Here is a 144,179-nt window from a genome sequence, read left to right as displayed (position 1 = left end):
GTGTCAATCCATTTGGAGAGATGAGATTTGTTTACTCAATGTGGCCTATTTTTGTTATGAACAATAACATTCCTCCATGGATGTCAATAAAGAGGGAGCACATAATGTTGGAAATGATTGTTCCAGGTATTTTATCATTTAAATATAGTCATCTAAATTTAATTATAAATATTGCAGTAAAATGGTCATAATAATTATGTAATGTTTTTGTTCATTCGATTAGGTAAGTACCAAGTTAAAGATATGAATGTATATATCGAGCCTCTTATTGAATGAAATGTGAACTAATGAATTCTATTCTATAGATGACCAGTGCCTTTCTTCGATGTTTGGGCTACAGAGTTTTTATATTTCTTTAGGACTTATCGTGTAAACTTATGAAACAATTTTTAAACCCACCACCTCTCGATGAGTCTGTCAGTTACTATTTCTTATGAGCTCTACTTCAATGTCTATAGTGTAAACCAATTGAATTAATTTAACCCTATCTTTTAAGAGACCATCCAAGGAAGAAATACTAGGAACAATTACAATTCGCTAGTAAATCTTTTTGATCCAAATCTACAATATGAAACACAGAATTTCACTGGAAGAACACGAATAACCTTGTCTCCTTTAGATAATATCATAAGCAACTGCCTATAGGAAATGCAATAATCCACAACATAAACGCAAAGGAAAATGATTGATTCTATTATGTATATTTGCCGAAATAGTAAAATGGTAAGCCTGAGGCTATAATCTATTCCTTCTCTAATTCTCTTTCATGTTACATAAGCTCCCCCCTTTATATGAGAGTATACATTATTACCAAGTGCTGTGGCTTTTCGGCATATAACCGGTAACCAACATTTTTTGTTTAACAAACTGGAAGATAAACAAATTGAGTATTGTCATCTCCTCACCGATACCTATCTGGTATCCATCGGTCCCTTTTTATGTCGAAGAAACCCTGGGCTTCGGTGACTTCCTTTAGTTTTCCATTGAAATGTTTTTTCCATCGATATCACTATGTTCCTTCGATGAATGGGTATGTCGTCTCACTAAAGCCCCTTTTATCCTCTATTTGTCATCTTCCAACAATAAAGTTGTATCAATGAAACCATGTGTATCGGAGACATGCCTTTTAGTCTCCTCAAAACTCATATTCCCATCAAAATCTTTTTTCTGTCCGTCAGGTTTCATGTCGAAGAGACTTTGGACTTCAGTGACTTCTTTTGTCCTCCCATCGAAACTCATATCCTTATCGATATCATTCATCAATGTCATTTTCTTCTGTTTTATCGATATCACTTTTTTGATGAGAATGCTTCTTTCGGTGAATCTTCTTTATCTTCCATCGATGATATTGTTTCTTCGAAAGCCTTTTCTCATCGGTGGGGGCCACCTCTGCTTTCTTCGATACCTTTTGTTGGTGGGACCATCTCTTTCAGTGAGTCTTTTTGCACCGATAGTGTTATATCCTTGAAGACCTTTTCTTGTCGATGAGAACCATCTCCACCTTCCTCGATATCTTTTATCAATGGAGTTACTATCTTTGATGAGTCCTTTCTGAAGTTGATCAGCGTTTGTTTTCTTCGATGCCCCTTTTATATCGATGACACATCGTTGGGTCTCATCGATACTGTTTGAATCTTAGATACATTGATAGAATGCTTTTAGACTTGTTCGATAAGTTGTGGGTTATTACGGTATCAATGAAAATGATGATTTCTTCCAAAGAGAGATGGCTTCTATGATTTAATTTCTCAAATCAAGATATTTTACTTAATTCAGATTTGATGCTCAATAGAATGACTGCACTATCGCCAATCTATCTTGAAGATTTGACTACTCTTTAGATTATGATTATGACTGTCATGATATTTCATGAGACTGCTCTATCCCCATATGAAACCCTTTGTTCCCACAAATCAATGCTTTGAACTTGACTACAAATTTATAGTGATCACTGTCTTTGTACAGTAAGCTTGCTACTTTCTCAACTTTTGATATATTGGAGGCTCCTAGAATGGTTTCTATCTTATAGTCACAATACCTTGCTATAATTTGTAGCTATTCTATGTTTATTTGTTTTCTATGTTTATTTGTTTTCCACTCTTAACTCATAGTTCAACCGAATATGGTTCATCTTGGAATCAATGCACATTGGTTATAATCAAATGTGTTAATATAGCTAAATAAGGGAACCAATGTTGTATTAGGTTTAATTCCATGATGAATGTTGAATCTTGTTAGAGATAGGGGATTTGTAGTAGTTGGCTTGTTAGGTTATGTCACAATCCCATGAAGGTCCTTGTAAACCGTTAATGTCAGTAGACATGAGACTGTTATGTAACGAATTGGATCAGCTAAACCTAGAACTTTTGTAACCAATGAATCAACTGACTCAAGTGTATGTTAATTATCTTATGATGGTCATTTATGACCGTTATTCTTAGTAGACATTAAGTAGTTTGCTAGATAGTTGGCTCAAGTGTATGCTATTTATCATATGATGGTCGTTAATAACCATTATTGTTAGTACACATTAAGCAAATGACTTGTTTAGATGGTTCGTAACTAGTGAGTTTGTTGAGCTCAAGAATTGGATGTACAAGTCAAGCAAGGGAGGTGAACACTAACAACGCATTGGTGCTTGCAATGTTAAAATTTTGACCAAGATGGTGATGCTTTATCTAAGTGATGAAACTGGCCATTTGAATTCCTTTCTCATATTGATTAGCTTAATAATATTTGTTCAATTTTTTTTATCATTAAAATATTACCTTCCTTTTAGATAAATTAATTAGATTCTTATTATGTTGAAGAACATTTAGTTAGTTTTCTCCTTCAACTGAAGTAGTTATGTTTTATTTTGAAATGCTCAATTTTTTATCCTAATATAGATCACAATTTATTTTCTCTAAGTATAGAATTAATGGAATATTACATATAGTATCAGAGCAACCAAGTTTGACATTGAACCTCAGGCTTTCCACCTATAAACAAAACTATATACATATGCAGGCGCACCATGGTTGAGATAATATGCAGGTGCACTATATACAAAACTATATTTGCAAGTAAATCTTTTATTCAAATCCACAATATGAAACACAGAGTTTTACTGGAAGAACACAAGTAACCTTATCTCCTTTAGATAATATTACAAGCAAAACCCTACAAAAAGATGTAGTAATCCACAGCATATACACAAAGGAAAGATGATTGATTATATTATGTATGTTCGCAAAATGGTACAATAGTAAGCCTGAGGCTATATTCTACTTCTTCTCTAATGATCCTTATTGTTACAAAAGTTCCCTCATTTATATGAGGGTATACATTGTCACCAAGCATCGTGGCTTTTCAGCACATAACTATTAATTAGCACTTTTGTTAACAAACTGGAAGATAAACAAGTTCAGCATTCCTATGTGTTGAATGTACTTATCATCTTTATACATTAGAACGTCATTGCTTAGTGTCCTCATGTCGTTTTCTATCTAGAAATGATTGGATAGAATATGGTTAACACAAAGTGACAATTATTTGTCTCGATCCAACTCTGCTACTACTCGATTCTTCTCATCAATGAACTCTTGTTTCCACTGTTTGAATGATACTAACTCACCATTACTGTAAAAAGAGGGCACCCTAGGGGTATTCCCATCGTCCAGCCTCTGAAGCTCTTTCCTTAATTGATTTGCCAATTCATCATGGGACTTCAAGTAAGCCTCGGCTTCAATTTTCTCACCTGGATTGATCAGACTATTGTCATTCATCATGTCTTCCAACCGACACCTGAGCCTTTCATGCTCTTTCAAAGCTCTGACTGTTCCAGTGTATGTTTTCCAATATATTTCTACAACTTGTATCATACTTCTGAACCTATGTTCAATGATCTCCAGAATCAACTTATCCATCTTTTGTTGTACCTTTTCTACTTGCCGAGATATCTTTTCAGCCCTGTTCCTCCAATACATAGCGTCTGTCAAGGCATCCATGGCATCTCTGTCAACATCGTATGTCATCCCTATTTGACTGGTACCTGTATCAATCTGAAGCAATCTTGCTTGCAGCCTCTATTTTTCTTCATTGGTTTTCTCATATAGGCTTTTGTATGTAGAATTTTCTTGGACCAGAAACTCTATCTGATCTTGGTTCAGTTTAGCGACATCCAAATTTAGTTTGGCAGTTGTTCTAGGGTCAGTCTTTCCAACCTGCTGCACCATCAAATGTCCAAAAGCTTCTTCTGTATCAACCAATATAGGTCTTTTATCTTTGGGATAGATAGCCCACTGTAGAAGAGCCTTCTGATCTGGATCATATCCTAATCCTCTAAAGAGTTTATCAATCTCTTTTGGCATCATTTGCTTACTTGGGTCCTGTTTCTTAAGGAATCCATCAAACAACAAGGCAGAGTTCATGTCCCATCCAAAGTATAATAGCACACCAGCTTCCTTAAGCAACTCTCTTCCCTTCTCAGGTGTCATTTCTCTCATCACAAGATCCATCTCCTCTTGTAACTTTTGAAGTTGCTTCTTTCTTCACTATTTCTCATGTTATTCCTAATTTGAGATCCTTTATGTTGATAGAGGAATGCGGTGAACTCCTTGGAAGCAATGAAGTCACTATCAGCAATGAAATCCTCATGCTCCAGGAATCTGATGTCAACCACTTCTTAGAAATTCGGTTGTCCTGTTGCCAAGTCTATCAATGTATCCTCTGCATAACCAGGGGGGTAATCCTCTCAAGGAATGAATGGAACGATGCCAGATGTGGAATTAGGAGACATATGAGCCAAAGGCTCTGTATTCCTAATAGTATCAATGTAATCCCTAAAAACATGAGGTGGGACTCCCTCAAGTATTTCCAATTCATGCTCCATAGGTTTGTTGGCCAACTCCAAGGGGTCTTTAATCTTTTGTAGCATGTTCTCATCCATTTTCCTTCTAAAAAGCTTCCATTTATAAGCCTGCATTGCTTTCTCAAACTTTATTCACTTCACTCTGGCCTCTTCTCTGCCAATGTTCTTAATGAGGTCATCCGGTAGGTAAGATTTATGCTCTCCAGCCTTCAGCTTTTGTGATGACTGGGCTATCCTTATGTATCCTTCAGGATCAAAATTGGGCCTTGGATCCCCCATAGCCATGCCATAATAATCCAATTTTGTCTTCAGCAGGCCATAACTCTTTGAACTTTTCACAATAAAATCTAAAAATACTAACAACCCAGGTACAATTGATTGTTTCCCATGCCTTGTCAGATGTTCTATACTCACTATTGATAGTTGCCTCACAATTTCCAAACAAGCCACTCTGTTGGGGACTGTAAGTGGTAGTAAGTATGGTCTCCCTTCAAACTCATATACCCTGACTTGTGTGCAGTCTGAAAAACAATACCAATCTCCCCAATTGTGTTCAATTGAGGGATCTTCAACGAAATCTTTTGGTCTTAGGAATCTTTGAACCTCTGGTGCAAGGGCATGATCGCACGGGCATCCCAATAGTCTATATAATGGCTTGACAAAGAACTCTTCAAAATGCCAATATTGATTATTCACATACCTCTGGTCCCATGAAGAAACCCATAGTTGCACTGGTTTTCTCATCCCAGTATTGTCATATGTCCTGACAGATAACTCTTCTGGCCATAACCCTTCATCTTGACCCACATACAATAGCATATGCATAAGTAAGGAATAATGCTTGAAATGAACATTGATGACATCCCCCTTTAACTTTTCTAACCGATGATTCAAAACCTCAACCAAATAAGCAGAAAAATCAAAGAAGCGGGGGTCCTTAGACTAAAAATCGGCACAAATGACCATGGCTGCAATATCCATCAAAGGATGGGCTTTTATCCCTAGCACTTGGGCAACACAGTAATAGGTATACTTGAAATATGGATGGAAAGAGTTGACATCATAGGGAGCTTTGTCATCTTGACCTAGTGGCACTAAGGACCCTACATTCCTAGGTCTATGTATAGGGAGTCTCCACATTTTGTAAATGTGCTCTAGGTTAAAATATTCACTTGTTAACTTCTTGAGGTCAATCAATTCTTCAAATCCCCAATCCAACTCGAACACAGTGTCAATAACCTCCTTTCTGATTACAAGAATTGGCTCACCCATGTAGTTATATATGGTCCTGGTTTTAGGGTCATAATTGTTTGTCAATGCCTTCATGAGCTCCACATTCATGAATACATTAGCCATGGCTAACCTTCCTAAGTTCAATCACCATAAATTGTTGATAGGTTGAGGGGCAACTCTTCTGTTGTACCCATATATGAATAATTCATACCCTCTCAATTCTATCCATATGTCTCCAAGATCCTCAAACCGGTCCTCCAGGCCTTCCTCATCAGCTCTAATCTTCTTGGACCTCAAACTGGATGATGGGCACTAGTCAATCAGGTCCTGGGCCAAAGAACACCCTTCCCTTTTCTATCTTTTGGGTTTTTCTTCTGCAACGATAGGTTCTTTTCCCTTTCTGGTCTTATTAGTTTTAGATGATGATTCCACTTGAATTTTAAAAAAGAGGTCTGTGTGCAAAAAACTTACTTGGAATTACTGAGCTTTATCTGTGAATTCACCCAATTCCTGCTTTCAGTTCGTCGCTTGTGAATTCCTTAATGTTGTGTCCTTTGATGTTGATCCACTACTTATGGTGTATTTAATCAGTTAGTAATGGTTGTTTTGGACAACGGTCACTCGGGCACACCTTTGAATTTAATGGAGATGTGACCTTTCATGGGATTTGTTTCTGATTTTTGCGGCAATCAATAATCATTTCGATGAGGATATGTCTTTCGATCATTTGTTTCTTTAGTCCATCGATCTCTTTGTTTCTATCGACAATACTTTTGTTTCGAATATTAATTTGATCAAGTATTTTTTCCCTTCATCGAAATACTATATTCAGTCAGTATGGTTGTCTCCTCATCGAAACATATCTGATATCCATTGGGTCTTATGTCGAAGAAACCTTGGGCTTCGGTGTCCTCCTTTATTTTTCCATCGAAATACTTCTTTCATTGATATCACTATGCCCCGTCGATGAATGAGTCTATTATCTCACCGAAGCTTTTCTTTATTTTCCCTTATCGTTCTTCACCGATAAAGTTACATCGGCAAAACCACGCATATCGAGAACATGCCTTTTAACCTCCTCAAAACATATATCCTCATCGATATCTTTTATCGATGTAGCTTCCTTTTGTCTGATCGATATTATTCTTTCGATGAAAACGCTCCTTTTGGTGGGTCATTTTTATGTTGCATCGATAGTATTATTTCCTCGAGAACTTTTCTCGTCGATGAAGACCCTCTTTGCTTTCTTCGATATCTTTTGTCGATGAATTATTATCTTCGGTGAGCCCTTTCTGGAATTCATCGGTGTTTCCTTCCTTCGATGCCTCTTTTATATCGATGAGACATCGTTGCGTCTCATCGATACCTTTTATCAATGTAGCTTCTCTTTGTCTAATCGATATTATTCTTTTGATGAAAACGCTCCTTTCGGTGGGTCCTTTTTATGTTGCACCGATAGTATTATTTCCTCGAGAACTTTTCCCGTCGATGAAGACCCTCTCTGCTTTCTTCGATATCTTTTGTCGATGAAGTTATTATCTTCGGTGAGTCCTTTCTACAATTTCCTTTCTTTGATGGCTCTTTTATATCGATGAGACATCGTTGGGTCTCATCGATATCTTTTTATCGATGTAGCTTCCTTTTGTTTGATCGACATTATTCTTTCGATGAAAATGCATAATCGGTGATAATAATTATCTTCGGTGATAATTTTTTTTTTTTTTATAAAAATTATCATCATAGGAATTACGACGAATACCAAGCTTTCGACCAATGACTTCTTTGACCATCGGTAGAGTCCATTAGTTGTCGAATTTCCAATGGGCATCGCATCGTCGACCAATCTAACGCCGAGTTTTCGACAGTGGATTCCGTTGACACTCCGAAGAAAATTCGTTGCAAATCCGACAAACTGCCGTCGGAAATCAGCTCCGAATGTACTAGCGAAGGAATTTATGATTACACAATTAGAACTTTATTGAAAGGATAAATGACACAATTTCCAAAAGAATTTAAGAAATTGAGATTTAAAATTAGGGCCAATTAAATACCACTTAATTTCAAAATTATTGTCCAAATTTGAATTTTTAAAATCAAGGCAGATTATAATTAACCACTTAATTTCAAATTTTTCCTTGAAAGTTATGATATTGAAATTGGGAAATATTTTTTATTTTAGAGAAAGAAAAATTTGAGAAAATAGGCCAATTTTCTAGATTTAAGCAATTAAATACAGTCATAACAGCCTCCCAAAATTTTGGGGAAAAAGTCAAGGACCGTATTGAAAGTACACATAGTCCTCCCAACTTTTTTGGAAATTTTCAAGGATGAAAGTTACTATGATTTTAAAGCTGACCTCAAAAAATTGGTTGATTTTACGAAGTTTAGATAGGCGAAATTAAGGTTTGAATGTGAAAATAGGACCCTATTAGGGTTTTGAAAAAGACAAGAAATTGAATTGCAAATTTGAAAAAGGTCAAACCTAATGGATAAGGCCACCTTAAATAATGTTTAGAAAACTGAAAATGATTGAAATTTGCACAAAATCCAATTAATTTTGAAAATTAGGGTTTTATGACCTAACCACTGAATTTTAAAATTTTGAATTTTGGAAAAGGGAGGGAAATTGAAAATTTGAATTTTAAACAAGAAGACAAATTTGAAAACAGTCCTAAATCTGAAAATTAAATGTGAGTTCAATTTTTGCACAAGTTCAAGTTGATTTTTGAAAGTTAGGGTTTTGACAACTAACCACTTAATTTTATAAATTTGAATTTGCCAATTGAACAAGACAATGATGAAATTGAATTTTTCAAGCAAAGAAATTTTCATATCTAAAACAATAGGAATTTTTTGCAAGACACAAGTTCAATTCCAATTTTTGAAAACTAGGGTTTTGATTGAATTAACCACTAAGTTTTATAAATTTACAATAAAATTAAACTTGTAAATGAAAAATATGTAATGATTTGAAATGTCAAGCATGTAAGACGTCGAATTCACCAAAATGTAATGGTGGTGAAAGAGGGTGATGAAGAAATCAAGAGGAAAGCTTTTCTCTCCTCAAGAGGAGTGAAAGTTTCACAAAAGATCCTCCTTAACCTTTTCACGCACATTACATTTAAAAGAGGGGGGAGAATTCACTAGATCCAATCTCCATAGGAAGAGATTGAATGCTAAGTGAATTGACAATGGATTTGGAAAGTAAAAGTAACCCCTCTTTTAGAATGTAAAATGTTGGATTATGCGATTTAAGACTAAGTGTAAAAGAGACAAAGAAATGACTATAACTTGAGATAGGAATGTGGGATGAAGTTGTGCACCTGGAATTGGCAGTAAAATGTCGAGATGAAGCTCCCTTACAAATTTGGATGAAATTTGTCGGGACTGTGTTGAAAGTGCACACAGTCCTCCAAAAAATCCATGTGCCGAAAAGGGTTTTTCCGCCTCTGAGAATGGAGTCCAAATCTGCAAATTACAGTTGTGCACCTGCAACCTACACACAAAAAACAGAGGAAATGTTGTTGGGATTGGGGGTTTGCCTTCAAGTCAAACCCCGGTTTTGGAATTAACCAAATGATGAAAATTACTTGCAAGTAATGAAAGTAAATTACTGAAATGGAATTCACCTCAAGGGAGGATATAATTGAAATGTAGATAGCGTTGTTTGAAAGGATATGTAGAATTGTATGTCACAAGAGATCTCATATTCAATGGTTGAATCCTTGACTTGAATGAAACACCTAGCCTTGAAAGGAGACTTGAGAATGCTCAGTGCTTGAAAGGAATTCTTGAATGCTCGAATGCTTGATTTCTCTTAGGATCGCAATTTCCACTTCATGTGTCTCCCTATCTTATTGACTTATCTTATGCCAATGGGAGAGAGAATGCAACTTATATATTCATCAATCAGGATTAATTGACTGATTTTTCATCATCGGCTGACATAGGTAAAATTTTCCCGCTTTTCAAATGCAAATCCCAATGAAGGATAAATGCACAGTGGTCCCAAAATAGGGCAAGGACAGGGGTGTCATGCCCCTCTCCTACCATAATTCAAGATAGGAAGCAGCATAAGAGAGTGTGGAGTGTGAGGAGATGCAAGCTTCAGGTAGTGTGAGCATGTCTTGGGTCTCCAGACAGGCTTAGGGATTCGACTCACCAATGTGAAGGCCCAAATGTGGTTGAAAATTGCAAGGTCACAAATTTATGATGCTATAGTAAGAGAAATTGTGTATATCCTCTTAACTAATGCTATGCTTATAGAATTAGCTTGTTATGTTGGAATAATATATTATTTTCTTTATGAATAGAAGTTGAAGTGTTTGTATTACATGTATAAGAATTATTTAGTGTAGATTATAATGTGTAATTGGAGAACTTGTACGAGACACTTTATCCTTTTCTAGTATATGACCTCTTTCATAAAGAATAGTTGTTTAAAATTTCGTAAGAGATTGCATTCCATTAAAGATAATAAAGGAATATGGCTATGTAAATAAATTTATGGTCTTAAATGTTTGATGTGCACTCTCTAACACATACAGAGCATTGTACCCTTGGAGGCTATGTAGCAGTTATTCCCTTTGGTGTGACTGATGATGGTCACCTCGTGATGTAGATTTGGATGATTTGGCTATGTTATCTTGATTTATTTGGTGATTGAATGAAGTGTCATTGGAGTTAATTTGATTTTTGGATTTATGAATTCTTTTCTCATCTATTTTGTTCTACGTGGTGGCACTTGATGTGCTTTATTCCTTGTTGATTTCGCTGGCAATTTATCATGATTTATTGTTGGATTTGAAAATCTTTTTCTATTTGAATTTCCTCTTTTGTTGGTGTAGTCTGTAGTGGTCATTCTGAGTGTTGAGTATTGTGGGCCCTCATTTCATGTTTAGTGTAGTCTCTATCATGTTCACTTTGAACCTCTAATAGTGCATGCAAGGGAGGACACCGCGGAGAAGTGCACTAGACTTAGCATAATGATAATATTAATTGAGTAGATAAAAATGTTAATAGATGAACTGTAAAGGTAACTTTCTAGATTTTATGAAATAATGGATAGAAGTACATTTGGATTTGAGAAATTTGTAGTATTTAAATGTAAATGAACTGTAGATTTCCTATCATTAATGAGTGCTTATGTGCAAAATGTTGTGTAAAATGTATATCTGACTTATTAATTGCATGTAACTAGTTGTTAAAGGAGTGATTGTCGTGCTTGAATGATATGAGATATTGTGATTTTCTCTTGTAGATGCTAATTTTGTGACATAAATTATAGTTTTGTCTCGTAAATGTGGATTGATGAAGTTCTCTTGAAGAATATTTTAATGATTTAGCATGCTCAATGTAACTAGTAAGAGTTTTGTGATTTGTTTTATCTCTCGTGTAACGTATTTACCTTGAATAATTGAAGCATAAGAAGGAAACTTTTGTTTTCATTATCTTACTTTGAGCTAGGAAATGTTTTAACTATGACATTTTATTGATTGATGAATCCTTAAATGTGAAAGATTAGGTGTATTGTTGGTAATTGTCCTAAAGGAAATATTTTAATTTATCTATGTTTAAAAGAATATCTGGATTCATGCATGCATGTTTTCAACTTAACCATTATGAATTCTAGCAGTAAATTGAGTCCAAGGGAGGGAGGATGCAGTGCCCCTCCTTGCTTCATCTTGTCTTTTGTGCATCAATAGACCATATTGATATAGCTTAGTCTACTTTATGATGATTTGATGGTATCATACCATGTATTAACCCTAATTTATGATTATATTGGATACAATGATGATTATGATAGTTCTTGTTTGTTGTGATTGTCTTCTACTGCATTTGTGAAAGGGATGATGTCATACCACTCATTATTAGCATGATATGACATTGTGATTCCCCTTCACTTGTCTGCCTATTTTGTGGTATATGTTATAGTATATGTTGTTGTATATGTATTGGTGGTGATAGGTTTACAAGTGTTGGCAATATTACATTATAAGGATATTGAGGAGGTTGTTGATGATTATGGACATAACTGATTAAAGATGTTTTACTATCTTGATATTATTATTTTGTCATTGATGTCAAGAAATTGATTTTCTAATTCAGTATGATGTTGCCATATCTTGAGAAATATGATATGAAGATTATAAAGGAGTCAGTAAAGACACAGGAAAGAATATGATGAATAAGGGGATAAGTTATTCAATGGGCAACTCTACCGAGTCAGACAATGATGAGATCTTGATGTTTTAGATTGTTTTAACATCATACATATGTTGTAAAATGTAAAGGTTAATACTATACTATGTTATCAAGCAAAGAACCTAGTCGGTAAACCCTAAGGAACCTAGTCGGTAAACCCTAAGGTTATCGCAGTCGGTTAATGAAGACAGAATGTCTACCAAGTGAAGTTTAGTATTCACCGAGTTGTAACCGAGCTATAATAGAATGCATCAAATGTTTACATGTGATATTTAATGAAAGAAGCTGATGAGCTGGAGCGGATCAATGATTGGCAAGCCATGGAAGAATTTTGTTAAACGAATCTAAGGCAATGGAAAGTCGGCAAGAAGATCTACAACTCATATTGAACCGCATTACCCTAACACAAGTTCCAAGGTGAATGTGGAAGTTCCAAGGTAGGGTAAAACGTTTTCAAATCGAAAGATACAATAAACCTGGACAAGATTGCAGATCTGATGGCTATGATTGATCATGGGAAATGTGATCAAGAAGATTAAGCGGTTAGAAGATTGTTTATAAATAGGAAACTGTTGATAAACAATGTATGTGGGCAAGTGTATGCACAGGGATGCTACATAGTGATTACCGAGCATAGAAGCTTGAAGACCTGTTAGAATAACAGAGTATTGATGCCCAGCAGATAGACAAGATTAGTTCTATGTCTAGATTGTATTGAACAAATAGGAATCTGCTTTAGCATTTTAGATGTGAAGTTGCAGATAGATTGTATTACTGTTATTTTGTGAAAGTGACAGGAAATCTCTTAACCGAGTGGACTTAACAGTCTTATATGTAAATCCTCTAACAAGGTGACATTCTGATTGAGTGTTTGAAATCCTTTGACAAGTTCACTTCTAACAAAGTGAAGATCCTAACAGATCTGAGGGAAATCCCTTAACCGGGTCACATCTAGCAATGTGTTTGTAATCTTTAAGAGGATTTGCTTTTAACCGAGCATACTCTAGAAGAGTATATTTCTTAGTGGTCTGAAATCCCACAGTAGTTTTTCCCTATTTGGGTTTCCACGTTAAATCTGGTGTAATGAGGTTTATATTGTTCATATGCTTTTGAGTTTGCATGTTTGATAGTTTTTGGTTATATGACTGATATATATGTTACCGAGGTTGAATCTGATGTTTTTATGGATGATTAAGTTTGTATGATTCACCCCCCCCCCCCTCTCATCTTGTTGACTATTGGATCTATACTTATATTAGTATCAGAACTATCAATTGGTATCAGAGCTTTGGACTCCAAAAGGAAAGTTTAAAGGCACTTGAGTTAAAGATCCAAAGATGTATAAGAGGGATGCACTTAAGCTGAATAAGTCAAGTTTCTCTACATGGCAGAAAAGGATGAAGCTACATCTATCAGGAGTTGGAGAATATGCTATATACTATCTGGAGAATGATTTTGTTGCACTGAGCACCTGTCCATTGACTATGGAAGAGATAAAGGTGAAGCAAGAACATATTCAAGCAATGATTGAAATAACATCTGCATTGACCGATTCTGAGTTTAATGATCTAGAAGGTTGCAATGATGCAAAGGCAAAGTGGACTAAGCTCATATCTGTATATGGAGGAGATGAACATGTTCAAAGAGCAAAAGTTGATAGTTTAAGAGGACAACTTGAATCTATGAGGATGAATGAAGGTGAGAACATAACCCAGTATAGTACAAGACTAAAGGAGATTGTAAATCAAATCAAAGGAGCAGGAGGAACTATTGAAGAAAAGGATGTGACAAGTAAGTTGTTAAGAACCCTTCTACTTGCCTATGCAATCCGAGTCTCTGCAATCAATGAATTGAGGTTTGTACCTAATATGCCAGTTTCCTTGGATGCTACTATTGGTAAGCTACATGCATTTGAGTTAAGTAATTTTGATAACAGTGGGTCATCGGTAAATAAAGTTGAATCTGCATTTAGTTCTTTTCATCTGAATGAATCTAATGATTACAATGAAAGAAAGTATAAGCACTCTGAAGGAGATCACAGTGGAGCAAGTGAAAGGTTTCGAAAGAACATGGACGAGGTACACAAACTATATGAAGAAATCAGAAAGCAAGAAGAGTTTGAAGCACTATTAACCAAAAGGTTACCAAGAGGCAAAGGTAAGTATAAAGGAAAACTACCTTTGAAATGTTTCAATTGTGATAAGATTGGACATATGGCTTCTAACTGTCCTGACAAAGATTTCACTGAAAAGAGAGATTACCGAGATGACAGACAAAAAGATATCCATTACAGAGGACACCGAGACTTCAGAAGAAGAGATAGAAAGACATGTTTAATAGCTGATGAAGAATCTGAAGATGATAAATCAGATGAGATTGATATAGAGGAAGTTGTTTATGTGGCTATCAAGGATGGATCAGATGAAGAAAGGTATGAAGAAAAAGGCCTAATATCTCACATAAACACTAATGATTCTTGGATTATAGATAGTGGATGCTCACATCATATGACAAGAGATAAACAGAAGTTTGTTATGTTAGAAGATTATGATGGAGGCTATGTTAGATTTGGTAATGATGCACCATGTCTAGTAAGAGGTAAAGGATCCATAACACTTCTTGATAAAGCAAGATGCAATGATGTTTATTGGGTTGAAGGTTTGAAATATAATTTGTTGAGTATAGCACAGCTAAACAACACAAGTTACCGAATAGAATTTCAGAAAGGAATTGTTAAAGTTCATGACAAGAATGGAAAGTTAGCTTCTACCGGGACACAAACAAAAGGTAATACATTTCACCTTGACTCAACTCACAATAAGTGTTTGCATGCAAAGATTGATAATACCTAGTTATGGCATAAAAGGTTTTGTCATGTTAATTTTGATAATCTGATCAAGATAAGTAAGAAGCACAAAGTAAGAGGTTTATCAAGTCTTGAAAAACCTAAGAATGTTATGTGTCGAGGATGCCAGATGGATAAAATGACAAGATCAAGCTTTACAAGTAAGTCCTACACTTCTAAGGGAATTTTAGATCTTGTGCACACTGATCTTTGTGGTCCTATGAAAGTTCAAAGTTATTATGGTGATAAGTATTTCATATTATTTGTGGATGACTATTCAAGGATGATGTCAGTAATGTTTTTAAAAGAAAAATCAGAAGCTTTTCAAATGTTTAAGTGGTACAAGGCTAGAGTTGAAAATGAAACAGGAAGACAACTGAAATGTCTTAGATCAGATAGAGGAGAAGAGTTCACATCTGATGAGTTCAACCTATTTTGCAATGATCATGGTATTAAAAGACAAGTCTCTGCACTAAGAACTCCACAGCAGAATGGAATAGCTGAAAGAAGAAATAGATCTATTGTGGATTGTGCTAGAACACTGATGATTGAGAAGAAGGTTCCACAAACATTTTGGAGAGAAGCAATAAACACAGCCGTTTACACCTTGAACCGAGTTCAATTGAAGAAAGGTACTTTGAAGACACCTTATGAAATTTGGTATGGCAAGAAACCTAATGTAAGTTATTTTAAGATCTTTGGAAGTAAATGCTATGTTCATAAAGATGATAGAAATGGCAAGTTTGATCAGAAAAGTGAAGAAGGAACATTTCTAGGATATTCTTCTAGAAGCAAAGCATTTAAATGCCTGATCAAATCATCTAACAAAATAGTAGAAAGTGCAAATGTGAAAATTGATGAATTTGCAGAAAGAACTGATGAAGGGAATTCCAAAGAACCGGAAGACTATGATGAATTTGTCTATGTGCAACCAAGAAGTCCTACCGAAATAACTGTTGAAGAAAATGTAGAAAATATCCAGTTACCGAGTGATGAAGAAGATCATATAGAACCTACCGAGCCTGTATTAGCCAAGTATGTCAGAAGACACCATGCACCAAGTCAGATTATAGGAGATAAGGATGATCGAGTGATGACAAGGAACAAACTAAGACAGAACACATGTTTGATATCTGAATTTGAACCAAGAATTGTGAAAGAGGCATTTAACAGTGAAGATTGGATAAATGTTGTGACTGAAGAGATTGATCAAATCAAGAAGAATGACACATGGACACTGGTCCCAAGACCAAAGGACAAAAATGTAATCTGTACAAAGTGGATCTTCAGAAACAAGCTAAATGAAAAAGGTGAGGTCATTCGGAACAAAGCAAGATTAGTTTGCAAAGGTTATGCCCAAGAAGAAGGAATTGATTATGGTGAGACTTTTGCACCTGTTGCTAGACTTGAAGGAGTTAGAACATTGTTGGCATATGCTGCTTTCAAAAACTTCAAGGTATACCAAATGGATGTCAAATCTACATTTCTGAATGGAATATTAGAAGAAGAAGTTTTCATTGAACAACCTGAAGGATTCATTGAAGACAATGATAAAGATCAGGTATGTAAATTGAACAAAGCTTTATATGGTCTGAAACGAGCATCGAGAGCATGGTATGAGAGATTGCACTCTTATTTGATTAAGATTGGTTTTATAAGGACAAGTGAGAACAGTAACATGTACATGAAGAATGATGAAAATGGAATACTAATCTCAGCCATATTTGTTGATGATATTATATTTTATGGAAATGACTCTTTATGCAAGAACTTTGAAAATGAAATGAGCAAAGAATTTGAGATGTCATTAATCGGTGAGATAAAGTATTTTATAAGTTTACAGATACTGCAAAAGAAAAATGAGATTTTCATTACTCAATCCAAGTACATAAAGGAAATCTTGAAGAAATTTGGAATGGAGGATTCAAAACCAGTAAGTACTCCTATGACTACCAACTGTAAACTATCAAAGAATGATGAATCTGCATCTGTTGATGAGACACTTTACCGATCTATGATTGGAAAGTTGTAATATGTTGTTCACAGCAGGCCAAATATAGCACATGCAGTAGGTATTGTTGCAAGATTCTCTGCAGATCCTAGGGAAATCCACATGACTGCAATCAAAACAATTTTCAGATACTTGAAAGGCACTGAAGATTATGGCTTAGTATATCAGAAAGGAAATGATTTTGATTTAAAAGTTTATACTGATGCCGATTGGGTAGGCAACATTGATGACAGAAAAAAGCACAAGTGGAGGAGCTTTCTTCTTAGGAGAAAGACTAGTGAGTTGGCTTAGCAAGAAACAAGGATGTGTTTCTCAGTCAACAGTCGAAGCTGAATATGTTGCAGCAGCACTGAATTGTACCAACATTGCATGGATCAAACAACTGTTGGAAGGTATAAATGAGAAAGTTACCGAGCCAGTAACTATATTTTGTGACAATACTAGTGCCATTAATATTTCAAAGAACCCTATTATGCACTCTAAGACAAAGCACATCTCTATCAAATATCATTATCTTAGAGAAGAAGCTCAAGAGAAGAAAGTGGTGTTGGAATATGTTAACACAAAGGAGCAGATAGCTAATATCTTCACCAAGCCACTACCAAAGGACACTTTTGAATATCTCAGAAGTAAGTTAGGGGTCCTACCCCTATCTTTTACTCACTAACCGAGTTCGGTGAAAGCATCACTTCGATGACTCTATTGAATATCTTTTGGGGAGCTGATGCTGGATTGATACATTTTAGAATGTTTTTCTGAAAGTGTACTGGAATTAATACTGGGATAATACAGAGAATGATACAAGGAACAAGAATTGAAGACAAATGCTCTGACCAAGACTCAGTTGATACACAACAGCAGGCAATAACTTCTTACAAAAAGAAATTATGTTTTAGTTCTTTTTCTTTTTGGCATTGTTGTCAAAGGGGGAGAAGACCTACCTAAGGGGGAGAAGACCTAAGAAGGAGAAGACCTACAAAAGGGGAGAAGACCTGAGAAGACTAAAAAAAAAGAAGAGAAGTCTAATGAATGGGGGAGAGCATTTCAGCATTTTAGAATCACAGCAATCCAAATTTTTTAAAGATCAAATCAATTGGTTTTGCCATCAATGCCAAAGGGGGAGATTGTTGGCAATATTACATTATAAGGATATTGAGGAGGTTGTTGATGATTATGGACATAACTGATTAAAGATGTTTTACTATCTTGATATTATTATTTTGTCATTGATGTCAAGAAATTGATTTTCTAATTCAGTATGATGTTGTCATATCTTGAGAAATATGATATGAAGATTATAAAGGAGTCGGTAAAGACACAGGAAAGAATATGATGAATAAGGGGATAAGTTATTCAATGGGCAACTCTACCGAGTCAGACAATGATGAGATCTTGATGTTTTAGATTGTTTTAACATCATACATATGTTGTAAAATGTAAAGGTTAATACTATACTATGTTATCAAGCAAAGAACCTAGTCGGTAAACCCTAAGGAACCTAGTCGGTAAACCCTAAGGTTATCGCAGTCGGTTAATGAAGACAGAATGTCTACCGAGTGAAGTTTAGTATTCACTGAGTTGTAACCGAGCTATAATAGAATGCATCAAATGTTTACATGTGATATTTAATGAAAGAAGCTGATGAGCTGGAGCGGAACAATGATTGGCAAGCCGTGGAAGAAGTTTGTTAAACGAATCTAAGGCAATGGAAAGTTGGCAAGAAGATCTACAGCTCAGATTGAACCACATTACCCTAACACAAGTTCCAAGGTGAATGTGCAAGTTCCAAGGCGGGGTAAAACGTTTTCAGATCGAAAGATACAATGAACCTGGACAAGATTGAAGATCTGATGGCTATGATTGATCATGGGAAATGTGATCAAGGAGATTAAGCGGTTAGAAGATTGTTTATAAATAGGAAACTGTTGATAAACAATGTATGCAGGCAAGTGTATGCACAGGGATGCTACATAGTGATTACCGAGCACAGAAGCTTGAAGACATGTTAGAATAACAAAGTATTGATGCCCAGCAGATAGACAAGAATAGTTCTATGTCTAGATTGTATTGAACAAATAGGAATCTGCTTTAGCATTTTAGATGTGAAGTTGCAGATAGATTGTATTACTATTATTTTGTGAAAGTGACAGGAAATCTCTTAACCGAGTGGACTTAACAGTCTTATATGTAAATCCTCTAACAAGGTGACATTCTGATTGAGTGTTTGAAATCCTTTGACAAGGTCACTTCTAACAAAGTGAAGATCCTAACAGATCTGAGGGAAATCCCTTAACCGAGTCACATCTAGCAATGTGTTTGTAATCTTTAAGAGGATTTGCTTTTAACCGAGCATACTCTAGAAGAGTATATTTCTTAGTGGGTCCGAAATCCCACAGTGGTTTTTCCCTATTTGGGTTTCCACGTTAAATCTGGTGTTATGAGGTTTGTATTGTTCATATGCTTTTGAGTTTGCATGTTTGACAGTTTTTGGTTATATGACTGATATATATGTTACCGAGGTTGAATCTGATGTTTTTATGGATGATGAAGTTTGTATGATTCACCCCCCCCCCCCCTCTCATCTTGTTGACTATTGGATCTATACTTATATTAGTATCAGAACTATCAACAATTACTAAGCATTGACTCCACCCGGCTTCACAGCTCTCAGTGTGTCTTCATCCCAATGGCAAGTTGATTTGAGGTGACATGAGATCTTATTCTACACTCTAGGTTTAAGTTGACATCCTTGATAATCTAGTAACCTGTTTTGAGTCGTCTTGTGGTATTTTTTGTTATCCCTTGTTGAGTGGTCTTAAGGTATTGTGATTATTGGTTATTTAATTAATATTTATTATTTGTTATTTAAGGTTGTGGCTCTAATTATTATTTGTCTAATTTATTATTGGTATGTAATATCTATTTGTATTATTTAATTATTTTATATGGTTTATTATTTATTTGTTTATTTATATAGTTGTGATATTTATTTTATATTGATTTTGATTTATTAGATTATTGGGATTTGGTATTTTATTTTGCCCATGAGGTTATTTTATTTAATGGTTTTGATTTATTATTTCTCTTATTATTATTTGGTTAATCGATATAATATATTTGTTACCTACCCTTTTATCCAGTTGGTTTCTTTTGTGGGGGTAAGTAAATAAGACTATTTTATATTATTTACCTCGAAACTATGCATGGTAGGTATATTGTATGGTTATTGTAATTTTCCGATTGGTCGATATATTTCTATAGTTTTGGAATTAATTTTCTATTTATTATATTTGGTTGTGCATTGTCGAGGTTGGCATTTGGAAGTAATTTTGGCTTGCATTTTGGAATTTGATCTTGTTGAAGCTTGGATCTTGGATAATATTGAAGACTTCTCGTTGGATTGAAGATTGATTGATTGGATTCATTGGTTTTGGATTTTCTCTACTTCGAATTTCTTTGTCATTACTCTATTTTTATAGGTTGGAGCTTCAACTTCATTCTGCATTTTGATTTGAAAAAAATTGTCTACTCCATGATTGTAAAAGATTGTTTGCAGGGGGGAAGAATTATGTTTATAGTTTTCATATTTTTAAGATTGGGGAAATTGATTATTATTATTATTATTATATATATAAATTTCATTATTGGTAAAATCAGAGTTTGGGAGCATTACTGTGAAAGCGATCTTATATTCTCTGTGTGATATCTTTTACATAGCTTGTCTTGTGGAATTTAAGAGACCTTAAATCCATTTTTACCTGATGTATGAATCCCCTCTCTACCTTAAGTTATCTTTTGGATTTGTCTCTTGAGTTCTATGCAATTCTGAGTGTGATTGTGTGAAGGAGGTGCAAGGAATTGGTGTTGGATTTAGATCGTATGACTTTGTGGTATTGTTTATGTATTTTCTTAGCTTTATTTTGTCCTCCCTCGCCTTTTGGGAGTGTTATGTGTCAATTTTGTTAGACTATGTGCGAAATTGGGCATTATCATCACTTAATTTCTCTGTTTTTTCATCATTTTTGCTCTCTATCTTCAATGTGTTATTATGCACCTCAGATGCACTAAAGTAAGCCATTTATGCACTATATAATGCCTCGTATGTGCTAATCTTCACTCCATATGCGCTAAACTGGTCCTTTTATGTGCTAATTTTCCCTGTGATGTTAGTGTTTGTTATGACTAATAAGGTCACTTTTCTAGACTTTGGGCTTGTAACAAAGGCTTTTGTGTTAATTTTGAGTTCTCATATATGTCTTGTGATGTGGAATTGATCATTTCATATTTTTTGTTGGCTCTGGTAAGATGGTTTGTTCCTTACCATTGAGGGTTGTGACTACATGTTGTATAGCTCCAGCAAGAGGAAGAATGGCTTGTTGTTGAGGAATGGATTATGTGAGCTCTAGTGAGAGGATTGTTCCTCATTATTGAGGATGTATTTTTGTGTGTCTAAGAGGAATGTATACCTTGACCATGCTTATTTTTATGCCTTATATGGTGAAGTATATTTCTTTATATGATGGTTTTATGGTGCATATGGTGCATATGGTGCTTCAGTTTGGTATCAGTGGTATTGAGATCATGAATCTATTATGTTGAGACTTCATGATGTTATTATGATGTCATTATGATTTATGTTTCACCCTAAGGTCTAGGAGCATGATAGGGGGAGTGGGCTTCCATGTGAGTGATTGGGGTCGCAAGGATTAGACAGATAGGTTACTCGAGGTCTAGACCACCAGGATATCTGATTGGGAGTTTATTTTATAATCAAGTGATAACATAATTAATTAATCACAAGTGGGTTGGGTAGAGGTAAATCACCTTAATAAGATAAGAAATGTATTTGTAGCCATGACTCATGTCCCTGGGGTGATTATATAGATCCAATAATGTTTGGGTAGACCTTGGTGATCCAGGTAAGCTGAACTCCCTTGGTATCCTCAAAGGTTGAGATGGATTTGCATGAGTATCACGGATGTCGAGACAAGTTCCCATGGTGGCTACATGCGATGACACTATTTCCCTACATGTAGGTCCTAGCACCTTGAGTCTTGGATTTCGAGTTGCCTCTGGTGGTCTTATGAATATTTGAGCTTGGAGTTAGCATGTGTTAGGGTTTTGGTTGTATCCTTTGGTTGTTAGGTGTAAACCTAGATCTAGAGTGGGTGTGGGATCTTGTGTCATCTCCTAGCACGAGGGGTGGTTCCTTATGGTTCCACATGGGTGGCTAGTTTGATGCCTTCTTGCATTGGGATGTCCTTCATTGGATTCTCTTGTGCATGGATTTGGGTTCTTCTCTCTTTAGTTATGGATGGTTCTTGTAGCAGATTATTGTAATATGATTCATTTGGCAATTATGTTAGTAGGACTTATGAGATAGTTTTTATTGAGGAAGGAGAACTATGTATTTTGATGTAATCATATCTTGAATTCATATGTAATGAAAGGATGTAATAGGTTGTAAACATTGTTGTACTTCTTTATGTATCTTGGATAATGAATCATTAATGGAAGTGATGGAATTGGTTCTATGGATATGCATTTAGTTTTGTATGGACGTCTATGATGATTAAGGAAAAGTAAAAGTAAAATGGTAGCTAGTTTTGGAAATGGAATAATGATGCTAGGATGTTAAGTAAGTGTTTGGGTGTAGGAATATTCAGAATTGATGCTTTAAAATGAACCTAATGGGGTTTAATGTCATTTGCATTATTAATGTAAGTAAACATAAAAGATAAATTAGAGAGGTACCTTATGCATGTATGGAAGGAGTAAATGTTAGTAAGTTAGTATGCATTGGAATATGAAAGTAATTACTATATCGTGTCTATGATGGAATGTTCTTGGTAAGGTTATGTTTTATGAATAGTTTAGGTAATGGTGCTAAGATACCCTAGGGAAGATAGATAGTTCGATATTGAGTTGTGTTTATTTCCACTTGCGTTATGCAATCTTGAGATTATTTTGATGATGATTAATTGATTATCTTGTTAATGGATGTTAAAAGTATATGAGGAGTTAGTTGTATATGTTGTATTAGTATATGTTTTAAAAAAATTATCTCTATTTGCTTATTAGATGGTTAGTTTATCTAGGGTATTTTGGCGGGCATTACGCATATCATCTCTATGATACTAGTTACTCATTCTTTGACCTCTTAGCCTTGCTCCCTTATCATTGTATCTAATTTATTTTTTTAAGTTCTTCTCATTTATTCTTCTTTGTTGGTCCACCTATCCTCCTACTTCTAATTCATTTTCTCCTTTGTAGTGAGAGCCAATTGGTGTTCCTCCTCCACTATCTAGATATTCCACATGCCCAATTATTCTTGGATGGATTCCCTTAACCCATTGACATAATTTACCACCTTCTTAGTCCACATCTCATGATGTCCTACCCTAATTCTCAACTTTTAATCTCTCCTTGCTATAAATTATGTATCTCCTTCACTATTTCTAGCTTGTAAATAGCACAAATAAATTTAAACTTTAGCTATTCCATTATTTTTCCTTCACAACTAAGCTTCCCCATTACATATATTTCTAATTGAACTTCCTTTCACCATATCCCTAGATATATAATTAGTTTAGCCTTTTGATTCCACGTGATAGGGTGGTGTGGAATCACCATTGAGGATCAAATATTTGAAGACCGTGCATTGATCTGGATCTTGGACTCCTCTCCCCTCCTTGTATTTACTTTATATACTTAATTTTATTCATATGTAAAAAGTGTAATTGAGGACATTTGAGTCCCATTACCTTGTAATTATGATATGTATTAGACCTCCTTATTGGATGGAATGTAATCATGTCACATATGTGGTACCAATTATATTAATACGTTTATGTGTATTGGTGTTGCTATCAAGAAAACATGCTTACATATATATATTTTTAACTTTTCATAAAATTAGATCAAATGAACTTAGTAATCGTCATTTGGGTCTTAAAATGAACATTGTTCCTAGAAAATGGACATAATAGTATTAATGAATGTAGGAACATTTATTTTGGCTTAAAATGAATGTAATGTCTTGGTTGAGGTCAAAGGTGGTGTTGTTTATTTCATCCTGGGTTCCTCTTGTCTCTAGATGGTTGTGCTTGGAGTGTCAATTGTTTGGGCATTTTGGAACCTATAGATATGAATTGTGGAAGTCATAGGTGTTGTCTCTTCTTACCTTTTTTTGAGGTTAGATCCTATCTAGGACTCCATTTTGTTGTTTGTATTCCTAGTGTTTTGGACTTGGTTGATTGAGCTTGTTCCTTTTGGTTTTCTCCATACCAATGACAGGGGTAAGCCTTAACCTTGTACCCCAATCATTGAAGGCATCTTAGCTTTGTCTTTTTCCTCTAAGTGTTTCAATCTTCAATGATTGGGCCTATGCCTTGCAAATTTGGTTAAATATGTGGACAAAGGATAATGCAGCCCTAACCCTCAAACCCTGAAGCCTCCTCTTCATCCTTAAAACCTTCTAAGTGTTTCAAGATTCATGGATCAGGCCTTCGCTCTTCAGGGTTTCCTTAGTGTAGAAAATGTATTGGACCCCCAACCCCCGAAACCATCGTCTTCGTTGCCAAGTTTTCTTAGTGTGTCGGGTATCAAGCATTGAAGGTTCACATTTATTATTCGCAAAGTGGTAGATGCACCCCTGATACCCAACCCCCAAAAGGGTGAATGTCGGGCTTGTGACCCTGATAGTTTTGGTCTTCAATCATCAGGCATTCCAATGTTCATTTCAAACTTGGAAGGTCGAATCCCTAATCCCTATCCCCAATCCCTAATGAGAACTTAGCGTGTTGGACATTTGGTGGTCCTAGGGTGTCAAATGTGAAACATAGGGCCTTTTCAATTCCTTGTTCGGTATTAAGTAAGTTGAACCCCCGAGCCTCGATCCCCACTAAAGCTTTTTAGACTTCAAGCTTTCTCTCTTCGAAGATCCTTTGTTTGTAACGGAGGCCAACCAGAACCCCGAACCTCGATACATTTGGGGTAGGTTTCCCTTGCCTTGGAGAATCATCCTTGGTCATGTGGATTGGATTGGAGGAGAATGTTCCCTCATCCTATGTCTTGTTTATGAAATTGGCTAGTGTTGTTGGCTAGTTGAGTAGTGTTAGCTCCTAGGATTTTCATCATTGTTGTTATTGGGTGTGGGATGTAGATTGGAGGATGATACTCCTTCATCCCATCCTTATGTTGTGTCAAGAGATATCATGATCTTAGGATAGTGCCCGATTGATGTTTGGTGATGTTCCCTCTCGAGTAGATCATCCTTGGTGAGTTGTCCCTTAATTGTTTAGCCTTTTGCTAGTACCTCCTTGCTTAAGCATTTGTGAGGTCATTCTTGTTGTCTTTTCCTTTAGGTCATTGTGTTTCACATGACACTTGTGTTGTAGTGCAAGTGTGGCAAGTTATGTTGTGTCTTAGTGTTTTGGTTGTTGTATTTGAGAAAAAAAAGGTTGTATCGTCAAGTTTTGCCTTGGTCCTTTGAAAAAAGGCATTACACAAAATTTCATAAATCTCTATCATTATTCCTAAAATACTTAAGATTGTTTTCCCCATGTTCAATACAATATTAGCAACCTCTCTTGTTCAATACTCTATTTACAAACCTCCTATATATTACCTCAACTTATCAACTATACTTAAATATTGTAAAGTAGAATTCACCACAACGCATTTCTACATTTTTTATTGCTCCTTAATTTAAATCAACCTTTTTAGACTATTCAATGAACTCATTCTACAAATTTGTATTAACTAGGTGCACTCGCACCCAAACCAACACTAATATAAGATCAACCTTTCTCTAATATTTATCTAATGTATTCATAGGTTCCAAGGAGGACTATCCAATCATGTAACCGACAAAATTAAGCATGCGTAGAGTAAAAAAGACACCATAAAAATTACTACATTTAGTATAATAAAACCCTTAGTGAAATAAAAACCTAGCCTCTAAAGATCTATTATTATATTAATTTCATAATCATAATTACAATATAGCATAATGGATTGATAAACACACAACTCAGAAACAGGATTTCCATACTTTCTACTGAACTACAACAAAGTATGACTCCCCATGTGATGGCACTCCACAACATACTCCTTGTTATCTCACTTTCTTCTCAATCCTCGTATTTCCTTGCTCCTATCCTACCAATTACTCCACTATTCTACTTGGCCCTCCTTTTGTTTATTGTAATTGAGTTAAAATATCATATTTATACCTTTCTCTAATATCCCAGATAATATATGTTAGCTTAAAGATGCCCAAATATTTTAAATTGTATGAAACGTGTCACCAACCTAGAATAACAAACTTTCAAATTCCTATAGCCCATTAGTAGATAATCTCTACATAGTTCAATACACCTTCCCAATGGTCCACATAGCCTTTCCAAATATCATTCCTTGGGCACAAATCCAATATAGACACCTAAATAATGTCACTACCACATCCATTATTCTTTGATAGCCAGTCAAGTACACTTCATTAATCGTTCATTCATCACCATCCATTTTTCAAGTCCTCTAATTATCCATTCATAACCTAGGACCTCTAATCATCCATCCATCGCCTTATCACCTAGGACTCATAACACTCAATCATTTAATTTAGGCTACCATTATTCATATTTATTTATTTATATTTATCTAATTATTTATTTATTTATGCACATGTTATCCATCAATAAATTGATTACTATTGATTTCTACAACATGTATACCAATAATTCAATTTGTTAATTATCAAATTCCACTTCACCTATTTGACTACCAATTCTAGTAAGTTCACCCAAACTTACTCAAATCCCACTTATTAGTCAAATCCACTTCACTCATTCATACAATCAATTAACAATTACATTCAAATAGTCAACTCCTCATAATTCTCTCATGTACTTAGTCAACTCCTCCATGCAAACAATTAATATCCAATGAATGTTAAGGTTATGTTGGAAAATTGAACACCCATATTCCAAAATGAGCAATGCTCACATATGCTCAATCTGAGGTTTTCACGTGTTTAATTTGTGTGCTTGATTGGTTTAATTTAAATTCTATTTTATTTTTCTTTTGTATGGATACACTCAAAATAACCTTTTAAAAATCATCATAGTTCTAACTAAACATATTTGTTAATCTATAGACCCATCCAAATCACCTCAAACTTTGTCAACAAACCAACCAATCACACATAGAACTGTCATTTAAACCACATCACTTAACCACTTAATATAGTGAAATGTATCTACTTTTCGTCATCACATACTATCAAATATATTATTTGCCTCATACTCCTTTCTTTTATTTAACACAATGCAAAATCACCATGACACCCTCAACATACTTGTATATCACTAGTTGATTGGTTTCATTATGTTCCATTTTAGGAGGGAGTCCTTTAGGTATCTCTCTAAAGACTAATTAATACTTATGTAGAACTAATTTTAGATCAAGTGGTGTAAAAACCTTTGATTGATATGATTCTAATGAAAATATTTGGGTCATGAAATCATCTTCTCCCTTATTAAGCATCTTTTGCATTTGGTGAGAACTTACAATATGTTGAAACTTTGCATGCAACCCTCTGGTTCTATTATCGTTCCCTATAAGTGAAAGTTTACAAATAGATTTTAGTTTCCCTAATGATGAATCTCCTAGACACTCTTGAATGTCTAATGACCTAAGGTGTGATGTCCTTTATACTTGTCTTAGGCACACAATTTGAAATATTTTACAAAGAAAATAATGAATAAAAATTATTTACAATTGTATCAATTTTTTCTTAAAGATTACATATGGATTTTGCAATCGTGGTCATTCTCACGTATTTCCTAGGTTATAACTATAACTATAGTTTAGATCTTGACAATAGAAATGTTGATATGAGAGATGGGAATTTTTTGAGTAGAGGTATAATAGTAAAATAGTATATTATAAGAGTTTTATTTTCAAATTTTGGATCAATCCCACACATGTGGTTCTAACTCTAACCATAGCTATAATTGTGACACTAACAATAAAACATTTGAATTCATGATCACTCAATCTCATTACAAACAATATAGCAAGTAACTTATCCTCATTAAAGCAATTTAACATGTAGTTGTGAAGGTCCTTAGATAAACCAATAGATCACCTCTACCATCATGTTTTGCAACACAAGGTGCCACAAATTCATTTGGTGAAGGGTTAGACAAAATTCTAGATACCAAAGTATTATGCAATATCTCACTAATATATTCATTATAAAATATTTTTTATCATTACAATATCTTTCTAAATGGTCTAATCTACTCATGATGGAGCTCAAGTAATTTGAAAAAACCATGCATAACATGCCCAATATCTTGATGTGTATGTATATCATATGTACTAGTTTAGGAGGATGTAAGAGATAGAGAATTAGATAATTATGCTCAATCCTCCAATAAGCCAAGTAGAAACTATAAGAGATCCTCATGTTGTTCTTCTTCTTATAAGTCGCCTATTTTCAATATGAGATATATAAGAGGGAGATCCATAGTTACTCTCAAATAAGAATCATTATGGATATCCACAAGAGTATATCATCATGATGTATAAAAAAATATATGGGACACATATAGGAAAAGCACTAAGATGTGAAAGATGAAAACCATTACAAATACATATTCTAGAGCCACAAGTAAATCAATGAAATAATATGATAGGTCATGGAATGATGTGTAATAATTATGACGTGAAAAAAAACACTATTTTTATTTATAGACATTTTATCACAAATACATGCACCAACATACTATAATCATGTATATGATCATAAATAAAGATAAAAAGGATCTTTCACATGTAATATTGCACCTTCATTCCACTAAATGACTTAGTTATTTATAATTTTGTGTATCATAAACCAAACCATCATGAAACAAAGAGGCATTAACCTTATGATTAGAAGATATAGAACTAGCACTTTATTCGTCAGTAAACACATCATCAATAGAACATGAGCCAAAAGATATAGAAGAATGACTAAAAACCTTATGTGAAGGTGTAACATGTGTATCTACATCATGAGGTTCCACAAGGAAAGATGAAATGAGAGAGTCAAGAGTAAAATAAAATCCACCATAAGATTAAGATTTACAAGAAATATGCTCACCATGTACAACATCACATGAATCAAGATTCCTAGGTGCATTAAATGAATATAGTGGTAAAGTAGGAGTTTAGTCACCATCATAGATCACAAGATATATATCACAATAAATACCTAACCACTCAAAGGTAAAGGAAAGTACTGTTCACCTACTTTCCCCAAATACCTAACCACTCAAAAACAAAGAGAACAAAAAGATCAAAGGCTCCCACTAAAACTGAATTGTCAATTTGGAATTCAGTTTTCAACTCTGCAGATGCGACTGTAAGCAAGTTGCGGAGAGAATAATGGAGTCAAGTCAATCATAAGACGTAAACTCCTCATCTTTTTCATGCCAGGACTCAAATCCACGCGTTAGCTGGCCGTGCTACAAGATTATAAAAGCCCAAACTCTTCTGTTTCTGCCATTTTCTTTCTGTTTTTCTGACATTTTGTGTGTAGAAATCATGAATCGTAGCTCATGGGCCATTTTCTTTCTGTTTTTCTTTGCATTCTTCATTAGTTTGCCCTCTACACCAGGAGCTCGGAAGCTTGTTAACGGTATAACAATACTTATAATGCTCTGCTTCCATGGCAGAGTAGCAGTGTTTTGGATAGAATGTGGGTTGATTTTGACTTTGTTCTTTGTTTACTGGTTTTGCAGAGGGGTGGAATAATAATGAAATGGCGGCAGTAGCAGCACTTGGCAGGAGGTCACCATGGGTCCCACCGTCTCCAACCAGAGGAGTAAACCAGCCTTATGATCATCCTGTGTCGCCTCCACCTGCAATATCTATATGAATGGTTAATGATATAACATTTTCAATGTTGGTTTTTTAACTGTAAGTTTTTTAATCAATAATTCCAATCATACTCTATGATCTATCATCAGAATAATTAAAAATTAAGAATGGTTTGCACCATCTCCATCAGAGGAGAATGGTTTGCACCATCTCCTGTAAGAATGGTTATATGAATGATTTGTTTGCTCTAACAAAGGAGACTGCACTGGCTTTCTCAATTAAGAAATGCCATTGTAGATTGTCTTTGATTTGTCTACCCATCAAGAGTTTGCGATGAATTATTACTCTGTAATGATAATTAGGTTTTTGTTTTTGACAAATGGTTTGCATTGCCTTAGATTCCCCAATCTGTGTGATTCAGCCCTGAGACACGGGACATCAATGCACCTTCCTGCTAACATGGCAAGTTTCTGTGTGTCCTTTTGGTCACAATCTCTACTTTTGTGAGCGAAAAGGTTTATGTGAAAAACATTACACAATTTTATTGAAAAATCTTTATGATTGTAAAAGAAGATAAACTTAATTTGGGATTAATTTAAGATAAATCAATAAGATGAGTAAAAATAATTAGATTGATCTATATATGATATGAGGGGTTGAGGGTATGTGTATTCTAATATAAAATGTTAAAAGTATGGAAAGTAAATACAAAGGAGAAATGTGTTAAGTTTAATGAACAAAGAATGAATGTCATTTCGTGAAGATTATGTACTTGATTCTTGTTGGCTTGGTAAAAGTTATCTACGTGAATGAAATGTCTCAACTCTTGTATAGGACCTTTGCTCCATCTTGGATTGAGTCCATTAATCTAGGTGTGTTCCACGATCACGAATTCATCCTTTATGTGCACATTTGAGTTTTCTCAATGTGTACTTTTGCTCTATGAGTCACCTTAGTAATCCATCTATGCTTTACTCCTTTCTAATATTTTGTGATTAGTAATATTTAAAAATGCCTTAAGAGTTGTCATTATGTCACTGGGAAATGTGTTTACTTGAGTCAACTTTAGAAATGTATGTGAAAGATCAAAGACGATAGGAAAGCAGCTTAGAATGATGTATGTGAATTAATTACTCCTTTTAATTTGCATCAAATCCAAGTGTTTTAATATTAATTACTCCTTAAATTATTGTAAGGAAAGAGAGGATGCAAATGAATGCCTTCAAATACAAGCACATAGCATCAATTCACATATGTGTTTGTTAGTAAGCTCACATAGGCTAGTAGAATAGGTAGGAGTTGGCCAAATTTGAATTTGAACTTTTGAAAGGATAAGAGTCAAGGTCATGATTGCAAGGTTGAACTTGTGACTATGGAAATGACCCAAGGTGTAATGGAGCAACTTCCACAACAGAAGAATATAATATGAAATATGTTACAAATACTTGATACTAGTAAGTCATTCCAAGGGGGTAAACCTCTCAAAGTCTCCAAGAAGAACACAACTCACAATCAAGTTATCAAATAACACTCTTTTTATTAATACTTCCTATATGTATCCTACTTATGCCTTGGATATCACCCAAAACAACTTAAAATACCAAAATATAACATCTACGATGAGCTAACTATCTAAATAAAAATATAATAATGAATGTATAACCTAATTAAGAGTTAAGGTAACCACAAGTTGACTACTCATAATTCAATGCACACTATAGGACTAAGGGTGTAGCATGCCCCCCTCTTCAAAAAAACCATTATCCTCAATGTTGATCAATTGTAGATGCTTCTGCACAAAATCTTTATCTTTCCATGTGGCATCTTCAATTAGTAAATTCGTCCACTAAATGAGATACTTGGTGATTTTTCTAGTCCTCAACTTCTTTGTGTGTGTTTGGAAAATTAACTGTAGATCCATATAAATCCTCTTTTTTAATCTACCTCTAGTAACATTGTTATTGTAAGAATTTGTTCACCAATCACCTTCTTCAAACAAGAAACACAACAAATTGAATATTTATTTGGTGTAGGTAGTAACTTAAGCTTATAGTCTACACTACCAAATCAACTTCATTACTCCTCTCACTATGATGTCAAGGTCAATTTGTTGTTTCATTTTATTTTATGTCATTGATAAATTCTCCTTGAGACCTAAAAGTTCATATTCTTGATGATTCAAGTGGCCTTCCACAACCTAAATTCTTGGAGTCACATTCAATGAAAATTTTGATATTTATTATTTGTCAATGAGATTCTTTTTAGCAACATCATTCTAGCACTCTAATTTGGCTTCTTCAACACAATTTGATTGTAATATTGAAATGTCACACAATAATGTTTCTTCGTTCTCATCCTTCCTAGATAGTGCATCAACCACTATATTCTCCTTTTGTTTCTTATAGATGATCTCAAATTCATACCCTAACATCTTAGTGACCCTTTTTGTTTTCTCCTTAGGTGATAATCATTGCTCCAAAAACTATTTTGCTATTATAATCTCTTAACTTTGAAATGTCTACCCATCAAATATGGTTTCCCTTATTTTACTACATTAAAAATAGCTAGCATTTCCTTCTCAAAAATAGGTTTGAATTTATACTTACCCTTCAATTAATAATTTTCAAAATCAATTGACCTACCTTCCTACTTGAGAAGCACTCTTATACTATTTTTTGAAGAATCGCACTCCACAATGAAATCCTTGCTAAAGTCTAGAGTATGCATAGCCTCCTTCAAATCTTGTATTTTCTAACTCAACCAACAAAAGCATCCTTCTTCAACATAGATGTAAAGGGTGTTTTTGTGTGACCATAATTCTTCACAAATATTTTATAATATCCAATGAGTCCTAAGAAGCCCCCGAATTCTTAATGGTTTTAGGAATAGTCATGATTTTGTTAAGGACAAACTTTATTGCATGAGACACACTTTGTAACCCAACTATGTGTTTGGATAGAATGTAGCTTGAATTTGATTTTATTTTTATCTCTGTTATTGGTTTGCAAAGGGGTGGAATAATGATGAAGTGGTGGGAGGAGGCTGACATGAGTTCAATCAACTCCAACAACAGGGGTAAGCATGTCTTATGATCATCCTACGCCACCTTTGTTTTCTATATGTATATGAATGTTTTGTTTTCTCTAGTCAAGGTGACTACCACTGCCTCTCTCAATTAAGAAATGGTGTTGTATATTGTCTTTGATTTGCCGTTTGCAATGATGATGAGCTGTTTTTTTAACAAATGGTTTGTATTGTCGTGGATTCCTCAATATGTGTGATTTAGCTTTGACACACGGTTCTAGCTAACATTGAAAAGTTTACGTGTCTTTAAATCTTCACGGTATCTTTTTTGTGACCTAATGGTTTATGTGAAAAAATTAAATAATTTTATTGAAAAATATTTATAATTGTAAAAGAAGACAAACTTTCCTAAGGATTAATTTAGGTTAAATCAATAATATGAATATAAATGGTAAGTATTGATTAATTTATATATGATGTCAAGTTTAGGGTATGTGTATTATGATATAAAAATTTTAAAGTATGGAAAGTAAATATAAAGGAGAAATATGCTCAGCTCAATGAATAAAGAATAATTGTTGTTAAATGAAGATTATGCACTTGATTATTGTTGGCTTGGTAAAAGTTACTTATATCAATGAAATGTCTCAAATCTTCTATAGAATCTTTGTTGTATCTCTAGTTGATTTCATTGATCTAGGTCTATTCTACGGTCACAAATTCATCCTCTATGCACACATTTGGCCCCCCTCAATTTTTGTATATGCTTTGTGACACCTTGGTAGTAATGTTTTCTCTACTCTCTTCTAATATATGGTGACTAGCAATATTTACAAACACCTTGGAAGAGTTGTCATTATGTCACAAGGAGACATGTTCACCTAAGTCAACTTTGGAAATGTATGTAAAAGATCAAAGACAATAGGCAAGTGCCATAAAAAGATGTATGAAAATCCATTACTCTTTTTAATGTGCACCAAATCCAAGTGTTTGAATATTAATTGGTCCTTAAATGCTTCTAAGATGGGAGAGGATGCAAATGAAGGCTTTTAAATATAAGCACATAGTATCAAGTTGTGTCTATGTGTTAGGCAACTCACAAAGGCTAGTAGAATAGGCAAGAGTTGGCCAAATTTAAATAGGAATTTTTTAAAGGGTAAGAATCAAGGGCATGACTACAAGGTTGACTATGTAACTGTGGAAATGACCAAGGGTATAATGAAATCACTTTCACAATAGAAGAATATAATATGAAGTATGTTTTTGATTAAGTGAAAACGGGTTTTGAAGGGGGCCCGAAACCCTTTACATCAGATTAAAAGAAAGATAGAGCTTGAAAGCCTGGCTAGCTAGATCAACCTAAAACAAAGACAGGGACTGCCCCAAAAGACAGCAAGGCTAGTAAAACCAGCCCAAACAACCAACTACAAAGGCCCTCATTTGGCCTTGTGAGAACGAAGAGTCATATCAAAAGAGAGCTTGGACGTCTTTGAATGCTTTCCCTTAACAGTATTCCAACCATCTTCAACTTTAGCTACCGCAACAGACCAATCCGAAGGGCCTAGCGCCAATCTTTCCGGAGTGGAAAAAAGGGTGCCAGAAGAGGGAGCAACAATCGTCACGGGCATAGAGTCACAACTAGCAGAAGTTGTGCCAGCACCCTTTGAAGCAGTCGGCGAGGTAAGAGGTACCGCGACTGTCGCGAACACCGGATCGCTACTAACAAGAGGGATAAAAGTTGTATCAACGCACGAAGAAACCGGCGGGGTAAGAGGCAGCAATTTGTTATCAGTAGAGGGGACAGCAGCATTCGGTATCACAACAACATTAGTGGCAACCGAAGAATCTTTTATAGTCACTAAAGAGTCTAATCCAGCCAAAGTAGAAACCCCAACATTAATAGGAGATTTCCTAACCATATAATGCCGGTGAGAGGCCCCCAACCACCAAGAAGCCGAAGAATTTTTCTTCCCAATCCCACAATTCCCTGTCGCATGACCAATTTTGAAACATCTACAACACCAGAACAGAATACCCTCATAATCCAAGGTATGGACCCAACTGCCAAAAGAGGAGTTAATAACAATTTCTACTGGCAAACCCTTAGAAACATCTAGCTCAACCAGAATGCGAGCAAACGTAGTATGATGAAGCAAATAATATGAAGTATGTAACAAATACTTCATACCTACGATGTCAACAAAGGTTGGATTGAAATGGTATGAGTGTGTTAACAAAACAAATAAATAAATAACTAATATAGTAATATTAATCATAAAATTTTCATAAGATATTTTATTATGGTAACTTTCTAAGCTTTACGAATAAAATTTCATTTGAAATAATTGACTGAACGATACTAACAAATCTGCCAAGTGTTTGAAATACTAACCTTGCAGGCCAAACAGGTATATCTCGAGCAATTAAGGGATACTATATACAACCAAAGAACAACCTCAGAGCCAAGTCGCTGGAAGTTGTGGAAAAATGATTACTGAAATTGTAATTTAGGGCTTGTAAGGGAAGGGAAAAATAGAAACACCCTCCCACTTGATCACCATGGCCCGGGGTGATGATGTACTAAAATATGTAACTATTGTATAAGGTTAGCTGGACTATGGTCCCAGGCAAGGCTGGAGGTTTTCTCGCCTCCACTCTTTCCTACCGACGCCTGCACGAGTGAAGGAATGTATAATTCCAAAATAATTAATAAAATTCTTGACCTCGACCTCTTACCGATCAAAAAAAAAAATATTAATCATAAAATATTTTTAAAATGTAAAAAAAATCAACAACACCTAATTAACATGTATATATATATATGTATATATGTTTGATAAATTTCTATAAATAAATAAATAAATGAAGAAGAAAGAAAGAAAGAAAGAAAGAAAATAATTATACTTAAAAAAGAAGAAACATATAATTAAAATCATAAAATGTATGAAATTCATTTCAAAAACAAGTTTAAGCTTCCATAAATATTTATGAAAATTTTAAGTAATCAATCTCACCACATTTTTTAAGAAAATAATTATACTCCAAAAAAAAAAAAAAAAGAAGAAACATATAATTAAAATCATAAAATGCATGAAATTCATTTCAAAAACAAGTTTAAGCTTTCATAAATATTTATGAAAATTTTAAGTAATCAATCTCGCCACATTTTTTTTATTCTCAATTGAACATAAATTCTTAAAAATAAAAGTAAAAATTTATTACTAATTTACAAATGGGGATGAATGAATTTTTACTTTTTAAAAAATAACTTTTACATATTCCAACTTGTCTATAATAAATGTGGTCTTCATTTTCACCCTTTAGAAAATGAGGCCAAAAAACATATATTAGTTTTAAAAAATATATTTCATTATTTAAAAAAATTGATAGTTTAATATTTGAATTTCTTCAACATGTCAATGGACCCTTCGTCTACTGGTGAAGTCAAAGGGTTTCTTAATGAGCTCATCAGGAATCAAGTCTTGGTGAGTGCAAGGCTCCGACATAAAAAGAATGAGATTCAAATCGTACACCAGATGATGCTCCCTCCAAACTAATATCTCGTCTTTTAATTAAATGTAATTAAGATATCTATATAATTTAATAAGTAAACATTTTTTTTATTATAAAAAATTGCAAATAATGATTATTTGTGAGGGTTAACAAAGATTTATATATCATTAAAACCAATGAATTTGCATATTTCAAGTTGTGACCCAAAACTCACTCAATGGTGAGATAAATTAAATTTCTTTTGTTCTTCATTTTATTATCAATCAGGCAATCCTTGTCTAATCTAGCAAGAAACATTTATCAAATATAAATGAATGGCCCGGTTTATATGGTGATTAAAAATGGAATTAAATCGGATGGGTGAAAAGTAGCTGATTTAATGCTGACATTGAGTTCTACAATTTCCAGTGAATCTTCTCAAGTGTTAGCAAACTCGTACACAGCCTTGGAGAAGACTAAAACTTCTTAACAAGAATGAGCATTCCTACCAAGTTAATGCTTGACTAGATTAAGTGTCAGATAATTTTTGTCAGTATGCAGTGTTCTTACTGATTACAACATAGCACTTCCAAAGCCACAATTGGGAGCAGAATATGAATTAAACACTCCACATTTCTACAGCTAATGTCAAACCTCTGTACCTTGATCTAGATATCAACGTAAATTTCAAATCTGAAATGCAGACATCCAAAGCCTTGAATCTTGCACCACTAGTAAGAAGAACGTAGAAAACCAGATGGTAACTTGAATTGCAAACTCGTTTGCAGAGCCACATGAGACAATTACATGAAGCAAAACAAAGCAAAAACTCCTTTAAATACAATACAACTCATGGCATGTAATTTTAAATATACACATCATAAGTCGAAGATACAGGGATGGGCCAAATTCAAGAAGGAAGCGACTAGTTCCAAGTTGGGCAATGGAGTTGGGTATTTATAATTACATTAGCTTCTCTAGGCCCCCTGAAACGGCGAAACCCCGTTGCTTTAATAGTTCAATCTCGAACTTAACGTTGTCCATTGTCAGAGCAAAGTGCTCTGAAATGCTTTGAAACAAAAGCAAGCCTTTATTTGCCATTAACTAATTCGACTTTTATATTACTATACAATTCCTCGCTTCGCATATCAAAACAACCAAAAAATAGGTGGAGTAAATATATATCTTCTCATGAGTCCAGAAGAATAAATCTCCACATGAGATATGCATTGTATGAGATGATTCTAGTTAGATAGGAACCCGTGCTACGCTTATCTTAATAATGGTGAGCATACCCCAGGATCCAGACATAGTCAACAGCATAATTTTATGTTTCTCCTTGTGAAAAATATAACCACCTAGTATGCAATCTACAGTAAGCTTCAACATACTTGTGCTTGCTTATCTATCCTAGTTGATTTTACTGCATTTTTTATCTATATTCAAGTTATTGAGGAATCCTTGCAGCATTTCATTTACTGGATTCTTTGTTCTAAGTGATTAAAAAGGTTTGCCATAAGTGTGTAATAAGCAGATCACTGGCTGCCATGATTACCAATTTATGCCATATTTTTATTACTCTTCTTTATTATTATAAACAAATAGCCTCATTGACGGAGTGCACCTTGTGAATGCAGTATACAACAAACTGTTCTAAAATTGAGAATCATGGCTGTGGTGGTCAGTAATAATGTTTCCTCAAGAATCAAGAAGCAAAAATATCCTTTCTGTTAACAGGACAAATATTAATAGTTAAGCCCTAGACATTTTACCAGCAGGGCAACCTGACTATTTTACCAGTTGGAGCTTTCTAACAATCCAGTTCCCATGTTTTGGATAATTAAACAAATAATCAGGCTTTAAAGAGAATTCTTTTTTACATCCTTAAAATTGCATAATGAGACAAAAAATAAATATCAGAGAAAATATATCATGAATTTTACATCTTAAACCCCTGTAACCCCTTTCCCTTCTTAGGAGTTCTTTTGCCATGCATTTCTGCAATTCATTTTCTCCAGGGTGTGGTATTTGCAAGATGGAATGACAAAAAAGGAGAATTCCTACTAAGCGTGCACACATGATTCAAATGAAGAGCATATTATACACAACCTCATAGCACTTCGTCAAATTAGAGAACAAAATCTAGTAATTCTCCTTCAATCAGCCATCCCATGATCTTTCAGGTCTTGATTAAAGTCTTCATCAGTTCTCAAATGACCACACATATTGCATTCCATAACAGGAGATGGAGTACCATCGCAAGGAGGCAATGGAGCCATAGTTCCTCCACAATTCTCAACTGGGCAAAGATATTTTACAAAGAAGTATGCATGAGGAAAATCACTTTCTCCTTCACCAGTATTTTCTCCCATTGCATCTGCCTCCTGAAGTTCTATGTCTTCATCCTCCATCTCATCCTCCAAGATAGCATTTTCCTCATCCATGCTTTCCTTGTCACTCCATGTTTCCTCAACCCTGCAACGGTCACACATGCAAGAAAAGCCATAGTCTTCTAATAACCTTTTTTGTCTTTCAGCATATGGCCAATTGACAGGGAAGTAGCTCAGGCATATCTCTGATCCATCCTGAATGTCATGCAGAGATCTAATGATAATATTTGTATTGTGATCTCCAGGCTTGTCTACATAATCAAATCTGTAACATGCAACAAATGAGAAAGGTGAAAGGAAAACACAAAGGATGCATGTAAACATTTGGATTCAGTCATTTCAAAATCTAAAATGCCAACGATTTTACCTTTGCATTATAAACATTACATCTCATTACATGCAAGTCTAGTATGTCCAAAACTAATAACCATTTCAAGGCCTTTAGCAACACTTTTCCATTAATGCTTTGATTGGAAAAACCGTCCTCTTCTAATACATGCTTTCATTAAAAAGTACAAATTTGAACCACCCCTACGCATTGAATAATAACAAGGCAAGTACTAAGATTTGTCATTATTGTCCGTGCCAAAACATTGAAACAATTAACCACAGACATCAATTTTTTTTATGAATAAAATAATACCAGAAACAACATTAACATGAAATTACATTATTTAAAGCATCCCTGTCATAAATACTTATAAGTTACCCAAACAATTAAGATTTTCCATTTTGGCAGTTGAAGACAACATCTTCATTCCAGTAATCAAATCACTGATTTCCATTAAAGGAGAAGAAAGAATGCTAATTCAAGAATTAAAATTATTAAGTTTCCAATAAGCCATCTAAAACATCAGAGCATCCAATGTTAATTAGAAATGAGCAGAGAAAACATAAAACAGAAAAAGAAAAACAGAATTAAAAAACAAGACACAAGACACGAATTTATAGTGGTTCACCATAAAGGCTACGTCCACTCTCAAGCAGGGAAAACTCTTCATTAATTGTTATATCAATACACCAGTACATAGCTATTTATACATTCATATGTAGAAGCCAAAAGATCATGGAAGAAGCCAAAGGATCATGTGATGGACTTCACAATCCCAACAATCTACCCCCTGAAGGCCAACCGGTACAGCCATGCACTGTGGCATCCCTGCTTCCACTTCAAATCTCATATTGCAACCAAGCCCATTGAAGATTTTAACTTCGCTAAGGACTATTCATGAACACTGCGGATAAGCCTTCTCCAAAACAAATCAGAGTCAAAAACATCTTCTCTTACTACTTCACCTGTTAATCCATAATCAAGAACACTACTTTCAATAGGTTCAAAATACACTCCTCCATCACGATCACCTGCTCCTATGCTCCCCCTTAACAGAACATATAAAAGCTTGTCATCTTCCTTAGACATGATGGGATCTACCTCATCTTGCAAAAGAACAACAACAGAAATAGCCTTATTTTGTATGAGAATTGCACTAGGCTCAAATTGGTCCTTGTCAACAAAAGACATAAGCCCAACATAATACTCATTGGACGACACAAACTCACCCATTATTGCATGTCCTCCTACCATGGCTTTCCATGAAAACACATCTCATTCAGGTGTGAATAGCCTCCACACATCACTCCCAATTCTCACGGCTGATTCATTTTCCACATCTGGAACAGACCAGTTCTTATTCTGCCCTACTGCATCTTCCAGAAAAGTAATGGTGGTGCTCAAATCAATGAAAATTCTGCCACTCCTATCAGAACGGAGCTCAAAAGTGCCCGCGGGTATGTCCAATCAAGAAGCTTCGACCGAGATGTCCTCTAGATCAAAGTAATACAAACTGGGCAACAGCAAAGGACCAGTTTTAGCCACCAAAACATGACATCTGCAGCATGCCTCCTCGCACATGACATCTACAACATGCCTCTCCACTGCATCGCACAGCACATTCGTTGTATTATCATCTCACCCACAGTTTTCAATATGCTTGTTTCCCGGCAAACTTGGTTCTATACCCTGCATGGAGACAACAACATTCGCTTTTGAAGACCGAGCAAAATAGGGCAAATAGTGGTCATTTGAATCCGTAGATCAGAATTAGAGGGCAGTTCCCTCACTGCCTACATGACACTAGGACCATCAAATGTCCCAACGTCGATTCCCACGGCTTTTGGTTCGAAACGTCGTGACATGTCTCTGTCTCTAGCTAGTCTACAATTTTCAACTTCCAAGCGATCGACGCCATGGATTATGAGGTCAATTTCAAGGTTAATAGATGAAGTGCTCAATTCACCCATCCCGTCATAGACAATCCTCAAGAAAAAACACTTTCCATCAACGTCTATACAAGCAATTGATCTTTGCGCAACAAATTTCAGATCAATCTGAATCAAATGGAGAAAATCCACCAAGCATGTAACCCTGTCAACAACAACCTCGATTGTTGCCTTACGGTCTTGGAAAGCTTGTTTGAGGAGCACAGCAACATCAAACTGGAAATCCATCCAGTCAGCCTTGCAAAAATACATAACACAGGCCAGAATGCCACTTTTTCTAAAATTACTGTACAGAAACCTATCACTTTCCTGAACAACCGAATCAGTGCCCCTGTGCTCTTTACGTAGGGACGGCAAACTCAAGGGAGGCAGAACAAAATAGTCAGATTCCAAACAAGGCAAACTTCTGGAGAAGCCTCTAGTCACTTATGTCGATAATTCTTTTGAGAGATTCTTCTTATCCATTAATTGTTCCTCAACATTCTTCAACTTGGTCAGAAGCTCGGCTTCTCTCAAGAGAACATTCTGTAAATCTTTCTAAAGAGCAAATAATTTGCCTATGAACTGCTATGATTATTTTCCAGAGCTGTTACAAGATTTTCAAGCTCAAGATGCCTATCAGTCGATATATCTTCAAGGCTACCAATATTTACTTTTGATCCATTTAAGTTTTCCATCAGTTCTTTTCCCTTAGACTTAACATAGTCTCAAGCCCCAAAACTCTTGCCAAAGAATCTTCCATAAAAATCAATAAATCCATGAGAAACGAATTCTCCTCCTTCAACCTCACAATCTTGTTCTCTTGGTAGTTTTCAACATCATATACCTCATCTTCCTCAAGTTCATCTTCACTTGCCTCAGCGTCCTCTTCTTCAGATGAATCCTCCTCATTTTTCCATCCATCCCACCAGTGTACATGGCATTTCGTTTCAGCTTTCACTTGCACACCATTACTCCCTGTCAAGCCTAAATTGCTAAGAAATTCTTCAACAACAAAATCGGCTTCATCATCTTCTTCCATCTCTGCTCACTAACTTCACCAAGCTCTGATACCAATTGTTAATTAGAAACAAGCAGAGAAAACATAAAACAGCGAAAGAGAAACAGAATTAAAGAACAAGACACAAGGCACGAATTTATAGTGGTTCACCATAAAGGCTACGTCCACTCTCAAGCAAGGAAAACTCTTCATCAATGGTTATATCAATACACCAATACATAGCTATTTATACATTCATATGTAGAAGCCAAAAGATAATGGGAGAAGCCAAAGGGTCATGTGACCGTTGGGCTTCACATTCCCAACATCAAAAACCAGTTCAATAAAATATGTTACAAAAATTTGCATATCATGCAGATTCCCATTTATTTTTGGGCCCAATTTGATGGAATGGATTAATCAAATTACCTATTGGCAAATGGTGCTGAAATATTCTTTCCTCGAGGTTTAACGGATTTTGAGAGTTTATTTCATTTGTGTGCTTTGAAGTTGACTTGAATCATGAAATTTATTATGCATGCATTGATAGAATTTGAAATGAAGCCGCAATATTGAACTCATAAGGAAATTGTAATCTTTTCTAGCATGTTATTATTGAGATAAGAAAATCCGAAAAAAAATTCAATACATATCTATTACTGTAAATAATCAGAGGTGTAGATGTTTCATATGCAGCACATACCGGCTTTATCAAGCCCAAACCCTTTCTAACAGTGCTGGCCGTAGCCCATAGAATGAGTATTTTCAGATGACAATCAATGCCCAGGTTCAGACCTGCAATATATAAACACTTCCAACTCCTCAGTAAACTGGGATGATGCTGCGATTTTAACAGCAGGAGACGCACCTTGTTGCTGTTAAGGATGTAGCCTCAATCGGATTGAAGCAAACAACATATATATATATATTGATTAATAGTAACCGATTGCTTATGGCAGATTAAACTGAGGACTGTCTAAGTCGAAATATATACATATAGTGACTGTCGAAGTCGAAGTCAAAGTATCATTAAACCCGGTAGCATCAAGCACCATTAAATGTTTTGATGCATAACTAAAATGGTGACTATTGCATACGAAGAGTCATGTTCACGTAGGGTCATGACTCTACGTGGCATAAGCCACGTAGAAGTCATGCCTCTACGTGGACATGACTTTTCACCTCCATACATATACTCCGACTTCAATACTTGCTGGTGATTGAAATCGATTACAGTGGAAATTTCATGATCCAGTAAGCAGTCGATAATATAAAAGATTAATTGACAGAATTATATACATACATCGGTGGTCAATATATTCATATCAGTAATCTCATCAAAAGTCTATTCTTCTATATACAATATTTAGACCATTGTTTTCTCTATCTCTGATCTAGATTCCTTAACATGGTATCAGAGCCAAGTTGGTAGAGAAATAAATAAAAGATAGTGACACTTTTAAATTAAAATTCAGACTTGCATTCAGAATCAAAGGAAGAACAATCATGGTGAACAGTGTTAGAGTGGAGGATAGACTCGAAGGCGCATCCAACTTTGTCTCGTGGAGAATTCGAATAATAGCAATTTTTCAAGAACTCGAACTAGATGCATACATAGAAGAGACGAACCAGAGAAAACAACCTAGAAAAGACACAACAAGGCTAAGAAAATAATAAATGATGTTGTTAAAGATCACATTCTTCCAACCATATCAAAACTAACTACAGCTTATGATATGTTCAAGACCATTCAAAATTCATATGAAATAAATAATGCAAGCAGATTGCTCACCTTAAAACAGCAATTAATGCATATCTACATGAACAAAGGAGAAACAATCACATCCTATTTCATGAGGATTTCAGAGTTGAAAGACCAATTGTCAACTATTGGGAATAATGTAGATGATATGGAGCCATCTCTAATAGCACTTAAGGGATTACCATCCAGTTGGGAATCCTTTATTCAAGGCATTAGTGCTCAACCGACACTACCGCAATTCGATCAACTCAAGAATGATTGCACTCAAGAAGAATCTCAACTAATTACAAGAGGGATGGGTCCAAACAAAGGAGGAGAAATTCAAGCACTAAATGCTAACTCAAGCAACAAAGAGAAGAAAAGGAAATTCAAACGGAAGAGAGGAAATAATCACAAAAGCAGATACTTCTCCAAGATTCAATGCTACAGGTGTGATAAATTTGGACACACTCACAGGTTCCGCCCAGAAAGAAAGAAAGCTCAAGCAACCATAGCTGAAGTTAAGGAAGTAGAGAATCCTCTATTCTTCTTAGCCTTATCAAGCAAACTAAACTCAAACAAACATATGTGGATAATCAATAGTGGAGCGTCATGACACATAACTGGATTTAGAGATCAATTCGAAACCTTTGAAGGGCACTCAACTGAAGAAGTTACAATAGGAGACAATTCTAACTATCCAATGAAAGGAATGGGACCTGCTCAATTCAATTAAGAACAGGAGTTACATTACAATTGAAAGATGTTCTTTTTGTACCAGGTATCAAAAGGAATTTGGTCTCTATATCAAGACTAGCTGATCAAGGATATAGTGTCACCTTCCATGAAGATAAAGTTCTACTCTGGCCTAAAAATTCTAACATAAAGAATGTTATTCCTATAGGATCTAGAGATGGTAATTTATACAAACTATGCAATACTCATAAACAAGCACTAAATCATGAAGTATCAAATTCTAATGAAATTTGGCATAGAAGATTAGAACATCTTCGATTTAGTGCCCTACCTTCTATAGGAAAGATCACCACAGGATTACCCAATCGAAAATCTGATCATGTTGGAACTTGTAAAGGATGTGCTCTAGGAAAGAACTCAAAAGGGTCTTTTCCATCAAGTGAACACAAATCAAAAGTTGTACTAGAACTTGTCCACACTGATTTGTGTGGTCCAATGTCATTACCATCACTGGGGGGATTTTTGTATTACGTGATATTTGTTGATGACTACTCTAGGAAAACTTGGATCTATTTCATAAAACTCAAAGAATCAAATGAAGTGTTATTAAAATTCAAAGAATTTAAAGCCTTAGTGGAAAATCAAACTGGGAAGAAAATAAAGAATCTAAGATCAGATAATGGGGGTGAATATATCTCTGAAAATTTTAAAGAATTCTGCATTTCTATTGGGATTAAGAGGGAGTGTACAGTGCCTTATAATCCTCAACAGAATGGAGTTGCAGAAAGGAAAAACAGAACCATCATCGAAGCCGCTAAAGCCATGATGCATGATCAAAATCTACATATCTCATTCTGGGCTGAAGCATCAATACAATTGTCTACATTCAAAACAAATGCCCTCATTCAATCCTAGAGAATATAACACCTAAAGAAGCCTTTACAGGGAATAAACCAGATTTAAGCCATCTAAGAATCTTTGGTTGCCACGTGTATATTCACGTTCCTAAAGAAAAGAGAACCAAACTAGAACCCTCCGGGAAGAAAGGCATATTTGTTGGGTACAGTGAAACCACTAAAGGATACAAAGTCATATTCCAGGACAAAGATCTATTGAAATCAGTAGAGATGTCAAATTTGAAGAAGATGCTGCTTATAAACTCTCTCTAAGTGCAGAAGATGATCAACCCACAGAATCAGATGAAAATATTACAATTGAGAATCAGAGGGAGAATAGCATAGAAGATCATGAACCTCGATCATCTAATTTTGAGAATGCTGAAAATCCTAACAACAGGAAAAGACCACTATGGGCAAGAAAGATGATTGAGGAAAATAATGTGGAACCTGATGAAATCTTCAAAGAGAATAAGAAAACAAGAAGTCAATCATGCTATGTTGCACTCATGACCGAGCTTACAAAATCTGAACCATCAAATGTTGAAGAGGCTTTAACATGTCAATCTTGGAAAGATGCAATGATTGAGGAATACCAGTCTATCTTACAGAAATGATGTCTGGGACATTGTACCTAGACCAAAAGACAAATCAGTTGTCTCTTCAAAGTGGTTATTCAAAATCAAATATGCACCAGATGGTAGTATTGAAAAACACAAAGCCAGATTCGTTGCTAGGGGGTTTTCTCAAAAGGCTGGAATTGATTACGAAGAGATATTTGCTCCAGTTGCCCAATATACTTATGTAAGAACCATTATTGCCATTGCAACGTCTAAAGGGTGGAAGATACATCAAATGGACATAAAGACCGCATTTTTGAATGGTGTTATTGAGGAAGAAGTATATATAGAACAACCTGAAGGCTTTGCTACACATGATAGAAATCTCTGTGTGCAGACTGAAAAAAGCCCTCTATGACCTTAAGCAAGCTACCAGGGCATGGTATGAAAGGATAGATAGTTATCTCTCCAAGCTAAGATATTCCAAAAATGAAGCAGATTCTAACATATACTTCAAAATATCGGATGGTGACATGTTAATACTTGTTCTCTATGTTGATGACTTGTTGATAACAGGAGAAGATCATCTCATTGCAAAATGCAAACAAGATCTTGTGGCTGAATTCGATATGAAGTATCTAGGTCTACTGCACTATTTTCTAGGTCTAGAAGTATGGCAAAAAGAGAATTATATTTTCCTAAATCAAGGAAAATACACCACTGATATCCTGACCAAATTTGGTATGATAGATTGTAAACCTCTATCTATTCCAATGGAAACAAATCTTCATAAGCTCAAAAGTGAAGCAATAGATTCATAACCTACAAATCCTACATACTATAGACAAATTATTGGATCCCTTATGTACCTAGTAAACACTCGCCCTGATATTGGTTATGCTACTAATGTGTTAAGTCATTTGATGTGCGAACCCAAGAAGATTCACCTAATGGCTACTAAGCATATTCTAAGATACTTGTGTGGTACTATTGGACTTGGCCTGAAGTATAAAAATGTTGAGATACAACTCCAAGGGTATTCTGATTCCGACTGGGCAGGCAGTTCCATTGATCATAAAAGTACAACGGGGTGTTGTTTTAGTCTTGGATCGGCTATGATATCCTAGTTTAGCAGAAAACAGTCAACAGTTGCTCAGAGTTCCACTAAAGCCGAATATATGGCTGCCTCCATGGGAGCTCGTGAAGCAGTGTGGTTAAGGAAATTGCTAGTTGGACTATTTGGGAAGCCCCTAAACCCCACTGTGATTCACTGTGATAATCAAAGTTGCATCAAACTTTCTGTAAATCCAGTTTTTCACAATCGATCCAAGCATATAGAAATCTCATACCATTACATAAGAGATATGGTAGAAAGAGATGTTATCAAATTGACCTACATCAACACTGAAGAGCAAAATGCCGACATATTCACCAAACCTCTTGCAAAGTTGAAAGTGGAGTACTTCAAAGGTAAACTTGGTATGACTAAATTATAATTGAAATTGAATCTTAATCATATGTAATTTGATATATTCATGAATATCTTGGATACAATATTGCACGTATGTGTTATGTCATGAAAGGTGACGATCTTCCATGAGATGTATGTAAGATCGCTATTGTAAGGTGACAACCTTCACAATAGCCTGATCTGTTATCAAGATTGACTACATTAAGTTGCTGTCCTGGAATGTGCCGGAAATCTTGATACTAAATTTGTTATGTTGAGTTATAGATTTGTTTTCATTAAGTGTTGTTCCGAAATGTGTCGGAAATTATGATAACAATCATATCATGATTGACTACATTAATTTGCTGTCCCGGAATGTGCCGGATATCACGATACTAAAATTATTGCATTTGTGATAATGACAATTTTACACTTGTCACTAGGATCAAGGTTGTTATCTGATAAGACTTCATGTAGTTGTTGTCCCAGAGTGCTGAATATCAGATAATCCATCTCTTTGAGATATGAAGTATTTCACTAGTAAAAATTACTGATTGAATGTATATGATCATGCCAAATGAATATATATATCTAGAAAATTGTTCCTTAAACTTAATTATGAAATTCAATCCTCTTTTGCTAAGAGGGAGTGTTAAGGATGTAGCCTCATTCGGATTGAAGCAAACAACATATATATATATATATATATATATATATATATATCACATTATATATTGATTAATAGTAACCGATTGCTTACGGCAGATTAAACCGAGGACTGTCGAAGTCGAAATATATACATCTAGTGACTGTCGAAGTCAAAGTCAAAGTATCATTAAACCCGGTAACATCAAGCACCGTTAAATGTTTTGATGCATAACTAAAACGGTGACTATTGCATATGAAGAGTCATGTTCACGTAGGGTCATGACTCTACATGGCATAAGCCACGTAGAAGTCATGCCTCTACGTGGACATGACTTTTCACCTCCATGCATATACTCTGACTTCAATACTTGCTGGTGATTGAAATCAATTACAGTGGAAATTTCATGATCCAGTAAGCAGTCGATAATATAAAAGATTAATTGACAGAATTATATACATACATCGGTGGTCAATATATTCATATCAGTAATCTCATCAAAAGTCTGTTCTTCTATATACAATATTAGACTATTGTTTTCTCTATCTCTGATCTAGATTCCTTAACAATTGCATGACTGAAAAAGCTCTCTTTTGTAGCTGTTTGCCCTTAACACAGGTGGATTTTGGCTATGGAAATCATTCTGAAAAATATCTTTCCCTGCGATTTCCTTTCATTGCTTCTAAATCACCGTATTGAATAAAGTAAATCTCCTGGGGTTCCGTCCAGAAGAGGATTTTCTCCAGGGGTTTTGTCCTAAGAAAAGCTGCCTTGAATCGATTTGCAAGAGAAGTAATCAATAATAAAAAATAACCCAACATACATTCCTCAAAGAACTTGATGCCTTATACATTAGCTCCTCAATCCTCAAAAAGCAGTTCGATGTATCTAGACTCCATATTGCAGCAACTTAGACAATATAATTAATGCTTGCATTAATTATTAAATTAGTCCCCATGATGAACTCGCCTAGTAGAAATAACATTATGACTTGAAAATGGTCCCATTATCATTCATAATGAATAATTGAATATATTTGCACCGAACTTTAACTTTTTCCTCCTTTTACTTAACTAAACACTTAATCCCCTTTATTAACTTAATGCTTTAGCCTATGGGGAGAACAAATAATAGGCTAGCATTATTATTTATTTATTTATGACGTGCTAAGCAAGAATGGACATTACAGGTGCAATCTTGTGTGAAGGTTTCATTCGCTGATCCATCTCTCCTCTCCTCTTTCACTCATTCCCATACATTTGATTCTATATTATCTGTATCTACACATATTCCCATACTTAGCCATTTATTACAACTATACATGCACTTATGCATTCATTACCCACCTTGATATTTGCACCTTCCTCCTCTCTTGGGTCAACCCCACAGCAAGCACAATTTGTCCCACACCACACAGAATTGACCCTCAAATTTCAAAGATTCAAATTTAAAATTTGCAAACCCCCACCCATTTCATTCTTGCCATGAGCTGACTCGGTACATGTTTCAAATGACAAATTGCTATGTCATGGTATTTCAGATTTCCTATGCATTAAAGAGTAGAATCATTCTAGAAATATTTCGATTTCGAGCACTAGAAGGAATTTAAATTCCACCTCAGGATCCAAAGACATTTTCATGACTAAAGAATGTTTCATGTATTGATCCAATTCGCCATTGTTGTGGTAGGAATTGCTGTTGTAGATACTAATATTGCAGAAACATTTGAATGTAATACAGTCATTATTGTAATAAGAAATAGATCAGGATTTACATCTGTTATTTGTTGTTCATTTTTATAAGAAGATCAGGAGTTATGTTTCATTTTCTGTCTGAAATGTAATTATATTACTGATGCATAAACAGTATTTTTAATCTGAGTTGTCTAGGATCTGATTGAATACTAGGGCTTGATTGTGTTGTCCAAATAATAAGTGTTTGGAGAAGGTTAAGAATTGGATTTCCATTATTGTTTTGGCTCGAGATATTACAATTGATTGATTCACCATTTGAGAATTCCATACTTACCTTTAGTGTTGATTACCAAAAATAATAAGGGGTCCAACACAAACAAAGAGTTCCAAATCCGCAATTTCATAAAATCATTGTAGGGAAGGTTCCCTAGCTTCCCCCTCCACCACTCCACTCCACTCCACTAGTTATCATGAGACTTCATACGTGTCCTTGAGCTAAATCTATCTTATAAAACCAAAGTCATCCCACACATTCATTCAATCTCCTTCCAAAGATTGGCCACGTTCACTTGGAGCATGGCCCTTTGGGTCACCCATCTAGCCAACTCTACATCTAATCTCACACACTTAACTTTGATGATGTCAAAATCCAAAATGGAGTTGTTTATGCTCACATCCAACTAATCCCCTTTGCCATGTTTTGTCTCTTTGCTTTCATGTCATCCCTCTCTTCCTAGAGTGTGGCACAACATGTGGCTAATTCTTTATATGCCTCAGTCACTAGCTGACATTATTGAATAATGAAGCAAACTGTGTAGCATGCATGTGGTCACAAGCAATCCTATCAGCTAGAATGGCCAAAACAAATAGATGAGATGATCAACGATCACAAAAGTCAATGACACCCAATCTGCAATATTCCCACGTATCATAATTATCATCATGCACGTGCAAATAAAGTACAATGAAACCCTTAGAAACAAATTGACAAAATCATTAAATCATTACTAGGTCACCATCCTACCACTCCTTGTTGACTAGGATGCACTATAGTGGGGCAATAGTAAGAGGTGCCCACACATCGTCTCCCACATTTGTTGGTGGCTCCTTGGAGCATCCAATGCATAGAATGAGGGAGGCCTCTGCCTATCCCACCATAAACGGAAATCTATGGCCATCTTTGCCTCATCACCTTAACCCAACTTAACTGGATCATGTCTCTAATCATCATCTGCCAAGGCTTGATCAATGATCTATAGCCTATCCCTCTAAGCCCTTCCAGTCTTGCAAATCTTGAAATGATGTTGGACTCTCTCAAGCTAAATCCTCTACATGACTGAGGCCTATCATCCAAAGAACCATCTCAATCACCTAATGCGACCCAATTAAAAACTATCATCTGCATCAATAGTTCATTAGTAATATGGCCTCCATGTAACAATGACCAAAATCAATCTATCAAATACCTACAATCATGTCGTAAGGCTCCATGTCACGAACCCTAATTTTCCATAATTATTTAATTAGGAAAATAATGTTTATTTTTCGCAAATGAATTGGAAATAAAATAAAATTGGAATTATCAATGAAATAAGATAGGAGATCGAATGCACTAAAATGATTTATATACAATCGAATGATCAGTAATAATTTTTATTGCAAAATTTGGATCGTCATTGCTAATGAGCAACTGAGTGCAAGTGAATGCAGGAAAAAGGTGAACACAGACGAAGGCGAGAACATGGTTCAGGTAGAGTTGTCTTAGCTCTTGTATTTCGTTAGTATAGATGGAATCTCTCACACACCACATTAGGATTTATAATTTGCATCTTGTAATGATGGATGATTTAAATGACCTTATTTGAATGTTTGTTTAAATTGAAATGATGAATTTTGAATTAGTAGATTGATTTAAATATTTATACATGTGCATTGATTGCATGATTTGAGTGGTGATTGAATTAAATCTAAGTTGTATAAATGATTGTGAAATATTATGCTTTATTGTTAAAAGAGATGAAATGTGTAAATCATTCAAAAACGAATATTGACCCTAGGTTTTTATGTTCTTTTTGTTCAGATATGTATAAATGTATGAAAAAATTGTACTTATAAGATTACTTTTGTAAATTGGACAATAGTGACAATAGTATAAAATATATATGTATATGAGAAATTGATTCAATCATATACATATATATCTATGTAGTTATAAATATCCAATTATCGTGAAATATGATTACTTCATGAATTTTGTTTATACCTACATAATCATTTGAGATTAAAATAAATATATATACGTATTATATATATGTATATGAATTCTAATAATAATTCGATCATGTACTTGTAAATATGTATGTAATTATTAAATATGTAAATAGATTTGCAGAATTTAAATTATTTTATGAAAATCAATATTATATATATATAATATGAAAAGTCATTATTTATTTATATTTAGATTTAAATTAAATTAAAATTAAAAATAAAAAAAATTATTAAAAGTTAATAACGAGGGTGGTCGATATTGGCGGGTTAAGTTTTTAAAAGAAAATTTAACAATAACGAGGGTGGTCGATATTACTATCGACCACCCCCCTTAATTAAAGGGAGGGGTCGGTATTACCACTGACCACCCCTCCTCCCTTTTAATAAAAGCAAACCACGTTGCAATAGACACCGACTACATAGCTAGTAACACCAAGATGGTAGGATAAATACAAGGCATGCGTAGTATAGAAGAAGTTGACTTGGCAAAAAGGGACTTAAAAAATGGTTTGCAGATTTTAAACAATATTAACACCAACCACTCCTTTTTAATTAAATGAAAGAACATCCACGTTGCAAGCTGCCAAATATGTGGCATGAATTATTGGTAACATGGTTTACCAGCCCACATAAACCCACCAATATATTGATCGACATGCATAGTAAGAAGTTAATTTGATTTAACTTTGCATGTTTTAAGGAAGTCATTTTTTAGTAAAGTCGACTTAGTAAGAGATAATTATGAATTTAACAAACTTTAGTGGTGTGGTGTCATGAAATGGATAATGCATAACTTTGCATGGTGAACACATAGGTGTTCGAATTCGATTAGGAATGTTACGTTGCAATAAAACCATGAGTGGTGTCATTTAGAATCAATCCACCACTAGGAGAGATAGCCCGAAAGTAGGAAGGAGGGTAGATGACGACACTATATATATAGACCATAGAGATGGAAGAGAGGGAGAAGAAGGGATGCAACAAAGGATTATGAAATGGAATGTGGAAGAGAAGAGTAGAGGAGATTTAGACGTGATTACGACCAAGTCGTAAAAGATCAATGGTGATCATCTCCGATTTAGCGTCAAACTTAGGGGTTAGGATTCTTGAATGAGTGTTAGTTGTTTTATTATTATTAGAGAAATTGTAATAATATAGAAAGGATAAGGACTAGGAAATAGAGAGCTCGTGAAATAGAAGAGTGCCGATAAGGAAAGCATTGGAATCCGGACACATTGCCGACAATTTGAAGTTATCAAGGATCATAATAGACCTGGATCGTGTTTCTTGAGGTAGGCTCAAATCTAGTATGTTTTGTTGAAGAGATTAAGAGATAAAGAATGATCTAGTTTTAAAATTATGAAATATTCTAATGGAAGAGTTAGAGTTGCAATATGAATCATTTTTAATTGTTTAAATTACGATCATGCAAATATAGATGCAATAATGATATATTTTATGAAAGTTTGTTGATAAAACTTAGTGAAACTCTTAGAAATAAGATCACCCAATCCTCTAGAAACAGAGTACGAGGATAGAGAGAGAAACTCTGAAATTGAACTGCGAAGAAGACGCAATATTAGGATTGTGACTTATTAAATAGTGTTCAGTTTATTTTGATATCATAAAGAAAAGACTTACACTTTCAAATTAGATCCTTGCATAAAGTGAAAAGATGGTTATCAAGTGTCTCATTTAAAAAGCCATATAGATAGGCGTTTTATGAACTTGTATCATATTAGATTGTCCTTATGGTAAATTAGTGAAATCAATGTGTTAAGTTTTAAATCATGAAAAGTCACATATTAGTATTAAACTAAATATGATGTTTTGAGAAAAGAGGTAAATGAACCACGACACGTGGAAAGATAGAGAGAGTTTAGACGAGATAAACTTAGAATTCTATACCATAAGAAATGGAATGCATGTTAATGATTATGTTATTTAAATGTTTTGATAATTGAAAAAAAGAATGTGTACTCATTTTATTCAATTTATATGTAAGATACATACATGTGTTACACCTCCTTAATATTTAATTCTTGTCTTTAAATTGCTTGAAAGATAGAAGGGAAAGATTGTTTTCTTTCAGATGTATATTTGATTATCCATAAAAGATTGTTTCCTGTCAGATAGGATTGGTTGTAATAAAAGATTTATTCTTTCAATTTCTATTCAAACGAAAGATGTCTTCTTAGCATTGTATTTTTATCTTGCAAGAAATAGGAAGCTAGAATTGAAAGGCGAAAGATTGTCTTCTGAATAAATTTATTTTAAGATTTATGTGAACAAAGCTAGATAGGCTTGTGTTTGTGGAAAGTTACCTTCCAGGACGGGTGCCGAATGTGGATTATAGAGAGAATTGTTGCTTTTTCCAAACTATTTATTTTTGCTATGCATGGCATTATACTCGGCCGAGTAATCAAATTGAATAAACCATTGAAATAGATGGAATTCTTTTATTTTATGCTCTCTACCATATCCTTGATTGATAATGAATGCTTGTTTCTTAATAGAATTAGAAAATTGAAAATGCATGTATCATCTAGGCACGCACCAGATTCCATCTTGCCTTTCAAATTCTTTTTCTAAGCAATTCGTGCAGGATCGAGTATTCTTGATTGACCAAGAATTCCGAGGAAGCGTAAGCTTCAAGATTGGGCGGAAAAAGCGCCCGAATCTTGTTCTCGTCTTCATGCTAAAGATTGCATTGGCGATAGCTTGGGTTGTAGATCAACAGACGCCTCTCACCCTTCACTTTGTATTATTTATTATTGAACTTATGGCAACTTGAAATGCTTAAGTATTGTATGATTGAGATGCTACTTTTATCGATTTACTGAATGAAGAATCGTTATCTTTTATAGAAATTTCGTGTTTATTACGATTTAAATGGAATGATCAAATGAAGCTATGGATGGAAAAGTGGAATGAAATAGATTTATTAACTGATTTATGAGTTTATTTAAGAATAAAGAGTATTTCAGCTATTTTTGAAGTTAGCACAATTTACGTCTTTACACTCCATCAACCTATGTTGCTTCTATCCATCGGGATACTAACATTGTGCCTGCTACTACTAATGTAAGACCTGGAGGATGGGGAACACATAGGTGCTCATATGCCCAAGTCTTGAAGAGAGAGGCGACCCCTACTACTTGCATGTGTCTCATCAACAAACTATTCCAAAACATCATACATATGAGCTAACATGCATCGGCCCTAAAAACATAGATGTTAATGCTGCTGAATCTCCCAACAAATCTAGGGAAGCCTATAAAAATTGTCGGAATAATGCTGCTGAATCTCCCAACAAATCTAGGGAAGCCTATAAAAATTGTCGGGACCCTTGCCATCCAACAATACCAAAATACCAACAAACAAAAGTAAGCACTTGCACCTGAAGGACACACCACCAAAAACAATATTGTTGTAGGGGGCTCCAACCCATCTATACATAAGATGTCCCATGCATTGTTGATAGAGATCCCTATCCTCCTCCCATGTGACAAATCTTAATTTGTCTCCCTCTCACTAGGGGGCACATGATACACATCCTCTTATGTAATGATGAGCTCTCTAATATGGGCAAATGGAAAATGTGTATCTGAGTCCCTCTTTGCAAGGGTAGTGAATAATCTCTCATCTAGTATAATGGCGATAGCATCTCCATGCATCTAACCCCACCACCTCTAGGAGAGCCCAATCACTATATGTGGGTAGAATCAAGCACATGCTTCTGATCTATTGGTTTCACAGTGTCTCAAAGATCTCTTGCTTAGTCTACCATCAACATGAAGAAAAACCATAATTAGTCCTCGATCAATTGAAAAATGAATGCAAAACAACTCAAATATAAGCTAGAATTAATTGAATAGGGATTGAATTCACAAGTCAATTTCATGTCCCAAGATCAGCCCTACAAGTCAATCCAACACCTAGAGGGCTAAATCCGCAAGTCACAAAAGATGAAAAAAATCCTTCATATGTTTCACAAAAATGTAAACATTTTTCAAAACTCCTTTTGCAAAACTTGAAATTCTGGGTCAAAAAGTCAACTCATTGCATCTAGGTGCTCACTCAAGTCAATGTTGCCTTGTACCTAAACACCATGTGTAAGAAAGTGGCTCTACCTCCCATGAGTTCAAGTCAAAAGGATTGCTCTAAGCTATGGGAGGTAAGAATCTCTAAGGGTGCACGTGAAAAATGAAAGTAACATTTTACTATTTCAACCTCCTCTACATAACTAAATCTGTAAAGGGTGCACATGAAAAATGAAAGTAACAATTAACCATTCAACCTCCTCTACATAACTAAGTGCTAGTTCATGAACCACAAGCTATCCTACTAGCACCATTCTCGCATAAAACCAATCCTATTGATGATGATACATATTTTTGTGATGTTGAGTGACCTAACCCAATTTTCAAGCTATTCTTTTCACTGCTATGTATTTATTCTATCATTTATTTTGTGCTAACATTTATGACCTACAATGCATATTAATGAACCAACTAATTTGTGATGCTTATTTATGCATCCTAAGATATGCATAGGCCACTTGTGTCAATTTTCATTAATTTTATTAATATGCCATGTGGCTTGAGCATTTAATGCAAAGTGAATTACAACTCTAGAAAGACAATTGATAGGGTACATCTTACCTAAAAAAATTGATAGGATGTGATGTCCCCTTATCAAATATATAAATCAGATTGAATGATTGTTTTTAATCTTAAAATCAGATTTGCATAAACTTGAAAATAGGAAAATTGGGTACTACTGAAATGATCTCCAAAAACATAACAAACTGAAACCCAAATCAATGCAACTGATGTAGATTGTTTTATAACAGATTTACCCATGATATTACATCTACTTCGTTGTTCAAAACATCAAATAACAGCAATGAACATCTGCTGCAAATTACAATGAACAAAATCCCACTCTTAATTATCCAAACACAAGAAATAGCTACAATTTCAACTGAAACTTCCCCAAACTTCCCACACTTTCCCACAACAGAAAAGCGCATGAAATAACATCTCAACAACAGCCAAGGACAAAAATATATGCTGTTATTAATAGCAATACAAAACTGAAACCACACAACTAAACTATACACTCAAATCCTCTACAAAACACTTACAAACTGCTGAAGAAAACACTGCAAACTGAAACCATTAAGCACCAATACAACCTCTGGATGAGATAGCCCTTGGAGACCCTCAGGACCACTGTCTTTGAGCCTCAATCTCCTTGGTTTATCAGCCTTAGAGATCCCTCTTCATTGGTTTATCAACCTTTGAAGAAATACACCAGAAGCTGGTTAGAATGAGCAAGATAGGATGCCCAGAATGTGAAATAACCTCCAAATATATAGAAGAGCAACCCTTCACGACCCCCTCTTGGAAAATAAATGAAACATCATCAATTTCCCTCCAAAAGAGGCTCCCATTATGACCGTTGAGTTGCCAACTACTGAGTTGTCCCAAAAGCCCCTTCTATTTGTAGCTATTATTTCTAGCTACGAGTAGCAAATAAATCGGTGTGACTACCTTGTGATTTGCACGGAGTTAAGTGTATTCAAATCTCTGTATGAGAGTGATTTGGATCTTTGTAGGCTTGAGAATGATTCATGTTGAATTCCTTGTATGGATTGTGCCTGGCTCTAAGTGCTAGTAGATGGTTGGTTGTCATTTAGTCCACCAACTATACTTGTTCTTGCTTGTCCTTCTCTTGTTTGCCACAGTCTTGCAACCATGTTTCCTATTGCTCAGGCATCAGCTGAGTGTTTATTGAGGTGTTGTAGACACCAAAAGCCATGTTATTTAATAGCATGAAGGTGAATATTGTATTTTTTTGAAGCGGTTTCCATAATTGCACTTATGTTGACATAGTGTAAGGTTGTGGTGGTGCATTAGTAAGTATTTTGGCACATATTATCTATATCTATTATATCATATTTATATATCTATCCCTTGTTGGGTTGCCAAGTGAGGTTAGCCTGGTGGTTGTAGGAGTTCATCCTTGGTAGTTTGGAGGTGTTCCTAGCTTGATGCTCGAAGGGATGCAATTCTTGTATGAAGAATTGGCCATCCTACATATTCTATTTTGAAAATACTTGGTGTTTGAGCCTTGTAGAGCTTTTGTGTTGCCTTGTTGGTCGTGATTTCATGATCTTGTTGGATTGGTTAACCCTTAGGTTGGTCATAGCTAAGCATCGTGGTGGTGTAAATCAAAGTTTTTTGCTCCTATGTTTGTGTTTAGTTGTCATGTCCCCCCCCCTAGCTGGGTCAGCCAGTAGAGAGAAAAAAGTGGTTTTCTCAACACCAATTTAGTATATATTTAAAAATTATAAAAATAATAATAAAAAAATCAAATCAAATATTTGACATTTAATTTTGGTGCCTAATTTTGGGCCAACCTATATTAAATAAATAAATAAAATAAGTCTATTTTGAAAGTCGGCCTTTATGGGGTTTATATATATATATATATATGGGACAGAAACCCTATAGAGCAGATTTCCTGAGGTGTTATGGAAACCCTGTCCTCGATCTTCTTATTTTCCATTTCACTTTCAAAAATTTCACTGATCCAAGGTTAAAGTGCCCTACTTTCAGAACCAACACACATGCAGGGATTGGCAGAAGAGGGTGACTGGGCAATCAGACCTATAGTTTGTATGATCTGTTCATCCTAACCGTTCTAAAGCATCCATCAGATCCTATATCAGCTACGTGAGGGTTTATTATAATCTACCAGGCACACACAGACTACAGCAAGCAACAAGCTCTCACTTGGAAAGCAGATCTGTGTAGATTGGAGGCAAATATTTTGCAGATGCTGATTCAATTCTATCCATCCCTAGGTGAACAGACCTAAGAACCATTGGAGCAGCATTCAAAGGTCATCTTCTTAGGGGCACCAGCCCCTGAGTGTTACACACCTTAGATCTAGGTGTCAACAGATAAAGGAAAGGAGGTCAGGTTTCATACTTGACTGGAACAACCAATCAATTCTGTTGCTGCAGATCTAACCATAGCACTTCCACCATAACCTGGATAAAAGCAACAATCACCCTGAATTAAACCTTCATCTGAACCCTGACAGTGAGTAGCACATCAGATTTGAACCTGAGTTTGGCACTGGAGGTTATCCAAGTGTTGCACATAAACCCTTGCAATCTGATCAAACAGGGATTCACCCTTGGAAAGGAGGCTTACAGTAAATAATACCCGGCCTAGTGTAACTGATCCATCACTTGTCAACCTATATCAGACGAGAGTTTATTCCCACTACTCTTTGATTTTGGTAATTGATTGAATATCAAAGACTGCAATTATTTGAACTTAAATTCTTGTAGAAATTCTGATTAATTATTTTGCAATACTATTTATTGAGTTAGTATTGCTATTATGAAGAATTCACTTGAAATCAAATATCTAAAAAGTAAAAACTGGTCAAGATTTGTAAAACCTAATTAAACTAGTAAATCAGATGTGAGAACCGTAGGTGTATTACATTAGTTGCTTCCTTGGATGTTTCCTTGTGAGTTTGGGGATTGCTAGGCCTCGCTTGTTGGGAATTCTTATGCTTTTAAGAGGTCCATGCCTAGATTTTTCCCTCTAAGAACCCCTATGCTATTCCTAGTTTTGTGTTGAGAAGCTAGGGGGTTAACAAAATCCTCAACTTTCTAGAGTGGTACATGAGGGAGGGCCATGTGGAGTGTGACCATGTCTAAAAGTGAGGCATGTTTTTTATGAGCATGGTGGTGAGATAGTGTTGCCTCTAGCCTTGTGGGATGGTTTTCCCCTAGCTTTTTGTGTTTTAGCTTTGAGGATTAAGGCCTTGGTCTTGGAAGAGATCATAGGAAGTGCAACCTTGTGTTTTGAAGGCTCGTGAAGAGCTACTGTTTGTAGTTTGTGTGCCTTTTCTTGGCTGATTTAGTGGCTAGATGGAGTTCCTAGAAGTGGTAGTGGTCTTTGTTTTCTCGTGATAGGTTGGACCACATGGTTTGAGCTTGCCCTCAATTGTAGTGGCAACCATACAATGAAGCATTGTATTCTTTGAAGTGGTTACACACCTAGTGCGCAGTGCTCTCCTAATTTGCTCACCTTTACATGTGTGTTATGTGTTGAGGCCTAGACTGTGTGAGAATCTAGAGGGTTGATCTTGTGAGATCTATAGTGTTTAAAACTTTGAAGAATCGAGTACTAAGTGTAACTTATCCTTGTTTTGTGTAGGCTTCAAAGAGTACACCTAATCTTTGTGGGAGAGGATGTAATGCCAACCTATTTGCAGCCTTGACATGTCTTGATTTGGGCATTGTTTTTTGACTCTTTATCAAGGGAAGCATAGTGTGTATGCTTGTTATTTTGAGTGTTTCATGGTGTGTTTGGACCACCTGCATGTTTCAAGATGAGGTTCCTCAACATGTCAATGGTTGATGTTTGGTACGCATTGTGATACGTGTATGGTAGTGTGCCAAGTTCCTTGTGCAGACTTGATGTGTTTCACTAATGTTGTGTTCCTTCAGATGCATTTTTTTATGCTTTATATGCCTAGTTTATCTTAATGCTTTAGTTCATGGATAGAAATATATATCATGATTATATATTTTATCTGATGTTGAACCTTGTTGGATGATTTTCATGTGCTTTGATTATTATGTATTGAGCAGCTATGCTTCATGTATGCATTGAGTGGATATAGGTACAGGTTTATTTCTCCGCCTGATATGCAGGCCTACGTTATGCCCTAAGGTGGTTATATTGGAGATGTCACTTTGGGCTTTTGTGTTTGGTAGCTACTATTGCACTTAATTAAGTGCGAGATGAGCCATGTTTTCCCTTCTAGTTTTGAATCCGAACTAGTGATGATTTAAGTATCCATGTGTTGTGGAAAACCAATAATTGTGTAAGTTAATTTATGAATGTTTATTTCTCATTTGCATGAAATTGTATTTTGAAAATAAAGTTTGTGTGTGAACAATGCTTGATGCATTGGGAATAGGAAAATTGGGAAAGAAATGAAAGGGAGAAATGTTATTTAAATGCATCAGAGATGATAGCTGATTTTTTGCAATCAGTTAAAATTATTGTTCGGAAATTTCTCTTTGGCTTCAAAATAATTGATTAAATCATATTATTTTAATTGTCTTTGAAAGGAATATGAATTAGTCATTTTATATTCATCAAATTATAAATTTATGAAAATGGAAATTAGAGAATTGGAAATAGAGGAAAGAGAGAATAGAAAAGAAATTAAATAAAATTGAAATAAAAAAATTGAAAAAATGCATAAGGGAAAAGACTTGGTCTTTTTGTTGATTCTTTGTTCTTGGAAAAACTTGCTATCCCTCTCAAACCCTCTTCTCAAAAATGGGAATTGGGTGGATTTCATTGGTTTTGGATTTGCTTGGGCAAGGAGTTGAATTGCTAAGGGAGGTTTGTTGGATTGCTTGCATTTAAACTAGAATTGCTCATCATATTTGAGGAAGAATGGAGGAAGATTGGTATTTTCAAGAGTTTTTACTCTAGCTATTTCTTCTCATTTCTTAATGTTTTGAATTCCTTATTTCAATGTTTGATATGCTTGCCCTTTGTTGGAGTAATTTTAGGACAACTATCTAATTATTTATTACTTAGGTCCTTTAATTACTTTTTCACTTAAGCTACTAAAACTTAGGTGCTTTATTTTATCTAGGTGTTATGCATTTTAAGTCTAAGTTCACATAGAGGCACTTCTAGTTAGCTTTTTTAGCTAATTAGAAGTGCCTCCAATATTGTACCTTCAATATTGAATCTTCAATTCTTTTGTGCAATAATACAGAATTCTCTGGTTGTTATAAAGCATACAATCTTTGCTTGATCTCTTTTGTGTGATAGGTATTTTGCTTGCAGATAATTCTTGGCTCCTGTGGTTGATCATCAAATCCTACATGGTATCAGAGGTTTTCTGTCGAGTTCCTACCTGGGGTAATTTTTATGTGCACATTGGGTTCAAACGGAGGTTGCCAACGCGTCCACAGCATCAAAAAAACCCACGATCGACTGTTGTTTCATCAAAATCCGAGCAATTGAAATTTTGGGTCCTATTGGTTGAGGGCATGCAAATCGAGGCAAAATTTGGGGGTAGCTGAAAAATCTAGGCACTTAGACACAAAATGGAGGTCACCATTGCACTTATAAGGCACAAAAACCTTAAGATCGCTTGTCAAATCGTCAAAATCGGAGATCGGCAAAAAAAATTGTGAAAAATCGACTGGCACGTTTTTCCATGCAAGTACAAATCCGTGCGGCCATACTATACTGGCAGCATCAGAAAATCAGCACGTGAAAATATCGCATGTCTAAAATAATTTTAACACAAGCTTCCCTTTCAAAAGATTTCGTTAAAATTTTGTAAAGAAAACAATTTTTTAAAAAAAACTTGAAAGAGTTTTCAAAAAGTTTTTTGGAAAAGTCAACAATGAGGGCAAAAGTATGTACCTACTGCATGTGCAGATCACCTATAGTGTCGATGTCATCCTATTTTGGCGGACCCACTAAAATTGGGGCTCAGCTAAATTTAGCACTGCTTTCCTATTTTTAGCCCTTTAAGCTTTAAAAAGCAATGTGTGGTTTTTTGCCCATAACTTTGTCGTACGGAATTGAAATTGGGCAAACGAGATATCGTTGGAAAGCTAGTTCCAGTGCCAATCTTATTTTGGAAGTGGTTCAATCAAATTCTGAACCAATTTTTCGTACCAGGCCTCCAAAGTCAGCCTTCAATTTCGTGCTTCCAGGACCATCATATCTTGCACATTCGGACTCTATTTTTCAACTTCCATACATCGTTGAAAAGCTCTCAGAGTCCCCTATTCAAATCTCAGGTTCTTTTCTCTATAATTTTCATCAGGTACTCAGAGATCTCAATCTTGTCCTTTTTGGGCTACATGCAAATTGGGTCTCTATTTGTATTAAGGGTTTCTATTTTTGTATCATTTTTGGAGATTATCTCAAGGAGTGAATCATGTATAAGGGTTGCAGATGTAAATATTGTGGGAGCAATCAACATGGACATGTAATGTGTCCTAATTTCTCACATGATGTTTTTCAACTCTTGCTTGAGTGTGCATTAAAATCTCAAGTTGCTCCTTCTCCACTAGCAAAGACAATTGTTGTACCTTCATTGATTGAGACTCTTGTTCCTGTTAAGCAGGACAACTCATCTATTTTTCTTCCTGATTGGCATTCCTATTTGACAGACATTGCTTCATTGTTTGTGAAGTCTCATATTTCAGATTTGAACGACACATTTGAGGGTTTATCTCTCTTATTTGATGACAGTCATACCACAATTGTTGTCACATCATGTTTGCCTTTGGAGCTTGTTCAAAATCAGTTTCCATTGGTTCCTTGTTTGTCACCTTTGATTGTGATTAGGCATGCACCTATTGGTTCATGGCATCATCTTCCAAGGACTTGGTGACACATCAATAATTTTCAGAGACATCATCATATATTTGGATTTGAATTCCTACATCTTCCAGCTTATGGAAGTGGCTTCTCATATCTCCAGTGCATTGGTATCTTTCGAAGGGGAGAAATGTTGTTTGTAGGTAGTGGATCATGTTCTGTCTTTAGACATTCGTCATTGGCATGGGAGCTACTTCTACATTGGGGGGATTCTTTATTGTACTTTTGTGACCAATTTTGTATTTGGGGGGCCACTTGGAGTCCTTCATCTTAGTCACATGTAGTACTTTTTTTATTGCATCTCTCGATTTTGGGAAGGGGTTTTTTCCCATGTGGTTTTTCTCCTTTTCTCTGTTTAAAAGACCTCATTGGTGTGAATTGCATTGTTTTGTATTGATTTGTACATAAGTACCTAATCAAGCCTTTGTTGCTAAGACTCATTCATACATGCATTTTGCATTCATTTAGCTCTTTAGCTTATCCCTAAGTTAATCTTAAGGGAGGGTGTTGGAGTAATTTTAGGACAATTATCTAATTATATATTAATTAGGTCCTTTAATTGCTTTTTCACTTAGCTAAACTTAGGTACTTTATTTTATCTAGGTGTTATGCATTTTTAGTCTAAGTTCACTTAGAAGCACTTCTAGTTAGCTTTTTTAGCTAACTAGAAGTGCCTCCAATATTGTACCTTCAATATTGAATCTTCAATTCTTTTAATCTTCAATTCTTTTGTGCAATTATACATAATTCTCTAGTTGTTATAGAGCATACAATCTTTGCATTAGAATTATATTAGTCAGTTATCTTTAGTTATTTTATTAATGGTCATTTAGTTTATTTAGTTCGTTTAATTTGTTTAATTTGTTTAGCTTAACTATTGCTTCTTTTATTAGAAGACATAGTTAGCATTTTTGCTTTTTAGCTTTTTTGCTTCAATTTAATGGTTCCTTGTTTTTAGAACACTGTCTTGTAATTCTCTTTATATACGTTGTATATTCATGAATAAGTGTATATTCATGAATAAAATTCATTCAATTAATATTTTCATGGTATCAGAGCAGGACGATGGGATTTTTTAGGATTTGATGAATTTTAATTAAAAAATTCGTGTCTACCTCGAATTTATTTCCAGAAAAAAAAAATTGTTCGATTTTTTTTTATGAAAAAAATTCGGTTATTTTTTGGCACGTTTTTTAAGGTTCTTCTGAAGAAAAATCGAGGGGTTTGACAACAAAAATCATGGGCATCATTCTTTGATTTCCGAGGGCATGTTTTCGTGGGTTGTTTCTCCCTATTGTTTTTTCCAGCCTGCACTTTTTTGGTTCGCACGATTTCTGAGTGGCAAACGTTTTTTTTGGACCGATCTACATATTTTTGCATAGACTTTCTATGCGATTTTTTTTAGCGCGTTATGCATTTTTTTTTGGCGGATTTTTAATGACCTTTCGTGGTTTTCGACAGCCAGACTATGTTGTTTTTCTTAGGCGCCACGATTTCCTACGACAACTTTCAGTTTGCCCGCAGATTTATCTGAGTAGGGTTTTCTAAGGCGCATTTTTTGACTTTCGGCCCACATTTTTCCGGCACTTATTTTCGCAATTTTCTGAACCCGACCGCAGCTTCCTCAAGATGCAATTTTTAGACTATTTCGTTTTTCCCTATGACCTAAGAAAAACACGCAACAGATTTTAGGCGCGATTTTAGCTCGCACGACAGGATTTTTCGAAATCCTTTTCCACCATTTTTCTACAAAGGTTTTGGTTGGTTTTAGCGAGATCACGCGGGTGTGCGCATGAAGGGAGGGCTCACAATGGAAGTGTTTGGTTTTTCTAATTTTTCTTCTTAAAAAATTACTGCTGTTTTTTTTCCAGCTCATGGCCTGCATGACAAGTTTTCTGCCGCTTTTGTGGTGTTCTTTTTTTGCGATCAAGGGTAATTTTTCCTTCCACTATGCAGGGTTGCGACTTCATCAGTTTGGTGTTGTTCAACACTAATGGATTTCTTCATTTTTTCTATACCAAGGACGTTTTTTTTTCAACAACAGTATTTTCAGGAGTTTCTGGAAAATCGTGGATCTTTTGCAGAAATGGAGATTATTTTTTTTACAGGTTTTTTATATTTAATTCCTCAAAAAAAAAAGTGAAAGTTTTATTGATTTTTTCCAAAAAAAATTATTTTGCGAGTTTTTATAATTTTTTTGGACAAAAATTATTTCTGGGTTTTATAATTTTTCTCCAGAAAAGTTATTATTTGGTGGGTTCTATGATTTTTCCTCCTCAAAAAATTATTTTTGGGTTTTCTAATTTTTCTCCACAAAAAATCATGGGAGGTTTTTGCTTGATTTTTCCTCAAAAATCAAGGAGCAGTGTTTTGCCGCGTGATGACTGGTGTTTTGCATCGTGATGTCTGGGGTTTTTCTGCATGCCATTTCAGGGTTTTGTTCGATTTTTCCCTCAAAAATGGTATCAAGGTTTTGCTCCTGTTTAGGGTTATTTTACTATTTTTTTCCACAAAAAATGATGATTTGTAATTTCAGATTTCAAGGTTAGACGGTTTTTTCCACAAAAATTGTGGTTTGTTGCAGTCACTTTTGGGTCGCCCCTAGAGTTGCTGGGGTGAACATTTGCAAATGTGGTATCTTGCAGTCTGTTTTGGAGTTGTTGGAGCAAACAGTGGTTAGTACTCTACAATTTTTTTGGAGTTTTTGCTAAAATCGTGTTCATTGCTCTTTGGAGGGTTTGTCGACTTTTCCTCAAAATCATGGGGTCTCAGGTTTTTTCACTTCTATAATTCACATGTGACGGTTCTGTAATTCGCGTGTGAGGGTATCAGTCAGACGCAATCAGCTATTCTTAGTCATTGACACTTTGCAGATGCCAAGAGGGTCTCCGCAACAGCCGTGTTCTTGCGTTTGTGATCAAAAGACCTGCAGTGTCTTGTGTAGGGTAGTTAGTTGATACAATGACCATTAAAGGAGGGTATTAGAATTATATTAGTCAGTTATCTTTAGTTATTTTATTAATGGTAATTTAGTTTATTTAGCTTGTTTAATTCGTTTAATTTGTTTAGCTTAACTATTGCTTCTTTTATTAGAAAGCATAGTTAGTTTTTTAGCGTTTTTGCTTTTTCGCTTTTTAGCTTCAATTTAATGGTTCATTCTTTTTAGAACATGGTCTTGTAATTCTCTTTATATACATTGTATATTCATGAATAAAATTCATTCAATTAATTTTTTACTTTGCTTGATCTTTTTTGTGTGATAGCTGTTTTGCTTGCAAATGATTCTTGGTTCCTATGGTTGATCATCAACTTCTACACCCTTAAGGAAGTACAAGGCTCCTTTTTAAAATGATTTCCATGCATTTTTATTTGCTGAAAACCATGTTTTAAAATTTTTAAAATTTCCATTTTGTGCCCTTATTCTAGCAAAATTATCCCAAAATCACTGCATGTTGTGCATGTTCTAAACCAAAGGGTATTTTAAGAAAATCTAATTTTGAATTTTAAAATTTGAAGCTTTCATTTTATGGTTTTTCCTTTGTAAAATATTTTTAGAAAGTTAAATTTATGTTTGATTCTAAATTAATTTTGACACGCGATAAGAAGTCTCCTTATTTATTTCTTTAAGAAAAATGAGACCATGTTTGTATTTTGTTGGAAATGTTGACATTGACGTAAAAGTGTGTTTTGTTCAAAAAGGGAGATTGTTGGAAATATAATCATTGATGTCAGAGTGAGATTGTTGGAAATATTGCCATTGATGACAAAGGTTGTTGATGTCAAAGTTTAAAAAATTGATTGGTATATTGGCTTTAATTGGAGGCCGACTCATAGAATTTCTATTTTGAAAGAGGTGTGATTGGAGGCCAACTCACGAAACTTTATTATTATGATTTAATTTTATAGGACTGACCTATGTGTTTTATGTAATTAATTTTGGCGCCCAAAGGGATATAAAAAGGTGAAGCGTGTTTGTAACTAAGGTTTGTGAGAAAATGTTCTATCATTCAAATATAGAGCAGAGCAGATTTAATAAAGAGCAGATTTTGTGAAGTGTGAAAGTGCCGAAAAATATGTTCATCATCTATTGAAGAAGCAACATCCAGAAGGTGAAATTTTGCAAAAGAGGTTGGTGCCTTCTAAAAAAGACATTGATGTCTCTTGCTGAGTTGATACTCAATTGTGGGGATTGGTGTCTCCAGTAGGTTGGTGCCTTCAAATTCTGTAAGTGGGAATTGGTGTCTCCAATGGGTTGGTGCCTGCAAATATTGTAAGATCAGTTTATTTTTGTTGTGGTTTGATTTGGACAATAGATCCAAGCAGTCCTTGTCCATGGTTTTTCCCCCAAAAGGGTTTCCACGTAAAACTTGTGTTCTTAATTGTGTAGAATTTGTGGATTTGCTATTATTGTAGTTGTTAAATTTTAAACAAGTAAACCTTTGTCTTATACTGATTCACCCCACATCCCCCCCCCCAATATTAGTGTGTGCTCATGAATTGGTATGAAAGTGAGTTCCTTCAGAAGATAGATCTCAAGAGCACACATGGCTAGTCAAGAAGGTTTCTCCTCAAATAGAGCTCCATTGTTTGATAGAACAAACCAAAGATGAAAAACTCTTATTTGGCAATAACTCTTTTGGCCCAAAATTTTTGAAAACTCGAGACTCGGACAAAAATTGGGAAAAAATCAACAAAAACTCGACAAATTTATCGAACATTTGAAAATATATAATTTTTAAAATATTCTTGAAAAACACACATACACTGAATTTGTAGAATATATTACTGATTTCCATCATATATAAATCATAGTTTGAGTTAAATACATATCATATACCAAAAATAAGTGCAACCTCTAAATGAATTGGAGTTCAATACATATCATAGAGGATTTGCATTCCTTGAATCTCCTTTCTGTAGAACTAAAGTTCTCCTCTACTTCACATCTTCCATAAAATAAATACTTTGTTCAATAGTTGGCATTGGCATGTGCACACAAAGCCTTTCAAATTTTCATCTCATCTCATACACATTGATGAACTTTGTTAGCCTTCACAACATACCTACAAGAACATCATTCAAGAAGCATGAGACTTCTACATGACACTACCATATCATGCAAAAACACCATACTAAAGTTTTCCTCACACATACACCCAAAGGATTCACATTCTTCCCACAAAGATGCCACATCCCTTGAAGAAACCTATTTTTAACTTGTTGTGGATATGTACACAGTTACACTAATTGATTTGCAAATGGTGAGGTGTGAAGTTATATTATCAATTGCATGATTGTATTCAGTAAAATAATACCCGGCAAATCATTACTGCAAATTATTTGAGTTTTACTCCTGATTTTTTCAAAAAAATTGCCCAATGGTTTTTTGTAGATTAAATTGTGGCCATAAATGACTCGCGATAAATCAGGAGTTAAACGATTTTTTTGCGGATTTTTTCATCTATGGAACAAACTATGCATAATGGAGCATAAGCATGTGAAAGTATCTAATGGCTGTTGGCTTTGATATTTGGCAATTAATAGTGAATGGTTATATAGCTCCATCATCTCCACCAACAGGTCAAGCTGGAAAGAAGGCTAGTGAAAACAATGCAAAAGCGATGAATGCTATCTTGTGTGGTCTGTCCAAATCGAAGTTTGCCAGGGTAATGCATTGTGACTCGACAAAAAAAAATTGGGACAAACTTTAAAAACATCTATAAAGGTAACAAAGTTCAGAAAATATTTCAGCCTATCTCCTTCGTGTGGGTGAAATCGTTAACACCATCAAACGGCTTGGTAAAAAAATGAAGATTCAATGATAGTGCAAAAGGTGCTAAGGTCCCTTCCCTTGAGATTTGATGCAAAGGTTTCTGCCATTGAAGAAATGAAGGCTTTGGATACACTAACAAGGAATGAATTGCATGGGATCCTCGCGGCATACAAAATGAGGACTGAAAATGAGAATCCATCAAAGCGAGAGGCAGCCTTCAATGCTTCAAACAAGGTGAAGAATGAAGAGCATGAATCAAGCTATGACTCAGATGCAGAGGAAGCTCATTTTGTGAGAAAGCTAATGAAATGATCTAGCAAATACAAAGGTAATTTACTATTTAAATGTTTTAACTGTGGTAAAATAGGACTACTACTAAGTGTCCATATGCAAAAAAGTATGATAGTTATGATGGAAAGATCATAACAAGAAGAAAGGGAGCAGACATCATCAATACAAGAAGAAGAAGAAGAACCTCCATAAGCACAAGAAAAGCCTCTATTCCAAAAGCAATAGTAGCTCATCTAAGGACAGTGATGAAAGTGTCTCAAATAGTGACAAAGAAGAAACTCTATTTCATGACAGCAGAAAAAAGGGGAGATGTCTTGGAAAGTGAAGACAAAGAAAAAGAAAAGATTGTTTCAAAAGAGGAAGAAACCGTCAATAATTGAAGAAGTGGATCTTGATGAAGAACTCATATGTGCCCTAAGTGAGATCAAGAAGCTTACGAAAAATAATCTGAAACAAAAAATGCAGCTGCAGAAATATGAAGAAGAGGACTATCATTCAAAAAGAAAAAATGTCACAAAGCCATGACACATCCGACAAAATTATCAGCAGCCTTAAAATTCAACTAGAAGAGACAAAGAGGACAGAAGAGGTGGTGAGAACTCAGCTGAAGACAAAGGAAGAAGACGATGAGAAGCTAGAGTAAGAAATTGTTTCGTTGAGGAAGGAACTAGAGAAAACTACAACTCAACTGAACAGAAGCTTAAAGTTTACTACTGAAATTCTGGATGACATCATCAATTACCTAAGGTCACCATTCATTAAGACTAGCCTTGGCTATGAAGAAAATCAGAAGAAGATTGAATAAAATCAGAATCCAAACGCTACAAAACCACCAAAGAAGACAAAAGCTAAAAAGTCTAAAAGCTATACAAATGCACTCAAGAGGAATGTTAAGAATGAAAGCAACAAGAAGAAAGAAGATGATGTTCCTTAGAAAGACAACAAGAGCTTTAGAAGAACATTTCCTCAAAGATAGCCTCACATGACCAGGATCCAAAATTCTTTCTTTGGTTATTGTTTTTCTCGTAATCAATTTGGTTATAAGGCAGCAAGGTGTGGAGCAAATGCAAGAAATTATTTTGTGTGGAACATAAACAAGAGTTCTTTGGGGTTCTTAGATAGAGACTACAATTCATTTGCTCCTTTATTAGATTATAATGTTATATGTTGTAGCGTCATAAATTGTACTTGATTACAATTTCGTCCTCACCTAGGCCTCACTTTGGCGTTCCGGCCTCTGATGCCTAATTACAGTACTGATTCTGCTCACACCACATTCCAAAGTCACATTTTCATCACCTTTCCATCTCGCCCCTCATTTTAGAATCCTGATTTTAAGGACTAGGGTGTTGGGTGCCTGTTGTGACATATTCACACATCGACCCATTGCAAATGGGGACCCCTGCTTTTTGCATTCTAGGATTAGTCTTCCTCGCTTAGTCTTTTAGGTTCTTGGCTATCAATCTTTACATTGAAGGGTCGCCAAAGGGCTCTATAGGATGGGATGGTCTGCTTAGGTTCAAATGGGTCAGTAGATGGTCCAAGTTAGGGTCTCTGTTGAAAGTTTCCTCTCGGTTAGGCCAGGGTCTTGCTTCGAAGGTCGAGTCTTGATTGAGTTTGAGGAAGTCTTTGTATCATGCTAGGAGTCTTACCTTTTGAGACCTATGTCTTTTAGTCAAGGAAGTGAATGAAGATATGTGAGTAAGTGTTGTCCCTTTGAAGGTTTGAGTTGGTCAAGTCAATGGATGATGAGTTATTGTCCTCTAGGCATTGATTGGTATAAAATTGACCTATTTTGCCCTTAGAAAACCTCTAATGATCAAGGCTAAACTAAAAGTTTGAGAAAAAGGTGAAGAATTTGAGCTAGATTGTTAAATTCGCTCCTGACCCTTCCAAAGGGACAGGAGCGAAATCTTCCTTAGCTCCCTTTTGACTCCTTTTTTAGATAAAACCTTCACTTGAAGGCATGGATTGGGAGGAACTTAGCTTGAATTCACCTTGGAGACGCCTTGGACAAACTTAGACTTAGAAATTTGGAGAAAAGGTCATGAGTTTGAGCATTTTTGCAAAATTCGCTCCTGACCCTTCCAAAGGGTCCAGAGCGAATTTCTCTAAAAACCCTCTCCTACTTCTAACATGGGTTAAAATCCTTGATTCCATGCCTTGACTGAATGAGAAATGACCTATTTGACCCTTCCAAAGGGTCCAGAGCAAATTTCCTCTGATCTCCTTGTTTAGGTCAAAAATTTTGGCGTGATTGAGGCAAGGTTGGTTCTTGCATACATTTGGAGTGAGTTGCAACCAAGTAAGATGAAGTTCTATGAAGAATTTGAGCCTAAAACATGAATTTCGCTCCTGACCCTTCCAAAGGGTCCAGAGCGAAATTCCTAGAGAGGTCCTGTCCTTCCAAGGGTACACAAACGAACTTGTCAATAGTTGCCTTTTGATCCAAAATTTGAGCAAAGTAAACCCTTAGGATGCCTTCCTAGCATGGACCAAGGTCAAAACATAAGTAAAATAAAGGATAAATTGAGTGGAAACATGAATTTCGCTCTTGTCCCTTCCAAAGGGTCCAGAGCGAATTTCCTTATATCTCCCTTCTTGGTCCTCATTTGCATCATAAACCTTGTCCCTATGGCGTGATTGAGAATTGATATATACAATAAAGTCAAGTGATGAGGGCAAAAACATCAAATTCACTCATGACCCTTCCAAAGGGTCCAGAGCGAAATTTATCCAAGCTCCTGACCCTCTCAAAGGGTCCAAAGCGAAATTCTCTTAAGGACCTAATTCTTCACCAAAGTCATTAAATGGTTGTCATTTTGAGCAAAAGTAAGGGCAAATTTGCAAGATCATGGAGAAAAGGATCAAAGATCAAGTTTAAAACAAAGCTAAGTGAAAAAGGATGGGAATTGAGCCAAAAGGAGCAAATTCGCTCCTGACCCTTCCAAAGGGTCTAGAGTGAATTTCTCCATAAAGCATTATACCTTGCTTTGAACTAATCCATTCCCAAGCAATTTTGAAGGCAAAACACTTGTTTTTGATGAGGAAAGGTTGAAAATGAAATCAATGATGGAAAATTGAGCCTAAAATGTCAATTTCGCTCCTGACCCCTCCAAAGGGTCCAGAGCGAAATTCTTTCTAAGCTCCTAATCCTTCCAAAGGATCCAAAGCAAAATTCCTAAAAAGACTCTATTTTGCCTAATGCACTAAAAGAACCTTGTTTTAAGCTAAATTGATGGTGAATTGACTTGATCATGATAGGAGGAGGTTTGATAAGTTAAATTCAAAGCAAAGAAAGGATGAATGGAAGATGAATGGTGTCAAAAGACAAATTTCACTCCTGACCCTTCCAAAGGGTCCAGAGCGAAATTTCCTAAAATATCTATTTGCTCCTTGTTTGGGGTCGAAATCTTGGTTCCTAAGGTATGGTTGGGAAAAGATTGATGTGTACTTGCCTTGAGAAGTGATTTGAGGCAAAGAGATGATGAATTTAAGGCTAAAAGACAAATTTCGCTCCTAGCCATTCCAAAGGGTCCAGAGCGAATTTCTTTAGGAAGTCTTGTACCTTGCCTAAGCCTTTGAACTAACCTATTCCTAAGCATTTTTGAGGGCAGAAGGTTTTGATGAGAAAAGGATGAGAAATGGAGTTTTGTGAAGGAAAAACAAGCAAAATGTCAATTTCGCTCCTGACCCTTCCAAAGGGTCCAAAGCGAATTTCATTATAGGGCCTATCCCTGGAGAGGATCCATAGCGAATTTCATTATTGGGCCTGTCCTTGGAGAGGATCCAAAGGGAATTTCATTATAGGGCCTATCCCTGGAGAAAATCTAGAGCGAATTTCATTATAGGGCCTATCCGTGGAGAGGATCCAGAGCGAATTTCTTTATAGGGCCTGTCCTTCCAGAGGGTCCAGAGCAAATTGATCCTAATGCCTTCTTGTTGATGATTTAAGGTAAGATATGCTATGTTAGAATGAATATAGTATGTATACTTAATCATCATTTGCTTGTTTTGCAGATCAACGAGACAGGAGGACCTATTCAAGTTTCATCATCATTAAAGACACTTCAAATGCATAGAGGGGGGCTCAAAGTGTTTCAAAGTTGAAGGACTTCAAGTGTTCAAAGGGTTGCACGTAATAGACCAAGCTATCCTCAGAGACCTCATTCTCCCACGTGGAGAAATCACAAGATATCAGAAGAAAGATTTTGTAAACACTTCAAGGCGAAATGAGCTACTAGAGAAGGTGACTTGACCATGACTTCCTATCACCATAATGCAAAATCAAGGAGGCTTCATCAAGCACATGAGAGTCAAGGAGGTACATCATTCATCGAGTACATCAAAGACGAAGGAGGATCAATCAAGGTCAGTGAAAGGGTACGTTGAAGAAGCAGATAGTTTCAAAAGAGTTAATCAAAGTTAGATTCTCATCATCATCACATTCAATATCAAGAAATACAGTGTTTCTTGATTAACCAAGCACAAACGCAAGACAAGGTGGCATCCCAGTCACTGTTCCTCCAGTTAGATAGGTCCACATCAGCATGTCCAAATTCAATGTACCTAACTCACCAGTGATGGCACAAACTCTGATGTACCTACCCCTGTTTCCCATTGGTTCTCATGCATTAAATGTAACTTTCTCATTGGCTAAAGGAGTTTGTTGTAACAAACCCTAATTAGGGTTTTCTATCTTGTAATCCTAGCCATTCATTCTAAATCAATCAAAGCCATTGAAATGTAAGGAGCTCTCTATATAAGGCTCTGGCTCTTCATTTGTAAAGGTTTATAGGGAGTCAATAGTTAATAGTGGTTAGAGTAGCTAATAGTCAATAAGGAATAGTCAGTAGAATAAGCAATTGGAGTAGAGTAGGGAGAGAAGGCAAGAGATTGTTGCCCAAAATTGTAAATAAACCTCATTTTCCATTGAAGTTAAGGTGAAATGTGTTGTTTCTTGCAATATGCATGGTTTCTTGTTGAATCTTTGTTTTAGATGGTAAACAATTAGATTGAATGAAAGAAGTTACTGAATGCACTCGCGTGGAATCCGCCTAGTCCAAACCACTAGCCTCTTACTGATTGTAAGTGCGCCTTGCGTGGTCAACTGGCATTGAATGAGTTTAATCTCGAATTGTTATGCGTCTATTGTTCATGCATTAACTTGAATGGTGATCAGTGTCTGATGGTGTAACGATTTGAACATATTTGAAGCATCCCTTAGAAGATTGCACTGAGCTGGTGTCGAATTGTTCAGTTTGATGGTGAGACCTAGCCCAGTAGGACTCCACCTGGTCGTTCATCTATCTTCTGACATTCTAGGTCTTAGATTAGACTATCTAAACCCTACATCTTTTGCTATTTCTTTATTCTCCCTGGTGAGTAGATAGAACTCGAGTTCCAACAAATCAAGCAATCAGGCGTACAAACGTAAGACCCCTTCTAATTCCAGCATAATCACATCAAACCAAATTGAGCTTATCCACACGTAGAGACCCTACATACAAGAACCTTGGAGTTATTTCGATTGATCCTTAGGCAAATCTTCAGCATTTGAATAACTTTGTTCAAGAGAGGATAAGATACCTTGGTATTTTATTTTGTGTTTGCATGTGCATAAAAAACACATCAACAGCGCCCTGGTCCTAAATCAGGACAAAGGCGTCCCACGCCTTGGTCCTCCTAATTAGGCCCTAAATTGGGGCCTCACAACGGTCATTTCATTTGAGTGGGAGATTTGGTCTCGTGTCGGCCTGTTCTGGAAATTTAATTTGTTTTTGTGCAATCAAGTATAGAAGGAGATCTACCCCTCTCATTTGAAACCTTAATCATAGCGAATGAATCTTTTATGATCTCAATTACACTTTGGCGAAATTCAAGTGAGCAAGCAATCCATCATTCATCAAGCATTGGAGCAAAAGTGAAGTCAAGTTCAAGTATTGAAGATGGCATCCATGATCAATGTTTTATGAAGACATACTACATGAAACCCTAAAACCTTTGAGTGAAGGTCAAACAAAACTTCATCAAGGTATTGTTGATGTGTCTTTTGTACACGACCAAACACAGAATAAAATACCTAAAGGTACCTTATCCTCTCTTGAATAAAGCTTCTCCGAATGCTGAAGATTTCGCAGAAGGATCAATCGAACCAGCTCCAAGGTTCTGATATGTAGGTTCTCTACTTGTGGATAAGCACCAGTGGTCGTTGTGTTTGTTGTTTCATCAAGGGGTCTTATGTACTTTCTAAGAAAGTGTGTTCTTGCAATTACTTTTCAATGAGGAAACTGGATTTTCCTAATACTAACTGATGTTTCAAAAAAGGCAAAAGATAGGGGGTTCAAAAGGGCTATGTTAAACTAGACCTAAGAATGACTAAATGGAGAGTGATCTTGGTGAAACTCTACCAATTTCAGTATTGCCATAAAACAACTCTACTGGAATCGGTGCGATCTTCTAAGGGAATTCAAGAATTTTCGAATCATTAATGAACAAAGACACTATCAATTAGATACATATCGATATTCAAATAAAAATAATGATTGAACTCTAAACAATTTCAATATCTCCAGTTGACCACATAGGGCACGCTTACAATCAGTAAGTGGCTAGTGGTTTGGACTATGAATTTTACCAAAAGATCAAACACAACATTTTATCACTCAAGCTAATTCTAAAATCTGAGTACTATCTCCACTAAGAGTGATTCAAGAAGATAAACAACCATGTAAAAAGCCACAAAGATTGCAATAAAACACCATAACTTCAATATTTCATTGATCTCATAGCAAAATATAACAACAACTGTTCTTTGCTGCTAACAATCTTATTATTCTTCTCTTTTTTCTAACTCCTTAAAATGAATTGAGTGAGGGCTTATATAGCACTCTCAAATACAATGAACAGCCTGGATCTAAAGAAGATCAAAGGCTGAGATTTTGACACCTAAACCCTAATTAGGGTTTGCCACAAAAAACACCCTAATCAGATAAGCATTATCACAACATAGCCAATAGAAATTGGCACAAATAACGGGGAAACATAGCCCAATAGGAATTGAATTGCCACATCATTTCATAACAACTTTTCATCTAGAATTTTGTTCCCTTTTCTATGTTCTTTTCTGGCATATTCAATAAATCTGGATGTAATCCCTTCGATCTCAGCAATGGGAATCTCATGCAGGTTCTTCATCCGCTCTTCCAAGTGAAGGACCTGATCAAAAGCTGCAAGAAGGGGTCGTCTCCCACCCGTGCTCTAGTTCTTTTGTTCTCTCGATCAGGAACATAGTAGCATACATCTCATCTCGTTGCTTTTATGTGATCATGTTCTCCTCTTTGCAAAAAATAACCTTGATCCTATCTTCCAATTCTTGGACATCCACATCTATTTCGATCTCTATCCTTCTGTCAAGGATTGTACATAATACATCAAATACCTTACCCTGAATAGGATGGATAGTATCCTCCACTCGGCTGCATCTACTACTGATGTCCTCGAATAGGACTTCTTTCATTTGGAGCAAAGTTGACCATTGTAGAAGATTATGGGTTCCTCCATCAATTATTTTCTCTTGTGCTAAAGCCTGTCTTGATGTCCTTCTTACCACCTGTAATACAGGGATGACAATATCTCTAGTGTGAGTGAAGGCATCCACAGTCACTACTAGATTATGAATGATCTCAAGGACTTGGATAGCTCTGTGGACTGTCTTCATCATTCTTGCTACAAATTCCATGGCTACCTTGTAGGATTCATCAATCCATGTACTCATGAGTTGGGCTAAGTTCTTCATCTTTTCTACCTCATTTATTGACTCGGGAGGGAGTACATGCAAGGGCGAGACTGTTGGATCTTGTCGCCTTAATGGCTGGTTGAGGTGGCTAAAATAATTCCTCCAAGCGTTAACCTCCTTTTCTAACCTCTTATTCTTCTCCATTTCTTCCTTTAGTTTATCATTAACTGCTCTTACTGAAACGGTTGCTTCTTCCATGGCTTGCTCGGAGGTAAGTGGACCAATATCAAATGTCTCTAAATCATATTCTTCTACCACAATCTCATCTTCATACTTGTCCACTGCTGGTGTAGCTACTTGTATCTTCCTGGATCCTGCATCATCTCTAATTACCTTTGACATCTTTGTAGCCTTCTTCTTTTCGATTTCTTCCTGAGAGTTTCCTAGGAGACTTTCCAAATCAAATACTTGCTCTTCATCTTCAACCACAACTACCCTCGTAAGTCTTTCTTTTAGCCAATCTGGAATGGAAGATTTTCTCTCTCTTACTTGTATTTCCTCAGGCAAAGGCCCCTCAGCTCTGAAAGAAGATGTTGCTTCATCATCATTCGTTTCTTCTTGTTGCTCATTAGCACCAACTTGGAGAGGAAGGGACTGACTTGATGAGTGTTGAGGTGTTCGTCCTTTGCCTTGTTTATCATTCTGCACTGTGGATTCCATAGACTCATCAACTTCATACACTATCTCTCTTTGATCCTCTCCTTGACTCATCTCCTTTTCATGTCTAGAAGAAGTACTCGATGGACGATCAAGATTCACCTTTTGTTTCTTCTTGGATGGTTCTCTCTTCTCAGGTCCTTCCTTTCTCTTTGACCCCTTGGAATGAGAAGTGTTCTCACTTACACTTGCTTCTCCTTCTTCTATTCTTGCTTCTAGGCTGAATGTCATGGCTATATTCTGTTCCTTCAATTTTTGATGCTCGACATCTACCCATCTGCGAGTGCAACTCAAAATTGGGTCCATCAATGCTCTTAAGTCTGCAACTTCCTGCTCATTCCAATCTATCTTCACTTCTTTGCCTTCCTTCTCATAGGATGATTGGAGATATCTACCACTGTCTTGTGCTTGATCAGCTACTCTATAAACTTAACATTTCCTGATAAGATCCAAGGGTAATCTAGAATGCATCTTTCTTTTCACCTCCACATCATCCTGAACATTCATCCAGAAGTCCTCTACTTGAAACACATGTCTGTACTTCTTCCCAATTGTCTCTTCCATATGACCATGAGGATCAAAATTCTCTCTCGAGGCAAAGGATGTGAATGAATACAAAGAAAGTTCCTTTTCTGCATCTTCGGCTGCTTGAGAATTAGGACACACTTCAATTGAATTTCCCAGTGAAATAGTTATGGGGATACCATTCCCATGCTTATATCTTGATGCTTTAGCACAAGACGCCAACTGTCTAGTCACTTCACGTAATATTATTCTATCCGTAGGATACCTTGGCAACATATAAGGAGGTGAAGGACATCCATGGACCCTGATGTAGGTGAATTTAGGAAATTGAATGAACCATGAACCATGTTTCTTCATGAACTCCTGTGCTTCTGGAGATAGTCGTTGGTGAATCCCTCCTTGCAACATCCTAGTGATATACATTGTGAAGGTGTCATTGACTAGCTTGTAGTAATTCTTAGGCGGATAATGCAATTGAGCATAAGAATCACATGCTCTTATCTCTCTTGTCCCTCTCCCAACAACTCCTCTATGTGGTAGCCTTGCATACTCAAAACTTCTGACTAAAGAATATATAACATATGAACTCATGTGGAATGACTTAGTAGGGACTAGCCTCCTCAACTACACATCTAGGTTGTTGCTAATAATTTTGGCCCAATTGAACATTCCTTTTCCTTGGACGATCACTTGAATAAAGAAGAACATCCACTTGTCGAAAAAGAAGGCTTGAAAGACACCTATAACCCAATTGAGCATGGTTATCAAGTCTTTGAATTCCTCTTGGAAATCAATCCTGTGAGGCGTATTGGGTATCTTATTCAAGCGAGGCCTACTCTTGAGTAACCAATTCTTATTGATGAAGTTTAGACAGGTATCAAGGTCATCTTCGTAGACAGACTTAGCTCCTACTAAACTCTTGTAGGTCATATCTCTCAGCTCCGAAAGATGAAAAGCTTCACTTATAGCTTCCTCTCAAAAGATAGGCGAGGTCAGTCCCATCCTTGGCTACGATTGTCCTTGAATGTGAATCATAGTGTCTGGCACATTCGATCATTAGCTCATGGCATCTGACTGCGAGAGGGAAGCCTGCGGCCTTGATGATGCCACTCTCAATTATCTTCTTGGCTATAGGTGATGGCTTGCCAATGTAGAGTGCTTCTCAAAACTTCTTCACATTGAAGTTCCTAAGTTGGTGTTGCCAATACTGCTCCATTTGGACACGATCCTTGTCTCCAAATCATCATTCTTTTGATCTTCTTTAATGAGAGCCTGTCGAGTAGCAGATCCACTTGCCTTGGGGGCCGCCATTTGCTACCTACAAAAAGGCTTAAGTTAGGTTTAGGTATAGTACCTTAGATAGGTGACTTGAGATCTCTTAAAGAAACAATTGAACCTTAATTTGAAAATAGAAGGATAAACCACTAAAATTATGAATTTTCGAATTGACATCACCTACAAATCAAATTAGATTATTGAAGACCTAACCTTAAGAAGATTGACATATAAATTTGAATCAGACCTTCAATACATCTTCAAAAATCAGATTACACATCCCTGGTCCTTGATTTCTAATTATCAACCCTAAAAGATGGATAAAAAATGGAGATTGCTGCTGGATTTGCCTTCCTTCCAAGTGATATTCAAAGGGTTTCAAAAGTTTCAGGTCTGCACCTCAGGTTCGCCTTTGCAGATTCAGTCCTTGACCAGCCTTCTTAGATCAGAAATTTGCCTTCCTGCTGCAATTCGCTCTTCCAATTCTGCTCCTCAAAATCGCTTAGGAAGAAGGTATGAATGAATGGTTAATGCTTGCAACATTTGCTTTCCTTTATAGGGCGCCTTCATCCTTTTCCTAAGAGGCCGATCTCTTAAATAAACAAATATAATTTAAAAATTCATCTCCAAGGTGGCCGACCTAGCAATAAGGCTTAAAAAATATATATAATTGGGCGGTAAAGAGTGAATTTTTCGAATTTTAAGGCTCAAAGATCAATTTAGCCCATTTGACAAGTGTTTAATCAAGGCGGATTTGCATTAATTATCCAAATGAGGTTTGGTTAGCAATTTAGGAGAGGAAAAAAAGTGTCTTGAATGTGACTTTGCTTGTGAATCTCTTGAAGAGGCATAGGCAAGTCTAGGAGATATTGAAGTTTCTTTAATGTTTGCCACTTTTCTCCATTTTTTCATCATTTCACCATCTTGATCCTTAACCTCTAATGTTCTTGCCATTATGAACTTGCAATTTGCCTTCAAACAAGGTAAAAAATGTGGATTTCAAAGGACTTCGCCCTGGACCCTTTGGAAGGGTCAGGAGCGATTTTTGTGATTAGGTCCAAATTGCATCATTTTTTTACTCCAAATTGCTTTCCAAGGCAAGCATTTACTAGACTTCTTTCCACCAAGGCCTAGGAATCCCTACCTTAGCCTCCATCATGAGCAAATTAGGTGATCTTGAGAATTTCACTCTGGACCCTTTGGAAGGGTCAAGAGCGAAAATCATGTCTTGTTTGTTTTCCTTCACCTAGATTCATTCTTCATACCTTGTTTTCCTTTGACTCTCAACTTTGGATCCCCCTCTCACGAAGATAACAATTGCTTGACCTCAAAATGGCTTGAAAGGAGAATTTCGCTAAAAATCATGGCCAGGGACAGGACCTATTTAGGATTTCGCTCTGGACCCTTTGGAAGGGTCAAGAGCGAAATCCATGGTCTAGCTCAAAATCTCCATCAATGGTGGCCACAAGCCATTCAAAGGCATGCCTAGGGGTATCTCAAAACTCATTTCACCTTGATCAAGGTTTGTCTTGACACAAAATTAGAAGAAAGAATAGGTTTTAGGAATTTCGCTCTAGACCCTTTGGAAGAGTCAGGAGCGAAATCCATGTTTTTGAGCTCATTTCTTCATTTTTTCAACTTCAATCCACCTCAAAAGGCAAGGACACATCACTCCACTCCTATCCACGTCATAAAAACCAAGGATTTCACTTTCTTCAAGGGAAAAATAGGTGTTCTCAAGAATTTCGCTCTAGACCCTTTGGAAGGGTCAGGAGCGAAATTCTAGTTTTAGCTCAATTCCTTCACATTTGGTGATTACAAGCAACTCAAAGCCATGCTTAAGGACATCTCCAATCATAATTTACCCTGATCCACACTTGGCTTGACACAAAATTGAGAGAAAAAGGTAGATTTTGGGAATTTCGCTCTGGACCCTTTGGAAGGGTCAAGAGCGAAATTCTAGTTTTAGGCTAAAATCCTTCACTTCTTCACATTCCATCACTTCAAAAGGCAAAGACATGTTAATCCACTTCCAAATATGCCCAAGGAGCTAAAGTATTGGCCTAAACAAGGGAGAAAATGAGGTTTATGAAGAATTCGGCTCTGGACCCTTTGGAAGGGTCAGTTGCGAAATTCACAATCTTGGACAAAATCCTCACTTTCCAATGCTTTCAATCACTTCCTAAGGCAAGAACGTGTCAAAACCTTCCCAACATGCCTTAGAAACTAAGATCTTGGTCTAATCAAGGAAGAAATGGGTGTCTTCTAAGAATTTTGCTCTGGACGCTTTGGAAGAGTCTGGAGCGAAATTCATAAATTAGGTTGATTTCACACTCCATTGCCTCAATTTGCCTTCAAGTTTGATCAAACTCACCTCTCCTTACTACCATCAAGTCCATTTGCCATCTACTTAGCTCAAAATCTTCAGCTCAAAATCTTCACTTTTCAATGCCTTAGGCAAAATAGAGGGTCAAATGAGGATTTCGCTCTAGACCCTTTGGAAGGGTCAGGAGCGAAATTCTCATTCTAGGTTGATTTTCATCATTTCGTCGCCTCAAACCTCTTCTCAAAGGCAAATATGCATCAAAGCCTTCCCAACACGCCTTAGAAGTCAACAAATTTGGTCATATTAAAGAGCAAAACAGACGAAAAGTGGATTTCGCTCTAGACCCTTTGGAAGGGTCAGGAGCGAAATTTTCATTTTGAGCTAATTTCTCACTTCCTTTCTCCTTCTCATGCCTTGGACATACTTTGTTAGGCTTCCTTCCATCATGATCAAGTGAATTTGCTCCTCAAGTTGGCATCTAGTTCAAGATTTTGTGAAGAAATAGGGTCTTATATGAATTTCACTCTGGACCCTTTGGAAGGGTCAGGAGCGAAATTCATCCTTGGGTTCAAATCCTATCTTCATTCTCCACATTTCTTCACTCAAACAAGTATTTTGCCTTCACTCAAGCCTGGGAATGGGTTAGCTCCTAATTTGGGTCAAGGTGGAGTGTCTTGTAAAGGAATTCACTCTGGACCCTTTGGAAGGGTCAAGAGCGAAATTCCTATTCTTGGCATAATTCCTCTTGAAATTGACTTGACTTTGCCCTCACCCCTTGATGCATATCCTTCCATATCCTTGCCAATTCGCTCAACCATTCTTTGACTCAGGTGAAATCTTGGGTCCTTAATGAAATTTCGCTCTAGACCCTTTGGAAGGGTCAGGAGCGAAATTTATAATTAGCTCAAGTTTCTTGACCTTTTCCACCCATCATGCCTTAAATTCATCCTCTTGAATCTTCTCTTTGTCATTCAAGTCTATATTTTCTTACTGGCTCCATTCAATCGACTCTGACTTGACAGAAGACAAGACTCTGACCAAAAAACCAGCAACCCTAACCTATCCTGACTCAAAACCTTTTAATCTCTTTGCACAATCTATACATTTTCCATCCCCTGAAAGGTAAGATCCCTCTAAGATTACATCAGGGTTCAAGGCAGACGACACATGACTTCCCCAAGGTAGGTCAAATTTGGCCTTGAAAGAAACCCTAGGTGAGCTCTGCAAAGGAAACCCTAACCTACCCACCCCAAGCGACCACTAACTCACTCAAAACATCTAGCAAGCAGAGAAGAACCTAGATAAGAGAAAGCAAAACCAAAAAAGAAGAGGGGGTCCCCATCCTGATGGGGCGAAGTGTGAAATGGTCACAACAGGTATACATTGTTGTTTCAAGCATTTCAGCCTTTCCTTCAAAAGGAAAGTATTTTATTACAGTCTTTCATTACATTTATCAATTCAATTTCATGGTTAATTCCAAAACTGGGGTTTTGCCTAAGACAAACCCCTATTCCCAACATCTTTCCCTCTCTTTTTGTGTGCAAGAAACAGATGCAGGAGTTGTACTCAGGAATTCCAATAGAGTCGACAATGACGAACAAATTCAACTTTCAAAAGCAGAAAATTCAGAGGACCAAGGCGGATTTGTGCTATCTGGTCCAGAAAAATCACCCGGATTTTTAGGAATAGGTTCTAAACATCTTCTTTTGCCCAAATCTAAGTTTGTGGCTCCATGGGATATCTATAGTAGTCTGTTTTCGACAATTACATCACTTATTCATACTTTTACCCTAATTTCACAATTACATTCCAAATTCAACTAAGAAAGAGGATAACCAATAATAACTAGTGAATCCGATCAGAATCTCAATCTCCTCCCCATTTGGATTGAACCTAGATCTATTGGGTTCAATCCTCTTCAATGTATGTTGTGTTAATTGGGTAATTTAGTGGATTTACTTGGTAAAACCCTAATTCCTAATTTTCACCACATTACATATGTTATAAGTGCAACAACTTTGGTCATATAGCATGCTTTTATAGAAGTGGTTATGTGGAATCTCCTAGATAGATGGGAAAGTAAATATTTGTGCTAAACAAAAGGAAGAACCTGCAAAAGTTTGGAAAAGGAAGCAAAAGAAAGAAAAACATAAGAAAGAGAAGTTTGTGCTTGTGCAAACTGCATTTCATGCCCAAGAAGAAGGAAACCAATGATAGATTGACAATGGATGCTCAAGCCACATGACAAGGGACAAGAGCAAGTTTCTCACTTTAAAGGAAGTAGATAAAGGCAATATAAAATTTGGAGATAATGCTACAGAAAGGAAAACTGGAAAAGGTACTCTTAGACTTGACAATGGAAAGACAAAAATAGAAAATGTCTCATATGGTTGAAGGCTTGAAACATAATCTTCTTAGTGTTAGTCAAATGTGTTATCAAGGATAAAACTTCAAATTTCACGCTCAAGGTTGTGAGATCATAAAGGAAAGTACAGAAAATTAGTTGCAGAGGCAATTAAAAGAGAAAATAACCTATACATCCATAGTGAGATCAAGGGAGAAAGATGTTATATAGGACTGACATATGAGATCTGGTTATAGCATAGAAGAATGGGTTGTAGGAACTTTTGATAATCAGACACTATACAAATCAATGTTCAGCAGCCTACTATATGTGACAACATCAAGGCCAAACATTATGCAACAGTAGGCATAGTGGCATGTTTTTAAGCAGAAGAGACTCATGCAAACAGCCAAAAGAATATTTGAATATCTAAAAGGCACTATGGACATTTGTGGTATCTCAGAGGTGAAGATTTCAATCTAGCAGCATATACGAATGTGAATTGGGCAGGCAATGTTTGATGATAGCAACAGTGTTATGTTGTTGGCAGGATACACGGTAGAGGCAAAATACACAATAGAGGCAGAGTACATAGCAGTGTCATATTCTCTAGATGAAGTAGACATTGAAATACATTAAGGTAGTGGAACAACATGTCAAGGTGGAGTAGCTCAAGCAGAAGTTGGGAGAAGCACAGTTTCAGGGGGGAGCTAATTACTGTATTATCTTTTAGTTCCATAGATTCTTTGGTGTTATGCTCAGAGAAAGATCAGCTGCTGGATTTCAAAAAGGAAAGTTACAGGAAAAGTGAGATTGATACAATTGATGCCAAAAGAAAAAATTACAAAAAAAGGGAGATTATATGTGAAAGTATTGGACATCCCTTTGCCAATTCATGTCAATTGGGGAGAGTTACAATAAGGGCAAGCATTGCAAAAAGAGGGAGTTTTATGTTGTTGTTGTGTTCACAGATGATTAATTCTTTGCAAGGTTGCCATCAAGACAAAGGGGGAGATTGTCGGATATGTTGTCATTGAGAACAAAGTGTGTTTTGTTCAAGAAGGGAGATTGTTGGAAATATGGTCACTAATGTCAGAGTGAGATTGTTGAAAATATTGTCATTGATGACAAAAGTTGTCGATGTCAGAGTTTGGGAGATAGTTCATTATATTGACTTTAAATGGAAGCCAGCTCATGGAATTTTATTATTTTGAAACAGGTGTAATTGGAGGCCGAGTCAAGGAATTTTTTTTTTTTGAAATAGGTGTAATTGGAGGCTGAGTCATGGAATTTTATTATTATGATTTAATTTTATAGGGCTGACCTATTTGTTTACGTAATTAATTTTGGCAGCCAAAGGGATATAAAATGGTGAAGCATATTTGTAAGTATGGTGTAAGAAAATGTTCTATCATTCAAATATAGTATAGAGTAGATTTAATGCAAAGCAGATTTTATGAAGCGTGAAAGTGCAGAAAAATATGTTCATCTGTTGAAGAAACAACATCCAAAAGGTGAAATTCTGCAAAACAGGTTGGAGCTTCGTAAAAAAAGAGATTGGTGCCTCCTGCTGAGTTGGTGCTCAATTGTGGGGATTGGTGTCTCCAGTAGGTTGGTGCCTACAAATATTGTAAGATCAGTTTATTTTTGTTGTGGCTAGATTTGGACAGTAGATCAAAACAATCCTCTGTGGTTTTTCCTGAAAAGGGTTTCAACATAAATCTTGTTCTTAATTGTGTGGATCTTGTGTGTTTGCTATAATTGTGGTTGTTAAATTTTAAATAAGTAAAAGTTTGTCTTATACTGATTCACCCCCCTTCTGAATATAAGTGTGTGCTCATCATTTTTATCCCTCGAAATTTTACATTGATTTACGTGATGCCCAAATAGTGAATTGGCATGAAGAACCTAGGACTTGAGGTGTAGGCTATAGGAAAGGGGTGGTTCTTGATATCAGTTGGGGCGCAAAGGGGCTTGAGAATATGACGGGCAAAGAGTTTCTGCAATAAGTGATGATTAAAGAGATTGTATAAATAAAAATGGCAAAGATAATGATGCCTATGGCATAATCAGAGCACTCGTATAGGCCTGGTATGAGCATAGAACGAATGCCCACTCTAAGAGCGATGGGGCTTGCTGGTGGGTTCCTCGTGTAGGCGAGTTGATTAATACCCAACTCTGCTCAGCCATCCCTTCAAGCTTTACAATGACACTTCTTCCCTAGATCCTATGAGTTTCTCATCATTGATGACATTGGACTTTGTGTTCAACAAGAGACCCATCTCTGACCATGTTATGATTGGAAAAGACTCGAGTGCACATGAGTATGTTTGTGCCATATCAGACTAAGAGCATGTGAGTATGTTCGTGCTATATGAGACCATGGTTGCATGTGTTTATGACTGTGTCGTACGTTTTGTGATGTTGACTAGCCTTTGTGAGTATAGTTGGTGATATTATCCCCTTGAGCATGTGTGTTCATGCTTGGTGATCATTCAGTTGGCCTATAAGTGCTCATGATTGTGCCATGTGTATGCTATGATGTATTTCATTTGATGCCATGTGTACATGATGTTATATTGATTGGTGTGTTTGTGAGCCATGTTCCTTATTCTGCATGAATGATGTGCTTGTGCCCAAGTGACTATCTCCTAACACGATGGGAATGGACCTAAAGGTACCACATGATTGGGTGGCAAGGATACCACCATTGGGGATCAAAGTTCTTGGAAGCTTTACCTTTAGAGGAGGTTTAGTTAACATGCAAGTGGAGGTTCTCTCCTTGCCTTTAGTTTCTCATTTTCTCATTATGATGGACATGTATAACTCAAGACCCTAAATCCTCTTTTGAAATTGTAAATTATTGAATTATGGAACATCTTGTATGGAGTAATGTAAACCAAACACATAAATGGAATCAGCAATATGAATGCTTTGTTTGATGTTTGAGTTGAACACACTTGTCATCTTGTGTGGTTTTTGATTGCATTGCAATGTTGAAAAACTGAACATAGAGCACATCTGGGTTTGGGTTTTAAAATGAATCCTAAGCTTAGAAAACAAGTTTTTAGTTATTGAAATCTCTTGTCCTTTTTCCGTTCTTGCATGTTTGGTTTGTTGGTGTTGGAAATAAGCCACACCCGAACCGACGATGGACTGGTCCAAGAGGGGCCAGTGGCTCAGTGGTAGAGCACTCCAACAGTGTATGGAAGGTCCTAGGTTCGAGTCCTAGCTGGTCCATGTCTCAACATGGTTGTGAGAACCAACCTCGTTGAGGAACTCTTTAGGGGTTCTCTATGTGGTCTTGGGTGGATGAGAGGTTTAGGTCACTTTCCCCTCCACTCTTAGTGTTGTTTGTGTAATGTCCCCTTTTTAGCAGTTATCTGACGATTTGTCGTTAGTCCTTTTTGCCATGGTCTCGAAGGCTAACCAGGACTTTGCAGGGATCTGTGATGGTTTTGGCCTAGGCAAATTCAGTTTCAGGCCAAACGGAGTTGATTTGTCAAAGTTTCCAAGCACTTACTATTTATAGTAAGTCAATTCGAGCACAGTGACGAGAAATTTTTGGTGCGATTTTGGTCAACATCATTTTGGTGCATTTATTCTTTCGCCTGGATTGCATTTTTCATAAAGGGATTAATTATTCAGGCAAAAATCAAAAGTTTCTAAAGTTAAATTTAATTATTAACTTAAGGGGTTATTTTATGCTGAAGCTAATGTTTTAAAAGAAATATTAAAAGTACCCCTTCTTTGTGGAGACATAAGGGGATAATGTTATTTTTATTCTATTTCTCATTTATCCCACATTGATAGTGCTTTGGGACGCATGCCAAAAGAAATGATAAATAGGAGCATTTAATGCTGGAAACTCATCTTGGAAATTGTATTCCTGGAAACTGAGAAACTGTGTTTCTGGAGAAATCTGGAAATCTTCTTGGCATTTGGGGACATAATCCCTCAAATGTGACATTTCTCTTGCCTGTGAAAGACCAGATTTGGGATATCATTCAAGGTGAAAGTTATCAATGGAGGAGAGAACATATTTATCAGATTGAACTAGGGTACACCGGACTGGTAAGAAGTTTAACTCAGAGCACTGTTTTTTATTATTATTCAGTTGCAGCAAGCTTTCAGTTCAAAATCTTATAGTGCATTCTCCAGTATTTGGCATGGGGTTTATACAGCAAACAGCTGCTTCTGAAAGAATACGTTCTGGGTAGCTTGGATAATGGAAAGGGTGTTATTTCGATAAGAAGCTATAACCTTTGCCATTCGAAATCCTTAGACTGCAAACAGCGGACTAAATACCTTTACCTGGGAGTGGTTCTATCGTTTTCTGTGTGAAGTGGAATGATTTTATTGTGATTGGGCGCTAGGAAATTATTTACTGTGCGTAGGGATCTTTCTCCATTCTGGCACGATATCACTCTTGGCTGGTGGGCAAAATGTACACACTGATAACTCCAAGTTGCACGTGGTAAATCACAGTTGGTCAAAAGTCTATATATTGCCAACATAGAACAGGCAATAGGGCAGATTGGCACGGGTTTGAAAGAGGTTGTCATTGCTGGGTTCAACGCCACTGAATACACCTTCCTAAATGTCAGACATTCCTTTCCAAACCATTCATAGGGGCGTTTGATGATTTCAGAAATCGCAGGGTCTGTGGGAGGAAATCTGGAAATAGGAAGACGGCAGCATATGGTTAGCAGGCCGTGCACTCTGAGACTGAGTCGAAGCACAGAAGGCATAACAGAAATTGGCAGCAGTCACCACCATTTTCAGAATATGCTCAGCTGTCAAAACGTCTGAACCGCATCAGCATTTGGCCACAATACACAGGGAACATTGCATATTAACTCCTGAATACGACTAATGAATATTTCAGACTGCGCATTGGAGGAGTGAAGTTAAAAGAGTAACAGCAGGTCAAGGAGAGAATGGGCATAGAGGTTCACCTAAAGTCACAGTGATATCATAACCAGGTTCCATATTTCCTCATTCTGGTAGTTGTGAAAAGTTTATTGTACTCTAAAAACAGTGGTGTTAGTGGTTGAAAGCATTGTATTAAATCAGTAAATCTGAAAAGAAAGTTCAATGTTTATATTAATGTATGTTAGTTGGCACAAGGAATGAAGCATAAGATATTTTCTTGCTTGAATATGCATTGCCCTTGAATGTAATGTTTTTTCATGAATGAAACTATAAACCACAATCGCACCAGGTTTCAACTAAACCACAGAAACCTCAGGAGAGAAAAATTGGACCATTACTGAATGCTTGCAAACTGTTTGAAGAAATACCAACAGCGGGGTTGTTAGGGAAAAACTATAGCAGATAGAGCAGCCTATTACAGTTTGCCTCATGTTAGAACCTCTTTATGATCCCCATGGCCCTTGGGAGTTATCCCTTTGCGGGCTAGTGCAAGATGTGATCAAATGTCTAGGACCTTTTTGTTTCCTCGATTATTTTCACTATTTTTGAGTTTGTTTTTCATAATGGTAATTTCCTAGTGGTTCTCTTGTCCTAGAGACCAAAATTGAGCTTAGGTTTGCTCACCGATCATGACACTAGTGCTAGAGTCGAGACTATAGCTCTAGAGGACTATAGTGCATGTCTGAGATTCTTGGGCCAAAACAAGACTCCACCACCAAATTGGGACAACCGTACACTTGCGCTAGTGTCCTATCTGGGTGCTAGTATCCCCCTAGTGCCTTGTTTTTCTTGTTTCTTCATTTGTTGGGTCTTTCGTCCATTTCTTGGGGAAACCTTGTATACAGAAGTTGTTCCCATTGGCTTAGAGAACCTTCCCAAGTTGTTGCTTTGTCGACAAGTGTCATACATTGAGCTTTATGGCACCCATTTGTCTTGGGAAGCATGTCGTTGCTTGGAAGTAACTTGTTCTAGTTGGTGGAGGGCTTGAACCTCCTAGGAAGAAAAACTCATTTGAGTTTAGGTGTTGTTTAGTTGGTTGTTGAGTGGATTGGAGGTGGTTGTTACCCTCATCTTACTCCTTTTTCCAAAAACTAGTGGTCATGTCAATTATTCAAGGTGTGTTGGCTCCTAATCGTTTCACCATTTGTGTGGGTTACTGTTGTGTTTGTTGAGTTGTTAGAGTGTCTTGGTGTGGTTTTGAGGTTGACAATTCCCTCATCCTTGCCTTGTGCGGTGTCACGAGAGAGGGTGATCATGGGGTAAATACCCGATCGTCGTTTGGGTGTCATTTTCCCCTCTCATAGGTTCATAATGATGGCTTTGTCTCGTGATGGGTAAGTCTTATGCCGATTCCACCTTGCTTGTAGCAATGGTGAGGTTGTTTATATTGTTATTATTGTGTTTCATGTAACACTTGTGTCCATTTGTTGTGCAACGCAACATGTTGTTGTTGCATCTTAGTTAATTCAAAACATTAGAGTTGTTTGGTCGGTTTTGTCCTAGGTGTGTCAACCTAGGGCATTGCAACCTTCCCCACATTATTGGTCACATGTGCTAGTGCCTCATATGACATGCACCTAGATTTATCTAGCCACCAAGGACATATTGTGTTACCTCAACCATTGTGTGCTCATGCTCTTGGATGCCATAGTGTAGTCATATGACTAACCTTGTGATGTATGTACTCACACAAGTGTTTCTTGGCATTAAGGACCATGTCACCATCTTCATTTGCCTATACCAAGGGCAAAGTTTATATTCCTTCATGCTTATATCCAGCCCATGTGCTTACCATGCCTATCATTCGAGAATCTGATTGCTGCACAATGCATCCATGACAATGTTTTACTTTACATGGTTAATATGCTTATATACTTGGCTTACATTTACATTTCATGTGCTATTTTTCCAGCTCATTCAATTCATTGCATCCAATGGATGCAGCCAAATGGAGGAGGGGCATATCCTATTGCTAACACTCCTTTGTTGAGCTCACAAAGAGTTACAGGTACTGATATAAAGATTTGTCACCATGTCCAAACGGATCTTGATCACATGAAACGGCAACAACTGTATCCCATGTCATCCCACAGTCACTACTAAGTAGTACATTACCATCACCTTTTTTTGAGCAAACAGAATTTTCTAGCCATGCTCTCTCCTCTCTTTCCTGATTATCAACAGTAAATTCAACTTGCAATTGTTTTTATCTTTACTTGCATTATAAAGGCTACCCATTTCATTTATTTTCTCAGTTTTACAATTTCCCATGAAGCACGCATACTAAAGGATGAACACAAAGGTGAGATCTAGTGAGATACATTACTCCATATTGACCTCAATATCCTTTTATGTCAAGTATTTACTTTGCATGAATGTTTATGTGTGCTCATTTACCTTAAGATACATGTTCATGATAGGATTCGCATGCACCTCAAAGTGGAGGCCAAATGTATTGATAAATTTTGCATACACATGCCAATTACCATTTACTTTTGGGCCTATTTTGATGGAATGACTTAATGCAATTACATATTAAAAAAATGGTATAGTCTCGTACAAAGTTGGATTCATTCCCCAATCTGTCAACCTCTTCATTTACAGTCATTCCCAAATAATTGATTCTATATTTCCTGTAACAGCAAATTCCCATACTTTAGGAATCATTACACCTATGCATACTGATACACTTACAACCATACATCCATTACCTGCCTCAATATTTGCAACTTTTTGTCCCACATTAATCACATAGTATGCAGGATCAACCCTGTATACCACACAGAATTGACCCTCAAATTTCAAAGATTCAAATTCAAAACTTGACAACTGCCAACCATTTCATTCTTGCTATGAGCCATCTTGGTACATTAGTTTCTTTGTCTTGGTATTTAAAGGCATTCAATGTGCATCCATTTAGCATTAATTATCACCCACTTCCTATCTAAAATCCTATGAATCAATGAATCATCCTAGGAATTGTTGATGTGTTTTTTAGGCACATACAAACACAGAATAAAATACCAAAAAGTATCTTATCCCCTCTTGAACAAAATCTCTCGAATGCTGAAGATTAGCTTTAAGAATCATTCGAGACGACTCCAAGGTTCATGAATGTAGGGTCACTACGTGTGGATAAGCTCTGTTGGTTGATGTGATTATGCTGGAATCACAAGAAGACTTACATTTGAATGCCTAAATGTTTGATTTGCTGAAACTCGATCATCTGATGTTGCTATATGGTGATGCTCTTTGTCCTAAACTAGCTTGAATTGAAAAAAGGGCAAAAGGAAAGGGTTGAGGGAGTCTATTCTAAGACCTAGAATGTAAGAACATAGATGAATGACTATATGGAACCCTACCGAGCGAGGTCTCACCATCAACTTGAACAATTTGACACAAGCTCAGTGCAATCTTCTAAGGACATTTCAAAGATGTTTGAATTGATACCATCAAACATTGATCACCATTCAAGTTAATGCATAAGCAATGGATGAATAAAGATTCGAAGTTAAGCTCATATCATTCCAGTTGACCACACAAGGCACACTTACAATCAGTAAGATGCTAGTGGTATGGACTGGGCGGATTCCACACAAATGCATTCAACAAATTCTTCCATTCAATCTAATTATTTATCATCTAACATGAAGATCCAACAAGAAACCATGCACGTTATAAAGAAACAACACACTTCACCATAACTTCAATGAAAATGGAGTTCCTTTACAACTTAGGCAACAATTTTTGCCTTCTCCTCCTACTCTACTCTAATTACTATTCTATTCTCTTAAGACTATCTATTGACTATTAGCTATTCTACTCACTATTAACCTTTACAAAATGAAGAGTTTGAGCTTTATATATAGAGAGCTCATTTACAATGAATGGTCAAGATTAATTCTCCATCAATGGCCAAGATTTTACAATGAAACCCTAATTAAGGTTTGTTACAACAAACTCTCCTTAGCCAATGAGAAAATTACATTCAATGAGCTTGGACCAATAGATATCAAAGGTAGGTACATCGAAGTTTGTGCCTTCATATATGAGATTGATTTATTGAACTTGGACGCATTGATATGGACCCCTTGGATTGGTGGAGTAGTGACAGGGATGCCACCTCAATCTTGCACTTCATAGTCTTGATTTCATTCATCATCATGAAGGGATATCAAGAGATATCTCTTGATACTCAACATTATCTAGCTCGCTCAAAGTAGTGGTGATGGGAATTATTGATGTAGCTGAGTCCTTCTTCTATCCTTGCTTGCTTGCCTTGGAGTGATTGTATGACTTCTCCTTAACACTCCTCTGATCTCTTCATGCCTCCAAGGTGTGGTGAGAATCTTTGAATATCTTGAGATCTTCTCCTCCTTGATGTTTTGTATTTGCTGATGAAGCTTATTGAGGGCATCTTCCTTGTATCTTGTTCTTGATGCTGAAATTTTCTACTTGAGATCCTTGTTCCGATCTTCCTTCAACCTGGCCCCTTTGATCTCTCTCCTTGCCTCCTGCAAAATAAACAATTGGGCATCAAACATACATGGTATATAACCCTTACATACTATCATTTTGAATTAATTCCTCATTCTGATTTTATGTGATTTTCTCTCTATCTGATCAAAAGAGTATTGATAATAATCAAGGAACGCTTTGTAGCTGAAGGGATTTCGCCTTGTGGAAGATGAATTTGCTGCTCTTTAGATGAATTTGGACTGCTCAATAGTAAAATCCGCTTCCCTTTTGACAAATTCGCTCCTCCTTTGTTTAATTCTGATGCTCTATGATGAATTTGTCCCCCTAAACGTCAGATCCACATCTTCAATGCTCAAATTTGTCCTCCTTGATCATCAGGTCCACACCTTCAATGTCTAATTTCACCCTTTGTGCTGCAGCAACTCAACTATATTCTGATAAAATTCGCTTATGTGCTGACAAAATTTGATGTCTAGCTGGAGAAATTCACTGTCTTGCTGGTCAGATTCAGTAGGTCTGCTCTCAAATTCGCACTTGGAGAGAAGAATATACTTGAATTAATGGTTGAGATGAATGTTTTAACTTCTCCTTTATAGGCGCTTAGGGTAAAGATCATGTCTTTTGGCTATAAGGCCGACTTGGTTTAATGTAAACAAAAAAATGTAAAATGTCTTTCTTGATGCTGGCCGACTTGACAGATCATACTCCCCCTTCTTAGTAATTCAAATTTTTTGAATTGATCATGGCACCAAAATGCTTGTCTTGTTGAATTTCGCTCTAGGTTCCTTGCAAGGTACACATAATTTGCTTGAGGTAGTGATTTTGCTCTGTGTCCTTTCCAAGGACGGGACCTATAATGCCATTCGCTCTCTGTCCTTTGGAAGGACAAGGTCAAGGTAGGTGATTCGCTCCATGTCCTTAGCAAGGACAGGACATATATGATAATTTCGCTTTATGTCCTTGACAAGGACAAGACTTATAATGTAGTTCGCTCTCTGTCCTTGGCAGGGACAGGACCTATAATGCTATTCGCTCCAAGATCTTTCTAAGGACAGCTTCAAATGATAAAGTTCACTCTAGACCATCAGCAAGGACAAGGCAAGGTTCTAAGACATATTCAAGTTCGCTTTGAACCCTCAGCAAGGACAAGGCATGTAGTTCGCTCTAGACCCTCAGCAAGGACAAGGCAAGGTGATAATTTCGCTCCACGTCCTTTGGAAGGACAGGACCTATATGACAATTTTCGCTCCAAGACCTTTCTAAGGACAAGACTCAAAATACAATTCACTCTATGTCCCTTGGAAGGACATGAATCAAGTTCGCTCTAGGACCACAGCAAGGACAAGACTTACTAGTTCACCTTAGGATCTTTACAAGGACATGGCTTCAAAGATAAAAATTGCCCTTAAACCTTGGCAAGGACAAGACTTGGAGGTTTCGCTCTAGGACCTCTGGAAGGACATGAATCAAGTTCGCTCTAGGACCTCTGGAAGGACAAGACTCTCCAAATTCGCTCTTGACCCTTGGCAAGGTACGGGAGCTAAACATAAAATTTCGCCCTAAGTCCTTAGAGAGGTACATGATCTCAAATAACTTTAAACTCAATCCTTCACTCTCCTTCACTCTACTAGATCAAATCTCAAATCTTCACGAAATGTGTTAACTTTTACCCTTCAAGAACGCTCAAGGAAGGAATTCGCTCTAATCTTGAGGCAAAGGACGGGCCTAAGGCAAGTTTGCTCCAACAAGGGACGTGACCCTATGTAGACACTTCGTTCAATTTCTCCCCTTGCCTATACTTTATTCATCCAAACTTCCAATTCTTAAGTCACTTCAATGTCCATGTCAAATTAATCTTCAAAAGTGACCCTAGGGAAGAATCCTCATTCAATCCCTTTCCACCTGAATTGATGAATTCTCTGGCTACTCAAGAAATTTTATCCCTTCAATGCAAAGATTAATAGCAAAGACTCTAACACAACCGAGAAAGCAAAAAAAAGTGGGGGGGTCCCCATTTGCAATGGGGCGATGTGTGAATACCTCACAACAGGAATCTTTCAGTCTAAATCACTAAAAGGAATCTAAATTCTACATCACCAATCTAGGACATTTCCATGACTGGAGAGTGTTGGCTTTGATCATTTCCACAACCATAAAACCAGTTCAATCAAGAGAGCCAACTTAGGAGAGCACATCCCTTGCAATCCAGCAATCCCCCCAAAGTATTCTTAAATAATGTTAGTCCGTAACAGTCAGCACGCAGCAGAGATCACAGCAAGTTCAATTGCCGAAATCCACTGTGTGAGTTCACTTCCACATGGCAGACCATTTCCATGGTGGGCAGCATCAATCCTGGACAGCATGGATTCAACCCAAAGCAAAATTAAAGACTACTCTGATCCCAAGGTGAGGAATAAATCCATTATTAGTCCCAAGGCAAGCGAATCTCAATGTGAGATGAGATTTACTTTCACCATTGTTCCTAGAGCTGAGTATCTCAACCCGCACATTTAATTTCCAATACTGATAATTTCAATAATTATAATTTATCATTCCAGCTGCTCTAATTAATTAATCTTGGTTGATTTATATAGTTTGTGTGCATTATTCAATTAGCCTAGATTACACTAGGGAAAGTTCATTTTCCTCTACAAAAACCAATTGAATTATTAAACAGAGATATTCATGCCCTGTAGTAAGGTACATATTTTAATGATATGTATGGATCTTGGATTCGGGAAAAATTGGAGACAATCCCTACTTCCCAAAACATTTTGAGCAGGTATAATGCCTAGATGCCTCCAAGAATATCTGCAGCTATCAAAAAACAACGCTGTGAAAGATTAGGGAAAAAACAATCAAAGCAATTTCCCACTCATTAAAAACAAGAAAAAATAGTGGGAAATTCCAACAGCAAGCAAAACATATCAGCAGAGTTTTCAAGGACAACCATAGCAACCTCCAAAAAAATTGCAGGTTTCTGCAGCGTAACTGGCAAGGAATATTACCACCGTAGAGGAAAGTTAGGGGAACGGACTCAATTTCATCAGCTTATTGACGTTAAGGGCAGTTCATTTTAACATTGCAAATTAACGTGTATCATCCTTATCATGTTCCCTCTCCCAACATATGTCTGATTCTAAAGGTAACTCTGTAAATATACGTGCATCCATGTCTCCTTGCGGCTATGATTATCATAAAAAGTAAAGGGTTTTGAATCTAAATATTACGTCCCAGTAACCATATTGAAACCTACGTCTGAGTAAACAATAATTCGAATCAAACATTTGCAAACACTTCTAGTAGGAATGATAAATTTGCGATTAACCTTAGCAAATGTGTCATAAAGCAGCGTCCAAAACCATGTCAAAAAAGCATGTTACAAAAAAAAAAAAAAAAAAAAAAAAGCATGTTACAACAATCCAGTTGTCTTTCAGAAGCCTGTGATCGGTCAAGTTTCAAAAAAGAACATGAACAAACAAAGAATTTGACGGCAAAGGTGTTATTTCTCTTTTCAAGAATAAAAACGATTAATTTCTTCAATAAACCCTGCAAATCTTCTTAGAACCATCCATAAAACAACTATTTTTCCATCAACACTTGCAAAACTTCTCGGTGTCATTAATAACAAAAAAAGACTGTTTTCCAATGACTGAATCCTAAACAGAGAAAAGGACAATTCAGAGACTCCGCTAAGACCCTAAATTAAAAAAAAAATCAAGATTTTCAAGCTGGAGTTGGCTTTATTGTTGAAGTCGCTATTTTCGCAAAATTGTTAGAGTTACTGCCCTTTGTGTTTCTGGTTCAGAAATTAACTTGTCTGGCCTACTTAGAGAGCGAATCCCCCTGTAGCACTATATTTAGACTGATATAATTATTTGTTCCTGGGATGATATATGATACGAGATAGATTTTTGAAGCCAAAAAAACATAAAAAATTAATCATACTGACCTACAGGCATTTGGAAGGCAGTCATGATTGAAAAAGGAAGCTTGTGCATATATTGCATATGCCCTGACCTGTCTCTCCCCACCTTGCTGGACAGGTGCCATTAACCCAAATGCATTCTGTTTATCCTTGGACAGCAGGGAGGCAGTCAACTCTGGAGAAAATCCAGGTAGCTGTCCTTGAAGAGGCCAGAATGACATAACGGACACCATAAAAGAATGCAACAAGTGTGCCTGTGAGTCCACTGTTGCACCATTTCCTTGCAAAAGCAAGAGAAGCTGAAACTTAGCAGTTGAAACAATGGCTAAATTGTAAGCTGCAATCAGAAAGCATGCCTGTGTGTGGGTTTCAGGATCCAATGAAGAGGAGCTGAGAATGTTGAGCGATTTGCAAACCCATTCAGTGTGTGAAGAGGTTTGAGCCCCTGACTGGCACTGGGTGGAGCAGAAGATTAGAGGATGTGTGCATGATGGGCATGATAAAAATGATGGCGAGGGAGGCAATGCTAGAAAGCAATGGGCGCAGAATGAACTGGTTATGCATGGATTTGAGTGTGGATAAATCAAGAGAGGAGTCTCTTGCATAAGTACCTGACCTGCTTCAATGGGCCGGGTTGCAACCAGACCTCTGCCTCTGCCTTGGATCTCTGTTACTCTTACCAATGATGTTTTTGTTGTGTTAGTTTCCATGTTGGATGTCTTCCCTACTCGAAGGCTTGTGAGAGTTTAAGAGACTCCTCGCTGGGTGTTTTAAGGTTTACAGTATCATGACACGAGCTTTTAAAACTAATTTTCAATATTAAAATAGAGATAATAATAATAATAATAATTTAAATTATTTCAATATAAATTTATTAAATAAACTAGTTTTCAAAATTAAAAATAAATTAAACTAATTTATATATAATTCACTTTAAAAAAATAAGAATCTAAAGCTAAAATAATAGAGTATTTAATGTTATTTTTAAGATTAAAAAGAAAGTTGGAGTTGAGGGTGGCATTGAAGCTTAAATAAAATGAAAGAGAAAAAGGGAAAGTAAGTTTGCTTAAGTTTGGTTGTGTTGTCAAAGATAAGAGTGTAGATGATGGTATCTTGTTTAATATAATATAGATATGGTATTGTTTATTTCATGTTATATTGTCTTCTATGACTATCGATTGGCATGTTGGTGCCCTATTTAGTCATGGCAATATTTTTCACAACATTCTAATGAAAACATGTAACTTGTTTCCACTTGTACTATAAATAAATAATTTTGGTCAAAATGGTTCATGCGACACTTTTAGGGATGTATCTCTATTAGATCCTCATGTTAATTTAGTAGTAGTATTTGAAAAATGCTTATGCATAAGAAGCCCTAGGTGAAAGGTGTGTTGCTACAATAGTGGTTGTCTATCAATGGAAATATTGTAAGAGATTAATTTTGCTTCATGTTTTGCTTCATGTGAGTGGGTGATCTTTTAGATGCCTTAGATTTTAAGTGTGTGCCCCAAGTTCCCATTCTTGCATACACATGTTCACTTTTCAATTAACCTCTTTTTATAAACAAAAGACTTTTTTTAGCCATTAGAGGTATATTACGACTTTTGGGATGTGAAAAGGCAATTGTTTGGGTAGGAAAAATAGATTTGTTCAAGTGACATGTGTGATTTTGTCTAAAGGATAAAAGCATGGCAAACAAGCATCCAAGATGTGAAAGAGGTTGGAAGTGAGGAAAAGGTGTTAAAATGTGAAAGTGGTCTTATGGTGATACACAAAATGGATTCAATGAACTTGTAACAACCTCATAAATGTGACCAAAAAAATTTCTTCACTTTGAAGAAAGATTGTACCAAAAGTACAACAATGCAAGAATATAATGATATCACAACATAAACGACTGAGAATCATATGGAGTCTCATCAAATATAACTCAATAATTAATTTGTACCATAGGTCATATTTAAACCTTTCAACATCTAACTACAAGCCAAATAAGTTAGTTCCATGAGTACTTTTATAATTACAATCCAATCAAAAAGTACAAGTTCTCTTTTAGAATCTTCAAAATCTTTGCAAGTATATGTTGCCAATTAAGGAACGCTTGAACCCACCATTAGAGGAAGTCTCTTTCCTCCTTGTCCATCAACCAAGGAAAAGGAGAAATATGTCCATATTCTAATGGTGTGGCATTCTGAGATTAGCTTTCTTCATTCAATCTTTCTAATTATTCTATAGCATATACAAGAATCAAAAATCTTAAACACGTGAATCCATAATAAAGAGTTCACAAACACGAGCAACTATATTTATATTGATACTTACATACCAAAGAATCTTTTCATTATAACAAGAACATATGACATTATATCATTTAAAACACTAAATATGCATAGGGACACTAATATATTAAGGAAGACATTGCATGATACTAACCAAAAAAACATATGTAGACATAAGGAACACAAACATAACAATATAGGCACAATGATTATAGACACCCCAAACTAACCACTAAACCTCATCTTAATAATGCATTATTAATTATTTGTTCTCATTATCCACCACTTTAACATATTACTATAATTGACAAATGAGTCTAATCTGATGTAGTTGATTACTTGAGACATGACGAAGCTAGGGTTTCGGAGGGATGGTCGTTCATAGTAGGTTTGGCACTACAGAGGAAGAAGGATTGAAGGATATCATAATTGTGAATGGCGCTCTCTTTAGGGCATGGTAGGTTCAAGCAAGCAACTACCAATTAGCGCCATATGAGAGGAAGTCGATTTTTACCCAAAACCAAGATCAAGATCGTAACAATTAGGGTTATGTTGTAATCCATTCAAGGTCGAGGGTCGACTTCAAAACCATTGAAAAAAAATTTTGGCAGCCGAAGCAATAGAATATTGATCTAGCGGCAAAAAAGGTATGCACTGAGTATGATCACTCACATGTGGTTTCCCTTCTCATAGAAAACCCAAAATGGAAAGTTTCAATACAACTCTTTTAAAAAAGGGCATTTTTTATGAAATGGAATGGGGAATGGTTGGATTTCTCTAGGGTTCGATCTTGGGTGGATGAGAACTAGGGGAAAGCATGTGTTTTAAAAACCCTCCCAAATGGGTTTTATTTGGTCATATGCCCATGTGAAAATGACAAAAAGTGGATTCTGACTAGTGGTCCCTTCCTTATGGGAGGTAAAGGGTTTTCTATCAAGGAGTGGATACCCAATTTAGATCCCAAAAAGGAGGAGATTGAAAATGTTCCTATTTGGGTAAGGCTTTACAACCTACCACATGAATATTGGGACATTGAGACTCTCAAAATGATTGGTAATAAATTGGGAGTCTTTTTGAAGGCAGATGAAGCGTTGGAGGTTAATGAATTCAATATGTATGCCAAGATATGTATTAATGGTAGTCAATCCACCCCCTTCCCAAGTATGTAGAGCTGAAATCAGGTGAAGGTGTTTGGCGACAATCTATTGACGTAGAGAACCTCACGAATGTTTTCCCAATTTGTAAAGGGAAAGGCCATACAGAAGTTGAATGTAGGAAAGATTTAAAAGGAAAAGGATTAGCTCAAAATACACTATAGGACCTACTAATCAGATTGACGAAAGGCATAGCTAATGAAACTTGTGAAGCTAATATCCCCTCTCCCAAGGGAGGTGATCACTAGTGTGAGGGAGGCATCTCAAATGAGGTTGGTAAAGATGGTGAAGGAAACTTTTGTCAGGTTGAAAAGGGCGAAATTGACATTGAGTTACAAGCAGGGAAGACGAAAGTCACCTTAGAATTTAATGTAAATATAACCACAAATGGCTACTGTCAGAATATCTCAGTAAATATGGGGAATAAAGTCCATACTAAACCAATTGTAAATTTTGGTGGTGTTCATTCAGAAGGTGCACAGGATACTGTAGGTACAAATTTGGACAGTAATGTTGAGGGTAACCATCTTTTGAAGGAGAATGGTTTGGGATTGGACAGTAAAATAGGGGGAGTGAAGGATGCAAACTATGGGAATGTTATCAATATCCATGAGGTGGGAGCTAATCTTCAAAATAGGAGTTTGAATCCTTTAGTCATGAACCCACTAGAGAATGTAAGTTTCATCCAAAATCTGGAAGATGATGATCCGGGTGCTAATTTATCCGATGATGGTGTTTTCAAGGATAATTAGATCTCCTCGATTTGTACTTTGAATTTTAATGATGATGACACCAAAGATTTGGAGTCGCTTGAGAAAGATGTCCTAGATTCACCAAAGATAGAGGAGGATGTGAATGACTTAGGTGATTTAGGTATGCAGGTTGGTATTGGTACTCTAGAGACACGATCTCTCAATCAAACTGAATCAAGACAAGGGAAGCCTAAAATAGGGGAGAAGAAATCTGAAGGTCCTAAATTCAATAGGTTCCATTTGGAAATAGTTGGTAGTGCAAAAGGACAAACCAAACTGAGATCGAGAAAAGGCTATGCCTTTTCCTAGATGCAACGAAGTTCCTTTCATGGAATGTTAGGGGCTGTAATGCCCCTGACAAATGGCAATTGATCAAGAGGTGTCTTGATCAAGCGCAACCAGATATTTTGTTGCTACAGGAGACAAAGTCAAAGGATTGTGGCATTCAAGCTTTCAAGCTTAGGTTCCAAATGTGGGGTAGTTTGTTTATGGAGGTGGAAGGCACCTTTGGTGGTTTGGGGATTATGTGGAATGGATCCATAGTTGATATTTTTCTAGTTAGACAGGAAAAGCATTGGCAATGGGTGAGGGTTCTGTCTAAAGCTTTACATTTCTCTTTTGAACTTTTCAATGTCTATATGGCCCTATTAACAAGACTTGCAAAAGAAATATATGGGCTTAGTTGACCAGCATTCTTTCTACCTTGGGGGATGTGGTATGTATTTTGGGTGGTGATTTCAATGCCACTCTCCTCCCTGCTGAAAAAAGAGGTGGATCTAATTGGTTCAGTCAGGTTCAACAAGACTTTAGTGATTTTTCTATGGATTATGGGTTGGTTGAAGCCAATTTCAAAACCGGTGCCTTCATATGGACTAATAGAAGGGCAAGTTTCGCCAATATTGTTGAAAAACTTGACTGTTGCTTTTTGGCTGGAAATTGGGCATAGCAGTCTTGGCTTACTAAAGCGGATATTTTACCTTTACATGGATCAGATCACTATCTGATTAGTCTCATCATTCAAGATGATATTGCCCCAGCAAGGTGTCCTTTTAAATTTGAGATGATGTAGTTTAGATCTGATGGTTTTAGAGAGTGCATTAAAGAGTGGTGGAAGAATGCACCTAATTGGTATGGAAAACATGATTTTATCTTTCACAAGAAGCTTTAGTATCTCAAGGAATGCTTGAAAAAGTGGAACAGAGAAAAGTTTAAAAATATCTTCATAGAAAAAATTATCCTCGAAAGAGAGTTGGAAGTGCTTCACAAGCATGTGATTCAGGATGGTATGTAAGTTGGGGACTATGAGGAGGAGAGATGACTTCATCATGAATATTTGGAAATTTTGGCTAGAGAGGAAATGTTTTGGAGACAAAAGTCTTGAGAAACAGGTTGAAGGATAGAGAGAAAGGCATACAAGACAAAGTGAGGAGCTCTTGTAACAATATTTTCTCGATCCAAAACTAGGAGGGTGTTGTGGTGACGGACCAAAAAAGTATACAAGACACTGCACTCATCTATTTTCTTCATTTATTGATCGAGGTTGATCTACATATGGTGGTTGATGATGAGATCATGGAGGTTATTCCTAATTGTCTAACAACGGGCCAAAATAAATGATTAATGGAGGTTGTGTCTATGGAGGAGGTGAAGAAATCTCTTTTTGATTTGGGTGGTGGCAAGGCCCCGAGTCCTAATGGTTTCCCTGATGCTTTCTTTCAGAAGTTTTGGAATCTCTTTGTTATGGATTTGTGGAAGGTGGTTGAGGAATCATAAGTTGGTGTTTTCTTGCTAAAGGACTTCAACAATACTTTTATTTCCCTTGTCCCCAAGAAGAGTGATGTGGTATCTTTTGATGAATTTCAGCCCATTTCTTTGTGTAATACAGTCTACAAAATTATATCTAAAGTTATTGCTAATAGATTGAAAAGTATTTTGGTGTCTATTATTTCAGAGGAACAAAGTGGATTTTCACCTAATAGATCTACTATGGAGGTTATTATCATTGTTCATGAAGCTATACATTCAATCAAGGAACTGCGAGTATGGATAGAATGATTGTGAAATTAGACATAAACAATGCTTATGACAAGGTGAGATGGTATTTCTTATTCAAATTCCTACAGAAGTTTGGTTTTTGTTGTGCTTGGGTTGATTGGGTTAAAAGTTGTGTATGCACCCCGAGATTCTCTATTTTGGTCAATCGTAGTCCTCAAAGTTTCTTTGAGTCCTCCATAGGCTTAAGGCAAGGTGATCCAATCTTCGCCTTTCTTTTCATTATCATGGTGGAAGCCCTTGGTTGATTGATTTCATTGAGAAAAAAATATGGCTTTTGGAAAGGTGTAAAAGTGGCGCAAGGAGTTAGAGTTGTATCTCATCTTCAATTTGTTAATGATACTCTCCTTTTAGGGGAGACTTCTTCGTGAGAGGCTCATGTTATGAAAAGAACTCTAGATAACTATGGTAAGTGGTCTAGTCAAATGATCAACTGGAGAAAATTAAAAAAAAAATTCTTTAATACTCCAGTCCAGAAGCAAGTTGAAATCTCCAAAATAATGGAGATGCATATTGGTGGTTAAACATGTAAGTATTTGGGCATTCCTTTATTTGGAGGAGCTAGTAGGCCTTCTATTTGGAAAAGTTTAGTTGATTGTTGACTTTAGAGAATGGATGGGTGGAAGAGTCAATGGTTAACTTCTGCAGACCTCATTTTTATGTTGAAGACTGTTATCTCTGCCATCCCTTTATTTTCCATAATGTGTATGAAAATTCCTTCCAGGTGCAGTGTTGTAAATTGTACACCCTTACTAGGGTGGTACAATTTCACACTTAGGTTAGCACCCGCCTTAGTATGTCTTGCATCTTGCATTTCTAATTTCCCTTTAAGCATTTAATTAATTAATTTAATTAAATATAAAGTCCTATTTCATCACTTCATACATCATAAAATTGGGCCCTTTACCCTAAGTGTGCCCCTTTTTATTTTATTCCTCCAATAAATCATTTAATCATAAACCCTAATTATGTCCTATTTTGATCTTTAAGGCCTGATTTTGCATATCAAAACACCTCAAAATCAGCTGTAACTTTGGGATTCGCTATGATATCATCATATCTAACGACCCTAAAAATTTGGTGAAAAGTTGGTCGGACCATGGCGGGAGTGCACATGGTCCTCGGTTTTTTCCCCAAAATTTCGAGAGCATAATTCTATGAGTTTATAATGATTAACCCCAAAATAATGGTGGGAATTCAATTCCTAGGTCGGCCTAAAGACAGAATTATGTCGAAATTAAGATCTAGGGTTCAATACATAAGAGCTCTCTTTCTTCATTTGAAGGCAACTAAGAACTATCTAACTATCGGATCTGAGAATCTAAGAGTAGGTTTTGGGAGCACAAGGAGCCATCTATGTAGTGAAAGAGAAGCCTATGTGGAGTCTTCAACAACATTTTATCAAGCATTCATCATCAATTAGGAGCCTTGAAGAGATTGAAGAGTAATAGGAGATCTAGTGGCAATATCTCTCCCTTGGGGATTGGTATGATTTCATGTTATTTTCATGTCTTTGTATGAGCTTCTTTACATAAACTTTCATATTTACATTCATGATTTATATCACTTTTCATAATTGATTTAGAGCATTTACTTTGTCAATTACAAGCATTTAGGGTTTACTCTTTAGGGTTGCTCTAAATTGTTTGCATTCATCCTAGGGTCTTGCACGCACACAAGATTCCTACACACACTATTTTACTAAACAAATCAACTATTTTATGGAGGTGGAAATCACCAACATAGGGTTTTGATTGAGGCAAAACCCTATATAGCCACCCAAACCCTTGCTTTTCAGTTGCAGGTGCAAGAACAAGTACCTAGAGGCAGTTTTGGATCAAGAAAAGACATCAACACCACCCAAAAGTCTCAAAAGTACAAAAAATTGTCAAGGAAAGGGGTGTGGTGCCCTGGTCCTACCCAAGGCAGTGGCGTGGTGCCATGGTCCCTCCACTTTTAGGTGAATTTTGACAGGTTGCAGCCTTGGGACCTTCAAATTTTGGCCTTTCAGTTTTAGCTCTCTGTCAAATTCTCAGGGACAGTGGCATGGCACCTTGGTCCTGGTCAGTGTGGCTCAATTTTCAGCATTAGTTACACATCCAAAATGATTTCAATATACCAGTTTCAAATCTACAAGTTTGTGCAATTTCAAGTTCATTTATGCTTCATTCTTTATCTCCTAGTCTAGTTGATCACTCAAACCCTGGTTTCTCTCATCATTTGCAACAAGAGGAATATAAACCCTAAGAGATAATACTTGGATCTCTCTTTCTCACAAGAAGTGGCCAAAGTGATCTATCTCCCTAGGTTCTTTCGTATTCCCAATGTGTTGGCAAAAGTAGGATTAGGTCCTAGTCACCCGATCTCGATTTTCCCACCCCCACATTTTGGTGAACCCGACATGAATCCAACCTTCTTTAATTCTGATTTATGTTCTCAGATCTGAGTGTTTTTTCTATTTCAAATTCATATTTACATTTACAAGTTTTAATTCCTTGCAAATTTCAAATTTTAGAGGTTAATTTTGTTATAACCCTAATTTTTCAATTCAAAATTAAACTTGTGGATAGCTTGATTTGGATCATTAATTTCAGATCTGATTTAGGAACACATTTCACTCAGAAATTTCATTTTCTAAATCAACATTTAGAGTTCTTGCATTGGTTAAAATTGAACATTTCCTTCTATTTTTTATGTGTTATCATTTGAAAGAGGAAAATTTGTGTCATGATGCATTCATTTCATAAATGTGATAATTGGTTAGCTTCCCTTGTTCCAATTTTTCCATCTCTTAGATAACCGCCTCTTATTTATGACAACATTTTAGTGCCTAAAAGATTTTTACCAATCCCTTTAAAACTCTCCCATGCTCTAAGGATGAAGATTTGAAGAGTGATCTTGACAATTCTCCTAAAATGTGTCTTTCCCATCAAGCTATCTTAGAGGAAAAGGATGATATCATAAACACTTTTATTAGTGTTACTTTACCCTCCTTACATGATTCCTCTCTAAGTGAAAAATTATTTATGGAGATTGACTTATCTTCTCCTAAATTTGGTCTTATCAATGGGGGCATGTTAGTACAGTAAGAGGTTATGAGCACTTCTTCCAAATATCTCCTTCGTAAGCATGAATCTTTGGATAAATATGTTCATCTCACTCCTAAAGAATACTCCCCTCATGAGGTTAATTTTGTGCTAGAAGATGGTATTGTCTCTACTTTTCCTAGTGATGGCATTTCCTCTTTTGATTTCAACAAAATTCCCACTAGAGATGATGCATTAATGAGAAATGCTTTCCTTTCTCCTAAAGTTTACCTTACCCCTAAAGATGCCTTAAAGAAAGAATATGAAATCATAATAAAAAAATTTAATGCTCTCTCCCCTAAAGATCCTATTGAAGACATTTTGAGGAAAGAGGATGATTTAAACACATGTAATGATGTTCTCCCTCCTAAGGATGAAGAATTAATGAACAGTGTTATCCCTTCTCCCAAAATTGGCAATAACAATCAGGACATCTTTGTGCAAGATATTCCTTTTAATGACCTCACTATTTCGGACAAACCATTAGAAGAAGGTGTTGATTATTCTCTCCCCCATGAGAGAATCCTAGCCAAAGGGGATAAAAACATGATTGATAACTCTCTTGATAGCATCTCACCTTCCATGAATCTCAATCATTTTTTTTCTAAAGGTAAAGCATCTCCCTCTCCTCAACTTGGTTCTACTCATAAGGATACCCTAGTTCAAGATAAGATTATTGACATCTCTTTTAAAGATCTCCCTCTTAAATGTGAGACTTTAGAAAGTAATGTTGATCCTTCTCCTAGAGAGTCTATTCCCCATGTAGATCCTTTGATGATAGAGGATGATATGACCTTTCCTACTAATAATTTTCCTCATAAACCATAAATGCCTACTTATAGTCTCCCTCCTAAAATTGATCTTATCCATGATAACATTTTAATGCAAGGAGAGACTATCAACAATTCTTGCAACAATCTTGTTCATTCTTCTTCTAAGGACACCTTTGATATTCCTAAACCATCCTCAATCAATTTGATACATGTGAATGAAACACCTAATAAACCCCTCTTCATAGTTCAAGGTGTTTGTCCTTCTTAGAATTCCCCATGTAATCCTATCTTAGTGGTTCAAGGTGGTTATGATAATGATTCTTTTTGCACTCCTAATAAACCTATTATTACTGTGCAAGGAGGATATCCTAATAAGAGCCCTTATGAGTATGCTAAGAAAATTACTGGAGAGAGTTATAATATGGTTGCTCATACTTACAACACAAGAAACAATAGGCAACCTATTTATCCTCCCATTATCCCAACTTCACTTCCTCCCTCTCAACCTACCCTTCCACAACCACCCTGTATATCAAATCTTAGCAAGGAGTATGATCTCATTGAACAACTTAAGGCCACTCCTGCTAAGATTTCTATTTGGGATTTGGTTCAAACTTCACTGGCTTATCATGGGATGTTACAAGACGCTTTGAAAAACTTAGATGTCCCACCTATAGTGGCACCTAATAACATGACTGCTTTGATTAATTCTATAAATAAATCCAAAGCTCAAATTGTGTTCAGACAATATGAGTTACCTTCTCCTGAAATCCAACATCAATATGATCCTTTTATGATTGTGGTTATTATCAATGATAGTGCTATAAACTGAACCCTTGTGGACAATGGATCCGGCCTTAATGTTTGTGGTGTGGACTAATTAGATAAGATTAATGTGGAGCGTTCTCTCATCGAACCTTCTTCTCTTACTATTTGAGGCTTTGATAATGTTGCTAAACAATGTCCAGGTGTCATAACCTTGCCTTTTAGGGTAGGTCCTATTTTGTTACCAACACCTATTCATGTTATGCCTAGTAATTTGACATATAGCCTTCTATTAGGGAAACCTTGGATTCATAGAATGCAAGTTGTTCCCTCAACTTTGCATAGGCAAGTCAAGTTCATTCATAATAATACGACATACACCTTATTAGCCGATACCAAACCTCAAGAACCATTAAAATCTGGATCTTCTTGTTCAACTAATTCCCATTCTTCTTCCAATCCTTCTACTTATTCAAATACATCTACTTCCTTTAATGATCTTGTTCCTTCTAGTACTCCTGATTCTTCTACTCAGTCGGAATCTCTTCCCAAGGATATTTTTTCTCCCGAAGGAGTGCTCTTAGATGATGATTGGAGATCTCTAGACTTCAACCCTAATTTTATAGGAGAGTGTAGAGTATCTTGGAAAGGATCTAAGACTGAGAAGGATATATCTAAGGAGGAACCTAAAAAGAAACCCACTTTGTCTAAACAACTAAGTAACCAATTTTTTATTTCTTCTAATTCAAATAATTCTTCAAATCCTTCCTCTAATTCATATAATATTGAGACCTATGGGGCATCACCATCTCTTTCTGATTTGGCATCCCTTTATGGTCCTGGTTTTCACATTTTAACTAAGAGTGGCTATGATGGCAATGGTTGTGGAGAAAATGAACAAGGAATTAAAGTTCCATTAGAACATAATACACATGAAGCTTCATTTGGACTTGGATATAATCCTTCTAATCCCACCAAAGAATCTAAAAGACCATCTCTCAATGTGAATGCTATATTTATTAGTTATGATAACCTCACCTCAATTAAATCATATTTTACTTCTTTCAACACTCATCCACCTCATAAGGAAATCTTGGTGATGAAAAAATCTCTTTATGAATCTACTCAAGATATTTCTAATCCCACTTATGACGCTTTGTCTTCTACTCATTCTAAAATTCCTTTTTCTAGGAATAAGGCTCTAATGAATTATACTTATCCCTCTCATAAGATTTCTTGTGTGAAAGAAAAGTATGACCTAGTGGCCTATTCTTCTCCTATAAACTTCTCTCTTTCTAAAGACCCTTTAAGCTTCATCATATTATACATGTTTTTAATCTCACTTATAGTAGAGTATTTAACATGTAAAATTCAAATACCTCATTCAATCTATCATGTATTTAAATAACATTAATGACTATTATGTTGCTCATAATTATGTGGCATTGGTATCTCACTTACTATGGGCTCATTGTCATTCACGATGGTACAATTTCACATGCAATCATACTTTTGGAAGCAACATAATAGCCTATTTATATCTCATCTCTTCTCCCTATATATATAGGGGGCAAGAGTGATTTCAAACATCTCTCATTCTTAAGATTAAAATTTTCCCCTTTTTGAAGTAGTGTCTCCTATAAGGATTTCTTATTGATTGCAGAGGTGTATTCATACTCGAATTCCTTCTCTCATATTGGAACAAGCATCCCTAATGGGTATCTTAAGTACATATCCTTAATTATGACCTCCTTCTTGGTGATTGGAAGTCTTTGATCATTCATCAATTTCTTTTCTTCATTGAGTAGTATCTTTTATAATAAACTCTTATATTTTGTGTACGTGCATATCCTTGATGAGGATCTATTGCTTTCTTTTAGAAGAGTGTTGTTATAAATAATCTCTCTTTGATGTCATGTTAAGCATCTTCATTTATTCTGGAACATGTTATATTTGTCTAAGACAACTCCTCTTGAAGGTAGATGTCTTTTGAACAAATATCTCTTCTCCTCCAATGATCTCCTTAACACTTATATAGCAAGATATCTCTTTTCAACTATCTTATCCTTGCTTGAAGAGTATTCCCTCTCTTGCTTGGCTTTATGACATTGTTGCATGATGTATATCTTCTTGGTGTCTAAGGTAGGTATCCCTTTTCTACTTGCACACACATGCATGAGGTTGAGTGAAACTAATGGTGTTATCACTCTCCTCCCTTACATGGATCACCCAGACAGACTCTGGGGGCTAGTTTTCCATGTCCTTTTCTCCATGGATCACCTAGTTTTAGGGGCGAGATGTCCATGGTTCCTTTTCTCTTCTCATGGATCACCAAAGTATGTATTCATGCTTTCTATCTCTTCTTCCTTCTCTTTGCATTTGTTTCCATTTAAATCTTTCATCTTGTGTTAGAGAGCTCTCAAATCGTCACCCTCTTTGTTGTGTTGGAATTGAATTTTAGTTCTCTTTCTTACCAAATGATTCTCCATTAGTTTTTGATCTTGTATCAAATCTTCTTGTGAGCATTTGTCATCAATCTTCTTTCACAATTCGATGTGGTAAACAAGATACCCTGTTTCAACTCACTAAAATTAGCAAGCCGAAACAAGGGGGCATATAGCTACCCTTGAATTTATTATCACCTTCCTTAGTAAGAATTTAGGTGATTTTGTGATTTTATCTAACACGTGTTTTTGTAGGGTGTGGATCCTAACTGTGTACTGCAGATACCGCTAGGGGCTTCATCCGACAACTTGTGTATATATCCTTTTTCATGAATGTTTACTTTTCTTTACTTTAGATTGCATATGCACGTAGTGTCATATGACTGCTAAAGTGGGGGCTAAATGTAGTGTCGTAAATTGCACACCCTTGCTAGGGTGGTACAATTTCACACTTAGTTTAGCACCTGCCTTAGTGTGTCTTGTATTTTGCATTTCTAATTTTCCTTTAAGTATTTAATTATTTAATTTAATTAAATCTAAAGTCCTATTTCACTTCATAGATCATAAAATTGGGCCCTTTACCCTAAGTGTGCCCCTTTTTATTTTATTCCTCTAATAAATCATTTAATCATAAACCTTAATTATGTCCTATTTCGACCTTTAAGGTCTGATTTTGTATATCAAAACACCTCAAAATCAGTTGTAACTTTGGGATTCACTCTAATATCATCATATCTAACGGTTCTGAAAATTTGGTGAAAAGTTGGCCGGACCGTGGCGAGAGTGCACATGGTCCTTGACTTTTTCCCTGAAATTTTGAGAGCACAATTCTATGATATTATAATGCTTAACCCCAAAATATTGGTGGGAAATTTAATTCCTAGGTCAGCCTAAAGACATAATTATGTCAAAATTAAGATCTAGGGTTTCATACATAAAAGCTCTCTTTCTTCATTTGAAGACAACTAAGAACTATCTATCTATCGGATCCGAGAATCTAAGAGAAGGTTTTGGGAGCACAAGGAGACTTCTATGTAGTGAAAGAGAAGCCTATTTGGAGTCTTCAACAACATTCAACAATATTTCATCAAGCATTCATCATCAATTAGGAGCCTTGAAGAGATTGAAGAGTAATAGGAGATCTAGTGGCAATATCTCTCCCTTGGGCATTGGTACGATTTCATGTTATTTTCATGTCTTTGTATGAGCTTATTTACATCAACTTTAATATTTGCATTCATGCTTTAGATCACTTTTCATCATTGATTTAGAGCATTTACTTTGTCAATTACAAGCATTTAGGGTTTACTCTTTAGGGTTGCTCTAGATTGTTTGCATTCATCCTAGTGTCTTGCACACACACAAGATTCCTGCACACACTATTTTACTATAGAAAATGGCTATTTGTGGAGGTGGAAATCACCAACACAGGGGTTTGACTGAGCCAAAACCCTATATAGCCTCCCAAACCCTTCCTTTTTAGTTGCAGGTGCAGGAACAGGTACCCAGAGGCAGTTTTGGATAAGGAAAATGCATCAACACCACCCAAAAGTCTCAAAAGTGCAGAAAAATGTTAAGGACAGGGGTGTGGCACCCTGGTCCTACCCAGGACAGTGGTGTGGCACCATGGTCCCTCCACTTTCAGGTGAATTTTGACAAGTTGTAGCCTCAAGACCTTCAGATTTTGGCCTTTTAGTTGCAACTCTCTATCAAATTCTCAGGGACAGTGGCGTGGCACCCTGGTCTTGATCAGTTTGGCTCAATTTGAAGAATCAAGTACACATCCAAAATCATCCCCCTTTCATGCTTTTAGTATCTTAGTTTTTGATCTACAAGTTTGTGCAATTTCAAGTTCATTTATGCTTCATTCTTTATCTCCTAGTCTAGTTGATCATTCAAACCCTAGTTTTTCTCATCATTTGCAACAAGAGGAATAGAAACCCTAAGAGATAATCCTTGGCTCTCTCTTTCTCACAATAAGTAGCCAAAGTGATCTATCTCCCTAGACTCTTTCATATTCCCAAAGTGTTGGCAAAACTAGGATTAGGTCATAGTCACTCGATCTCGCTTTTCCCGCCTCCACACAAGGGTGTTGAAGATTATTGAGCAAAAAATGAGGAAATTATTTTGGAGTGGAGCACAAAATGAGGATAAAATACCTCTTCTGGCCTTGGAATTTTTTTGTAAATCAAATCAGCAAGGGGGGCCAGGGTTGAAGAATTGGCAAAAAATGCATGAAGCCTTGGGAGCCAAGTTGGTCTGGTCCATTTGTACAAGAACCCAAATCAAATTTGGGTGCAAATCTTGAGGGAAAAATATTTGGACGTCAAGAGGACTAGAGGATATTTAATATCTTAAATCCACCACATGGCTTGACCATTTGGAATTTTATTGTGTCCTCCAGGAAACTAATCATAGAGCATGTCATTACTTGGCATATAGGGGATGGTAGAGTGGCTAACTTTTGGATGGATTCTTAGGATGGAAAGGAAATTTTAGGTAATGTTGGTGGTGTAGATGGAGTAAGAATAATTCTGTGTGATCTTTGGGGGATGAAGGTAAGAGATTACATGGAGCCTAAAATGATTGATGAGAGAATAGAATGAGATTGGAAATCAATAGATGGTATCTTGCATGACCCAATTCATATACAGATAATAGAGAATATTTTCAAGAATAGAAGAATCTTTCTTTCAGATAAAAATGATGAAGTGATGTGGTGTGGAGCCAAAAATGGTGCCTATTCAGTCAAAATCGGCTACCAATTGATTGATCAAGATGAAAGGAATGAGTAGTGGCCGACAAGTCTCTGTTGGGGTAAAGAATGTCTTCCCAATGTAGGGGCACTTGCATGGTTGGCAATTAAGGGCGGGATCCTTATAGGGGAAAGAAGGAAAAGACTTGGTTTTATGGGTCCAACAAAATGTGTGCTCTATGAAAAAGAAGAAGAAAATGTGGATCATTTGCTTTTAAATTATGAATTTACTTCTCAGTCCTGGAGAATGGTACAACAAAAATTGGCCTAGCAGGGGCCTCTACTGGTATCTTTGAAGGATGTGTTCATGAGTTGGCCAGACTGCAATAGAAAATCAAATTTCTCTTGTGTTTAGAAAATGTGTCCTTCAGTGATTATGTGGGAGATCTAGAAGGAGAGGAAAAAAAGGATATTTCAAGACAAGTCTGAGTCTTTGGACAGAGTTTGCAACAAAACCAATACATCTATTGAAGAAATTGTTGGTGTTGCGGCTTCTAATTTTTTTTCAAAAAAGGTAGTTTTCTCAAAGGAAGATACTTACATTCAAAATTGTTGGCTGAAGATTAAATTCAGGCTCGTTCATAGGCCTTCCCGGGTTGATCCAATTTTTTCTTCTTTGCCCATAGTAAAATGTGAAATGTTGTAGCAAGGGTGGTATAAGGCAAACTTTTATGGAGCCTCTAAAGGCAATCTAGGTGTATTAGGTGCAGGCATTATTAATAGAGATTGGAAGGGAAATATTGTGATGATGGGAGTTCAAAGACTAGAATGGGGTACAAATAACGAAGCAGAGGCTCAAGTAGCCCTATTGGCAGTCCAGTGGGGTATGAAATTAGGTATGCAAAATTTGCACCTTGAGTGGGATTCAAAATCATCATTAACACAGTCATTAAAGGTGATACAAATGCATGGTTTTTAAATAAGTATATTTTCAAAATCAGAAATGATTTAAATGTATTTAGGCATTACAAGGTTTCACATGTGAGAAGGACTAGCAATAAGGTGGCATATGTTTTATCCAAATGGGCAACATCATTTGAAGTGGTGCACGAAACCCATTTTGAAGATTTTTGAAATCTGTAGGAGGATGATTTGGCAGATGAAGTATAAGGGGATCATTAAATGTATTCATTTTTTTGGTATGGAAGGAATGCGGGGATGTGACGAGACTTTATTTATAGGGCCTCGGGCCCATTTTTTGTTGTATTGGGTGCAAGTTTATTGTGAGGTGGTGACAAGTATGGTGGCCACCTTTACCCTATATACATCTCAACAACAATTAGCATTTGTTGGTGAAGTCTCAGGCAAACGAATTAAATGCATATTCAAGTTTTGTGATGATGCATTTGTCCAGATAATGGCAATGTTGTTGAGGGGGAGTTTCCTCAAGACCATGCACAAGTATAGGACAAACGTGGATGTGGTGATGATGGTCTTGGCTTGGGTTTTAGAATTGGGGGAGCATAAAGATGTGTTGATCCAAGTCATGCGGTAGTGTGTGGAGGATGATTGGCTATCCAGGTTGATGAAGCTCTTGGAGATGGCAATGACAGGGGCCAATTTCACTGATGGTGAAGGGTTGGACATAAATGAAATTCATGAATTATGTGAATTGGTCTCTTTCATCTGCTGACACTTTGGTTTAGATAGAGATGAGCGCATAGCAGATGCAACCATTGGTTGGGACTCTCTCAAGCTTTATCTGAGAGAGAAAGAGTTGAAATCTCGGTGCTCTACGGTGGGAGGCCCTGTAATGGGTGGTGTTGTAAAGAAGATTGAGAAAGTGAAGGGAAAATGGAAGGTGTCGGGTAAGAGGAGGGCCAAGGTGGACAATAAGGTGAAAGATTTTAATGGTGCAAAGATGGGTGTTGATGGCTAGGGTAATGATGGTGAAGGGTTGAGCGGTGTTGCTTCAAATGTGCCCTAATTCTAGTCTGCACGGTGTTGTGGTGGTTGGAGGCTTCTGTGTTTATTTATCTTTTATTTATAAAATATTGTATTTATTGTCCCGAATCTCTATGTTTTTTGTGAATACTTTGGTCTTTTTATGTGGTATGGGCAATGGTGTCTACTTTTAGTGGTAGACTATTTAGGGTTTGGGGAGTAAGGGTTTCTAGTTGTAGTGGTTGTCAAGGGTTTCTTCCTGCTCAATTTTTGTTCCAATGATGTAATGCTGGCAAATTTTTGATAGAATACCAAGTAATCATGGGTCTGTAATGAAGGCATGGCAGATGTATGGGGGTGGGTTTGCTTGGTGGTGCCTAAATCCATCAGGCTTTTGGCAATTCTGAATTGTAAGCGTTTATTTCAATATAATAAATACACTATTATTACCAGCCAAACAAAACATATTACTATAATTAATTAAATAAATTATTATTTAAATAATTACCCTTTGCCATTAATTTTCACTTCTTCACTAAAATTAATTAATTAAACTAGTTTAATTAAATAAACTTAGCTCCTAATTTGTCCAACTTGATTAATTAGTTAATCCATAATTATTTAAATAATTGAGGCTAATAAATCTCTAATACCATTTCCTCTAATATTTAAACACATCATTATTGATCCTTGTTCTTTTATTCTTGGTCATTGAATCCATCTACATAGATTAAAATCTAAATCAACCATCATTTTCCATGTGTACCCTCTCCTCTCATACTCCCACATGTTTGAGAATGCATTATTGGAAGCATATTTAGCTTCCACTTCAACCCACTCCATGGTCCCATATGTGTGAGAATGATAACTCATCCCACTCTTTTCTCACACATGTGAGCATACTAGCTCAAAGGCAAGCTAATCCTCTGCATCATCCCTTGACCATTTGACTCATCCCCACTTTTTTTTCTCACTGGTAGCATATATTCCATGGATGCCACCTTGCTCATATGGGTGAGCATGATTAGCTTTGCTACACCACATGCCACTCTCCCTCCCTACTTTTGACAAGGCTAATCCTTCAATTCGTACCTCTATCTTCTTCAAATCCTAGCCCTCTATTAGCCAGTTAAATCTCGGCCCTTGATTTTCATCATGGAAAATCTATAGATCAGAGGCATACCATCCCATTTTTCATACTTTTTATCTATATATGTGTTGTCATTTTTTTAATTAATAAATCTCATCCCAAAGTCATGTTGTTGTTCACAAAGTAACCACATTCCATTATCAATATAGCATGTCGAGCACATCAAGTGGAATATTGGGTACACTCTACTTTAGCTCAATCAAAAGAGAAAGAAAAAAATTATAAGGTCCATTGTATTTTTTTTTTGTGTTTTTATCAATTGCTTTTTTTCTTATCTTCATTCTAGCATGCCCCGTGGGACCCATGTCCTTGTCACTGATCTTTTTTTGAGGTTTTTTGTATTTTTTTACAAGTTGATGGTTTAATACATACACATTGTGAATCAGAGCTTGCATTACCTACATTAGCACTCATGCATAAATAAACACTTCATTTTATAACTACCAATTTAAATTTTCTGGTTATGAAATCTAATTTAGATGATATAAGTCCATCTATATATGATTTGAATTAAATAGACAATTAAATTAGCTCAACAATAATAAATTAAACCATATTATCTATGTATTATTAATTATCTTATTTAATTAATTATTAAATATTGGATGCTCACATAATGAGACTAGGAGAGACAACTCCACTAATAATTTATTTTTCCTAAATAATATATAAACTCATTTAGCTATGAGATAAGTAGAAATAAAATATTTTTTAAATACCTAACAAAATATTTTTATCTCTTTTTGCTCCATAATATGCAGCTAGGTCATAGAAATTATATTAATTTATAAAAAAGTTTACATAATGTTGGATATGAAGTATCCATATTTATTGACATTGTAAAATATGGTCCGTTCAAGACCAAAACCCATACCTTGGAATACAACAAAATATAGTAGTTTTGATATCAATTATGCTAGAAGCCAAAAAAAACCATGGCAACATAACAAAAAGCCACAACCAAACTTCCCTTCCTTTTTGTCAACAAGCACTCGGGATACTAGAAACACTGGTCATCGACTAGAAAGTCTTCTTTAAATATTTCAACCTTTGACCCCCCACGTCTAAGATAGAAGCAATAAATTGAGAAGTGATATTCGTATTTACTCTGTATCTATTAGCAGAGTCAATAAACTCCCTTCCCAACACCATATGAATTGTTTCATTGGTTATCAAACTGAGAATTTTTCTTATGGCATGTAAGCGATGATTTGAGATTAAACATGAGTGTCTACTTTAATGAAATGTTGAACTCATTAGTGCAGATGTTTGAGAGGTATAATCCACCATCGGTGAAAGTACTTATTGAGATATGTGCAATCTTTTGGCCACCCACCTGCTAATGTCACTAGCCATCTGTAAGAAGTTTGGAGATATGTGCAATCTTTTGGCCACCCACATTGAATTCAGCCACATTATTAGTATCTTCCTCTAAAGGAACAACCAATCTACAAACATTTTGATAATAAAACCAACTTCGGAGAGTCTAGGTTTACCCCTTGAGGTGCCACCAAAATTTAATTTATATCATCCATGATTGGGTGGTAGCCATTTTGCATGCCTCCTAGCTAAGTTTTGGTCAAAATCTCCCAACCTAATGAAAGGGGGAACGTGTAACCCATGCCAATGGAACCTAATTTGTCCATCCCACTCTATGAACTTTCCCAAAGGTTTGTGTAGGTATTGGTTCTATTGTTGACTACTTCCGCAATGGTAGCCTCCACTTTCTTCTTGAAGGAGCTCAGTGGCATATATTTATCATCCAAGATTCTTCAGTTTCTTTCTTTCCAAATTTCCCAAATAAGTAAGGACGGGAAGATGATCCATAGAATCCCAAGTAGTCCTACTCCTGTTCTTATTGGCCATGCCTTAAATAAGCTCATAAAGTCATTTGGTAATGTAGTGATCCACCGTAGTTTCACACACAACCAACGCCAACTTTCTTAAGAAAACGGGCATCCCAACAGAAGATGATCCATACTTTCCTCCTTAGATTTACATAACACACATCTAGAAGGGCCTTCAAATCTCATTCTTCAATTTTTTTCTACCATTAGTATTCTTTTTTGTATCACAGCCCAAGCAAACACCCTGCCCTGTGGCACAGAATGGTAGCAGAGGCATGTGGGAATGTCTGACTTGGCATGAGCCTCTAAGCCAACAACCATTCTATATAACATTGAAACTACCATTTTTTGAACTTGTCCAGATTAGTTTGTCATCCCCCAACCTAAACACCACTCTTTTTTCTAAGATGACATTCGAAAGCCTTATAATTTATTCATGAGGAAGAGGTAATACATATAAGTCTTTCCATTTCCATCCTAAAGAACAATCATTTTGGTGTATTTGTATATAGTCCCTCATCTTACTACCCCAATGTCTTTTAAGATAGGCTTTGACCTGATTAATTGAGATTATGTTGTTGATGCTAGGAAAGTCACCCCAAGAGTTTGTTGGATCTATGGGAAGATTGTTGGATATTGTTGGATGAGTGCTGCAAATATGTGCTTATCAGATATCTTTGAGTGTTTGAGAAATGTTTTGTCATTGATGTCAACATATATTCTCTATCTAGTGCAATGATGGAGTGAAGTTCAATTAGTTGGTTTATATTGTATATTGATTATCAATGTTTGCAGATTAAAGGGTTTGTAGAGTGATATCTCTAGTTAATTCAATGCAAGTGTCAGAGGCCTGCATGAAGATTTGAGTAAGTTATGAGTATTGTGTTGTGGCTAGTTTTTCTATTGTTTAGTGTTGCTAGTGTTCAATATTTTGATCTGCATTATAATATCTTGATTTGCGGATTTAGAAATATGTTTGGGACATTGACGTGTGTCCTCAATTCAAGTGGTTTGTGGTTTGGAGCTCCACAAGTGATTTTTCCAAGTTGACAGTCAGTTTAGTTAATGTTCTGGAATTTCAATATGATGATGATACGATTCAAGTAATTTGAGCTGGTGTGGATGTTGCTGTGGTAATTCATGATGCTTGTGGATGTTTCTAGATCATGTGCTATTTGTATTAGTGGTCTGCATTGATCGGTGAGTATGTTATTGATGATTTTTCTTTGATCTGGTGGTGTTCTTCATGTTCTTGGTCGACATGATGATTTTAGTGTGTTGCGGATGTTTAAGGTGTAATTCTTGGAGATGTTTCATAATCGAGGTGGTGATTTAGGTCCATGCTATGTCATAGTCGACATTGTTTTGGTCTGCATTTGATATTGTGGCATGTATGGTTATATTTTTGTAATTAGGTGATATGTGTTGAGTCGACCTTGATGATATTGATCCAATGTTGATGTCACGTATAAATAAATGTAATATCTTTGTAATTATGTGGTGCTATGTCATGGATGAGTATGTGCAAACAATGTATTGATATTTTGGAGGCAAAGCAAAAGTGTGAGAAGAAGAAGTTATATGTGCTTAATCGGAACTGTAACCAGGCATGAGGAGATGCTATTCTATTAGTTCATGATCTTCTAGATGTAATCCAAATGTGTTTGTAAGACAATGAGTCTTGCCAAGGTTGTTGCCCTTTGTTGTTTTTAAGCAGTGACCTCTAGGCAGTGTGCCTAAATGCATTTGCATTTCCCATTGTAATATTTCATATACTTCTAACAGGGTATCATCATATTTTGGGTAGGTTCCCACTGTGGTTTTTCCCTTGATTGGGTTTTCCACATCAAAAATATTGGTGCTATGTGTGTTCATGTTGTGTTGTTAATTTATATTTTCACTGTTAATTACCAAATTTGAGATTAAAGTAAGTTGCTACAAGTTTTGGTGACAACTGATTCACCCCCCCTCTCAATTATCTGCCCTATTTTCATCAAAGTCTTTCTAGAAGAGGGTAGTATTCCCATCATGAATATCTGACGATACATAGTCTAATATCACAAGCTTACACCCCAACATGAAGTTCCATACCCTAGATCCCTTGGGAGGATTCCTAATCTTAACAATTTCATTTGGGTCATTGTTGTTGAAGTATTTATCTTGTAGAATCCTTACCTATTTCAAGTGTGGGTCTCTAAGCATTTTCCATACCAACTTGGCTTTGAGAGTCTTGCTGTACCACATCTAGTTCCTAGGCCCCACCCCTTCTGCCTCTTTAGTTTTACATTTTTTCCCTAAGAGATAAGGGTCGCTTTCTCCTTATTTGCGAGACCCTACCAAAATAATCTTCTTATCTTTTGTATCATAGTCTGATTAGCCCCCAAGGTGAACGTTAAATAGGATAATAAGTAGATTGGTATTGAGGATACTATCATTTTTAACATGACAATTCTGCCTACCCAAGATAACCAATGACCTCTCCATGAATTTAGTTTCTTATCCATCTTTTCTTTTAGGGGATCCCATAGTCTAGAGTTCCTCAATCCCTTGTCTAGAGGTAGACCTAGATAAGAGCATTGCAAAGTCCTTTGCTTGAAGTTTAAAATATTTAAGATTTCCCATTCTTTCATTGGGGAAGTAAAAATAAAAAAGATCTTGAACTTGTTTTGATTGATCTCTTTCCCTAAGGCCTTCGCATATAGTGTTAGAATTTTCAAAAATTATTTGGCTTCCTTTCTATTGGTAACATCAAACAACATAGTATCATTAGTAAATTGTTGAGGAGTCATCTATATACTATTTGTCATTGTTATCCCTTCAATCTAGTTTGTCCTTTGAGCACTCTTGATTTCTCATCCCGAAACCTCTATCATTATCATAAAAATAAAGGGGGATAGAGGATCCCCTTGTCTTAGCCCTGAAGAAGCTTTGAAGAATCCTTTCAGAGAGCCATATACCAAAATTGAAAATCTGGGACTACAAATGCATGCGAAGATCTAGTTAACCCATTGTCTATTAAAACCAAAGGACTTCAATACCTTGCATAGTAATTTCTAATCAAATTTATTTTCAACTTTCCTTATATCAAGTTTAATTAGCATACATATCTCCTTTGTGATTGTGATGTGGATGAATTCCTAGGCAATGATCACCCCATCCATGATTGAGCATCCTGAAACAAACCTTCTTTGTTCTTTTGAGATGATGTGGACAAACATTGTATTGAGCCTATTTTCCAGTATCTTAGTCATGATTTATATAGTGTATTGTAGAGGGAGGTGGGCCAAAATTCTTCTAGTCTTGATGCCTTCTCTTTTTGGGGGATTAGGACTATGAAGGTGTTGTTCACTTCTCTTAGCAGCTTCCTAGAGTTTCTAGTTGTTTCTAGTGCCCTTGTGAGATCTTCCCCTATGATGTGCTCGCATTTCTAGAAAAAGCCCACTGGAAAGCCATCAAGCACTAGAGATTTGTCAAGGTACAATTTCTTAAGGGCCTCTTCTACCTCATTAATTTAAAACTTTGCATTCAAAGATTTGTTTTGTTCCTAATTGATAATCTTGGGAATATTTCCAAGAAGGTCTTGATGAGCAGAGAGATTGGAGCCTTCTAAATGATTTAATAATGTTAAGAAAAATTCAACAATCTTGACCCTGATTTCCTTACGGTCCTCTATGAAAAACCCATCCCCATACTCAAGTTTTGTAATGCGGTTCATATCTCTCCTTTTCCTAGTAACATTATGGAAATATTTGGTGTTATTGTCACCTGTCTTGATCTAGGTCTCCATGGATTTATGTTTCCAAAAAATTTCCTCCTTAGCCAACACATCTTTATAATTCAACATAAGTTTCTTCTATTTCAAAAATATTTCTTGTGTCATATCATTCTTAATAACCTCCTCATTTAGCTTTCTTAGGTAATCTTTAACCTGATTTTTAATGCCAAATATATTCTTGAATTGTTCCTTATTCCATTATATCAACCTTTTGTTCTCATGTTTCAGTTTTGATACAAAATTGAATAGTTTTGATCCTTCAAACTGTTCTTCATTCCACCAAAATTGTATTAGATCAAAAAAATTCTCATTCTTGAACCACATGTTCTAAAATTTGAAGGGCAATCCTATGTTTTTCTCCTCACCCATAATCATGAGTTTTATGGGGTAATGATCAGATTTGAAGCAAGGAAAATTTGTTCCTTCCAGAGTGAAGGGTAAGGGAGAAAGATCACCCCCAAAAAATAATCTATCCAACTTTTATGTGATATTGCAAAATCTCATTCTTCTGTTATTCTAGGTGAAAGTATCATTTCCTAATTCTATTTCTAGGAGATTGTTCCTAGAGACCCATTCTTCAAAGTCCTTCTATAATGTTAGGTCTAGCTATGGCACCCCTTTTATCTTTCCTATGTAGAATGGCACTAAAATTCCCCCCAATAAATTTGTCAAGTAGTGGATGGGTCTCCATAAATACCTCCAAATCTACCCACAGTTCCCTCTTGTTGATACAGGAGATAGGCCCACAAACATTAATCAATATGAACTTTAGATTAGTGGAGAGACTTGCAATCTTACCTTCCATCCAATTCTTACCAACTCCCAAAAGCTCAAATATAACTTGAGCTAAATTCCACATGACCACAAGCCCACTTGAATCCCCTTCTAATTGTACTCCTTCGATGTTTAAAGCTTTCAAGAAAGAGCTCAATTTCTGCCCTTGGTAGTTTTGTTTCTTGGATTAGAATCACATCCACCTTGGTCAAGCCAATCATATGCTTGACCAAACATCTCTTGTAAGGAGCATTCAAGCCCCTAACTTTCCATGTTAGGAGCATCATGGATCCTAGGGAAGGGGGTTCTCTTCCCTGATTCCAAGAGAGTAGTGATCTTGAGTTGTATTTCTGTTTCCCCATCCTTATTTCCTAATTCATGTAAATATTTCCTCCCTAGCTTTTTATGAGAATTCTTCCCACAATCTAGCTTAGTTTTATTGGAGCTAATATGTTGAATGCCTTATTTTACCGAGCCACTCCTTGCTTCTATTCCATTGGCCTTTGGATCTTCATCTAAGAATAGGATCTCATTCTCTCTTTGTTTAGTTTATCCTTCCTCAATCAACCCCAAAAGGAAAACCCATTTTTCTTTGTTCTACTTCAGAGTTGACTACTACACCTAGTACTTCTTGCTCATAATAAGCCTTTGGGATCCCTATAAATTCACATATTTCATTCATCTCAAAAAACTCTTGATTTCCTTCTCCAAGGTTGTCGTTTGGCCCTCCCTCAATATGAAGATTTACCTAATCGTCCTCACTCCCAATTTCTCCCTCCTTAAGATCTTGTCTTTTTGTCCCACAATCCAAATTTGGCTATGAATTTGCAAAAGCTTCCTATTTAATATTGTTTAGTGATACTTATAGAAGTTGTGTGTTAATAGATTCATGAAGCACTTCTACCTCACCCAAGAGTTCTTTTAGGTCTCTTTCAACCTTCTCAATTCTTCCTTTTTCTACATTAGGCTCATGTATGCAAACATGTTTGGGTGTTATTAGGGTTTTGGGATCCTCCTTTGGATTTGCCTTTTGATTAAGCAGAATGGTAGAAATTCTTCTTTTTATTAGGTATTGATCTGAGCCCAAAATAGCCAATGTCACCGTGCCATTTTCTTTAAGGCCCTCCTCGTGAACATTTGATGAAGGGGCTTTCAACTTATGTGCATTATTGCATAGATGGGTATTGTTGGTTTCCTACATTGAACTATTGGTTTGGAACTGTGACCTTAGAATGCATCCTTCACCCAAAGGATTACTATCAAATTTTGGTTTTTAGATCCATTTCCTTTTCACCATTATAATTTCCAAGGCATCTAGGGATTTTGTGTTGCTATCTACCTTGACACAAATTTTGGGCTTCACTCCCAATTTCCAAAAGAAGAAGTTTTCTTTGATGCCAATAAATGAGCCCCATTCCTCCCTAATATTGGCTAGGGCATCCATGTTCCAGTATTTAGGATGATTTTTTTTATTTTGAGTCATCTGGGTGTTTTGCTGATGACGTGTCTATTAGGATCAAAATTTGGCTCACAATTGTAGTGTTGTAAATTGTCACTAGTCGAATCTACACTTCATGTTTGTGCTCCCACTTTAGCATGTCCCATCCTCATCCCCTCTCTAAGGTTATTTCAAGCCTGATTATTAAAACTTTGATGTCATGTACACCCTTTTGTGCATCCCACTATGAGATCCCCACCCCTTGGCCTTTTATTTTGGTCCTCTTTGTAGAAGGACCAGGGTGTGAAATGCCCTAGTCTAGACTAGGGTGTTAGGATTCCCAAAGATACTGAGAAGGGGGGGGGGGAGGGGGTGAATCAGTATCGAACCGGTTTGTAAATTTACTTGAATTAAAACATGTAAAGCATATCAATACTATGTACCGGTAAACCAAAAATAATGTAGTAAACAAGAATAACAACAACCACATGAAAAGCACACCATAACACAGTAGTTTAACGATGAAACCCGGTGTGGGAAAAACCTAGGTGGGATTTGTGACCCACAATATTCACTTACTGGCCAATAAGGGAATATTATTGTTTTACAAGAGGGGCCTGCACATGCAGGAAGGCCAAGTGCCTAGAGCTCACTGCTCAATTACAAAGGAAGTCACATTGACTTACAAAAATGGATTATACAAATCCAATATCTTGTACTACTTCAAATTAGCATTTTCTATGCCAGATCCAGTACCGGTTTTAGCTCTGCTTCATACATAAACCCTTAACCTATAATTTGCATATTAGGTCTGCATAATTTCACCTATTACCTTATTCATAAATGTTCTACAATGATCTCATACATATATGAGTCATATTACAACTCACCATGTCGGCTTACAATGATTTTACAATTAATTACAAAATATATTATCAACAAAATTCCTATCAGCCAGAGTGTCGGTATCCATCCTTTCACTGCCGGTGTTCTGTGTGTCGGTGTAGAGTTTGTCGTTACCGGTGCTGGTATATATGTTTTGCCAGTATCATATGATTGCAAGGTTGCCATCAATGAAAAAACCTTCAATCACCTACAATTTCTCTTTGGAGTGTGCATTTGCCAACACAGGGCACCCCAAAACGCCCTAGTCCCTCTCAAAGGGGCCCCAATTTGAAATGGGGTAGGTGTTATATCTCCTCGACAAAATTTGATTCCCGGGGCTACACATGACCTTTGGAGGTTGGCCTAATTGGTAAATTACCTAGGGAAACCTATGTAAAGATATCCTATCAATTCTTTTAGACCTATAAGAAGTGATCCATAATCTATCTATAACATTTGTGCATCCATGAAACATTCATTATGAAGCGTCTTTAGAGTTTCAAGGTTGCATATTCATCTTCAACCATTATGGAGCAAAGATACATCAATATTCATGCAAGCATGTGTGTGTGATTAGGGTTTTTCATGTCCATGTGTTTGTCATGTCATTGCATTTAACATTTATTATTTCAGTCAAAGAGCATTGCATCATCATCAACAATTACAGATATGAGGTATATTTCCTTAAACATTTATGTCAATATTTGTGTTATTTCATTCATGGTTAATTCCAAAACTGAGGTTTGACCTAAGGCAAACCCGTATTCCCTACATCTTTCCCTTTCTTTCTATGTGTTGGAAATAGGTGTAGAGTTGTACTTGGGAAATCCGACAAAGTTAACAGTGATGAACAGTTTAGCTTTTGACAACAAAAAATTCGGAGGACCAGGGCAGATCTATGCCACCTGGTCCTGAAAAATCAGGCCGAACTTCAAAGGATGGGTTTTAAACATCTCATTTTTTCCAAATCCGATGGCTCCTGCGACATCTATAGCTTAATGTTTATGTTAGATCACTTCAATAATCCCTCATTTTACCCTAATTTCATAATCAATCAGATTTAACTTAGAAATAGGATTAATCAACCCCCTGTACCCAATTGAATCCTATCATAATCTCATTTTCTTTCCTCACAAGGATTGAGCCTAGATCTATTGGGTTCAATCCTCTTTCAATGTTGTGGTGTTAATTGGGCTAGTTAGTGGTTTTATTATCTTAAACCCTAATTCATAATTTTTACCATTAAATTTTGATTAACTTGACTCCTTGCATGCTTATTTCTGATTTGTGGTCTCAAATATAATTTTTAGGCATTTAAAAATTAATTTTGCACTCATACATCATAATTACATTGATTTAGTGGTTAATTTCATAAAAAAAACCCAATTTATCTTGCTAATTTTGGCCCGTGGGTTGCATAATTTTTCACTTATATTTTTCATATCTAATTTTAAAGCACTCATAATGGAAATTACTAAATATTATTTTTTTTCTATTTCACATATGATTACATTTTTATTTAGTTACATTTATCATAATAATGGTGTTGGATAATGACTTCTTTCATTTTACATTGCTTCGTTTCATTCATAGCACTTTTGCATATTGCATTGTTAGAGTTTTTAAAATGTTTCCTACTTGCAAATGATATCTCAAAGATTTTATCCATGTTATATGTTGTTTTATTATGATATTTTTAAGTACATTCATTACATGTGTAGATCACATAAAGGCTTTTGTAGCTAATGATAAACCTAAAGATGACATCAACAAAGCTAACACTTGTACCTCTCCTAGCATATTTAATGTGAACGAGGAAAAATTCAATACTCCTATCAACGGTCTCTCTAATGGAGAGCAAGCATTGAAGAGCAACATGAAACATGTTAAATATCTGGGCAACTGAGAGGGGGGGATGAATTAGTTGACAACTAAACTTCTTCTTCAATTCTTTCACAGATCTGGAATAACCAACAAAATTAATTAATGCAAATATAACATGAAAGCACATACACAAAACAAATCACACAATGAACACTAGATATGACGTGGAAAAACCCAAGAAGGGAAAAACCACAAAGAATGTTAGTTATCAATATATAACACTGGTTAAGGTGATTTTTACAAAAGGGTGGCCCACTGCCAGAAAGGCTCACTACCCAGAAAGGCTCACTACCAGAGGAAGAAGAAAGTAAAGAGAATTCATCGTTGTGACATAATCTGCAATGCCGAAACTGCTTCCAGTATCACTCAACAATAACACACTTCACATATCAATATTAACCAGATCTTATACATCTTCCATACATCATTTTTCTTCTTCATCTCTATAATTCATTCAAATTCAACCTCTTACTTATACTGTCTCTGAACAACACAATATTCTAAGTCGGCCAAACAGAGATTCAAAAATAGGATAGCACTAAACATTTTGGTGGCGGGAAGGAATGAGAAGTGTACTATACCATACCGTGACACACATCATCAATCAGATCAACACGTTACATCCATCACAAATATCAGATGCAAAACATGACTCATACACTACACAAGAGTCATTACACACCCTCAAATTCCGGATCGAATCCAAAACCAATATTGCACAACCCAACTTAGCAAAAATAAGAATGGAACCAAGATACACATAAACAAACTCGATCAATACTATATCCAGTAAATAGAAAAATATGGATAACCTTTAACATAATCAATCACCACTGAATATCAACTATAACACATTCCAAAGCACCAAAGATTTTAGGAACACATCTTCTATATCACCAATCCCAAGACAATATGTTAACATCAATGACAACCATTAATGACAACCATCAATATCACATTTGCAACAATCTCCCCCTTTGTCATTGATGGCAATATCCATCAACAAAAAATACACAACTCTCTCTGCATCAAATCGCCGTCTTTGCACATCTATGCATCTCTCTGCATCTCTCCCCCTTTGACATCAAGGACAAAGGCAGACATAACTTCCCCTATGAAACTCACTTTTCTCCCCCTAAGAGGAAGCACCCAAGCACTATTTCAGATAAGAATATTCAAATAGTTTGTTGGACCAATGCGCATCCAAATGTACATCAGTTCAAAAAAGGAAGGGGTAATACCCCTAAATTTTGTTGGAGATACTCAAAAGTATCCTTACACAACACCTTAGTGAAGATATCTGCAATTTGCTCTTTTGTAGGTACATACTCGAGCTTTACTTCATTATCCAACAACTTTTCTCTCAAAAATTGATTGTGAATGGATATATGCTTTGTTTTGAAATGTTGTACCAAATTCTTAGAAATGTTAATTGCACTAGTGTTATCACACATGATTGAGATGGGATCATTGAACATTACACCGATATCCTTCAAAATGTGCTTCATCCATAGAATATGTATGCAACATGAAGACGATGAAATATATTCTCCTTAAGTTGTAGATAAAGATACATAATCCTACTTCTTACTGAACCAAGCAACCAGCCAGGAGCCAAAAAAGAATGCTCCACCACTTGTAATTTTCCTATCATCAAAACTTCCAACCCAATCTGCATCTGTATAAGTTGTCAAAGTGAAATCTAAATTTCTAGGATACCACAAGCCAAACTCTTATGTTCCTTTTAAATTTCTGAAGATTCTTTTTACTGCCACAACATGTGATTCTTTCAGTTCTTGCTAAAATCTAGTTGCCAAGCAAACTTTATACATGATATCTGGTTTGGTAGCAATCAAATATAATAGTCCTCCAATCATTTATCTATATTGACTTGCATCGACTTTATGAAATTTATCATCTTTTGTTAAGTTGCATCTGGTGGTCATTGGTGCACATCGGTTTGGAATTCTCCAATCCAAACTTCTTCAACAACTTCTTAATGTATTTAGATTGAGAAATGAAAATTCATTTGCTATTTTGATTCACTTGCAAACCAAGAAAGAAATTTAACTCATTGATCATGGAAATCTCAAATTCCTTCTGCATCTCATTAGCAAACTTTCTGCACATGTTTTCATTTCCTCCAAATATTATGTCATCAACATAAACTACAACAATCAAGATTTTGCCTAAGTTAGTTTTGAAATAAAGATTACTAACAACATATTCCTTTTGAAAACCTTGATCAATCAAATACTTGTCTAGCCTTCCATACCAAGTTCTAGGAGCTTGTTTTAATCCATACAAAGCCTTCTTCAATTTGCAAACAATGTTTAGATCATCTCTCAACTTAAATCCTTCTGGTTGTTCAATGTAAAATTCTTCTTTTAGTTCTCCATTCAAAAATGCTAATTTCACATCCATTTGATAAACCTTGAAGTCCTTAAAAGCTGCAAATGCAAGAAACATCTTGATTGCCTCCATCTTAAAAATGCAACCCATGCCATTCTAGAATAACAATCAATTAACACCATGAAATTTCTCTCACCTTGTATACTCCTTATTTTGGTAGGACCCCATAAGTCTGTGTGCACTACGCCCAACAATCTGGTGGAAGATTGTTCCTTTCCTTTAAATGTTCCTTTCGTCTGCTTTCCCACTTGAAATTCCTTGCATATATTGTTATCCGGTTTGGTGAGCCTTGACAAATATCTTACTACACTTGATGAACTAATCTTTACCAAATCATCAAAGTTGATATGACACATCCTTCAATGTCAAAGCCAACTGCCATTGAACTAAGATAACAAACAATGTCTTGTAGCTCCTTCTAGCTGATACATGTTTCCATCAGTCTTTTTCCTTGCTACAATAATAGTTATGGATCCCTTCCAAATCTCACAACCATCATCCTGAAAAACAACATTGTAACCATTTTCACACATTTTCCCAACACTCAAGAGATTATGACGCAAACCCTTCACATAGTTTAAACATTGTTAGTATTATATTTTCCATCAAAAGTAATAGAGACAATTCCTACATTTTGTGTTGTTTGATCATCTCTGAACCTAACATAACCTCCATTATATTTCTCAAGTTTTATGAATTTATTCTTATCACCAGTCATATTAGGTACATCCTTTTCTACCAAAAATAAACAATCATTATCTTCATAGTCTGATTCATCATCTAAAATACCAACATCATCTCTAACATACTAGATCTTTTTGTTAAACTTCCCTTTATTCTCCTTGAATTTTTGTCTTCATCCTTCTTCAAGACATCTAGTATCTATATGACCAATCTTTCCACATCTAAAGCATTTAAGAGGTAACATACCTTTATATTTGTTGATTCCTTTCTCCAATATTCTTACAAACTTCGCTTCCATCTCATCCAATCTTTCATCTTTCGAATCTTCCTCAGAGGCTTCAAAGGCAATCTTATATTTAGCTTTGTCTTTTCCAAACTTCCTTATCTCAAATGCAGACAAGGTGCCATATAGTTGTTCTCTAGTAAAATTCTTCAGATCATAAGTTTCTTCAATAGTAGAGATCTTATCACTGTAGCTTTCTGGTAGAGACATCACAATCTTCTCAATTATGTCTTTATCTGTCAAGGTGCCACCAAGTTCCCTGATTTCATTTACCGCACTATCAATCTTCTAAAAATAGCTTGTTATATCTTCTCGTTCTTCCATTTTCAAGTTTTCATATATGCGCTTAGGTGTCAGCTTCTTTGATAGCTTAACTCTATCATTTCCTTCATAGATATCTCTCAACTATTTGCAAACCTCATGAGCAGTGTTTAATGAAATAACTTTTGTTAATTTTATCTTTGATAAATCACTAAAGATAGAATATCTTGCCTTTTCATTTTCTTCATAGGCTTAAATCTCATCCGGATTGGTAAGACCGTGTGCTGGTTATACATATTTAGTTTCCACTACTTTCCAAGTGTTGTAACCCAAAGAGATCAAGTAACCTCTAATCTTCACTTTTTAGAAGTTGTAGTCAGATCCTTCAAGGATAAAAATAAATAGTTTGTGTGCCATGGGATTAGGATCTACCTCAAGTGGTTAAGCTCTTTTCCAAGGAGCCAAATCTCTGATACCAATTGTTAAATATTTGGGCAGTTGAGAGTGGGGGGGTTGAATCAGTTGACAGCTAAACTTCTTCAATTCTTTCACAGATATGGAATAACCAGTAGAATTAATTAATGTAGATATAACATGAAAGCACGTACACAAAACAAATCACACAATGAACACCAAATATGACGTGGAAAACCCAAGAAAAGAAAAACCATGGAGAATTTTAGTTCTCAATATATAAAACCAATTAAGGTGACATCGGTTAAGGTGATTTTTATAAAAGGGTGGCTCACTGCTTGAAAGACTCATTGTCAGAGGGCTTACTTCTTAGAAAGGTTCACTGCTAGAGGAAGAACAAAGAAAAAAGAATCCACCATTATGACATAATTTGCAATGCCAAAACTACTTTCGGTGTTGCTCAACAACAAAATACTTCAGATATCAACATCAACCAAATCTTGCACATCTTCCACACATCAGTTTTCCTCTTCATCTCTATAATTCGTTCAAATTTAATCTCTTATTTATACTATCTCCGAACAACACAATCTTCTAAGTCAGTCATACAAAGATTAAAAAATAGGTCAACACTAAATATTCTGGTGGTGGGAAGGAATGCGAAGTAGACTATACCATGATGCACATCATTGATCAGGTTAACATTTTACAACCATCACAAATAGCAGACCCGAAACATGACTCATACGCTACACAATAGCCACTACACATCCTCAAATTTTGAATCGAATCTGTACTCAAACTAGCACTACCAAACTTAGCAAAAATAAGAATGGAACTAAGATACACATGAATACACTCAATCAATACCATATTTGGTAAATAGAGAAATTCGGATCACCATCAACACAATCAATCAACATTGAATATCAACTGTAATACATATTCTGAAGCATCAAATATTCTAGGAACACATCTTTTGGATCACTGATCCCAAGATAATATATTGACATCAATGACAACCATCAATATCATATTTATAACAAAACCATCCTCTTCTCATAGGCATACCCTAGCGTAAGGGGGGCAAGATCAAAATATTGCTTTACCAATCCCTCTAGATCTTCTTCAATCTCCTAGAGCTTATCTTTGTCATCAAAATATTTTTAGGGAAGATTATGTTATGCATTTTTTTCAGGACCTATCTCCTCATATAACATTAAGAAAATATGAAGCCCTGGATAATAAGGGTCTTCCCTCCCAACCTATCAAATAGGATATGAATGATGATAAGAAGAAAAAAAATTGGACAAACTTATTCATCTAATTCTCTCTTTGGTCCTTCCATGTGTCTTTACACTACAAATTTCAAAGAGATTCATGATATTGGTCCTTCTTTTGCACAATTAAAAATCTCTTATATGAATGGTTATAACATAATCCCAAAACAAGTTTATAGAGGACAAGGACTTGGAAAATATGAACAAGGAATAAAAGTCCCTATAAACCTTCCTTCCCAAGCTAGTACCAAAGCTCTAGGACATCCTCACCATTCGGCTATGGATGATCTCCTTAGGATACAATTTTTTAAGGAGTATCTTGTAAGACATAGAAATTATCATCCATCTAAAGGTGCTTCTTCTTAGAAGAATCCTTTTCAATTCTATCATCAAACTCATGATCACCATGCCAATGATTGTCTTAATTTTCAAAAGAAAATACAAGGAATCAGTGGTAATGGAACCATTAAAATCACAAAAGATAATCCTCCTCCTTATAGAAAACCTTGTGCTACATCTCAAGAGACAAGACCAACTCCTATTGATGATCAAGAGAAAGCTACTAGAATCTTTTGAAGATTAAAGTATGATAAGAATGTTGTTTTTCCTTTCATTAGACTTAATTAAAATTATAAGCATAAAGAAGGTGATGAAAATTGTCTTTTTCATCATAGTTATCCTCATTCGCTTGGAAATTCTAAAGCCTTTAAAAATAATTTTTCAATACCAATATGATCGAGCTCGCATAGCTCTTATAACCGAGCTTGCACTTCTTATTGGTGAAGAGGTAGTTCCTTAGCACTCCATTCACCCTCTCATGTTTCTCCTCACCCTATGACACTAGTAGTTAACTTCATTGGGGGCTCTTTATCATGAGTGTGTTAGGTCCCGAAGACAACTGAGAGGGGGGGGGGGTGAATCAGTTGTCAAATAAATTCAAACAAAAACAACTTAACCAACTTAATGCTTAATACTGGTAACTGGTCTAATATGTCAGTAGACAGTTTTAACAGTTAATTGCAATACCAGTAAGGATTAATGCATGAAACAAAAGGACAAAGTCATCCACAACACATAACACCAATATTTGTACGTGGATACCCTGTAAGGGGAAAAACCACGGTGCGAAACCTTACCCACAATCAGATGATACTACTACAGATAGTAAGTGTATACAAATGGGGTCTGCACATGCAGAAAGGCCAAGCGCCTAGAGCTCACTGCTCAAGCACAAAATAGGAGTCACACTGACTACAATTGGATGGTTAAATCCAATAAGAATGTACTGCACAAAATAGCATTTTCATATGCTGGATTCAGTACCAGTGTAGTTTTGATTGTCTTCTCAAAAACCCTCCTTCAATCTTCAAATGATGTCTGCGTGTATAGCTCTGCTTATTCTCGCATATACCTTCACACAATCCTTTTTCGCATTCCGCATTCGATCTTACATTTATACCATACCCTAAGACCAATTTTAGTAGGTCGGCTCTACAAGATATTAAAATAAAATTAATTTACAAATCAATTAATACTCGATGCAATAACCGATTCAATATGTCGGCTTAATGCATTTACAACAATAATAAGTCATCTCCATAGCGTGCCATGCTGATCTGGAAAAGATAAACCTACCGGTGTAACCTAGACCTATTTGTCGGTAACAACAAATATGCAAATGCTAATATACCAATAAACAAAACTCTAATACAAAGTGTCCACACGATGTCTTCGACATAACCAAGTGTTTTCCATATCATTCCAAGTGTCGGTGATCATTATATCCTGCCAGTGTACCAGATACCGGTGACTGTGCATAAGTCACTTGCTTGCCGATGAATGTTGCTGATACTCCAAAATGCTAGAGTTGATAAGTGTTTAGTAGCTGTTGACAACAATGATAAAACCATACCAAAATACCAATAGAGTGATGATGTTATTTCAATATCAAACATCTTGGGGCAACAATATATTTCTTATTTGTTTCCTCACTTGGGGGCAAGGACAATGCACATCTGATTCTCTCTTTCTCTTTGAAGATCACCTCTTCTTTAGAGTTGCACTTTGCATAACATGATGTCATTTCTTGCATGGAGTTATCCTTCATGCGAGTACATGTGTGTTCCTTGTTAGGACCTATTCCTTACTTGAAATGGTATGTCTCTTATGAATAGATCTCTCCTTAGAGGTTGTGTAAATCCTTCTCATTGTCCCTATGCTTGGGGGCCTTTTATCTTTCCTACCCTTTCTAAGGATCTCCTTTTCCTTTGTTGAGTGGTGTTTTCTTACGATATGATGTCATTCCTCATGTGAAGTTTTTTCTTTTCTCAAGGATTCTCTCTTATGCAACACGTGTTTATCCTTAACTACAGCCTCTTCTTCACTTGGCAATGTATGTATTATTGTTTTCCTTCCTTTCTTTTGGTTGATGACACTATTTTTGTTCCTCTTGGAGGTATATTTCCTTTGAGCAAAGATCTCTTCCCCTCCAAGGATTGCCTTTTCACTTGTTGCAATCTTGTCCTTTCTTGTAAGAGAATTGCTTTTTTAGCTTGGATTTATGAACATTGTTACCTAAAAGGATATCTCCTTGGTGTTGAAGATGTGTATCCTTGTTTCCAACTTCCTTAAGACATCAACATAGGGCTATGTTGACATCTTAAGGTGGGGCCATTGCATATCTCCCTAGTTGTACTATATTTTTGCATGTCTTAAATGGAGTGTTCATTTTTCGAAACCAGACAAAATAAAGTCTTGCACAAGATGGTTCATGTCTGAAACCAGATGCAACATTTATATATGTCTTATATGAGGTTACACATTCTCAGAACCAGACAAAATAAATTATTATACAATATATTTCTGAAACCAGGCATATATATGTCTTATACAAGATAATTCATGCTTGAAACTAGACATATTTGCATTTATTTTTCATGTTTCATACAAGTTGTTGCATGCTCGAAACTAGACAAAACAAAGAATTATACGAGATACTTAACTCCTGAAACCAGATAGTTACATATGGTATTCATGTCATCTCTTGCTCTTCCTCTCATGGATCACCTAGAAAAACATAGCTAGCCCATGACATCCATGTTCCTCCTTTATTCTCTCCGTGAGATAATAGATTTTCTATTTGTGGTTCATGGTTTGATGCATGCTCTTTCTCTTTTTATGTGATCACTTGTGTCCTTGTAATGGAATTTCAAGAATGATATTATTGGTTGAGACATTTTGATTATCGAGGCCTCTTTAGCTAGTTGACTTGAGATCTTGTTTTGGTTTTTTATTGTTGTGTTGTGTCTTTTGTATTTTGCCTTTGTTGGTCTTTATTCACTTTTTTTTTGTCTTTGTCTTATTTTGTGTGTCCTTGCATGGGATTGTGTGAGTTAAGATCCTAATATTGGAAGCTTTGTTCCTCAAAATTAGTGATACCTTATCTCCTTGTGATATCACTCTTAATTTCTCCTCTCTTTCATCATTCTACTTTGTTGTGAGTATTTGCATAGGCTCATACTCCTGTTAAAGTGGGGGCTAAATGTAGTATCGTAAATTGTCATCGATCTAATTTACACCTCATGTTTATGCTACCATTTTAACATGTCCTATCCTCATCCCATCTCTACGGTTCGTTCAGGCCCAATTATCCAACTTTGATGTCATGTACACCCTTTTGTGGAAACTATCGGTTCCTAAATCAACAGATTGCAAAACCGTAAGAGTATGCCAAATTCTATAATCAGTCTTTACAATGGATCTGGCCAACGAACAAGAATCTCCCAAGGGTAGATATCTTCTGCTCTTTAAGCTCTACTATCCCTTAGTGGGTGTACACTTATACTCAACAATCATTCACTCCTTTGAATAAAAATAAAGTATATTGAAATCCTCACATAATTTATGAGTGCAATTATTTTAAACTGCTCAATTATCTTTTCTATCTATTTCTTTCTGGCATAAAGATATTGAAATAGATAACTTATAACAAGAAAACTTCTTCTACTCCTAATACTAAAACTAAAAAGAGCACAATTTTAAATTTGGTTGAAAGAAACTCTTGAGACCTTTCAAGATTGGTGTTTTTCCTGTAGTGCAACATAATCTAAACCATGTGAATTTGTTCTCCTGAACATAATTTAAATTGTTTGGAACCTTAATTGCTTACAACTTGCATAAATGTGCATAAAATTAATGTTATTAGGTTCTTCTTAATCCAAATGATTCTCCCATATTACTGTGACCTATTAAATGGATTTTAATTCTACCTTACAAAAGACAATTAAATAAACCACACAAAATAGGAAAGTTGCTTTCATAATTTTAAAATATCCTTGATACATTGATTTAAATAACATGAAAGAAATCAAATTGGAGACAACCATATAACATATAGCAAATATAACCATACAAATAATTGAGCGCAGAATCAAATCCTTGTAATTTACATTATTACCATAGCACAAAGGGTACAAAAATGCATTGCCTTGAGTTATATCTGAATTCCTCTTAACCCTTTTTCAGTCATGGTTTCTCCCTTATATACAAAATGGGAGAAGCAACAAGCTTCAGACCATTATAAAATGACTATTCAGTTTTACCCGCCCAAAATGAAAGGTTGTACACCTTTTCATCAATTAACATAAAATATTTTGAAAAGCATAATTAAAACATTTGAAATGTTTGTAATTTTAAAACAGAGTTTTTGAAACAAGAAACAAATAACATATGAGAATAGATGATGAATATAAGTGCAACTCCTTATCTTCATGATCTCAATAGTAACCCGTGACCAATGGGTTTGGCAAGGTTCCATTTTTTAGTTGAGTGAGCTTCATATCCACCGGCTAGCACTTCACAACATTAATCATTAGAGGTATTCAAATACTGGCTCTCCCATTGATAAACATCATAGTCACTAGGCCACTTATACCTATGTACCTTCAGAACATTTATGATGTAGTCCTTCCATCTTTTATCCATCATGGCATGAAGTTCCGAGACAAACTTTGTATATCCATTATCAAGTGTTATTACCCTATCTAGAAAGACATTGAAACTTTGCACATTAATATCTTTCTCCTCCTACATATGAGCGAGGATTTGTGGCACCATCTAAGTGAAGTTACTTTTCCAATCATTAAGGTCTCTGAAGTGTTTACCCTTATCCACAATTGAAGGAATAGTCCAGTGTTTGAATGTGTGGAAGGAATAATCTCAGCCTTTATCCTTGGTTCTTCTATAGAGATATATTTGAGTTCCTTAATTACATTTTTCACCATCTTCTCAGTCATTTTAATAGCAAGGGGAGCACTTGAGTCTCTTTGTAGCACTATACATAATGTGATTAAAGTATGGTGCACTTGTTGCCACCTTTCAGATAGTGGCTCTACTATAGGCTTATGCTCCTTGAATACTTTCAACAATGATTCATATCCTCTATACACATCTTCTATATTATCCATGATATACTTCACTCTATGTGTCAATATCTTTTCAAACATACAGAGAATTTGTTGTGACATCCTTTGTTGGCTTTCTTCATTTTATTTCTTGAGATCTCCAAGTTCCTTCTCATACTTTTGTTTTTCTTCAACCCATTTTTCAGTGTCAATACTTTTGTCAATTGGCTTTGGTGGTGTGTGACTATGAAGGACAAGTTCCCTGCTATGACTTGCTTCTCCACCTTTTAACTAATGCTTTATTTTAACATTTTCAATATATAATTTGTTTATTTCTTTATTCATATCAATCTTAATTTTTTCATAGTCAAGCAATTTTTGTTGCATATTTTTCACAGCATCTGTGGTGAACATTGCAGAGTGCATTGTCATGGTGGCCACCTCCAATGGGGAGGTATCTTTGAGTGTTTTCAGTATAGAAGTTCCTTTGGTCTCTTGGACCATATCAACTAGCTTTGGTTATCAGTGCTCTTGAATCTCACCCATGCTACCAGAGTTTCAATTTTGGGGTTATACCCCATTCCACTTACTCCTTTCTCTGAGTCAAACTCTTCTATGAGAATTAGGTCCTCCTGATGCATAACCTAATCCAACAATAACATTTTCTTCACAGTCATCCCAAGAATAATTAACATGTTGCTTTTTAATACTGTTTCTCTAGTTTCTTCAGTTGTGACATCTATCCCATCAAATCTCAACTCTTTAAAAGTCTTCCTTTTGATCTCATCATGTTGATATTAATTTGCACCCATCATATTTATTTGTTTCTTTTCTTCAAACACCTTCATCTTCATTCCAATCCAAAAATATTTGAATTCAAGAGTTTTAATAAATTCATCATCTTCAATAAATTTTAAATAAATAGCTAGTCTTTCATCTTCTTGGTCTTCTTGTAATACACCTCCCTAAGCTTGAGCCTCAATGTGTCTCCTCCTCATACTTAGGGGTTGGTACTTGGATTTGATCAACCTCCTCTCCTTCTTTTAAGGTTCTTAAAGCACTGATTGCTTTATCTGTGTCTCCTGCTCCCTCAGTGTCATCATATGATACTAAGGGCATCGACTCATCTCTTTTATGCCTTTTTGGTGGAGATGGACTAGGTGTAGATTCTTGAACAAAAACAATATGTAGAAGATCTACAATTACAACGCCTTTGGGCTTTCTCACAGGCATTTTGCCTTTTTGGGTGAGGGATCATCACCAATCGATTTTCCATATATATTTTCAAAATTGTTTATATACAACTCAATTCTTTTAAGAATATTTGGTTCCTCAAAATACAACCTCGGCAAGCTCGGGTCCTTCTTTCTTCTCTCTTTTTCTAATTCCACCAAAATATTCCATTTTCTCTTCCTCTAGAAAATTTTATCAAAAGTTTCACGGTTTCTAATAATATCTTCATCTAATTGCACTTCCTGGGAGACACCTTGGCTAGTTAGCACTTTTCTTTTCACATGATTAATGTGACCCTTAGGGTCACATTAATCTCTCCTTCCCAAGTTTTCAAAATAATTCATTTTTAGGTAACCTTGGAGCTCTTCAAGTATATCAGATCTAATGGAGAGTCCTGCACATCTAGCCACACAAGGTAAAAATGGCCCCTTTTTCATTCTCTCCATGACCTCCTTCTCCATCCACATCATTTTCTACATGAATTCCAAGAAGGCAATCCTATCATAAATAAATACTGGCAATTGGTGGGGAACCTATGGGCATCCATATACTTTGATCAAAGTATTATCTGGCATGTAGAACCAGTTACCAAAATTATGAGTGTGCCTTGCTTCTGGCTTCTTAGCCAAGGGTCTTATCATCTCCATTATCTGTGGTGACAACCTATTCACTTGTGGATTAAAAGAACACAAAATTGACACAACAAAAACATCATGAAAAATTGTGTAATCATTGTTGGCACACTTCTTATCCCATAGGTAACACCACAATTGCACCTGTACCATGTTTCCCATCTTATCAACAATGCCCAATTTTAGTTTGTCTTGTAACACTTGTCTATTTTGATACACTATTAAATGAGACAACAAAGAATAATGGTGAAAATTACAATGTCCCTTTTTCTCTTTTAAGACCAAAAACTACACATGGATCCTCCTCTCAAGTTCCAAAGGAAAATCAAACTCCAAGTTCAACTCTGAATTCTAGATCCTCATGGCCATGTACATCATGGCAATTGGTATCTTGTCTTTAGCATCCTTACCCAATATTTGGCATAAAGCAAAATAAGTTCTCTGAAAATAAACTTGGAACTCATCAACAGGAAAAGGATCATTTGCCACAATCTGCAAAGTACGGTTATTAAAACCCATTTTGCGATATAGCAAGAGCTCATTTCTTCTATAAGTTTTCCTGAACCTATTATAATCTTTCTCAAACTTTTGCAACTCAATTTTTGTAATGGCCTGCTTATTTAACATAAGCAATCTACAATGGTTGACCTGGTTACTACCAATAGAGGGTTTCCATTTGGCATCCTTACTATTATAGTGACAAGGTGATAATTTTCAGCTAGCACTTGGATTAGCTCAACATCAACAAATATATTTGGTCCTATCAATTTGGCCAAATCTAGAGTCCAAGAGTTCGACACTAGAATCTTTCCATCCCGATTCTTATAAAAATACCAGAACAAATCTCTACTAGCTATGAGAATCAAAGAATCTCTACATCCTTGCATACTATCCTTAAAAACCTTCCTCGACCCAGTATCATCTGAGTAGAGTAAAGCATCCAACGAGGATTTTTGAAGGGGTCTTTTCTTCTTAGTAGGGTTAGAGGACCCTCCGTTTTGTTTTGAGCTCTCCCCTCTTTTAGGCATTGCCGCTATTTTATTTCTAGCTTAAACTGAGTTGGATATCTTCAAAATTTTCACAATTCATAGAGCTTTGAGGATTATAGTACTTACTTGTTGAATGTGTAGTTGATTCTATATATCCCCTTATTGTCCCAAAGCTCAATTTATCGATTACTTGGGTTCAAAAGGAAATGTTTCGGTGGAAATTTTGGTTTTAATGAGGGTCCGTGATTGTCGCCTCAACATTTAATTCATACATGCTAATTTACTTCTGCCACCCTTTCCAAAAAACTCAGCTATAATGCGCTGATGTCATCATCCATTTATATTTTGTCCTTTACTGCTATATCTCAAGTCTTTCCCTTGCATTTATCTTGAACACTGTGATATTGTGGTAACGGTCATTGCATTATCACAATGCCTTTTTATGGTGCACTTGTTCCCTCTGCAGTAATGCAGTATTAGGAATTTCTTCTTATTGCATTATCACAACATTGCTTTCACTTGTTTATTAACATCTTGCAGTATACCTGTAACTTATTATGTTATCGCTTTGCTATGGAGCTCATAAATATTCGATATTTTACTCTTGCGAGACTACGGTGTTACTTTATCTTTTATCACCATCCCTTAGTCCACCCAAAGGTTTTTGATATTAGATATATAGTAATGTGGTGACTATTATATTCTTACCACTACATCGCCAATGGTTTACCAAGCCACAACAAACTCCTTGCGGGATGGCAGTGAATTGATTTAACACCTTTTATTGTTATTGCCATCCCACAACCCTTTGACTATTATTGAGGTTTAACTTTGTGATACTATGGTGTTTTATTTTAATACTTCTTTTCCCTACCACTATCCCACAACCTCCTTGCAACTATGGAATATTATTCTTGCGATATTGCGGTAACCTATGGTGGTGGATCATTTAGCCAATGTAATGGGATGATTACAATCAAAGAAGGAAAAATACGGATTTTATGAGTAATAACAATGAGAAATTTTTGAGGAATAAAGAGATTTCTCAGGTGGTTAATACTTTGGAATGGAGATGGGTTAAATGTAGGCTTGAAATTCATGGTTACTCAAAAAAAAATTGGGGGGTTCTAACAATGACTCTAGTTGGGGATGAATGGCTATCCTAGTCATTGCAAGAATCTAGAACAACTCCAAAATGTAGACCAAAGATAAAAAGGAATCAAGGGAAAGGAAAATCCTAAACTACTGTGCATGGAAGATAACTTCTTTCACAAAATAAGCGTTTCATAAATTATCCATGCGCTGGCAATTCTTGATTTTCACCCACCATATTCTGCAAATAATAAGAGTCCTCACCACACTTATCCATAATGACAAAAGGGCCCAACCATAGAGCCTCAAACTTTCCATGCTTTCCTTTTTCTTGAATCCTGGAGTTCTACATGAGAATAATGTCATCAATTTTGAATTTTCTCTCCTTGGCTCTTTTATCATGTAGGTATTTTGCCTGATGTTGCATCTTGGCATTTTGTTTTTGAGCTTCAACCTCGATTTCATCCAACTTTTCCAATTGATCCATTCTTTCTTCTATAGGTTTAGGGATATCCAAATCCTCCTACAAAATGAATTTATATACAGGCAATAGGTTGTGCATTGGTATTCTAGCATGAGTCCCATATAATAACTGAAAAGGGGACTTCTTGGTAGCCTTTTTTATTGTTATCGTATGAACCCATATAGCCAGTGTTAACTTGAAATCCCAAGCCCTTCTATTGTTTTCAAGCATTGTTTTGATTATCTTCCATATACTCTTATTTCTTGACTTGGCCTATCTATTACCTTGTGGATGATAAGGTGAGGACTATGAAAGTGTTATACCATATGATCCACAAAATTCTTTAAATTCCTCTGATCGGAAGCACATCCCATTGTCCTTGATAAGCTTGATAGGAACCCCAAAACATGCAATAATATTCTCCATTAGGAAGTTTATCACTACCTTACTAGTGGCATGTTTTGTAGGAATTGCTTCTACCCACTTTTTGAAGTAATCTGTGGCTACCAAAATCCATATATCCCCCACTGATGGAAGGGTGATTCAACTTACATTGGTTTTAAAGGTAATGTGCCCTGGAATTTTAACTTGCCAATTTTTTTTTTGGCATGCTTCAAACTTTCTGACATACTGATGAGAATCAATGAATACTATTGATCGATAATATCCATCCCTCAGTATCGTATGGGTTGTAGTCTTTGTTGAGAAAGGCCCTCCACACACTCCATGCATTTGCCTTAAGTGTAGCATTGGATTTCCCTTCATCTAGAAATAGTAACAAAACACCATCCTTATCCTTCCTAAACAAGTCTCCATTTATAAGAACATACTTAGATGCTTGAAGCTTGAGTGTTCTCTTCTGATTTTCATTCATACCATCTGGGCATCTCATATTTTTAAGGAAGTATACTATATTAGTATACCAAGGAGTACGTTCAATACTATAGACTGCATCCCTCCCTGTGTCAACATTATTTACCTGAGCCACTTAAAAATTTGATTCTGCCTTTAATTTTGCCAGACCTAGTCCCTTCACTAGTTTGGTGGTCTGAATATCAATGTTGAACTCCTGGATCTTGTTTATCCACCTTCACCTTCTGCCTGTAACCTTTGATTGGACAAATACATCTTTCATTGCTGCGTTTGACACATATGCAATTATCTGTGCTCCTATTAAGTATGGCCTAAAATTTTTCATAGCTTTCACCAAAGCATAGGCTTGCTTTTCAATAATAACATACTTCGACGTTAATGTATTTTTAAAAGCTTAGGTCATTAGAAAACTTGATCAACCAAGTTTTACAGCAATGGCGAAGCGCAAGAGGAAGCTAGGGTTCACAGGCGGAGGTGTTTTCTGGTTGCGAGGATGGGAAAATGGACCCAGACAGAGGGAAAACC

The 144,179-nt window shown here is 36.0% G+C and overlaps 1 protein-coding gene across 1 annotated transcript; it reads right to left on the bottom strand.

Annotated features, from left to right (window-relative positions):
- Positions 1 to 38,247: 38,247 nt before the first annotated feature.
- LOC131037959 (histone-lysine N-methyltransferase ASHR2) lies at positions 38,248 to 98,716 on the bottom strand. Its single transcript, XM_057970225.2, has 2 exons — positions 97,961 to 98,716; positions 38,248 to 39,192 (listed from the first exon to the last, which is right to left on the bottom strand). The coding sequence occupies exons 1-2, from the start codon at positions 98,644 to 98,646 to the stop codon at positions 38,694 to 38,696; spliced, it is 1,185 nt and encodes a 394-aa protein (XP_057826208.1). The 5' UTR covers positions 98,647 to 98,716; the 3' UTR covers positions 38,248 to 38,693.
- Positions 98,717 to 144,179: the final 45,463 nt, after the last annotated feature.

This window comes from Cryptomeria japonica, chromosome 9, assembly GCF_030272615.1.
Source record: "Cryptomeria japonica chromosome 9, Sugi_1.0, whole genome shotgun sequence".
Taxonomy (NCBI): Eukaryota; Viridiplantae; Streptophyta; class Pinopsida; order Cupressales; family Cupressaceae; genus Cryptomeria; species Cryptomeria japonica.
The sequence above is the reverse complement of the archived record's forward strand: the minus strand, read 5'-3'. Positions and strand labels throughout refer to the sequence as shown.

Bases quoted from the DNA above. Each gene is read 5' to 3' on its own strand.
- LOC131037959 (XM_057970225.2), bottom strand. From the start codon at position 98,646: ATGGAAACTAACACAACAAAAACATCATTGGTAAGAGTAACAGAGATC. The intron at 39,193-97,960 runs GTCAGTATGATT...TGCATGTTACAG, and splicing joins TGCCTTCCAAATGCCTGTAG to ATTTGATTATGTAGACAAGC.